At 38.6% G+C, this 144,179-nt stretch overlaps 1 protein-coding gene across 2 annotated transcripts; it reads left to right on the top strand.

The window, feature by feature from the left end:
* The first annotated feature begins 57,832 nt into the window (after positions 1–57,832).
* On the top strand, positions 57,833–134,893 carry Tmem196 (transmembrane protein 196). 2 transcript variants are annotated; one of them, XM_087911458.1, is made up of 4 exons: positions 57,833–58,812; positions 124,516–124,572; positions 128,206–128,460; positions 132,241–134,893. In XM_087911458.1, the coding sequence occupies exons 1-4, from the start codon at positions 58,666–58,668 to the stop codon at positions 132,310–132,312; spliced, it is 531 nt and encodes a 176-aa protein (XP_087767584.1). In that variant the 5' UTR covers positions 57,833–58,665; the 3' UTR covers positions 132,313–134,893. The 2 variants fall into 2 exon arrangements, with proteins under 2 accessions (XP_087767584.1, XP_087767583.1); XM_087911457.1 differs by having other exon boundaries at positions 57,833–58,830.
* The last annotated feature ends 9,286 nt before the right edge of the window (positions 134,894–144,179 follow it).

Here is a 144,179-nt window from a genome sequence, read left to right as displayed (position 1 = left end):
AGTCACTAGCAGTTTGGGTGATTTTAGAATGAAGAATATTCCCTTTCTATTATTTTGTTTGTTATTTTTATTGACCTCTCTACCTTATGAAATATTTGATTGCTATTTAAGAATTAGCAATATGAGCATGAAGTGATTGAGGGCATACTTGGCTTTTGCAAGGAGCTAAAAACTAACATAGAATCATGATTTCCTAGACAACAGAAAGAAACTAATTGTCGATACACATAATGGGACAGAGTGATTATGTGCACAAACAGAATTCTTTTAGTATGCACTAAGGAAGAATATTTAATGTCTTTCTAAGTATTAAATGTAGTATGCAATAAAAAATCTGAAATAATGTCAAGAGAAAATAAACTGTGTGAATTATACTTTGAAGTACTACTATTTTCTAAAGTGTCTGTAACCTGGTTATTGCTCTCTGTATTGTTATAAAAATATCATGATCAGTGTGTTCTCATTGCCAAGAATGTTGGAAGAGCTCAATGAGAGTGAAGGGAATAAAATGATTAATGAAATGTTTACTGTGCAAATCTCAGCTCAACAAATAATGCATTGTTTTTACTAATTTATATTTTATGAGGACTATTTTTAAATGTCGTCTTTCATTTTTATTGACTTTGTTTATATTTAATTGAGTCTTAAACACTCAGAAAACATTTGTACTTTTTTGTCTCATCCAACTTACTAATTTAATTAGTAGAATATGTCTTACTTATCTTTACCTACTTCCTGAATATGAAGTAAGATTATCTTGATATTTGTTGCTTACCTCAATTGCATTTATGATAGAATTTGTAGTTGCTAGTGAAGGATGGGGTCATTCTCACCCATTTTTGAAATAAAGATGACTTTAATTAAACACTTGTTGGAAAGAGAATGCACTCTTAAATACTGTTTGCACTGAGGTAAATTTCTGTTTAGCTAATATCATAGCAACCCACTTTTCCATTTCTAGTAAAACAATTTATATTTTATTTATAAAACCAAATTTTTCCACTTTCATTTTGTGTGGTGTCTTTTGAACTGAAGTATGCCCCAGCTCATGGTTTACAGTACTTGAATTTTTATATCATTTTTAATGTGTATACATATGTAAAAACATGCTCATGTCTGTTAGTGCAAGTGTGTGTGCATATAAATGTATATACGTGTGTGTGTGTGTGTGTGTGTGTGTGAAGTCTGCTTTGGCCTACAAGTTCTGAACCAGCTTGGACTATGAAATTCCATCTCAAAATAAAATAAAACAAACAACCCCAGGCACTAGTTTACAACCCTTTTGTAATATCTACTTCAGGATGAATCACCACTTATGATCACTCTGTTCTCTTCCCAAGAACCTAGGTTAAGATCCCAGCATCCAAATGGTTAATGACAATCATCCGTGGCTGCATTTCCAAAATGTTAGGAATATTTTCCTAACCGAGCCACACCACCAATGCAAAATCATCCCAATCAAGCAAATCAGACCAGAATAAAAGTTATCCAGGATTAATTAGACACCTCCATTCCCAGAGGACCCCAAGGGAATTAGGAAGCCACCAACATTACCACCAGAGAGGAAAAGGGAAAAACACTTGTTTATTTTCTGGGGGGCATTTTAAATAGCCTATGGGAATGGTCTTAACCTTTTATAGGGGGGTTTACCTTGACTCTTCTTGGGGAGGGGTCAAGGTTTTATGGTTTACCTTGACTCTTCTTGGGGAGGAGTCAAGGTTCAAGGAGCAAGGGGGTGGGGCCTCCAAAGATGAAGGGTAAATCTTGGATTACATTCCAGACTGCTTGTATAAAAGATGACAAGAAGCTGAGATGATATTTATGACCAACATTTTAGGCTATCTTTGGAAAATGGGATGTCGACTCAAGTCTGGCTAATTACTGTGGGCATGGGGCAATGTGGGGGAGGGGAGAGCTAGTTGTTAATGGGTTTATGCTCAGTGAGAGGTGTGACTGGAGAGGCATATTATTTACAGTCATCTGGGAGATACCAGGCATCTCTTTCTTGAGGGAGATAAGAAGGCATATTTCTAGAAAAAAAAATGTTATTACCCATCTTGTTTGTATCGCCAGAGATGAGTGTGCCAGGGTAAGGAGCAGGTAGTCCCTTCATTGTGGTGAAAGACCCCCGAAGAGAGTCTTCCTTCTGGTGAGACCCTTCCCAAGGATCAGCGAGAACACCGTTGCGGATGCAAACAGCAAGAGGTTTATTTTCAGATACACAGGCGCCTGGGGCGGCAGAGTCTCTCGGAAGACTTGCGCGCCCTCAGGCTGTGGTAAGGGGTTTTTATAAGGGCAGAGAGCAAAAAGCGTGGTTACAGAAGCAGATGCCTTGGTTACAGGGATTTCATTGGACAGCTTAATTTAGCCAGGTTAAATTGGGGAGAAATTCCCCCTTGATACATGGACCCCGGTTAGGGCTGAGTTGGCCCTTTCATAACTGGCACTTCCCGTTCTTGCCTTGCCTCCACGGCTGACCACAGATATCCTGTTTTGCAATGTATGACTGTTCTCTGTCTGAATTCCCCAAAAGTACAAGCCTTGCATAAAATGGCATTATTTTTAGCTGCGGCAGCAATTTGAGCAATTTGGGTTGGGGTCTTTCATTCCCCCATATCTCTTGTTAATTGGAATGGAATCTTTCATTCCTTTGGAGGGGTTGCAGTCAGAAGTCTGAATATATTGGTTCAGTTGGCTGATATTGCAGGGTCAATATGAATGCCTGCATCACTGCCAGTCTGTCTTTTATAAACTGTACTAGCCGGTTTAAAATGCAAGGGCCAAACAAGAAAATTAAAAGAATGATAATCATGGGGCCCATAATTGTGGAGATCAGGGTGGTGAACCAGGGAGACCTGTTGTACCATCCCTCGAACCATCCCTGTTGGGATTCAACTATTTGCTGTCTATTTTTGAGTCTTTCTCTTAGCTTGGCCATACTGTCTCTTACTAATCCAGTATGGTCTGCATAAAAGCAACATTCCTCTTTAAGGGCCGCACATAATCCTCCTTCTTTTAAGAATAGGATATCTAGCCCCCTTCTGTTTTGTAAGACAACCTCCGAGAGGGACGTTAAGGATTTTTCAAAGGCACTTATGGACTCTTCCAAGGCCTGGATGTCCGTATTCATGGCTAGTTGTAGTTGTCTGAATTGTCTGGTCTCAGTTAAAGCTATTGCCCCCGTCCCTATTCCAGCAGCCATTCCCCCTACAGTAATTCCTCCTAGTAAAAGGGCCACAGTTATGGACACCGGTTCCCTACGATATCTGGGCCTCCTTTCGTAGTGGCTGTAAAAGTCTTCAGATGTATGATAAATTACCTTAGGCCATAATTCTATCAAAACACAGTAATCATTAAATTTATCAAGTACTGCGGCTGAAATACATGGTGTTAGCCCGGTGCTACATGCCCAATATGTCCCAGTAGGGGCTACCAAATAATAAAATCCTGTGGAGGTTAATTTATCTATTTTTCTGCATAACCTTTGATGGCTGGAGGGAACAGCCCCTATACAATATCCTTCCCCTGAAACTTCTGATAAGGTCAGTCTATGCCGGGGTATAGAGGTACATTGGGAGGGGGCCTTGGTGTGGTTGGTATAGTTGCCCATGATAGCTATCCCTTCATAATATGGGGGCCCTGAGACCAAACAAAGCCAGCAATCTTGTGTCTTGTCAGGATTAGTGTAATTGAGGACTAAGTAGGTTCCCTCCATTAGATTTAATAGGCGGTCTCCCGTCCCTTCCTGAATTAAGGCAGCTGTGGGGATTGGAGTTGAGCCATGAGTCCTAGGTGGACTGGGCATAACAGGTGGTGCATTGTGATCAATTGACAGTTCCTTATTTTCCTGTACAGATGGGAGCCACTGATTTGTCAAAACTTGATTAGGGCCGATAGGTATGGCCGCTGTCTTTACCTTAAGTTGTATTTTGAATATCACCCCTTTATCTGTCCCTGACATATGCCAGCGGAGCCCCCAGGTATAGCCTTTTTGCCATTCCAGGGCTTGTTTACCCTTGTCAGTAAATGTAATGTTAAGGGGCAGCGAAGTGGTTCCTGCCCTATTTTTAACCCAGCCTCTCTCGACAATAATTTTGTCCCAGGAGGAGGAGGGATTCCAGTAGGCATCCCCAGTGGTTTTGCATGTCCACTGAGCACAAAAATATTGTTCATACCCGCCACAAGCATATGCTTTGTCTCTGCTTCTATCATCCTTTGGACATACATAGAAATCCAATGAAGCTAGCCTGTCTTTAGCCCAATTGTCCCTGCATCCGGGGGAAGTTTGTATAGGCCCTCCTGATGAGCTGACCTCTGTGGCCACATGCTTAGCGCGTGGCAGGTTGTCCTCAGAGTTGGTAGGGTCCTCGATGGGGACATCCCAGGTGTCTAAACCGGCTGCTAATTGACAAAAATCTGGGGTCAGGGGCGGCCACCAGGTATTGGGAGCATATTGGCCCTCTCCCTGTGTCCCCATAGGTCCTAGGATTAATAGGAAAAACCCGATCATCTTAAACATTAGTTGCAAACCAGTCTTATCTTTAGGGGATTTTGGGTACGCTGGACCTTCCATTTCTTTTCCTGATCTGGTGTCTGCTGTCCCGGGCTGGCAGCTTTTACATGTGAAGCATGTATCCAGGCTGCTATCCCGTCGACTTTAAGCGCCGTAGGGGCGGTCAATAGTACGGTATAGGGTCCCTTCCAGCGGGGCTCGAGGTTCTTGGTTTGGTGTCTGCGAACCCAGACAGAGTCCCCGATCTGGAACGGGTGGGGGATCGCAGGTCTGTCCAGCTGTTCTTGGTAGGCAGCGGCCAGTGGTTTCCAAATTTCCTTCTGGACAAGCTGGAGTGCCTGTAAGTGGGCTTCAAGAGAAGGGCTATTAGCATAATCAGCAATGGTGTCATCAAAGAAATTAATCATTGGTGGTGGTGCCCCATAGATTATTTCAAATGGGGTTAATCCATGGGGGCCCGGAGTGTTCCGGACCCTGTATAAGGCCAGGGGCAGTAGGAGTACCCAGTCTCTAGAGCCAGTTGCGAGCGTCAATTTGGACAAAGTCTCCTTTATTGTTCTATTTGTACGTTCTACTTGACCAGAGCTCTGGGGTCTGTAAGCACAATGTAATTTCCAATCAATCCCCAATAGCTTAGCCACCAGCTGACTTACCTGGGAGACGAAAGCAGGCCCATTATCTGACCCCAAGACTTGGGGCATCCCATATCTGGGGAAGATCTCTTCCAGCAATTTCTTGGTGACTATTTTGGCTGTCTCATGTTTGGTAGGGAAAGCTTCCACCCATCCGGAAAAGGTATCTATGAATACTAGCAAGTATTTATAGCCATATAGTCCTGGCTTTATTTCTGTAAAGTCAATTTCCCAGTGAATACCTGGTCGGTGTCCCCGCATGCGGACTCCGATTCCAACCTTTGCCCTTCCGGCATTTACCTGTGCACAGGCCTTGCAAGAATCGGTTACTTGTTGTAAGATGACATCCTTTCCGAGCAGGTGGTAAATGTTTTCTTCCCTATCCAAGAGAGCTTTCATTTTTCGGCGACTGAGGTGGGTCAATTTATGCAGGTAGGATATTAATTCAAAAGTCTGTCCGATGGGCATTACTGGCTTTCCTGCATAGACCCAGCGCCCTTTTGCGGAGTCAAAGGATGCCCCCAAGGTTTTTAGTAAATCAGTGTCCTCCTTAGTATATCGGAACAAGCCATGGCTTGGAGTTTCAGGGGAGGCTTCTGCCTCTGGTTGGAGGGGAAAGGCTTGGGAGGCCATCGAGGTCAGGCCTTTTGCAGCCTCCCGGGCCACTGTATCCGCTAGTCTATTTCCCCTTGTCTCTGGGGCATCTCCTTTTTGATGCCCCGGGCAATGAATGATGCTCAGTTTTCAGGGCAAAAATAAGGCCTTAAGTAAGGCCAAAATCTCAGCTTTGTTTTTAATTTCCCTCCCCTCTGAGGTGAGCAGTCCTCTTCTCCAATAGATTTCCCCATGAATATGGGCAGTGGCGAAAGCATATCGGCTGTCTGTATAGACATTTAGTCTCTTGTCTTTCGCCATCTGGAGTGCCTGGGTCAAAGCAATAAGTTCAGCCCTTTGAGCTGAGGTCCCTGGTGGGAGGGCCTCTGCCCAAATTACCTCGTTTTCAGTGGTCACCGCCGCCCCCGCCTTTCTGGCTCCATTCTCCATGAAGCTGCTCCCGTCTGTGTACCAGGTGAAGTCCGCATCTGAGAGGGGCTGGTCCATGAGGTCTGGCCTGGTTCCATGCGCTTCCGCCAGGATCTGCAGACAGTCGTGTTGGTCTGGTCCTTCCGACAGTGGAAGCAGGGTGGCGGGGTTGAGTGCCAATGTTGGGCCGAACCGCACTCGGTCAGTGTCTAGGAGCATTGCCTGATAGTGGGTCATGCGTGCGTTGGACAGCCAGCGGTCCGGAGGCTGTTTAATCAGAGCCTCTACCGCATGGGGTGCCAGGATAGTCAGTGGCTGTCCCAAGGTCAGTTTACCAGCGTCCTTTGTTAGGACCGCTATGGCTGCCACCATGCGGAGACAAGGGGGCCATCCTGAGGCCACAGGGTCCAACTTTTTGGAGAGGTATGCTATAGGCCGTCTCCAGGGTCCCAGTCTTTGGACTAGGACTCCTTTGGCGTAGCCCCGACTCTCATCCACAAACAATTCGAACGGTTTGGTCAGGTCTGGGAGGCCCAAAGCCGGTGAGGCCAACAAAGTTTTCTTAATGTTCATATAGGCTTCTTGTCGGGCCTCCCCCCAGGTAAAGAGTGTCCCTTGTTTGGTAAGCGGGTAAAGGGGGACTGCTAATTCTGCGAACCCGGGGATCCAAAGGCAACAGTATCCAGCGGTCCCCAGGAATTCCCGCAGCTGACGGGGTCCCTTGGGGACGGGGATGTTCAGGATGGCCTGCTTACGTGCATCAGTCAGCCATCTCTGTCCCTCCTGGAGTCGATACCCTAGGTATATGACTTGTTGTTGACAAATCTGGGCTTTCTTTGCAGAGGCCCGATAACCAAGAGTTCCTAAGGTTCTTAGTAAAGCAGAGGTCCCCTCCCTGCATTCAGCTTCTGTTTTTGCTGCCAACAATAAGTCATCAACATATTGTAGCAGGATCAAGTCCGGGTGCTGAATTCTGAAGTCAGCCAGATCCCTGTGTAGGGCCTCATCAAAGAGGGTGGGGCTGTTTTTAAACCCCTGTGGGAGCCTGGTCCATGTCAATTGCCCAGAAAGCCCCATTTCTGGGTCCTTCCATTCGAAGGCAAAGATGGGCTGGCTACCTGGGTATAATCTTAAGCAAAAGAAAGCATCCTTGAGATCCAGTACCGTGTACCAGCTATGGGAGGGTGGAAGTCCACTCAGTAGATTGTAGGGGTTGGGGAACGTGGGGTGAATGTCTTCCACCCACCTATTGACCTCTCTCAAGTCCTGCACCGGCCGATAATCGCCTGTGCCGGGTTTCTTGACAGGGAGGAGAGGGGTGTTCCATGGTGACCGGCAAGGAATCAGAACCCCTTGATCCAGGAGTCTTTTAATGTGTGGCCTAATTCCTTGGTAGGCTTCTTGGGACATGGGATATTGCTTAATTGACACGAGGGTAGCCGTGGTCTTTAAAGCGATGATCAAAGGGGGTTGCCGAATTGCCAAGCCCATGCCCCCGGTTTCGGCCCAAGCCTGGGGAAATTCTTTTAGCCAAAACGTGGTGGTCAATTTTTGGGGTTCCTCATGTTCTCCTGGCTCATATAGCTTGTATTCATCTTCCAAATTGAGGGTTAGGACATGGAGGGGCTCCCCTTGGGGGCCTGTAACATGAGCCCCTGCTTCCTCAAAATGTATTTGTGCTCTCAATTTAGTGAGAAGATCTCTGCCCAATAGCGGGTAGGGGCAATCAGGCACATGCAAAAAGGAATGAGTCACCTTACCAGTAGCCAGTAGCACTTTCCGGTCCATAGTCCATCGGTAACGTTTTCCTCTGGTGGCTCCCTGGACCCAAGCTGACCGGTCACTCAGTGGCCCCGTAGGCTGGGTCAACACTGAGTGTTGAGCGCCGGTGTCCACGAGGAAGGTGACCGGATGCCCCCCAACATCAAGGGTTATCCTGGGTTCGGGGGGGGCTCCTGACCCCGACTTCCCTAGTCTTCTTCCAGGGACAAGAGGGAGGCCTGAGACCGGGGTTTGCGGGGTCCTTTAGGGCGCTTTGGGCAATCTCTGGCCCAATGGCCTTTTTCTTTGCAATATGCGCATTGATCGCGGTCCAATCTGGGCCCCTTTTTGTCTCCCTCCTGTCTATCCTGCCACTGTCCTGAGACTACGGTGGCTAGCAACCTGCTCATTTCCTTATTCCTCTTACGGTCCCTAATATCTTCTCTTTTCTCTGCTTCCTTTCTAAGTCTCTCGTCTCTCTCTTCTTGAGTCTCCCTCTTGTTAAATATCCGCTCTGCTTCCTTAAGTAAGTCCTGCAAGGTGCTTTCCTTGAGGTTGTCCATCCTTTCTAATTTCTTTCTAATATCTGGTGCTGATTGCCAAATAAAAGACATGGCAAGGTTACATCCAGGATCCTCGGGATCATAGGGAGTATATATACGGTAAGCTTCCTTGAGTCGCTCTAGGAAGGCGGAGGGGGACTCCTCAAAACCCTGAATGACCTGCTTTACCTGAGCCAAATTGGTGGGTCGTCTGGCAGCCCCATGGAGACCCACTATGAGCAACTGGCGATAGAGACGTAGGTGGTTCCTACCTTCAAGCGTGGTGAAATCCCAATTTGGGCGTTCCAAGGGGAAAGCAGCATCAATTTCATTCGGCAGCTGCGTGGGACGGCCATTGTCACCCGGCACCCTCTTACGAGCCTACAGAAAGACTCGCTGCTTTTCCTCGCTGGTTAATAAAGCCTGTAATAATTGCTGGCAATCATCCCAGGTGGGCTGGTGAGTGACCAAAATAGATTCAATAAGAGAGGTTAGCATGGTGGGGTCCTTGGAAAAGGGAGGGTTATTATGTTTCCAGTTATAAAGATCGGAAGCTGAGAATGGCCAGTATTGAGGTTGGCCATTTGGCCCTATCCAGAGGGGGAAAGCCTGTGAGGTGGAATCTGGGGGAGGTTCCCGGCGTCCGCGCAGTCGTCCAGTCATTGGGGATGTGGTTGGGGGTGCGGGGTCTGGGGCCGCCGCAGTCGGGGCGGCTTCCTCTGGTGGAGCGGGTCCTTGGTATGGCGGGGGTTGTTCATCCAATAGGTCCATTAATAATTCATCTCCAGGAGGCAGGACCGTCCTTGCCATTGGGGTCCTTTTGTTTTTCACTCCAGGCTGCAAAGGCTTGGTGTGAACCGGGTAAAGAGAAGATTGAGTATGTGGTTTAGCCGGGGTCGGGAGGAGGGGAGGAGGAAGGGTAGGGGCAGAAGGTTCTTTCAAGAATGGCTTAGGGAGAACAAAAGGTTTGACCCAAGGAGGTGGGTCGTAGGCCAAGGCTTCCCAGGTCACAATGTAGGCCACCTGATCGGGGTGCCCATGTGGGCCTGGGTTCATCACCTTGGCTTTTACCTGTAAAATAACATCAAGGTTAAAGGTTCCATCTCGTGGCCATCCGACGTTGAAAGTTGGCCATTCAGAGGAACAGAAAATGACCCATTTCTTTTTATGGACCTCCACGGACTAGTTATTAGCCGTGTCCTGAACATCTCTCCAGTGCTGTAAGGTGAGACTCAAGGGGGTAGTTATGGATTGCCCCATAATTTCCAATGAAATTGCCGTAGATGTGAAACAGACAAAAAGGACGCAGAGACAAACACAGACAATTTTCGCAGCGCGGCTCCGGCGCAAAACCGAAAGCAAAAACTCAGATGGAGACGTAGATGAGGGTCCGGATCCCTTGCCTCCCAGAAGGATCACGTACCCCTCAGAAAAAGGTGGGGCTCCAAAGAGTCCGATCCGGGGTACGGATTCCAACAGATGGGCCCTGGAATATCGGGCCCCAGACACCCTTGGAACGTCTTCCAGGGTTGCGGGGGAGAAGTCCGAGTTCGTCAACTCCTTCTCTATCCCGCCAAATACAAGACACCAAGCTGAGGTATACAGAACGCAGCACAGTTGACAAACAGACAATCAGACGTGACAAAAATAAAAGGCTGGCCAGCTTACCTCCCGAAGGTGGGTCGGTGGTCCCTGGGTGGGGGTCTCCAGGTCCCCGTATGGGCCACCAAATGAAAGACCCCCGAAGAGAGTCTTCCTTCTGGAGAGACCCTTCCCAAGGATCAGCGAGAACACCGTTGCGGATGCAAACAGCAAGAGGTTTATTTTCAGATACACAGGCGCCTGGGGCGGCAGAGTCTCTCGGAAGACTTGCGCGCCCTCAGGCTGTGGTAAGGGGTTTTCATAAGGGCAGAGAGCAAAAAGCGTGGTTACAGAAGCAGATGCCTTGGTTACAGGGATTTCATTGGACAGCTTAATTTAGCCAGGTTAAATTGGGGAGAAATTCCCCCTTGATACATGGACCCCGGTTAGGGCTGAGTTGGCCCTTTCATAACTGGCACTTCCCGTTCTTGCCTTGCCTCCACGGCTGACCACAGATATCCTGTTCTGCTACAGACAGTCTGTAATCCTGTTTTGCAATGTATGACTGTCCTCTGTCTGAATTCCCCAAAAGTACAAGCCTTGCATAAAATGGCATTATTTTTAGCTGCGGCAGCAATTTGAGCAATTTGGGTTGGGGTCTTTCAGTGGCATCTTGAAAAACTATAGTGTGGAAGTTTCTAACTATTTGACAGAGCAAGTTTCCTGAGTAGGTGCCCGCTTGAGCCTGGAGAGATGGTACTAGTATGGATGTCCCAAGAGCTTGGCAGCCGAGGGGGTGGTGAGGTCCTGTTTATCTATATTCAAGAGACCTAGGAGCTTGCTGCGGGAGTACTTTCCGCTACTTCAGCCAATAGTTGCTGAAGCACGAGCCCATAGTGCTGCAGGAGCGCCTTCCACTCTGTCACCCAATAGCTGCTGAAATACCAGCCCACTGTGGCATGGTATATTTCTCTTTTAAAAGAAGAGCAGCACAGCTTGGCTCGGCCTCTTGGTTCTGGCTCTTGGTTCCGGCTCCTGCTCCCGGCTCCTGCTCCCTTCCTGACAGTTTATGGTGCATGTAAGTTTTATCCCCCAAAATAAATACCCCTTTAAAACATAACTGGTGTGGGATTGATTCACCATTATCTGGTGACCAAAGTGGATAACTGAATCCACAGAAAGCATGAGAAAGCTTGGGAAAGACTAGAGTAAAGCATTTTGGTTTTCAGCCATGGCAGGAAAAAAGCTGCACTGTTTTAAAATGCTGGCTTTCTGGGCCTTCCTGCCAGGGAAAACTCTTGACTTTCAAGCAGGCAGTCTGGACACAATGTTGCAGCTTTCTTCCTGGCAAGGAACTTGAAATGCCACAGGAGCTTTTGAGTGTTGTCTTCTCCATATTCCTTAGCAAATTAAAGACCCACATGGTCATAAAAAGAGAGATATGCAGTAAAGAGAGATTCAAAGAGTAAGAAAACCTCTAAATGGTTTACATTGTGTTAAAAATATATACAGGCTAAAGGTTAAAGTTCTCAGAGTATAAAGAAAAAAAAGAAAGAAAGAACAAGTAGCCTGGGAGGCAGGGACAGACGGATCTCTGGGAGTTCAAAGATAGCCTGATCTACAGAGTTATTCCAGGACAAAGATATGCAGAGAACCTGTCTCAAAAAGCCAAAAGTTAAAAGTAAAAATACAAGAAATAGGGGTTAAAATAAAGCCATGTAAAGATGGAAAATACACAGAGAATCTTAATACTCTTTAAATTATTTGAATACTGAGGAAGGAGCAACAGTCACCAAAAGACATTTACTTATAAATGCTGCAGAATTAATCCAAGATAGGTATTTTGAAAATACCTTGGCTTCAAAATTGAAGTCAAAAGGTATGTTTCTTTGGAGAAGAGATTTTGCTTTTGTTTCCACAGGAAATGAGAGGCTGTGGATTCATTCTAAGTTAAGAAAAATCAGATTTGAACAAGGAAGACCACCCGAGAAATCTCCGATAGGAACAGACGGCCCGGATGCCTGAATTCTACATCCAGAACAGATTGAAGACTGCTGCCTGAGATGATCAAGACTCCCAGGATACTTCAGTCGGGATTTAATTATAACTCTAAATTTTCTTTAGGTCCCCATAAGATCATCAGCGCCCCCAACCAGCAGGAAGTAGCCTGAAATACTATGCCCACATTCCCAACAAATGGACTATGGGTATTTTCCTTTGTTTAAAAAAAAGAGGGAAATGGTGTGGGAGAATTGTCTGTATTCTGTCAATCATATTTTAATAAAATGCTGATTGGCCAGGCAGGCAGTATAGGCGGGAAAGCCAGACAGGAAGTAGAGGTGCAGCAAAGAGACTGGGAGTATTCTGGAAAGCAGGAAGCTACCTCCCCAGTTCTGCCCAGGCCACCAGAGAGGAAAGATGTAAGCTGCCCCACTGGAAAGGGTACTGAGCCATGTGCTAATGTAGATAAGGATAATGGGGTAACATAAGTTGTAAGAGTTAATAAGTAGCCTGACCTAATGGGCCAATCAGTTTATAACCTAATGTAGACTCCATGTGATTTTCTTTGGGTCTTTCCGACTGTGGGGTACCAGGCGGGAACAGATACCCCAGCAAGCCGGCACTCATGCTACAGGAGTTAGCTGCTTGAGGAGTACTTTTTCCCCTGGGGAAAGTGCGTCAGGTTTAGGAGCATTGAGGTTCACTTGTATGTGGGTAGGTAGACAACTATCAGCATGTGAATGGAGAAGGGGCTTCAGAAGGGAGAGGTATGGTAGATAGCCCACCAGTGGAAGAGTTTGGACTGGGAGGTGATGGTTCAGAAAAAAAAAGAGCCTGCCATAAAGCATCTCAAAAAGGCTCAGACCCATAGAAAAATGTGACCCTGAGTTGAATAAGGGCAATGGGGAGAAGGGAAGGCCAAGATAACCTGAGTTTAATGGAAAGCATGATTAACTGTTGTTTGATGAGTCCATTGGCCCCCTCCACCTTTCTCAATGATTGTGAATGGTAAGGGATGCAGAATTTTCAGAAGATGTTGAGATCTTCTGACACAAGCTCCATGATCCTAGAAGTGAAGGCTGACCCATTGTCTGTCTGGGTGGTCTGTGGGATGACAAACCAAGGAATAATATAGTGCAGGAGGACCCCACATCTGCTCTTTCCCTGGAAGCAAAAAATACTTCTATCCGTCTTGTAAGAATGTCCACAAGTGTTATGAGATAACAAAGTTTTATATGAGTAGGTGTATGGGTGAAATCAGCCAGCTGATCTTTGCCCTGTTGGTGTCTATGAAGCTGGCATAGAGACTGATGTATGTGGAGAGCCCTCTATGGGTTGGCCCAGGCACATATCTGGCAGAAGGTATGAACCTGTGAATTATTATCTCAGAGCTGGGTGGGGTCAAAGAGGGGCTCCAAGAAGCAGATCAAAGATTTGGGGCATATGTGCAAGGTCTAGTAGGTGTCTGAAATGATTGAGAATGTCTGATTTTGAGGAAGGATGAAACAGTTATTTAAATAGAACCATTGATCCTTTATTTTGTGCCCCCTTTTCATAAGCTTGTCCCTTTATTTTGGTTGGTTACAGGGTTGATATGAGGAAGCTAAAAACAAAATATGTTCTGTGGAATCCAAGGAGCTAGAGGCAAGCCCCTGGGTCATTGAGTCAGCCTTGGCATTGCCTAAGTCCATTGGGTCCTTGGAGGACTGCTATCCCCAACAGTGAATGATTGCTACTTCTGCAGGGAGCTGGAGGGCCTCCAAAAGTTTGGAGGAGTCCGTTAACTATGGGCAAGGCCTTGGTAGTAAGGAAGCCTCTTTCATTCCAGAGTGCAGAATGAGTATGGGCTATTAAGAAGGTATATTTAGAGTCAGTATAAATATTAGCTTGTTGGCTCTGAGCTTTTTGGAGAGCCCTAGTCAAGGCAATTAATTCAGCCTTCTGTAGGGAGATTACCATTGGCAGACAGGTCACTTCAACTGTGTTAGTGGAAGAGACCACTGCATATGCTATCCGGCAGTTTCCTGATTTATCTTTAAGGGAACTTCCATCAACAAACTGGGTGAGTTGGAGATCTGTAAGTGGTTGGTCTAGAAGACCTGGCTGGAGGGAGGTAAAAGCCTCTACAGCCTCTGGGCAAGAGTGAGAGAGCATAACAGAAAAAGAGAAAACAGGAAGGAGAGTTGTGGGATTTAGGGGAGGAATGGAAGCCAAAGTAATTTGGGGATTTTCTAAAAACAATAAGTGAAAAGCCTGGACTCATGAATGCCCAAAGAAAGAAAGAAAGAGAGAGAGATGAGTGTCTCACAATGTCTAAGAGTTGGTGCGAGGAATATACTGTAATTGGCCTGGACAAGGTAATCTTAAGAGCCTCCAGAGTGAGTTCATCTGCTGCTGCCATGTCTCTTAGGCATGGTTTCCATCCACAAATGGTGAGGTTCAGCTATTTGGATAAAATGGTGACAGCCCAATTCATAGGCCCAGCCTATTGAGTTAAAACTCCCATGGCCACTCCTGTCCATTCATCTGTATAGAGATGGTAAGTCTTCATGCGGTCAAAAAGAGCAAAAGCAAGGCCTGTTAGAAGGGCACTTTGCAGTAGAGAGAAATGGTAGCAGATGACGGCCAAGTGGGTAAGAGGCCCCATGGGTGTCTCTCTGGCTGCCTAATGCAGAGGTTTGGCTGTAATATCTAGGTTAGGGATCCAATGGCAAAAGAACTTTAGCAGACCCAAAAATGAGAGAATTTGATCCCCTGTGGTTAGAGGCTGTAAATCTCACACAGCCTGGACCCTGTCAGAGGTGAGAGGGTCTTAGACCCTGGGCTAAGTTGAACACCCAGATATAGCACTGTAGGAGAGCACAGCTGAGCCTTAGTTGGTGAGACTTGATATCCAAGGCATCTGAGGAAGCTCAGAAGTGCAGTGGGGGGGCTGTTGGGACAGAGACAATGTAGGACAGCAGTGAAGCAGGTCATGAACTTACTAGAGGAGTGTTCTAGATCCTGTGTCAAAGTTTGAGAGATCTCAAGCCAGAGCCTGGCCCAAGAAATAAGGGCTTTCCCAAAAACCCTGAGGGAGAACAGTCCATGTAAGCTATCTGGAGGACCAGGAAACAGGGTCCTCCCAGATGAATGTAAAAAGGAAATTGAGTCAGGATGTAAAAGGACAGTAAAGAAAACATCTTTTAGGCCCAGAATAGTAAAGTAGGAGATGGTAGGAGGGATGTTAGAGGGAGATAATATGGTTTGTTAATCAGTGGGTGAACTGGAAGAACTGCCTCATTTATGAACCAGAGGTCTTGAACCAAGTAAGCACCAGAGGGCTTGGTCATGGAAAGTGTTGGATGATTGCAATGTGAGTCAATAGAAATTAAAAGTTTTTGAAATAGGAGACAGTGATAATAGGCTTAAGGCCTCAGTGGTGGGTTTCAGAAATAGGAAACTGGCATATGGGAGGGAAGGATGAAGGGTCTTTAAGGCAAACTAGAACTGGCTGGTGGTGAGTAGCAATCACAGAAGTAGAAGGGTCCCATACTTGAGGATCTATTGGAACAGGGAGAGTAGGGACAGAACAGTCTGGGGAAGGAACCTGTGAAGCCACTAAAGTGGGAAAAAAGTGTGGAATGTGGGGGGTGCCAAGTGAGTGTGGTCCCAAAGCAGCTGAGAATATCTTGATCCAGTAGAAGTGCAGGGCAAGGAAGTATCACAAGGAAAGATTGAGAGACTAGTTGCTCTGCAGGAATGGAGGGCAGTGGCAAAGTTTTAAATGGGAAGGAAGGGATCCCATCTACCCCCATAACTGAAATTGGTTAGGAAAATGTAAGGTCTGAATAAGATGTTAAAACAGAGTAGGTAGCTCCCTTGTCCAAAAGAAATGCAATGCACTTACCCTTTACCTGTAGTATTACCCTAGGTTTGGGATAGATTATGGGATTCACCAAGTATGGGTTGTATCAATCCTCTGCAAGACTGAGAAGTTTAAAGGCTGGCAGTCTCACTTGCTGATGTTGGTGAGTCCAGATCTCCATGGTATGGCATAGAGCATGAAGTCCCCACAAGGGCATTGTGATTTCCAGTGTCTAGGTTGCTGACAGATAGGACATGGCCTCATAGGAGGCCCAGGGCATATGCCAAATGGACATTTAGACTACATTTAAAGCAGCCTACCAGCAAGGTTGACTTAGGCTGTGCTTTGGTGAGATGGCACCTCATGGATGACTTCCCTTGTACCCCTTTGGAGTCCCAGTGGCCTTAGGGCAGCTGCTAAGACTTGAGGCTGGATTGTTGCCACCTGTTATAGTCTTGTCTGTTGGTAAGAATCAGTTGTCTCTTCTCAGACATTAAAACTTAAAAGGCCATTTTCACAAATTCTTGTATAAGAGTTGAGGGACATTCCTCAGCCTTTTAAAATTTGTTTTAATATCTGGTGCTGACTGAGAAATAAAATGGGTAACCAGGTCCATGACTCCTATTGGAGAGGCTGGATCCTGCCTGGTTTGTTGGACCATGGTCTCTTGTAATCAATTTTTAAAAAATGGCTGGGTTTTCATCAGCTAGCTGTGTGATCTCTTGAAGTTTTTCAAAATTAACTACTTTTTCTGAGACCATATCCATACCGTGAAGGAGACAACGAACCATGATGTCCCACCAGTGTCAGCCACGTTGTTCAGGTTAGTATTCCCAGTGTGGTTCTGTAGCCAGCACAGCCACTTCTTCCACAGGGACTGCACTGTCTGCCAGATGAGTCTGCTCTGAATATTGTCTAACTGCTGCCTGAATTCTACTTTGCTCCTCAGGAGTGAAAGTAGAAGCTTGGATGGCATAAAAGTCATGTCAGATTAGATTATGTGCCTGGGATAGACAGCTAAACTCTTTCATATAAACAGAAGGATTAGCAGAAATAAAACCCAGCCGCTTTTCTAATGGAGAAAGATCTGAAAGAGAAAATGGAAAATGGACTTTAAGAATGCCATCAGCTCCTGCTACTTCCCAGAGAGAGCAGAGAAATGAAGGGTTATGGTGGGATCTGGTTTGGGAGGAGATGGGGGATGATTGGGAGGGGTTAACCCAGTGCATAGAGGGGGTTCAAGGGTAGGAGATGCGGTGGGGGTGTAGAGAAGGAAGGTGGGTAAGGGGAAAGTTGACCTTGAACTTCCTGTTTTGCTGGGGTGGGTAGGTGAGAGTGGGTAAAGAGAGAAATGTGGAGAATGTTGCTCCACAGGATGAGGTTAAGTAGTGAGGGTTCCAGGGAACAGGGGAGGGTTCAGTGCCTCTAACTGCATGGTCAAGGCTAAACTATCTGGATCCCAATTCCCAGATGGCCAAGAATCTTGGGGCACCATGATCCTAATGATCAAAACCAGTGCAGCTAGACACTGGATACTAAGAGAGGGGCAAGAGCACAATGCCCCCAAATCATGAACATATGAGAGTTCTGTCCATTTGTCCCCATGGCGACAAAAATTTTCTAGGTCTTGGAGGACAATAAACTCAAGGCATCTCTCTGGTGACTACTGCATCCCATTATCCAATATTCTTTTCTTGACTCCATGGGACCTACATATGTGCAGCAAATGTATGTCTTCAAAGAAAACACTCATACACAAAATAAAAACAATTGGTTAAACAAATAAATTGTGACATTCCAAACACCATAAGATACCCAAAACTTTTCCTCACCTTTCCAGCTCTTTTTCAGTATGGCTTCATAGCCTCTTAACTTGTAGAAATAAGTCAACAGATGACATACTACAGGTAAGCTAAATTTGAGTATGAGCGTGAGTCCTCTGTGTCTATCTTTTCCCAGAGATTTTGAAGTGTAAAATCATTGCTGCTTTTGTAAACTTAAATTTCAGGTTTGGGCTATAAGACTGCAAAAAATATGTTTTTATCTTTTCAATATCACATTGATTTCCCTGTTTCCAGGTTTTTTCATACCACAATAGTGAAGAATGTAAGAGGCAACATGTAGGGCCCAGTCTACCCTTGCTCCTTGGGGTGAATAATTGAGGACAGTTTCTGGCCAGCCGCTAAACATCCTGTTTGCTCCTGTGCTCCCTCTTCCCTAGCCCTGTGATTAGCTCTAGGGCATTGTTTCATCTTTGGTATGGTAATTTCCCACCTGCCTGGGAGGAAATCCTTGCAGCAGCCAGATTTTCCCCCTACCAGGGAGGTAATCCTTTTGCAGCAGCCAAAGTATATTAGTTTTGCAAAAAGCTGAATAGTGGCATTAGGCTGACCTACTTTCGAATGACCCAGGTCTCTTCTGTGTTTCTTTCAATCTCCAGGCCCTTGCCCAACTCGTGATCGGTACAGAGGCACGTGAACTGTACTGAAAGGGTAATGCAGAATCGGGTGTTACATCAACATTTTAAAGGAATTGCTATTAGAAAAAATATCAGTGAAAAAAATTTTTTTTAAAAAAATACAATGAATAGCATTGAAATACATTTGGAATAATCAAGAGGAGAGACTTTTCAAATACAATGAGAAAAAGAAAACATAGCTCACAGACAACAGTTCTGCAAACAACTCTGCTTTTAAATTTACCATATTATGTGAAATTAAACATCTCCTTGAAAGACAAAAAAATGCTACAGACTCAAAAATGATGCACTAAGTCACCTGAGTAGATTTATATCTATTAAATAAATTTAACAATAATTAGCAACTTTTCATATGCACACAAGAGCCACCAGCTCACTGAAATTTATCAAGAACTTTAAAAAAAACACCTATTCTCCACAATATTTGAAAAAATAGAGTCAGAAGACTACTTTCTAAATCATATAAATAGGACCAATAAGACTTTTACTCAAGCCAGAAAAAAATAATAAGTAAAAAAAATCATATTTTCTTATGAACATAGATTAAGACACATAATAAAATATTAGCAAATCAAGTACAAGATTATCACAAAAATGTACATATTTCACCAGTGTGCAAATATTGGAATGATCATAATACTATTTTAATATATCCCAAAACTTTAATATCCCCAAAACTTAAATACTGAGGGTCTACTGAAAGACCCCCGATTCGGGGAGACTCTCACTCGAGCCTCAGGATGACGCGACCCCCCCCCCCCCAGTAACTCACGAGAGACCGTCCTTGCTGCAATCACATGAGGTTTAATGACAAGATGACAAGACAAGATGGGAACCAGTGCACTGGGGCCGAGACTCATAACCCACACAGGGGAAGAGTTCAACCTCGAGTGACCAGGAGAAGTAGTTTTTATAGGAAGAAACCACACAGTCCAGTAATCCGAAAAGGGGGGCAGGGAGAGTGTCCAGTGATGATTACAAAGGGGCAACTCCCTGCCTCTCAAGATCATTAATCAGCTAGTTCCTGATCTAGTGATAATTACTAGGGGGTGATAACTACTAGGGGGAATTTCTTTGTCTCTCAAGTTTACTCTCAAGATTACAATCTACCTTTATCTTCAGCTAGTTCCTGAAACCCTGGAACTGACTAATCCTAGATTTCTGATTCTTCTCTTCCCACTAGATTTTTAGCTCTATTTTCCTGCTAGGGGGATCTGGATTTATCCAGGTCTTTCATTTCCCCACTTCTTCTAGTGTCTAGTTTTAATCATAGAACTAGATTTTAGTATCTTTTTGACCTTATAAAGCATTATATTGGTGGTGTAACAACAAAATCTGAACCGCATTTATTTCTCTAATGAAGGTAATTAGTTTATTTAGTATAAATGGACCTAAAATCAGTAGCAGAAGCAAAATTAGGAGCGGTCCCATAAGGGAGGATATCAAAGTAGTCATCCAGGGAGATCTATTAAACCAGCTCTCAAACCATCCCTGATGTACTTCTCTGTCCCTTTGTCTTTTGTCTAATCTTTCTCTAAGTTTGCTTATGGAATCTTTAATTACTCCTGAATGGTCCACATAGAAGCAACATTCCTTTTTGAGAGTAGAGCATAATCCTCCATCCTTTAAGAATAACAAATCTAATCCCCTTCTATTCTGTAAGACCACTTCTGAGAGGGAAGTCAATGACTCTTCGAGTTTGGAAACAGATTGTTCTAAAGCCCTTAAATCTTTATCCATGGCTATTTTTAATTCATTGAAGTACTGAGGGGCCTGTATTAGGGCAGCAGTACCTGTCCCAACATCGGTAGCTACTCCAAGGCCCAGAATTACTGCTAATGTCAGAGAAATAGGTTCTCGTCGAAAGTGAGTTGGGTGCCTGTCAAACTCATACCAGTCGTACAAGCACACAGTAATCTTTGGTATCATCAAAAATTAACATTGACACGCAAGGCATCAAGCCTGTACTACAAGCCCATCATCTACCTAAACCAGGAACCAAGTACCTGGTGTCAGGTGTCTTAGGGCTCTTTAGAGTCTCATTACATAACCTCAATAAGAGTCCATCTATGATTAGTCCTCCAAACACAAGCCTCTTGACTGGTAGTGTTGTCAAAAACCCCAGATACTGCAATTCGGGTAGTTCAGGAGCTCGCTTCATGTGGGAGGCATGGATCCAGGCAGAGATGCATACTTCTTTCAGTTGTTCCCAGATCTGGCATCTTACCACTTCAAGGACCTTTAGACGGGGAAAATAAAGGTCTAGAAAGAATAGCATCAGGATTATACATTCCACTCGACTCAGTGAGCAGTGGCGGTTCTCCACATAGGATCTCATAAGTTTAAATCGCCCTGGGGTATTCCAAACCTGGAACAGGGCAAAGGGAAGGAGGGCTGTCCAGTCATTTCTGCGGGTCTTTTTTAGAATTTTATTCATCCTTTCTACCTGTCCTGACTCTGGGGTCGGTGAGCACAATGTAATTTTTAACTGATCCCCAATTGGGCGGCCAGTCCCTGACTTACCTGGGCAACAAAGGCAGGTCCATTATCAGAACCAATTACCTTGGGTATCCCAAACCTTGGGAAGATTTCTTCTATGGTCTTCTTAGCCACCGCATTGGCTGTCTCAGTCCTGGAAGGAAAAGCTTCTACCCAGCCTGAAAAGGTATCTATAAAAACTAATAAGTACTTGTTGCCATATCTGGCTGGCTTAATTTCTGAAAAATATACTTCCCAGTAGGCTCCAGGCCGATCGCCCCTGAGTCTCTTCCCAGGAGTATATATGGAGTGTCCTGCATTAATCATAGCACAGGCCTTGCGGCTTTTGACTGCTTCTTCTGCCAAGTCGGAGAGTCATATAACATAATAGCCAGAGGACCTAGCCACATCTTTTAGTTTTTTGGCCCCCAAGTGGGTCAAGCCATGTAAGTTGGTAACACACTTGTGCCTTCTTTTTGTGGGAGGACTAGTTTTCCTCCTTCTGTCTCTACTGCCCCGTATGGGGTTCTTTACCAGTCCTAATTTGCCCATAACTTGATAGTCCTCGGGGGTGTATCTAAAGTTGGTTTCACTGTCATAATGATAATCTTTAGGCTCTTGGACTGCCAGAATCATTGCTCCCTTGGCCACTTGTTTAGCAGTTAGGTCTGCCATCTGATCTCCTTTAGCCACAGCATCTCAAGCATTTTGGTGTCTTGGACAAGTCTATGTCTTTTCTTGCAGATGTTAACAGTCCTCTTTGTCTGTATATTGCTCTGTGAATATGGGCAGTGGCAAAAGCATACCTGCCGTCAGTGTAGATGCTGAGACTTTTCCCTCTGCCATTCGTAGAGCTGGTATCAAAACCACAAGGTTGGCTTTCTGTGCCAACATCCTTCAGGGAGGCTATGCCCAGACTACTTGCTTCCCATCCACCACTGCCATCCCCTCCTTCTGTTTACCTTCAACCATGAAACAGCTGCCACCCGTATACCAGCTCGGACTCCCAAGCTAAGGCTGATCCTTCAGATCATTTCGGGTACCAGCTTTCTCTGCCAAAATGTCAGTGCAGTGATGAGTAGATGAGGTGTCATCAGTCTCAGGCAGTAGGGTAGCGGGATTGAGGACAGCAGGGGGAGCGAAGGTCACTGGTTCAGTCAACAAAAGGCTTTAATCACCTCCAGTCTGGTTTGAGTAAACCTGATCTGGGCCTTTAACTTTGTTAATAAGTCTCTTTTTAATTAAGACACAGGACACTTGGGGATAACCAGGAAGGAATGAGTCACTTGTCCTCTCCCCAAATCTACAGTTCGTAAGGTGGTCCACAGATATTGTTTTTGTCCAGTTGCTCCAATTACTATAGTCTTTTTATTCTTTAGCTTTTCCAATGGTTGTTACAGCACAGAGTGCTCAGCCCCTAATTCCACTAGAAAATCCATAGGGGTCCCCTCCATAGTCAGGGTTACCCTAGGCGTAGGGGAGGGGGTCTGAACCCCATCCCCTCTAATCATCTTCTTCTAGGGCCAGTACGTTGGAGGCCCTTCCTTTCTTCTTTGGGCATTCTCTTGCCCAATGTCCTTTTTCTTTGCAATAAGCACATCATTTTTTGTCCAAGGGGTGCCTCTGCCCATCTTCACTCATCTTTGGTCTTTTGTTGCCCAGGTTCCCTATCTTTCTAGGTCCTAGCTTCCCTTTCTCTCCTACCACTGCGGCCAAAATTTTATCAAATTTCTCTTTTGTCTATGATCCCTCCAGTCCTCTTTCTTCTGTCTTCCACCTCTCTCTCTCTCTCTCCCTTTTCTTCCTCAGTTTCTTGCTTATGAAACACTTTTTCTGCCTCCTTAACCAAATCCTGCAAGATATAATCTTGCAACCCTTTTAACCATTGTAACTTTTCTTAATATCTGATGCTGACTGTCCTATAAAGGCCATAGCTACCACTGACCCTTAGAGGTTGGGTCAAAGGGAGTATAATGCCTGTAAGCCTCCTTTAATTGCTCAAGAAATACAGATGGCAGAGTCCTGCGGTGATAGACTGTCAGCTGCTCCCTACCTGCTTTAAATTTGACCTTGAAAACAAACACTGGGAACTAGATAAGGCCCGTACCTGGTTATACATTTTTCAACCAAAATTTCTCTTGCTTTTTAGACAACACACCAAAAATTTCTCTTGCTTTTTAGACAACACACCAAAAATTTCTCTTGCTTTTTAGACAACACACCAAAAATTTCTCTTGCTTTTTAGACAACACACCAAAAATTTCTCTTGCTTTTTAGACAACACACCAAAAATTTCTCTTGCTTTTTAGACAACACACCAAAAATTTCTCTTGCTTTTTAGACAACACACCAAAAATTTCTCTTGCTTTTTAGACAACACACCAAAAATTTCTCTTGCTTTTTAGCCAACATAAAAACTCTTACCAAAGTCTTTTTTGTGGTTTTTCTCAGTGGGGATATATGGCTATATTTCAAACAAGAACAGCATATAAAATCCTATACCAGTGTGAAACATTTGAGAACAATAGGCTCTCTTTTTTAAAAAAAATTAACCAATGATAATTTTTAAACAAGAACAGCACATAAAATCCTGTACCAGTGTGAAATATGAGATCAACAGTAGTTTTTTTTTAAACATTAACCAACAATAATTTGTAACCAGCCTCTATAAATGATGACAGATACTTATAATACTTATAACCCATAGGATCTGAAAGAGTTCTTCACAGGTGGAGTTAAGCCTTGGTCAGCTTTGACCAAAGGTTTGAGGCGCACAGTTCCCAGGGCACACAGAGGGAACTCATTCATCAGCATGGGGGGGGGCAGGGTGGTACACAGCACTGAGGAAAAAAGATTGTTAACCTCTTTAGGTCATAGCGATTACCCTCAGATTTTTTGTTTGGTGTTTGAAATCCGATTGGGATACATCCACCTTCTACAAATGTGTCTGGCAGCCTCAATACCTTGTAACAGCAAAGCTGAATGGCCCAGCCATTCATACAAGCATGCTGCTCCGCAGCCATGTGCTTGGGGCTGAGACTGACTCGTTTTTTGTTTTTTTTTTAATGAAATATACCCCTATGCTTATGGCCCTATCTCTAAAGTCTTGCAAGTGGTCGCAATATCAAAATCAAAGAAGTTATTATTTGAGTAGTCAGTGTCAGTCTAAGTCAGGACAAAAGCACATTACACAGACATACAGGACAAAGGCGCCAAACAAACCAAAGACTTTAAGCTGCTTCGTGGGTGTGACCAGCCCCGCTTTTGAAATGAGACCGCTATCCATGCAGTCTCTACAGAGAACTGACCATACCATTCATGTATCATACCACAGAACTGAGAAACGCCACCCTCGTATCTCAGAGAACTGAACATGCTACCTGCATGTAAGACAAAACAGAGACTGAAGATACACAAAGGCTAACAAAACTTTAGAAAGACAAAACCACTGATTTAAGAGTCAATGTCACAGTCTGTCCCAATCATCAAAGTCACAAGTAAGACAAAACAAAAGGCACACAAGACACACAAACAGATGTCCGTCTCCACTGAGACAGACAAAACCATTCCAGAAATACAGACGGCTGAGAGGACATAGTTCCTCCTATCCAGGAGAACTTCCATATCCTCACCAGCACCCAGATGGGAATCTCCCAGGTGTCCCTGGGTCCCTTCTCTCCTCCCAGGACGTCTCCCAGGGCAGCAGTCAGTGATCTAGTATGCCTACTGATCACCCTCTCTGTCTCCTCCCGAGACACGGGTGACTGCAAAACCAAAAACACAGAACCTGAATTCAACTGGCAGAGAAACACAAAGGCATGACTGTAAACACGAATGTACAGAAACTGAACCTGAATTCAGCTGGCAAAAAACACAAAGACACAGACACAGACATGACTGCAAACCCAAAAGTACACAACCTGAACGGCATGGAAACACAAGGACACAACTGTAGCCTCTAACGTACAAACTTGAACCTGAATTCAGCCAGCACACAAAAACACAAAGAACCTGCCTGCACACAAAGACAAAGATACATAGACAATGTCTCACCTCCAAGTGGGTCTTCGGAGATGAGGGTGGTCACTAATCCAGGCACGAGCCCCCATAATGAAAGACCCCTGATTCGGAGAGACTCTCACTCGAGCCTCAGGATGACGCGAACCCCCCCAGTAACTCACGAGAGACCGTCCTTGCTGCAATCACACGAGGTTTAATGACAAGACGACAAGACAAGATGGGAACCAGTGCACTGGGGCCGAGACTCATAACCCACACAGGGGAAGAGTTCGACCTCGAGTGACCAGGAGAAGTAGTTTTTATAGGAAGAAACCACACAGTCCAGTAATCCGGAAAGGGGGGCAGGGAGAGTGTCCAGTGATGATTACAAAGGGGCAACTCCCTGCCTCTCAAGATCATTAATCAGCTAGTTCCTGACCTAGTGATAATTACTAGGGGGTGATAATTACTAGGGGGAATTTCTTTGTCTCTCAAGATTACTCTCAAGATTACAATCTACCTTTATCTTCAGCTAGTTCTTGAAACCCTGGAACTGGCTAATCCTAGATTTCTGATTCTTCTCTTCCCACTAGATTTTTAGCTCTATTTTTCTGCTAGGGGGATCTGGATTTATCCAGGTCTTTCACTACCAGTAGTTGAGTATATAATCAAGGTAAAGAGACATTTTGTAAGATATTATAGAAAAAGGAGATTAGTGATATATAAATATATTCAGCAATATGGATATAAATCACAGCATCAAGTTAAGAAAAAGAAGCAATATTCTCTATTATTATATCAATATAAAATACAATACTTACAAAGTATGATATTATAATTTGGATCCTGGTAGTGAAAAGAAACATACTTGAGAACTTAGACTATTAGTCTGATGATAGTTACACAAATAAGGTCACTTTGAAAATGCCATTACACTTCAGTAAACTTTTAAAATACATTTTATAATTCCTTCAAAACAAAATACTGAGACACTATTCTGCAAATAATGAAAATGTTAGTAATGAGGTATCAGAATTTACACTTCCTAAATTTAAAACTGAGCTTCCAAATTGATTGTTAATATACTACCAGCTATCACAAGGAGTAAAAGTCAAAAGGCATCGATATAACAAGTCCATAATTACTAATTTGATACCTATTATTGGTTTCAGATTTCTTTGTAAGAATAACCAGTATAGAGAAATAAGTGATATAGTATCTATTTTTGATTGCTTTTTAAATTCTTAATCCAGAGAATAATTATCTTAAGCACATGATCCCAAGAGATCATGTGCTTGTGAACAAGTGTCATATTCAATGACTACCACATAAATGTAAGAAAAAAAAATTGTCTCCACATGATGTGTCAAGGACTGGCCTCAACAGAAATACCTCTTGTCAGGGTAGGGAAGTGGAAATTAAGAAATATAAATAAAGAATATGGAAATCCATAAAATTAATAAGACAGAAGCCATAGAAAATGACAGGAGGGCATTAACTAAAATCACCTGCATTTATTTTCCCATAGCCTTTATATCCAATGTAAATAGGAGGGAAAATGTTTTTAAAAAAAGACTTTATTAACATGATACAAGTGATAACTCAGCCAATTGTTTTAACACTTCAACATATCACTTCATTAGCATTCTGTTGTTTAGACAGTGTAGCTGATTTTGACCACATTTCCTGAAGGCAACCACTCACCAAGTGACATCATAGTTACAAAAGTATGAGCAGAAGTACATTTGCATCTCCTAGTCAGCAATCTGGATGGCATGGACCTACTTAAATGAGCTTTTTTAAAGGTAAAATAATCAAGAAATAACACCCTGAGTTGGGATGTGCAATATACTTGTCAACCCTTTGAGCAACCTTCAACTCTGTCCATCAGACAAGGTTGAAATGAGCCCACATATCTATGATCATTTCTCTTAAGTCTCATATAAAGATCCTCCTCAATGTGATGGGACTATATCTCTAAATTTTCTTAAAAAACTACTTAAAATAAGTAAAATGTGCAACAAATATACATAATTTACCGAGAAGTATTGTTGAGCAACATTATGTACTACATAATATTGACTCTTTGTCCTTATGACCATATGTCCAAAAGAGATTTTGCTCATGCAGTAGTCTAGCATCTTTACTGAATATCAAATCTACCACTTATCATTATTATAAGAAAAGATAAAAATTTAAAGTGTGCTTTCCACTTTGTGTATATCACTTTCATATCTTCATAAAGTAAGATAATGTTAAAACATTGTAAGCCGAGGTTCATGTGTGTATGTGTGTGTGTGTGTAAATATTACTTCTTAGTGTAAATATTTATTCTAAATAAAATCTTAAGGATTCCCAAAAAGTAGTTCTAATGAAAGAGACAAACATTTATTTCTTCCAAAATATCATATAAAATTCAAGAGAATATAGAAAGTGAAAATAGATAGGAAACAATTTTCTCAACTTATTCTATCATGGTGTTGCAGAAAGTCATGATTCAGTCATCTCTTATCAACAAAGTGTCCCCAAACAGGCAAGTTCCAAAGCATTCATTCATTCCATTTAATAAATTAATATTTCCTTAAGATTGCTATTATCTATAATCTTTCACTGGTTTGAATAAAAAAGAAATTATTTCCTGGATAGCTTCTCTTGACACTGATTGAGGAAAAGTGTTCTAATTTCATATGATCTGTTTTTAAGCCTGTCCCTTCACAGTTCATAACACCCTTTCATTTCCTCTCAACCACTGAGATAACTCAATATTTTCCAAATCTCTTATTTTGAAAATCATGCTTAAAACTTCCCTCATATATAACTTCATCAACTTAGTCCAGAAATGTGTTTAGAGATCATATTTTGACAATTTCAGAGGAAACACTTTTTCAGTGCTTTCTCAATCTTGAGAAATCCAATCTTCCCTATTTTCTCAACACATGTTAAATCCCACTAATTGTTTTCTTCTATCTAAATAAAGACTCTTGTTGTTTTTGTTTTTATTTTTATTTTTTGATTTTATCAGTGTAAAGCACACTTCAGTCACACTTTGTTTTCACACAGCAGGAAAAAGAAGTTACCTTACATTCTTTGTCTTGAAGATCCTAAAATGAAATAAGGAAGCAGAATAGCTTCTTAATCCATTTAGACATGAACATCAGAACTGACTCCAGCTTTTAACTATTATTTCTGATGGGCTGTTTCTTCTCATTCCAAGGGGTTTTTAAAAATGGTAGGTACAGAATGAAAGCAGATATATAACCATTAGAAGAAGAGAGGCAGACTGGGAAGCACAATGCACTTGACATTTCCTTGACATGATTATACTTGAAACAGATAAGAGAACTTTGAAAAATCTTCTGATTAACAAATAGGTGTGAAACTCTATAGACAACATATCTCCAGGGTACCAGGTAGGCCTCAAACAGTACAGCGACTCTTACATATCTCGAGGGTATCACATAGGTCTCTACTGTGGAATAATCTTCGTGTATAATGTAATGATGTGTCACTCAATATCCAGGAGGAAAACTATATGATTTTCCTTAGGTTCACCTTCTTATTTAGCTTCTCTAGGATCACAAATTATAGGCTCAATGTCCTTTAATTATGGCTAGAATCCACTTATGAGTGAGTACATACCATATTCCTCTTTTTGGGTCTGGGTTACCTCACTCAGTAAAGCATTTTCTATTTCCATCCATTTGCATGCAAAATTCAAGATGTCATTTTTTTTAACCACTGAGTAAAACTCTAATGCGTATATGTTCCACACCTTCTTTAACCATTCTTCTATTGAGGGGAACCTAGGTTGTTTCCAGGTTCTGGCTATTACATAGTTGAACAAATGCTTTTGTTGTATGATAGGGCATTTCTTGAGTATATTCCCAAGAGTGGAATTGCTGGGTCCTGAGGTAGGTTGACTCCCAGTTTCCTGAGAAACCATCACACTGATTTCAAAAGTGGCTGAACAAATTTGCATTTCCACCAACAGTGGATGAGTGTTCCCCTTACTCCACATCCTCTCCAGCATAGGCTATCATTGGTGTTTTTTATTTTAGCTATTCTGACAGTTGTAAGATATTGGAAGTAGACAAGATTTCCAGGCAAAACTTGGGTGCATGGGAGTGTGGGGGTAGATGTAAGGGGAGATGGATAGAGAGAAGGGAGATGGGGAGGATTCAGGAGAGCTTGGGGGAATGGGATGGGTGGGATGGAGGAAGGGTAGATATGGGAGAAGGGAAGTAAATATCATAATTAAGGGAGCCATTTTAGGATTTGCAAGAGACTTGAATCTAGAGGTATAAAAGGAGTGGCAGGCCGCTTCCCGCCACCCGCCCGGCTAGCTTTACTTGAAATAATTTCATGGAAACTGTGTTTTTTAAAACACTGCCTGACCCGTTATCTCCATCCTCTTATTGGCTAACTCATACATCTTGACTAATCCATATCTAATAATCTGTATGCCACCATGAGGTTGTGGTTTACCGGGAAGAGTCTAACCCACGTTCATCTTGGAGAGGAGAGTCATGGCGTCTGCCTGCCTCTGCTTTCTTTCTCCCACAATTCTGTTCTGTCTTCTCAACCTACCTATGTTCTGACCTATCAGGCCAAGCAGTTTTCTTTATTAATTAACCTATGAAAGCAACAGATAGATAGAATACTCTCCTACATCATTTCCCCTTTTTCACTTTAACATAATAAAATTACATATAACAAAATAGTTATAAAGCAAGAATTATAGTTACAATATTTATGTCTATTCTATCTTTTTTCATAATTAAGGAAAACTATAACTCTCTATTCTTCAACTCCATCAAAGACTCCAGAAGGGTATAATATTACCTAATTAAACAAGAAATAAGTAACTTCTAAGTTCTAGAAATGACAGAGACATCTCACTGCCTGTACAGTCACCCAAAGTTCTTTTGTACCATTGGGGCATCTATCTTTAGCCTACATGCCCATAGTATCCAGCAGACTTTTCCATGAAGCAGGAAATTTCAAAGACAGTTCAGTCACTATCTGCTGTGTCCTGCAGAATGTCTCACAGACTCTATCATGAATCAGGAACCCCGAAAGACCATCTCACATTCAGACAAGTTCAGCAGTCCTCTCTCTGTGGGTTCTTTGGGTCCAGTTTATGCATCAGTCCAGGCAAGAGCAGTTTCTTGCCCAAATGGCTAACCAACTCCATAAGGGGCCTCTTCCATGCCCATCTTCCTCTTGAAGTAGATTGGTGCTGCCAGGAGCAGATGTGTCTCATTGTCATGAAAAACCCTAAGTTATTAAAACATTTAAAATGCCATATTTTGTAGTCTTTGAAAGATATGAAGAATGCCTATCAAACTGAAATATATCTCTATATATCTAGAAAATCTAACATGACTATAAGCTTGATTATTATCAATGAATATTCATTAACAACCTATATTTTCTAATTATACATTACATTTTTAAATGAACTACACAATCACAATAGCTTTAACAAGAGCAGAAATACATATACATATAACAAAATTGACCTTAAATTTCTATCAATAAGGCAAAATTTATACCAATGTAAATTATTCATATTTATATCATATCCCCCTTTAAATGTAAAAGAACATTTATAAGCAATATTTGGGAATATATGAGAAGTTATTTCTCTCCAAACTGCTTTGTGCTGAATGGGGGCCCTATTATTCAGGTCTTTCATGGTATAACCTGTGTGCTAGATTCATCTCAGTTGGCAGTTGAGCAAAGTAATTTCTTGAGGATGTTCACAGCAACCTTTCGAGAGGACATGGTCTATCATACCATATTGGGATAGAAGCAATCCACAGGGTTTCATCCTCTGTGAAAACAAAAGAAGTACCTCCTTTCCAAAGCATCATATTCTTAGACCTAAATTCTGAAGTCATTCTACCCTTATGATATCCATTCTGGTTTAGCTTAGCAGCCCATATAATGAAATGTCTCTCTGTACTTAACTCCTTAACAATCAAAAATTTTAAGGAAAACACAATGTACATAATCCAGACTCTCTGTGAATTTTCCATTTTTATGTGGCTTATTTTTCTTTATTTATTTTAATCTATAACTATCTGTACTCTTGTCTCTTTAAAGGCTACCCTTTTTCTTTAAGGCAATAACTTTATTCTCTATATTCTTTTTCTTTTCTCTCCCAAGCCTACGTACAGTCATCCAACACTGTGACCCATTTAGAGGTCTTTTATGTCTGAATTTGTCCTATTCTGAATCTGTAATTCTTTACTGTCCAGGAGCAGTTCTTAAAAAGCTAAGCACTTCTTAAAAACTTTAGCTTGTGCCATATAGGGGTAATATGGTACCGCCTGTTTCCTGTCCAGTATAAACCTTAACTGCGCTGTTATTATGGTAATTATGATAGATCCTGGGATCTATCACAGTTCAGCGTGGCTGAGCTGAGCCAGAGGTGTTCCTGCCTTAGCCATTTGGTGCCCCTGAGCAGAGCACAGTTCCAGGGACACAGCAAGTCCACATTGCCATCAAACAAGCAAGCATTTTAATCACAAAAACCATATCCAAGTTCTCTGTCTCCTGCAATAGACAGAGGTCGCAGTAGGAACACAGCCCAGAAAGCCAGCATTTTAAACGGCTTTTTTTTCTGCTTTCAGGTATGAGCTACACTCAGCACTTTTAACTCTGAGAATGAGCTTTTTATCTCAGTTACTGCCTAATCTGCCAGGCAGATCACTACGCAGCCTGGAAACATCTCGTGTGTGGTAGGAATCTGCCATGCTCTCCCGCTTCCCTAAGCCTGATTCCACAGTCTGCCCAGGTGCAGATGGAGAGCAAGCCATTGGCATGGTCTCAGAGTACTTTCTTCCTGATCCTGAGTGGGCACGCAAACATCCAGTCTCATAAAAGCCATTGAAATGCCTTAAAGCCAGAGCTTGCACTGGCAGCACAGTCCAGGAGGCCGTGTTTTAAAACGGCACAGGTTTTTTTCCTGCTGAGGCTGCTGAGTCAGGAAAATTTCTCTGCAGCACACCCTAGAAAACAGCAAAAAGCTGTGTTAAACTCTATATTTGTGTCTAGAATTCCTTTTAAAGACCTCTTAGGTTTTACATGGCATTTGTTACCATGTTGGAGCGCCACTCTGTAAAAGGAGTGGCAGGCCGCTTCCTACCACCTGCCTGGCTAGCTTTACCCAAAATAATTACATGAAAACTGTATTTTTTTAAACACTGCCTGACCCGTTATCTCCATCCTCTTATTGGCTAACTCACACATCTTGACTAACCCATATCTAATCTGTATGCCACCACAAGGTTGTGGTTTACCGGGAAGAGTCTAATCCTGAAGTCCCCCCAATACTTGAAAGACCCCCATGTCCAAATACTATGTTAAACTCTGCTGAAACTTAACTGAGCCATAGAGAAAAAAAAAAGCCCCTAGGCTCAGCTAATGACTCTGCAAAATTTAGCTGGGCCATAGAAGGAAAGTCCCCCTGGCCCAACCGATGCTAAAGCAGGATGTCTATGGGTTGCAGACTCACTGACTAGGCTGAGGAGAGGGAGTGCCCCACCCACAAGGCATTCTATAGAAACTGTCAACTTGCTGCAGGGTTCTCTATCTAGTTTTGTGGTTTTTCGGGGAAATTCGGGAATAGACATGGGGCCATTCCTGGGGTGAGCTAAGCCCACCAATTTGAGAACCAATTAAATGCTTGTTGCTATGCAGCCTCTTATGTAACTCTTAAATCCCTATAAATACATAATGTGCCTTCAGCCCCACATGCTCAGTAACTTGGTTGCTATAGCGTCCGCAGGCACCTGTGTATCCATTAAACTGCCTCTTGTTCTTGCATCCAGTGGACTGGTTCTTGGGCAGCGGGTTCCAAGTGAGACTCCCTTGACTTTTGGGGTCTTTCAACCCATGTTCATCTTGAAGAGGAGAGCCATGGCATGTGCGTGCCTCTGCTTTCTTTCTCCCACAATTCTGTTCTGTCTTACCTGCCTACATATGTTCTGACCTATCAGGCCAAGAAGTTTGCTTTATTAATTAACCAATGAAAGCAACAGATAGATAGAATACTCTCCTACATCATAGAGGGGTTCCCAGGTCCAAGGCAAGGTCCCCAGATTGTTCATTGGGCAGCAGAGGAGAGGGTGCCTGAACTGGCCTTGTCACATAGCCACACTGGTGAATATCTTGCATATCACCACAGAACCTTCATTTGGTGATTGATGGAGATAAAGACAGAGACCCACATTGGAGCACTGGACTTAGCTCCCAAGGTCCAAATGAGGAGCAGAAGGAGGGATAACATGAGCAAGGAAGTCAGGACCACAAGTGGTGTGTTCACCCACTGAGATGGTGGGACTAATCTAATGGGAGCTCACCAAGGCCGCCTGGACTGGGAGTGATGGAGCATGTGATCAAACTGGACACTCTGAATGTGGCTGGCAATGAAGGCTGACTGAGAAGCCAAGGACGATGGCACTGGGTTTTGATTCTACTGCATGGACTGACTTTGTGGCAGCCTGGTTTGTTTGGATGCTCACCTTTATATACCTGGATGGAGGGCGGAGGACCTTGTACTTCTCATGGGGCAGGGAACCCTGACCACTTTTAGGACTAGAGAGGGATGAGGAGGTAAAGACAGGGAGGGAAAAGGGAGATGGGGAGGATGTGGACATTTTTAATAAATAAATAAAATCAAAAAAAAGATGTGTCACTCAAATTTGGTGTGGGAGAATTGTCTGTATTCTGTCAATCATATTTTAATGAAACGCTGATTGGCCAGGCAGGCAGTATAGGCAGGAAAGCCAGACAGGAAGTAGAGGTGGAGCAAAGAGACTGGGAGTATTCTAGGAAGCTCCCTCTGCCAGTTCTGCCCAGACCACCGGAGAGGAAAGATGTAAGCTGCCCCGCTGGAAAAGGTACTGAGCCATGTGCTAATGTAGATAAGGATAATGGGGTAACATAAGTTATAAGAGCTAATAAGTAGCCTGACCTAATGGGCCAATCAGCTGTATAACTTATAGAGATCTCTGTGTGGTTGATTTTCTCTGGGACTTGCCAGCTGTGGGGTACCGGGCAGGAGCAGATACCCCAACAAGTCGGTCCGTCATGTTACACAAACTGGTTTAATAAAATACTGACTGATCAGTAGCCTGGCAGTGATTATATGTAGGACAATGAGACTAGGAGAATGCTGGGAAGAAGGACAGAGTCAGGAATCACCATTCAGCCATGTAAAAAATGAGGTAGCAAGTCATGACCCACATGGCAAAGCAGAGATAAAAATATAAATTAATTTAAGTGTAAGAGTTAGGTAGGAATAGGTCTGAACTATTGGGCAATTATTTAAAATTTATATTAAGCCTCAATGTGAAAGACCCAGATAAACCCAAACCCTTCTAGTAGAAAGAATAGGGCCATAAATCTAACAGGAAAAATAGAGCCAAAAATCTAGCAGGTAGAGAAGAACCAAAAATCTAGGTTAGCCAGTTCAGTGACTCTATTCCAGGAACTAGCTGACCATAAAGTTAGATTATAATCTTGAGAATAATCTTGAGAAATTAGGAGTTATTCCCTTGTGATTATCACTGATATTTTCAGAATTTTCCAATAATCATTGGTATTTTTGGAATTTTCCAATGATTTCCTCCCTACCCCTTTGGGCTGTGGTTTCTTCCTCTAAATACCCCCCTCCCAGCTACTCAGGGTCAAATGCCTCTACCCCTATGTGGGATAAATCTTTAACCCAACACACTGGTTTCTGTCAATAAACTTTGTGTGACTGCAGCAAGGATGGTCTCTTGTAAGTTCCTGGGGGGGCTGTGTTAATTTGAAATCTGCTGGTATAGGAGATATAAATAGAAACAGACCATCCAAAGGAAGTTCTTTAAATCCAACCATTATCACCTGTCAGAGTAGGACTCAGCCATTGATAAGTTTAATGGAGGCCTGAGGCTCAGTAGTTTACCCTGAAGCAATACCCAGTTGCAGGAAGAACCACAAACTGAGATTACCTGAGCACCACCCAAGAACAGGCCATCCAAAGGAAATGCCTAACATCCCAAACATTATAAATGGCATCATCTGCTAGCATACTCATCGGGACACCCCTAGACAAATGTCAATGAATCAGGGGTCCTGAATCACAGAAATCCCTCACCCCCACCTTTACTACTATAAAAATCCAACTCTAATTGAGCTTGGGGCTCTTCCATTATTCCAATACATTGGACATATGAAGAAACCAAGTTTGCAAACATGTATAAAATAAAGGCTCTTTGCTTTTACATATGGGACTTATTCTTTTTATTGATTTTTTGGGGGAATTTGTGGATCAGGGCATAACACTGGCAGAACAGAAACTTCCACTCATATATGATGTTTAAACATTTAGCAAGAAATTCCACATAAAAACAGAGAAAGCTTAAAAAAACAGGATTTTAAACACAGACACACACACAAAGAAAGAGAGTCAAACACAGCTTCTTTGTAGTAGCACTATCTTGGGTGAGCTAGCTCCTTTAAGAAATAGCTTTCTGATTCAGTGCTAACAACAAAAACTGCATGGTTCTTTTCAGAGGTCCTGCTACTAAACATTCAGATGGGATTTATAAGCAGCAGGTGTCATGCTACTCACTAGTGGCAAGGACCCAGACACTTTTCAGAGTTGGAGCAGCACACATGGCTCACAGAACTGGACGTAAACATATTTTCTATGAGACTCAGCTCTCAGGAAACTAAGGAGTGGGATGGAGTCAGCTGACAAAGCCACTTCCTTTGTCTTATCTATGTCCTTTATCAGTTTAAAGGCTCATGTGATCAGAAAAAGATATAGATATGAATTAAAGACATTCTCAGACCAAAAAAAATAATCTAAATGTTTAACAGTGTGCTTTTAAAAAATGTTAAAAAGGCTTGGGAGAGACAAGAGAAAGAGTATATACAGTCTTAGATTAAAAGATTTAGTTTTAAAATCATAAAGTATTTAAAATCGAGTAAAGTAATATAAACAAGTCACATAAAGATGAAAGATAAACAGAGAGTCTGGATACTTTATGTTATTGTGTTGACTTTGAAGTTTTTGGCTCCTAAGAGACACTGGATTATAAAAAGTACTATTTCAACTAACCTATGTACTTTAAAATTTTCTTGAGTTCAAAATATAAATCAAAAGATACATTACTTTCAGGAAGAGTAATGTTTTTTTGTCTTTATTTCCACAGGAAATGAGAGGCTGTTTGAAATGTCTGATGCAAGTGAGAAGATGTGAGATGCAAACAAACACTACTTAGGAGGTTTTTAGAAGAGGGGGGTGCTCACAGGCCTCAGGAAATGTATACAGAGAGGGAGAGGGAGAGAGTAAAGATTGCAGGTCCAGCTTTTAAAGGCTTCCAAGCTCATGCCAACGGTGGGGAGGGGTCAGAGAGAGAGATGTGCCTACATCAGACACTGATGATTGGTGACCCTATGCCTTGCACATGTGCACAGGGGTTTTGGGTGAGTACGTCAAACGCTAATGATGCACGACCCATGCCTTGCACATCTGCACAGGGGTTTTGCCCGAGTGCTTTGTACGCTGATAACACAGATGGCAGGCAACCCACAAAAGCAAAAAAGGGCTTTCGTTGAGCCACACGTGGAGGTAACTACGCATGTGTGTACATGGGTCATGCGGGCCCTTTATTCCCAAGGGTCCACCCACATGTGCCTACCTTTAGGACCCAGAAGTTCAATCTTATGGGTGACTGAATAATTACATTCTACCTTTTTGTATATTATAAAAGTTTGGAGTGTTTGAGGATCTTAATGAGTGGGAATAGGGTGCTGCAAGGTCTCTCATGACTGCATCATGCTGACTTTGTGAGCGTCGAGGAGTTTGGGATGTATGACCACATCCTGGGGTGGCTGATTATGGCTGTGTTTTCCTGACTCTGAGGAACTGGTTGGCTGGGAGCTTAGACCTCACAAGATGCTGGAAAGATAAAAGTTATGTTTGGGAGAAAAAAAATTGCATTCTAGTGATTAATAGAGGTGAGATTTAAGATGAAAGATAGAGGTTGGGTTTAGGGACTCCTGAGACCAGGAATGACAAGGAAAGAATTAAATGATACTTATTCTGGGTGAGTCTGGTCCATTTAGGTAGGTCAAATTGGCTCCCTGGAGCTTATAAAAAAATGTTTGAAAAGAAATAAATTTTAGACATATTAACAGTTTGCGACATATAGCAGTAGAATGGAAAATTGTGAGAGGGGGAAGAAGGAGGAAATTATTGAAAAGGATAATTATTAGACTTTAATGTTTTACCTGAAGTAAATTTTTGCATCATGGCATTACCTTAACATTCAGGAGACACTGCAGCAGTCAGTGGTAAACTGTTATGTTAAAGTTTGCTTTGTGAGTTTTTATTTTTTTAGTTTGGGGCTATAAATTTATTATTGTTTCTTACCACCTGGACTTTTGACAGTCCTTGTATCTCTGGCTCTATGTTTAATGATGGTTCCTGTAATAACAGCTGAATTGTTAATTGGAAATTTAAGCACAACATTGGAGGTATATTAAGAAGTTGCATTCAGAGAAAAAAGAGGAAAAAGGAGAGTATATTGACACAAGAGAGTTGAATAAGGATGGGACTTTTATTTTTTTTGAGACTGGAGCAAGAGGGTCTGATCTTGGTGTCCTTTGGAACCTAAGGGAACAGGGTGCTGTTTGAGTTACTGTGTATGAGGGGTCATCTTGAGCTGGAAGAGTAAACAATTTAAGATGTGACAGCTGAATCCAATGAGGAAATCCCTTGAGCTTGGCAGCTGTGGGGGTTACAAGAATTACTCTACGGGACTCTGCCATTTAGGGGAAAGGAGTGAGGGACATTGATCTGGGGGAGAATACCTGATCCCCTATTTTAATCAGTGGTGGGCATGAGTTAGCTCATGTTTGAAGTAATGAGTGGTCAGTAAAATCCCATAATAGGGAGTGTAGATGAGTTAATAGGGGAGTAAGCCTATTACTTGACCAGGAAGAGGAAAGGTTTTAGGTGAGAGGCCAGGGGTTAAAACTGGCCACCCATACATGAGTTTAAAGGGCAAGATAAAAAGGGAGCTTTAGGGGAGAGTCCTAAGCCTAAGGAGGGCCAGAGGTGTAACATGAAGGCTGGGCCTGCTTGTTTGTGTTTCTGTCCTGCCTGTCCCCCCCCCCAGCTGTTTAGTCCCAGAGAAAAATCACACAAAGGACTCTGTAAGTTATAAAGCTGATTGCCCATTAGGTCAGGCTTCTTATTAACTAACTCTTACATCTTGATTACCCATTTTTCTGATCTATGTTAGCCATGTGGCTCAGTACCTTTTTCAGTGGGGCAGCTCACATCCTGTTTCTTCAGCACTCTGGGCAGGATTGAGAGGAATCAGCTTCCTCCTTCCCAGAATTCTCCTGCTCTCCTTGCATCATTTCCACTTCCTGTCTGGTTTCCCTGCCTACACCTCCTGCCTGGCCAATCAGCATTTATTTGTGGGACAGAAACACAAACAAGCAGGCCCAGCCTTCTTGTTACAGAATGGTGCCCACGTGGATAACTGCATCCTCAGAAAATCTGAGAAAGCTTGGGAAAGACTAGAATAAAGCATTTCAGTTTTCAGCCGTGGCAAGAAAAAAGCTCTTCTGTTATAAAATGCCGGCTTTCTGGGCCGTCCTGCCAGGAAAAACTCTGACTCTTTCAAGCAGGCAGTCCCGACTGTGGACACAATGTTGCAGCTTGCTCCCTGGCAAGGACCTTGAAATGCCTTAAGAGCTTTTGAGTGTTGTTTTTTCCATATTTCTTAGCAAATTAAAGACTCATGTGGTCATAAAAAGAGAGATATACAGTAAAGAGAGATTCAAAGAGTAAGAAAACCTCTAAATGGTTTACAGTGTGTTAAAAATATATGCAGGCTTATAAATAAAAGGTTTAAAACCTTAAAATAAAAAAAAAAAGAAAGAGAGTAGTTGGGTGTGGTGGTACACAGCTTTAATCCCAGCACTGGGGAGGCAGAGACTCTTCTGACCATGGGCATATGAGCTGCCAGTCAGTTCCTGGAAGGGAGCCCCTGGCCTGGTAAGTGGGAAAAGGAAAGCTATAGTATTTGGTCTTGGGATCTGACTTTGACAGATTGGACAAGAAGTAGTGATAGCTTTTAAGATTTAAGTCTTCAGGGGTGGGTTGGAGGTGAGCCTTAACAAAATAAAACAGAGCTTTGCTATTAGGATGAAAGAGTTGATGTAGGTAGGACAGAATTTGCTGGTGTCAGGGGGTGTCTGTGAGAGTGTGGGTTGTACTGTATGAACCTCCTGAGGTGATTGAGGTAGGTTTGGGCTTTAGAATGCTGTTGTTTTAGCTGCTCGGTCAGCCCGATTATTTCCCTTGGAAATAATGGAACTGTCGGTCTGATGATACTGACAGTGAATAACTCCTATAGCTTTGGGGAGATGGGAAGCTTTTAACATATCCATAAGGTATGCTGACCTAGTTATGGATCCTCCTTTCATTGTAAGAAGCCCACACTCCTTCCAGATAGCCATGTGGGACAGGAGGATATGAAAGGCATATTTGGAGTCTGTGTAAACATTTAAACATTGTCCCTTTGCTAACTGGAAGGTACAGTTAAGAGCTATCAACTCAGCCTGTTGGTTAGTGGTATGGGCAGGGGTTGCCCATACCTCCACTATCTCAGTTTCTTTTTCTATGGCATAGCCTGCTCTATAGGTCCCATCACATAAAAAGGAGCTGCCATCTGTGTACCAGGTATCAGTGGCCTGGTACAGTTTGCCCTCCTGTATATGTGAGGGGTGGGGCAGTAGATTTTCTAAGATCTCTATGCAGGAGTGAGATGGGGAATCATTAACATTAGGTTGAAGTCGGAGATTTGAGATATGAAGGTGTGGGCAGCATTGGAAAGTGAGTGTGGCATCTTCTATTCGTGCCACCTGGAGAGAAAGAACTCGGGAAGGGGGTAAGGTTTGTAAGCCTTTGTAAGTTAAGCGGTGGGACAGATTATGGTGGGAGAAGACAGTAGTGAGTGACCCAAAGGTTAGTTATTTTGACTCACGAATAAGAAACTCAGCAGCTGCTGTAGCACGTATGCAGTGTTCCCAGCTCCTAGTGGTAAGGTCCATCTTCTTTGACAGGTATGCTTCAGGTGCTAAAAAAAGGTCCCAGTTGCTGTCCTAGGACCCCAAGGGCATATCCCTTCTTCTCTGCTATATAAAGCGAAAAGGGGCAAGTTAAATCAGAAAGAGAAAGAGCTGGGGCCTGGATAAGGGCTTGCTGGAGTCTCTGGAAGTGTTTAGTAACAGGATGGTGAAGGGGCTCATGCAGAAAGTTGAGAGAAGTGGGTGAGGAGAGAAAAAGGGATCCAAGAATGCAGGAAGCCAGCTACTCCTAGGAATGATAAAACCTCTTCTTTTGTGGAAGGAACTGAAGGAGACTGAATTAGTTTTTTTTTCTGTCTAGAGTAAATAGTCTTTTGGATTGGGGTTATAGTTAATCCCAAATAAATGACCTGAGAAGTAGACAGTTGGGCCTTAGAAGGTGACACTCTATAGTCCCTTTTGGCCAGGGAATTTAAAAGAGCAGAGGTATCAGTTTTGCTGATCTCCAATGATGGGCTGCAAAGTAAAATGTCATCCACATACTATATGAGCTTAGATTTAGAGAGAGACAGTGAGAGTAGGTCAGAAGCTAAAGCCTGGCCAAACAAGTGTGAGCTGTCCCTGAATCCCTGGCGAAGGACAGTCCAGGTGAGCTGTGTGAAGAAGTGACTGTCAGAATCAGTCCAGGTGAAGGCAAAGATGTTTTGAGATTGAGGGCTGAGAGGAATAGAGAAAAAAGCACCTTTGAGGTCTAGAACTGAGAAGTGGGAGGTTTCTGGGGGAATATTGGACAGAAGGGTGAGAGGATTAGGGACTACTGTGTGGAGAGAGACCACTGCAGAGTTAATGAGCCAGAGGTTTTGAACCAGATAAGAGGTTCCATTGGATTTTTTAACAGCAAGTATAGTGGTGTTAAAGAGAGAAGAGGTGGGGCAAAATAGCTTTTTCCTTGAAAGGTCAGATATCATAGGCTTAAGTCCCTTAAGGCTCTGGAGAGAGAGGGGATACTGAGCTTGGGTAATGTACTTAGTAGGGTCCTGTAATTGGATAACAATGGGGGAAGATTGTTTAACAATGGAGGGGTTTTGGGTGTCCCAGACTGGGAGGCTGATAGAGGAAAAGACACATTAGGTTGGAAGGTTGGGAGGCTAGGAGAAGGAGGAGTGGAGCTACTGGCGAGTCTAGGGTAAGATAAATGGGAGGAGCAAAAGAAATGCAGGCTCCTACCTTTGTTAAAAAAAATCCCTTCCCATGAGAGGTACTGGGCAGATTGGCATAACTAAAAATGAATGAGTGAGATAAATACACAGTTAAGTGGTGGGGTCTGAGCAGGTTGATAAGACTGTTCCCCTACCCCAATAATAGGAAAACTAGAAAGAGAAGTAGGCCCCTAGAATTCCCTCAGTACTGAGTATGTGGCTCCTGTGTCCAAGAGAAAGGAGATGGACCATCCTGATACCATGATGATTTCCCATGGCTCCTCATTACAGATGACGATTGTGGTCAGGTTAAAGGAGCCTGGGCAGCCTCACTCATCTATGGCCAGACCTAGAACATCAACTTGTGAATTTCCTGGGTCCGATGTCTCCATGCCACTATGTGCACAAGGACAATGTACTGCTCAATGACCTTCCCTATGACACCTCAGACAAAGTCTCCTGGGACTAAGATGAGGATTAGGGCATGCTCAGACCCAGTGACCAGTTTTACAACATTTGAAACATGGACCTGGCGGTTCTCAAGCCCAGGGAGGGAGAAGCAGGTGAGCAACACAGACAGCACAGATCAGGTGGTCTGTCAACTTGGCTGATCAGAAGGCCATGGTTAACATGTAACAATGATTGTGGGCTTGGTCATTTCTCGCATGGTACACCTTAAAAGCCAACTCTAGGACTTCTGCCTGTGGGGTCAAGGGACCTTTCTCCAAATGTCTAAGATTAGCCCTAATGTCAGAGTAGCACTGATTTAAAAAGTGGGTCATGAGTAACTGCCTGCCTTCTATAGTTTCTGGATCTAAGTTAGTATACTGTAACAGAGCTTTCTAAGTTAGAGAAAATCAGGTTTGATCAAGGAAGACACCCCTGAAATCCTGACTGCAGACATAAAAAAACTAAACTTAAAAGAACAAGACACATGATGTATATTTTACATGCTAAAACATATAACAAAAAATCATCTTTAACTGACTTATGTACAATACACAGTTAATATTTGTATAAATACAAAAATGTATATTATCTTTTATATGTTAATATGTCTTCAGGGTAAGGGGACCAGACACCAATAAAAATGTTGACCCAGGTGATTCAGTATGCAGAACAGCTTCCAGACTGCTGACTGAAATGACACAGCCTCATAGAATACTTCAACCAAGACTTAACCATTATTCTAAATTATCTCAGTGTCCAAAGATTACCAGAATCCCCAATCAATAGAAAGTAGTCTAGAGAAGTATGCCCACATTCACAAAGAAATAAGTTATTGGAATTTATTATCATGAAAGGGGATTGATTACAAATTGCTATTGTTCATAGTCAGAAAAAAAGCTAAATAGAAGAGTTAAAGTCAAAGATCTCTTTCTAGAGGGAAAAGGGGGATAAGATACAGAAATGGTAAGATGAAAGGCTAGATTATCAAATTTACTTTTAAACCAAAAAGGCAACTACTAGTCTTACATATTTACATTGCTATGGACTTTTCTATATTGATACAAATTTAAGGTTTATTTTGTTATACCATGTGCACATTTCTACTCTTGTTTGAGTTATTTTGCTTATGCAACTCATTTAAAAATATAATGTATAATTAAAAAATACAGATTAATAATGATATATAGCATTCAAACATATTCATGTTAGGTATGCTATGAAGATCTTACAAAGAAATATTTAGATAGATGGATGATATGTAAACACTTCAGATACCTACAGAATATATCATTTAATATGATAATAACCTAAGACTTTTTGTGACAGTAAGACACTTCTGCTCCTGGCAACACCAATCTACTTCAGAGAAGATAATGGGCGTTGATGAAATTCCATATGGGGTTGTTTTCTTTATGTCTAAGCTAGCCATGTAGGCAAAGAAACTATCCATGCATCAACTGCTGACAATATACTGTCCAAAGTGTATGAGCAGGACAGAAAAGAATGCAACTTTTAAACTTTGCCAAGTTGAGGTAGGACAATCCCTCAAAATTCCCTGTGAAAATTTGAAACTTACTTCCTGAAGAGCTATTGGATTCTCCCTTGTAGCCCAAGCAACTCTACAGGAAAACTATCATGGGCTTCTCTTATACCAATTCCTGTCCTTGTGAATACTTCACAGATATCTTGATATACTTTCAATAATAACAGTTGACTTCCCCAGCTTCTGGAGGTACAACTTAAGCTAGGGCCATTTGAAGCAGTTTGTATTAAACATTTTGTTCCCACATGCTTAGATGAACTATGGACTACTGAACAATCATTTCTACCACTTACCCCCATGGTCTAATGAGGTCCCTGGTGCACCTGGCACAACTGAGAAGCAGAGCTTTAAATTGGTTTAGAATACATGCTTCAATGACTGTGATTGATGCTAGGAGGCAAGACTGTTATTAGTCTTAAACTATTTTCAGGTTATATAAGTAGTCCTTTCTGTACTTACTCAGCTGACTTGGAGAAACTCTTTTGTGATACCTTCAATGGTGTTACAGAATTATACTCAATAAAATGTTTCTTTCAAGTAGTATTTTTGGGGGACTGCTTTTAGATTGAGTTGGTAAGACAATTAAATAACTGAGACAGCACAGAATGACAGTTGTAACAGAGGAAAGAGTAAATAAATAATGTGATTAATGACACTGAAAACTCTTCAATAAGTTAGCAAAGCAATTAACTCCTTTGTTACTAAAGATTCAGTCCTCTTGTCAGGAGTCCTGGTGGCAATCCCAGTGGCTCCAGAGTATTCTAGTAACCGAAATGCAATGCTCATGCCCTGATTCTGAAGTGTGCTCATTGGGTATCCCAAAAAGACCCAGGAGAGGTAGGCATCCCAGGTAATTTCATTCACCAAGTTGTGGGTGAGTTCGTAGGTAAAAAAGCATTTCAACAATTCAATAACAGTCAGAGCAGAAAGAAGGTAGGTGGCAAAAGAGGAGGCAGACAGAAACAGAGATTGAGGAAGGGAGGGATGGAAAGAGAGAAAAAAGAAAGAGGGAGCATGAACTGAGAGGCAAGATTGAAATGTAACAAAAAGAAGATAAATAAAAGAGAATTTACAGGTCCTGACATCTAGAATAGTTCCATAGAGCTAATTTGTGTTCGGGGTTCATGTTCTTAGACCCACTCTGACATCAGTGACACCAGTAGAAACTTGTAATAACAACACCCAGGTCTTCTATGAGGTCTGGAAGATTAGTTGGTGCCACTTGCTGACACTTCTGTCATTCTACAGCTGAAGCTTACTGCTTCTAGGAACTGAGGAAAAACTGCTACTCACAATATTTATCTGAATAGAACAAAGGAAGCCCCAGAAAACTAGTTGATGGTATCAGTGGGATTACAAACTATGCAAAACACAGAAAAATTATTTTAAATATATACAAAGGTCTAAATATATATTCTAAAGAGACTAAAATTATATACAACTTTTATCTTTGAAATGGGTGCCTAATTTCAAATAAGAATATTGCTAAAATATTTTCTCAAATTATTTGAAAATAATTTTATTATGTCATAAATATAGGTGGGCAATGGTAGCACACACCTTTAATCCCAGCACTCTGGAGGCACAGGAAGGAAAGTGAGTTTGAGGCCAGCCTGTTCTACAAGAGGTAGTTCCAGGACAGGTTCCAAAGCTACAGAGAAATCCTGTCTTAAAAAACAAAACAAACAAACAAACAAACAATCCAAATTATAATACCTGAAGTTCCAACTTTTTATAGTTATGCTATGCTTCTATTATTTACAGCTTTTCTTTTTATATTTGCAGCTTTAGCAATAAATGCTTGTTTGAAAAATTATATTTATTTAAGCTGTACAATGTGGCGATTTGACAAATATCTACATTGTGATTTCATTCCCAAAATTATGGTAGTTATCATATCCATCACAGTTTTTATATATAGCTCATTCAAGGTGAACACTCAAGAAACTTCAAAAATTATACAAAATTATTAACAGTAGTTATCATCCTATATATTTACATTATAATTCCAGAATTTTTTCAGTATCCTTAATCAACATTCTCTCATTTCATAAATCTGCTAGTCCCTCACAGCTACCATTTTCTTTGTATTCAGTCATGTTAGTTTTCACATACTAGTGACACCAAGTGTATTTTTGTATATGTGTTTGTGTGTGTGTGTGTGTCTGGTTTATTTGTCTTAGCATCATGTCTTCTATGAACATCCTTGCTGTCCCAAATAAAAGATTTCCTTCTTTTTGCAGCTGAACATATTCACTTTTCTCTAAGTGGCTACAGTAGAAGACACTTTTTTTTTTTGATTGTGCACCTGTTTCTTTTTCCTCCAGTTGCATCACCTGGATTTTCAGTTGGAAAATTATTTGTTTTCCATTGTTCATTTATGTGTTATGGGTGAAGTAATTATTCCACACTGCAAGGGCAAGCAGGCACATGACCAATGTGTCCACATCCTGAGTCAGAAAGAATTCAGACAAAAATAAGTATTACACATAAAACCACACATACACGTGCATGCACATGTACATGCATATATATATATACACACACAATCATCATCATCTGCAAAAAAATATTGTATATTTGTGCTTCTAATGTTATTTTTTCTCACTAATTATTCTAAATATAAATTCTGACAATACACATTGCAAAGAAGTAGTAAAGGTGAACATTTTGAACTATATTGAATCTTAGAAAGTTCATGTTTTAAGGATCAGTGTCTCTTTCAAAATTCATTGACTTTGAATTCCAAGGGCAATGAGATGTTTCACCTTTGAGAGGCAATTGTTATAAAGCATCTTAAAAGTTGAACTAAGTCATTTATTGGTCAAAGAGAGTGTCCTCTTGTGTTTCTGTTCCTTCCACCATGTGAATGTGTACAATGTACAATGAGACACCTTCACAAAAAATATCATTTTATATCTTTCTGAGTCTGGCATATTTTGCTTAAAATGTTAGTCTCTAGATCCATTTTCATTGAAATGATACTAATTTATCCTGTATGACTGAATAAAACTTATTGTATACTATCAAGCTAAGCTAAATACCTTTTACAAGGTAAACTTTGAGGCAATGTGTTGCTATGTTGCACAGGCTGACATGAATTTCACCTATATAAATCAGATAATCTTAAACTGGTATTTCTGTTTCTGTCTCCATATTCGGAGACTATAGATTTACATTATGGTTGTTGGTGACCATCCTCAACAGAAATACCTCTTGCCAGGCAAGGGGAATGGGGATCAGAAACATAGAAAAGAGGATGATGACATGAATAAAAATAATAAAGCAGAAAGCATAAGTTAGTATCAGCAGGGAGTTCAAATGAATACTGAAATCACCTGCATTTAATTTTCCACATACTTTTATATCCCAGTCCAAAAGGGGGAAGAAGATAACAAAAGACTTCTTTAACATGATACAAAGAACAACTCAAAGCAACACTTTGAGATATCAAGTCATTAGTATTCTGTTGTTTAGGCAGTGAAGACACCCTAGACCAAATATCCTGAAGGCAGCCACTCCCCAGGTTAAACCTCCAGTTACAAAATAAGGAGCAGAAGTATGTTTGCATATCCTGACCATCTGCCAGGATGGAGTGGATCTATCAGTATGTGCTATTTTAATTTCAAAAGAATCAAGTAACCACACTCTGGGCCAAGATGTGTAGCCCTGGTTGTTGTATAAAATTTTGAACAACCTCCAAACTCTCTGACCATCTGACTAGGCAGAAATAAGCTTACACTTTGGGGCCTCCATAATTCCTCCCTTTTTACTAATTTTAATAAAGCCAGTGCTTCTGCAACAGGACAGATGATCATATATATATTTTTTTATCCATTCACCCATTTATTTATATGTAATTCTGTCTGTGTGCATGCCCAAAGGCCAGAAGAGGGCACCAGACCTCACCACAGATGGCTGTGAGCCACCATGTGATTGCTGGGAAACGAACTCAGGACCTATGGAAGAGCAGGCAATGCCCCTAACCACTGAGCCATCTCTTCAGCCCCATGATCATATTTTTTTAGGTGAACACTTTCCCATTTTTCCAGACTTACCCACTTTTGGTACACGCATTTTAGTCATATGCTAGGTCTTAAGTGCCTGGAGGGAGTGGGGATCAAACCCAGCCTCCACAATGGTCTCTGGCTGACTGACATTTTCAAAATTCTCTTTTCACTTCCTGTATGATTTTTCAAACGTGTATTTAGTAGCTATGCATTTATTCTCCCCATTTCTATGCTGTTATTGATTTACTGTTGGCATTGATATCATTCCATTGTGGTCAGCTAAATAAATGGAATATTTTTGATCTTATATATGTAAGACTTTTTTTAAAAAACCTGAAATGTGATCTATTTGGGAGAATATTCTGTGAGCTCTTATTTGCTGATGAGAGGAAGGTTCTGAACCTGTCTTTTGGTCTATTTTTTTCCTTATCAATTTTTAGTCTGCTCTTTACTTTCCAACTTTGTGGGTGGATTATCTATTATTAAATATGTGTTATTGAAATATTCTAATATTATTATATAGTTGTCAATTTGCCCATTGAGTTCTAGAAATGTTTGCTTTATATACTTATATATTTAAGAGCTGACTACACACACATACATATATACATATACACACACACATACACAGTATTCTTCTGTCAAATTGATTATTTATCACTGCATGACTATGCAAAGGCTTTTTTGTCTCCCAATAAAATTTGACCTTGACTATTTCATTTGATATAATTATAATCATGCATCTCTATTTATTCACTATTTGCACAGAGTGTTTTTTTTTTTACTTCTCTTTTAACTTGTGTTTGCTTTTAAAAGTAAAGTTAAGCCCTTATATATGGTGGATTGTCTTATTTGTAAATAATTTACCTCTTCATGTCTTTTGATCAGGGATTTTCATCTATTTATAATTATAGCAATTGATTACTTTTAGTATTCTTCTGTCTTTCTTAATTAATTTTTTTGTAACTTATATCTTGATCATATTTTCAATTTACGATATTCTCCAAGCCTTCCTACCCACCTAACTCTGTTCTCTCTCTCTCAAACAAAAAGCAAAGAAATATAAGAAAAAACAAAGAAAAGAAAACCAAAGTGACTAAAAAAAAGCCAAAATGAAAGAAAAACTATGTGTGCGCGCACGCACACACACACACACACACACACACACACTCACACACACACACTAAACAATGACAACAACAAAAAAACATGGTGTTCATTTTGTGTTTACCAAGGACTTTTTTGGGGGTGACTGTACTGCAGTGTGATTGATATACTCAAGGTCATTACACTGGAGAAACCTAATTTTCCCTTGCCCAATTGTAAATAGCTTCTTGGTATAGTGTGGGACTTTGTACCTGCTTCTTCTCAGTGCTATAGTTTTATCTGGTTTGAACCTGCTCCTTTTTTATGCATATTATCACAAGACTATGAGTTCATATGTACATTAGTCCTGTTGTATCTGGAAGATGTTGTTACCTTGAAGTCATTCACACCTCTACCTCCTAGAATCTTTACTCCTGTTTTGGATAGATCCTGAGCAAGGAGAATAGAAGTTTAATAATAATAATAATAACAACAGCAGCATCCTACTTAAGGGTAACTGTTCCAAATTCTCTCATTTTCTGTACATTGTCCAGCTGTGGATCTCTATACTAGTTCCAACCTCTTGCAAGATAAAAGCTTCTATGATGAAGACCAAGCAAGGCACTGATATATGGGTATAGTAATATTTTATTATGATTCACTGTATTGCTATGTTCTTTTAGCAGATTAGTAATAAAAGGCTTTTCCCCTAAGTCCATGTCTTATACAGTCATAAGTTCTCGGTTAGTTTAACAGTATCAGGTATGTGTTCAATCTCATGGAATGGGCTTTAGAAACCAATTAATGTCATTGGTTGCTCCAATGACATTTGTACTGTAGTATTAGTATATCAAAAAGTATAAACTGCAGATCTCTGTTAGAGGTCCCAGAGATTATAGTTGAGCAATATTTATGTTTACCTTTCTTTTTTTTCAAAGTTTATTAAATTATGAAAGTTTCCATTTCCGACCCTCCTCCCAACACCCTCCCACTCCCCACCTCCCCCTCCTCCTCCCTCTCCATCCCTAAGAGCAGTCAGGGCTTCCAGCACTGTGGGAAGTTCAAGTTCCTCCCCCTCCCTCCAGGTCCAGGAAGGTGAGTATCCAAACAGACTGGATCCCAAAAATCCAGTATATGCAGAGGAAACAAGTCCCAGTGTCATTGTCAGTGGCTTTTCAGAAAGGCTCCAGGCCAGCCACATTCAGAGAATCCGGCCACATTCAGAAAATCTGGTTGGATCACATGCTCGTTCAGTTCCAGTCCAACTGGCCTTGGTGAACTCTCATTAGATCAGTCCCCTTTTATCAGTGGGTGATCACACCCCTCGCGGTCCTGAGTTTTTTTTCATGTTCTTCCTCCTTCTGCCCCTCATTTGGACCATGGGGGGCTCAGTCCGGTGTTCCAATGTGGGTCTCCGTCTGTATCGCCATCCATCGTCGGATGAAGGATCTAAGGTGATAAGCAAAATCTTCATCAGTATGGTTATAGGCCAAGGCCGGTTCAGGCACCCTTTCCTCTGTCCAGAGAACAATCTTATCTGGAAGTATGCAGAATAGCTTCCTTCACTGTGAAAACTGTCTTGATTTCTCCAAGTTCAATAACCTAAGTTTTATTTTCAGCTATAGGTTCTTACCGTCAGGTTATGCAGAATACACAATAGCCTTGGGAACTTTATATGATGCTTAGTCTGTAGACACCTTTGGCCAATGACTGAACAAGATGCATACCACTGAAGGATTTAATAAGAAGTCTAGTTAGAGCAGTCTCCCCCTTATATGGAGACTCTTATCTAGCTTCCTTTCACCCTTTAATACATGTATATATTTTAAGTTTTTATAGCTGTAGATTTCCATTTGACTTCCCCAAATGGCTTTAGTATTGTCCATCTTCATGTTTCCTCCTTTATTCTGCCATCACAGTTCACTATTCTCTGTTTAATGAGATGATCGAGATTTTTTTCATTGTTTGTGTCTTTGTTTTGTCTTTTAGTCTGCTTACTTGCTGGACTTGTGTGTGTTTATGTGCATTTCTTAGATGAATTTCCCTTTCTGTAGGCAATCTCTCCAATCATTGGACTATTTCCTTTATTCAACCAAACATTTTCATTTTATAAAGTCAAATTTTTGGATGGTTGGCTTTATTTCCTGAATCCTACTCAAAAAGTCCTTCCTTAAAGCATTTTGAATTTGACTATACAGTGATCTTTGTTTTGCAGTAAGATAATTGCATATTTTTCTTATTAGTTTGCAGCCTTCCATTTCAACTGGATAGTTTTTCCCTAACATTTCTTAAAAAGGTGATCTAGTGTTCTTAAATTCCCCGAATTTTTATTTTAGGAAATTCTATCCTTTATTTTTAAAAACTTTAGGATTTTTTTAGAACTTTTGATCCATATAAATGTATATGTTAATATCTTGTAATCACCTCTACCAATGAGATTTTTTAAATTTTTTATTTGACTTTCTGTTTAATCTAGGGGCTATTACAAATGTATACTTGGTGTTCATTTTTTTCTTATTTTTCCTCATTTTTATTGTTGTGAATTATAGATTTTGCTCTATTTTGATAGGTATAGTAATCTTGCCTAGCATCTCTGGTTTCTCAGAGTCTGTACATCATCTGTCCAGGCCCTTATTCCTTTTACAATCTCACTGAAAAGTAAAGTGTAATTCTAAAAGGTCTACTTTTATATGTTATTTTTCTTTTCCCTTGAATCATTTAATAGTCTTTCTTTATATTATACATTTAATATTTTGATTATTATGTGCCAAGTGGACTTTCTTTTCTGGGCCAGCTTATTTGGTGTTCTGTGAGTTATGTATACCTTAGTAAGCATATTCTTTTTCAGGTGAAAAAAATTTCTTCTGTGATTTTGTTTAAAATATTTTCTTTACCGTTGACCTGGATTTCTTCTCCTTCTTCTAATTCTATTTTTCTTAGGATTGTTGTTCTCATACCACCAGAGATTTTCTGGATGTTTTCTGCTGGGAGATTTTTAGATTTACCAATTTCTTTGACTGATGCATTCATTTCTTTTATCATGTCTTCAATGTCTGAGACTCTCCCTTCCATCTCTGTATTATGCTGGTGAAGTTTGCTTCCATGCCTGTTTGAATTTCTAAAGTTTTCATTTCCATATTTTCTCCAGTTTGGATTCTTTTATTGATTATATTTTCACCTTCAGATTTTGAACTGTTTTGTTAATTTTCTTTCACTGTATGTTTGTGTTTTCAAAAATTTTCTTATGGGATTTATTTCTTTCATCTTTGAAGTCCTCTATTTATATTAATAAAGACTTTTTGAAGTAGTTTTCTTTTGTTGCAATATGTTTACATACTAAGGGCCTGCTGTGGTAGGGTTCCTGGACTTTAGTGGAGACATACTGCCCTGACTGTAGTTGGTTGGTTTTAAAACACTGATATTTAGGCATCTGCGATTGGGAGGTTTTTAAATAAATCTAGGTGTAGATATCTGGTATTGTAGTTATTGGATATGTGCTTTGTTTTTTAGATTCTGTGGTCCTTTCTGATTCTTAGGAGAGTGTGGTAGCTGTGTTTTGTCTGACATGAAATTCTAGGATCCTGCTAAGTGTGGCCCCTAGGGATTCTTGTAAAATGTATTCCTAGGTAGTGTTAGGTTGGGAGCTCAGGTCCCAGCACCCAGGTGTAGTCTCAACTTCAAATCCCAGCAGGCCAGGTCCTGACCCCTCCCTGTGTCAGGACCACTCCCGAGGGTACTTAAGTGATCCCCCAAAAGAAGAACACGTGGGGGCTGGAGAGATGGCTCAGTGGTTAAGAGCACTGGCTGCTCTTCCAGAGGTCCTGAGTTCAATTCCCAGCAACCACATGATGGCTCACAACCATCTGTAATGAGATCTGGCGCTTTCCTCTGGCGTGCGGGCATACACGGAGGCAGAATGTTGTATACATAATAAATAAATCTTAAAAAAAAAAAGAAGAACACGTGGTCTCCCTTTCTTCCTCCCAAGTTCGCGGTTCCTGGGGCTACCCGGTTTCCCCCACAGAGCGCAGATCTCCCATCAAACCTGGATATTTCTTAATTTGGCTTCTTTTGATTTTGCTTGATTGGGAATTTTTGCATCATCAGGGAGCTCATATTAAGAAATATTCCTAACAGATAGTCGGAGCTAAAATTTAGGAATAGAGATGGATTGAGGAGGAGGGTGAGGTAATCCAAGGGAGGGAGCAAAACAGGATATTCTAACAGGATCTGGTTTGCAGTAAGAAAGCTGCTCATTCATCTGGGCCACCCCAAACCATAATAACCACACAGAAACTATATTACTTAAATCATTGCTTGGCCTATTAGCTCTAACTTCTTATCACCTATCTCTTACATTTTAATTTAACCCATTTCCATTAATCTGTGTCTGGCCACATGGCAGTGGTTTACCGGGTAAACTTCCCAGAGTCTGTCTCTGGCCACAGCTTCATGACTTTTCCCTGATTCATCTTTTTTTCTCCCAGAGTTTAGTTTTTTCCCACCCAGCTCTGTTCCCTTATAACTCTGCTATAGGCACAAAGCAGTTCCTTTATTAACCAAAGATATTCACAGCATACAGAGGGAAAATCCACATCAGGTTCTCTCTGGAATGGGGCAGAAATTGAGGAGAGGCCCTAAAAGAAAGTCTGCTACAGAGCTAGAATTGAGTCTGGATGTTTGGGTTTGATAGATCAGAGAGATAGACTGAAGATCTGCAGTTAGCCTATTTCCTTCCCTGCCAGGAGCAACTTGTGGGTTCCCAGGGAGTGCCTGCCGGAGCTGAGGAATGGGATTAAGCAGAGGAGATTAGGAGGGAAAGATCAGCATGATCCATGGATATCGGGGCAAGGAGAGAAGGGACACCTCAGCTGGTGGTCGTCCTCATAGCTGAGGTGAAACTGGAGGAACTGGATTTGGAGGACCTCAGGGAGAGAAGATCTGTTCTCTGTTTCCTTGGCTTGAGCCCTGAATGGGAATCAGCTTTTCATGCCAATCCTTCTAGGACATTTTTCAGGGTCTGATTTCACATGTAACTTCTCACTAAAATGAGATGTTTATGTATGGGAAAGTTGAATAGAACAGTTCAGAAGAGATTTGTTTTAATCAGACTTGGATTTTATGTTATTGAGGATGTAGGAAGTAGAAGAAAATACTATTTTACTTTATAGCCCCACGGTACAAAAAATGAACAGAATGTCTGCTGTTTTCATTTACTCCCAACAACTGCAATTTGTATGTTGGCTGGACAGAAACGACTTCCTTTGAAATTTGTAAATCTTTGCAAATTCATCCTGCGCATGTGAGCTGATACAGTTGGAGCCTATTAACAGAGGAATAAACACTGCATATTACTGTATTTTCTTGTCACTAATAAACGAAAAAAGAATTTATATTGTTTAAATCCTTAAAATCCTTAAAATTTTCTCATTAAAATCATTTTAAAACATAAGATTAGTTTTCCTACCTTCTGATATAGGCATATTTTACATAAAATAGTTTTAATTCTCCGACATCCTTAATATATTGTGAACTAAATTTTAACAGTTTTTTGCAGCTATTGAGATATTTAGGAGTTCCCCATCAACATCAATTTACCCCAGACTACCGTACTTTATGGATTACCACTTCTATCATATGGTTTTTTCTAATTAGAGATTCATAAATGTATTATTACTTACAAATTGAAATATATACAGAGTAGAAAGATAAAATATTCCAAAGCACTACTTAAAGCACTGATAAAATTAATGTATGATTTATTGTAGAGTTCTTTATATGTGTTTTTCAAAAAATATTATGACACTTTGGTTTATTTATTTGATTTTAAAGTATCCACAACTATAAAAACTTTTAAAATTATAATTTTAATGACTGTCAATGATGTGTCTGGTAGCTTCATTACTTTTTATTTCACTATTATCCATTTTAATTTTTTTTTAAGAATAATAATGTAATTAAAATTCCTATATGGAAATGTTTTATATCAACTAGAAAAAATTCAAAAGTTGGATTATTGACTCAAAAATGATAGGTTAGGTAATATTATTGCTAAATATATTTTAAAATATACCCATTTATTCTCATAGTATTTGTAAGAATTGTTGTTTCATTTCTTCTTAATAATGCTAATTGCTATCTTAGAATAAATGTTTCTGGTGCACTGGGATAACTAATTAATTGTAGCATTTGCTTACTATCTAGTCTAGAATCTTTAAACATTTTTAACTCCATTTGTTTGTGCTGAGCCCACAAGTATTATACAGTAAATGGACAGCTGACAGACCTATTGGACTAATCCATGGGAAGGGTATATGTACAAACCCACTTGGACCAACTTGTTTTTGCAGAGCTATGGGCACAGCTGTCTTTTTGATAAGTTACTGTCAATTCTGTAGAAATCTTGTGAAATTTTGACATTTCTCCCTTCTATTATATCCCAACAGTATATAAACCTGACTTTTCCCAGAGGGCAACCAGATAACTTCTCCCTCCACAAAGAATCCATGGTATGAAAAGAATTCACTCAGTCAAACATTTGTTCTCATAGCCAAAATCTACATAAAAGTAGTCCCCTCACAAACTTTCTTTATTGACAGTACTCACTGACAAGAAAGGAGCCTCATACATGAGGCAATGTGTCTGCTCTAACAGCAGACTCAGGAAGGTATAATCTACTGATCCTTTACTTTAACCTAACAAGCTACTAACATTCTGTATTTACCCTTCTCCTCGGTTTCAACTAACATACATAAGATAACCAGGAAATTAACTGTTTATAAAGAAAAAGGCCTGAGTCACTAAAACTAGCTTCAGAGAGAAAAATTCTAACTTGAGCACCCTTCAGGAGTCAAAAGGAAGGTCCCCAGGAGAGATTCCTTTTAATTCAACCAGCCAGATGCTAATGCAAATCAAGTCAGCAAGTTAGTTCCCAGAGACAGGGGAACTTCACAGCCACAGGCCCTCTGAAACACAAGGTGCCTCCTTGCCAGATTGACCGGATTTTGTAACTTTCTGAAAATGCATGCAAGATACTATTGTTACCACCTGTTTGTTATTATTTTAAGGTATAAAAATTACCTGTAATATTTTCTGAGAAATTGTTTCCATTCTTATTTTAATAGCTACTAGTGTAAGAAAAAAAAGAAACAAATGCTTCATTTTTAAACTGTAATCTTTTTTCTTTATGTCTTCAAAATACTCAGTAAAAACAAGGAGAATCATCATGTGGATTTGTTGTCATAAGATTAAATGAATAAAGTCCAAATGAATAATGGTTTGAAAAGATGTTATTGTAATTACAACAGTTTGGATCCAAAAGGTATCCCCATTGGCCCCAGCTTAACATTAAATAGTGGGATCTTTCACAATCATAGCCCAGTTGAAGGTCTTGGGTTATGTGGAATGTGCCTTCCCCGCCCCGGTGGCTTATGAAACTTTCATCTCTTTTTTTTGGCCAAGGATTAGATAGGTTTTCTTTTCCATGTTCTCCCTCCCTTCTCTGCTGCCTCATAACAAGCCTCAAAGCAGCAACGCCTAGCAATCAGGGCTTCAAACTCCTAAAACTGTGAGAAGATATTTTTTCCTCTTTTTAAGTTGATTATCTCAGCTATTTGTTACAATGGCAGCAAACAATGACAGTGGATTTTTCCAGTCGCTTTTTATGTTTGTATACAAGGTATTTACAAGCATCTGCTCAGCAAGTTTTATGCCATCTTGAAATTAAACAAAGTGAAAGGAGCAATGGCAGATTGAGATATGCATGTCAGTCTCTGGACACACGGATGAGCCATGACAGAGACTTTTCTGGAAATAGAACTAGATAGACAACTGGTTTTTTTTTTTGAGACCAAAATTCTGATTATAACTATAAATCATGCACTGAATAGTAAATAAATGAAAAGAAACTGTTAAATGCCTTCTTATGAACTACTGTTAAACAGACTAACAGCATTTACTTGGTAGTGTCTTCATACCTTCTATGATTTCTATTGTTTTTCCCATATCCTCACCTGCCTCTGACTCTTGAATGAGGGGATTAAAGATATGCACTATCACTTCCTGATCTATATTTCTCTTTTTAATTCTATATTTTTTCCATCACATGCTTACAGTTCTGGTATTAGGAGTATTCACATTAGACAGCTGGCTATTGAGGTTCACCTGTGAGTGTTCATGTTTTGTAATTAGTTTGCTGTTCTATAAACTACTATGGCAGAAGGGAAAGGCTTGTTAAACAATATTTGTTATCTAGGAATATGAATATCCGGAATATGGGAGTAGCATCAGTGAGTCTTCCTTTGTGATCAGTATATATGATTGAGTATACAGTATTTAAATATCATAAATATTGCTATTTGAGAAATTCTGATAACTGGCTATTTGAGGGGACTATTTTGAGAAATGAAAAATAATATGACTTCAATAGTTATCAGTCAACATAAATATGTCAGTTGTGCTCTAAATATTACAATAAAGATTTATAAATGTTTAATAACTTGCAATCATTTTTTGGTTTTATGTCAATTTAGAGGCATGTGATTCAAGTTTCAAAACTTGTGGAACAAACATATCAAAAAGCAATAAATGAGATTATAGAAGCAAAACTATGAAGCAAGTCCTGAGTTAAATGTTTAAAGGTGAAACTGACACTTCTGCTGCAGAATTAGGGCTTCTGTTTCCTCGACATTGCAGCTTCAAAAAAGAAAAAAATGAATATGTGGTGTGCTTGGGCAGAAGATACCCTCAAATTGTGGACTGTAACAGAACCCCCTTTATTTACGTTTTCTTTCACTTTATCTCTAACTAAAGAACTAGTTTCTGAGAAGGATGATTGGTGGATCTGTACCTCAGAACCCTCACCATTCTGAATTTCTTTGATGTAACATTTTGAGATGTTTTCCTTGGGCAAAATCGTTGAACATAAAACTGGTCAATTCATAGAATTTCCCTATATCTAGAATCCCAAACTGTATCACAGAAAGCAACAAAATTACACAAGCCGTGCTTGAACCTCTTCCATAATGATTCAGAGAAACTGAAGATAGTCAAAAGCAGTGATGTACTAGATAAAGCATTTTCTTTGTAAGTAAGTAATGCTTGTTTTCGAGTAGTACTTAAGTATATGTATCTCGAGTTTTCAGTCTTATTTTTTCAGTTCTTATCTTTCCCTATCTACAGGTTTTTTTTTTTTTTCAAAGTAAGAACACAGGATCTCTCTCATGCTGGGTCTGACTATGCATCTCAGAATGTGTGGGCACATGGCTATCAAGGGAAGTGTGTCTCCAACTCCTTCCCCTCCTAGTACAAAAGGTGCCAGGAAGTGATGGCAGAGAGTGGATTCTCTCTTTTAATGAACAAGCTTCAGCGTGGGCTCACTGGGACACAGGATTTTTTAAAAATAAGGGTCCCCTGGAATTTTTGTGTAAACAGCAGTCTGATTTCTCGCCATTCTGGTACACTTAGCTTTCTTTTGCTGTATATTCCCCAAGCGGAAGAAAATGCACGTGGAGGAAAGTTTTGCATCGAATGAGCCCACATTGACGTAGGCATTAGGCATAGCCACCTCTCCTGACTGGGTAGGACCAGGAGGAACGGAGTAGGGGAGATGCAAAAGTATAGAGTTTGGGACCCTGTTTTGGGTTCAGGGGCGGGGCGAGCAAGGGGTCAGCAAGAGTATTCTTCCAAGACCCACAAATACATTAGGATTTTTCTTCCTCCATCAGTCGCCTAAGCCCCAATGAGGTCATAGCTATGAGAGAGAATCAGATCAAAGAAGAGGACAACGACGGAGGGAAAAGAAAAAGACGGAGAGGCCATCAGACAAGGTCGCTTTTTCTAGCCACAAGCAAGTGCTAGAAATGTGGTGCTGAGTATAATCAACCTGCTCTGCCTGGAGACCTAGGAATTCACAGAAGCACTTTGCGCTGCCAGGAAAACAAAGAAGAGGAGGCGAGAGGACTGGCGGAGAGGGATTGTGAGCAGTCCCTTTATCTTTAGGAAACAAAGCTCGCTTCCTCTGCTGGGAAACAGAAGGAAGCCTGAGAGGTGCCGGGGAGCTCCTGGGAGCCGAGAAACCAGATGCAGCAGAACTCTGTACTGTGCCATGTGAACTGCCTGGCTCTCCAGAGCCCAGCTCCCCAGTGTTGGCTTTTGGACTCCCACCCATCGCCGGCGGTTGCTGTGTGAACGTGCCAGGGGTTGGAGCAGCTCTTTCTGGCCTGGCCGCAAAAACGTTGTTTTTCTGGCTCTGGAAATCCAGACCTTGTGGATAATGTTTTGGTGGTGAAGAGAGAAAAGTTTGAAGATCTGGATTGTGGTAGGGGGTGGAAGGGGCTAAGGAGGACTTTGGAAGAAGGAAAGTGGATGATTGGCTTCCTTCTCTGAGCTGAAAGGAATGATGACCCAAGGAGGATGTGCACCAGCAGCCAGATCATTGGGAGCCTGTTAGTGCTCTCTGTGCTGGAGATAGGTCTGGGAGTGTCCAGCGTCGCCGTGGGGGCAGTCAGTTTCAGCCTGGCCCTCCGAGAGCACACACCGCAGCTTGGAGACTCGTCCCCGGTATGGAGCGGGGTGTGTGTACGTTGAGCCATTTCACTCTCTCTTTACCTCTTTTTGGGATGGTCAGTGTGCGTGCCTTAGTCACTGTCTCCTGGGGAATCAAATTATAATTCTCCTCTGCCTGTAGGTTCTCATTGACAAGCTCCACAGAATTATACGGCCATTTCTATGCGTTGGGAAAGCTTATTTCCTCTTACCCGGGCTTAAGACGCAATTGAATGGCTGGCTTTAAATCTTAGTGGAGGATCAGTATTTACTTGCTCATTCTGCAAAAGACTGACCAGTGTTAATCATTGCAAGGCCACACCTGCTAAGGGCAAACTCACTTGTTGTTTATATCTGTTACTGAAAATGTTACGTCATTTTATTGTATCAAGAGCAAGCAGGGGTACTTATCTGTTTACCTGTAGGGAGTATAATCAAGGTGCACTGATGCAACAGTAATAGGAACAAAGGAAAAAGTCAGTTTAGACTTTAGAAGATCTGAGAAGGGGTGAGCATCATTCCAGAAAGCTCTACTTTGAATTTGCCTTGCTACCTTTCTGTTATTCACATCGGAATAGTCTGTTGTTCTAGGCCATCAGTTATACAAAGGTAAGGAATGTAATATCATTCTAATTGTAGAGTAATTCACTTTAAAAACTGCCTACCTGTTCAGAAAATAATTTCATTTTCTTCAGGTCAGGGCGTAAGTACAAGCATCTTCTTTGGCCATATAGAATAAATTATAATGAAGCAGATCCTTTGCTGCCACCAACAATTAATAAACTAATTACCTGATCATGAAAAAAAGCCACCTCTCTTTGTCCATGCTTGTGCATGTCCTCTCTGTCTGTCTGTCTTTCTCTGTCATGTATGTCTCTCTGTGTGTGTATGTTCCATTTCCCTTCCTTTCCTCCTTCTCGCTTCTCAGATCTACCATTCCCATCTGTGTCGCTAGATCGATTGTATTTTCTGCATAATTCACTAGGAGGCAATTCTGTTGTCAACAATCCATACTGTATTTACCAATAATAATTTCAACAATGAATTACTAAGAGAAAGACCATTACAGAGTTTAAGAAAATAGATTGAGAAGTCATTCATAAAAGATGCTCCGGCTCTCTGAGTACTGTGAAATTAGATTTTATACTTCACCCCTCAGGAGAAACACATGCTTATAAATTAGGTTTTATACTTCACCTCCCAGGTGAAATTTATATGTTTATAAATTGCAGAACTTAAAAGATTTAAAAATTCAATTGTAAAATTGAATTCCCCAAAAATCATTTTCCTTAAATTTCCATAAATTTGCATTAACCCCCATTAACTACCTTGTTCTTTATAGTGGGAATGTTGCTAATGTAGGTACTCAGTTTGAGTTTGAAAGAATAAGAGGCACATCTTAAATTTCACATCTAATGTGTTGCTGTAAATAATTGAGAGTTGTGTTTGTGTAATTATTAACATTTTTACTGGACAACTGTCAAAGAGCAATGCCAACACATAAGGAAAGGGGGAAATTTGATCTCCTGATGACTAGGGAAAGAGAAGCTTCACATACACATGTGCCATCCCATTCCTTAAACATGAGAAATTGAGTGAATTGAAGCAAACTCTCTTTAAATAATATATTAAAATTATTTTATCTTTAATATCTTTGGGCAACTGTTAGTTTGTTATTTTAAAAACATAGTTAACTTTTACTCCCTCCAAAACAGGCTATTATATGAATGAGCTAATATATGCCATATGAAATAAAACTTTTGAACTGGCTCAGAGAAAAGAAAACAAGTCATTTATATTGATAGAGTCATTACTATGAACAATTACTTAAACTTCAGTTTTTTTACAGTATGCACAATTCACCAAAATTCCTGGAAGAATAGTTTTGAATACTATAATATGGTTCAGTAAATATCAAATTTTTAGTAAAAATCAATTGAATGAATTATTTTGAAACTAAAATGTTCAAACAGTTACTCAGTTATTTTAAGTTCAAAAAAGGCAAAAATACAAATGTGCAAAAAAATAAATTCCCAGTAGGAATCATCATGGTTTTCAAGTTTTAAATTTGCTAAGCATATTATTGAAATGGTTTCAAATGCTTTTGTGATATATTTGGACAATCTTTTCATTCCTTCTTTGGTAAATCAATATAACCAATATTTACAGAGAGCTCACTATTTTGAGAAGCATTTTATTACTAAGAAGCTATAAAATATGAGTGAGAATACAATCTTCAAAGGGTATCACCTGGCAAAGGAAATAAAATGGGTATATCACTAGCACTGGCAGAAGAAATTACCCAGTTACCTCAGAGAGAAATGGGATAAAAAAGGAAGAGAAAAGTGAAATACTCATGGAAGTACTAATGACATTTAAGGTTTCCTGGAGTTGATCTGATTTTAGTATGTCAAAGCATGACATACTCAAGGTAAGGTCTTAAGACAAACTAACTGGATGCAAATCCCAGAACTATCATTATGTAGTTGGGTGACTAACAAGTTTCCTCAAGCCAAAAAAAAAAAAAAAAAAAAAAGAGGGTTGGCACATGAATCAATTAATAATGAGCAATCTCATAAGCATGAAGTAAATGGTAACAACTATTTCTGGATACCCTAGATTGCAGAGGTGGGTATAAGAACGGAGAACTCCTGGGACAACATGGATTGAGGCAATGAACTAGAATGGAATATGATAGAAAAACTCACTGGCTTTTCATAAGGTTTAGGTGTATGTAAAGAAAATAAAAATAGGAAAATTGATAGTGACAAGACAATGACATGCTGGGTGCCAGGCGGAAGCAATAAATTTTCTCATGTTTCTCATAATCATCATCATAATAGCAATTCTTACATCACAAAGAGACTCTAGGAAGACAGAAGGGAGCTCAATATAAAAATCATTAATTTCTCTAAAAATTTATAAATTAAAAATCTGTATTTTCATAAATATGAAGGAGATCTGCAATAATTAACCTGTCAGAATGTAGAGTCTAAATAAGTCTGTGTTTTGATTAGTGTATGAAGTTTGAATTCAAAACATTTATATCATTATTACAGATTTCTGAATTAAATTTACAGTCAGTGGAAATAAAGGTTGCAGTGTGGAGGATTATTTTTATAGAAAGAGACTGAAATCATATGTAGTATATGGACGTTTTAGGAAACTATATAATTATTTGGTCTCAAATATACTAAGGTTTCAATGGCTTAAAATAAAGTTACACAAAGGTAAAGGGCTTTGAGTATGTAACATACATGCTTACAGTGATGATTTTCTGGCACTATTTTACAATCAGAAAAAGGATATTCTACCATCAATACTAAAAGTGAGCAAAATTAGAAGGAAAAAGATATAATTTCATTTAATGGAGAATAAAGGATACAGATTTCCATAGCATTTTTGTTCTTCCTTGATACTTCATTATAGCCAAGAAAATCATAGTTAAACCAAAAAACAATAATGCATAACTGTGAAGTTACAGTGAATGAACCATTGAGTAAGCTGCTTTGAAAAGACAGAGATGTGAGGCAGAATTACTTTGAAATACTTATTAGATGAAATTTATTGACATGGTTGTGTTTCTAAGTTGCTGTGTGTGTCACTAATCTTAGCCTACAGAGTATCTTTGATAATAGGGATGTATTTAGTAGTATGTAGGTTACTAAATGAATTATTCTAAGTTTTTAGTCTAACTTGGTGTTTAGAAGTCTAGAGATACAAATGGAAGCACTCAGAATACTTTAAGTCTGGATTATATTTGATTGATCGCATGCTGTATTTTTAGTCATATTCATCTGATATTCATTTTGTGGTGTTTAATTTCTTAAATTTTCTACTCTTTATTTTTCTGCATGTAAGCTATAAGGCAATTTCTTTTGAAATTTTTAATACTTTGCTTATATAAATCATTAAGTTTGAGTAAGTTTATCTTTTATTTTTCTGAATCATATTTGGTGTTATAATTAACTGCATCTACTTAATAACTTTGGCACTTTGGCTGAATGAGATGGGGAGCATAATGAACACAGATACCTCTTCTGTAGACTCTCAGCTCTAGATGACAATTCAGCCCACTGTAAGACTTTTAAGACTTTATCTCATCCAACAATAATACTTTTTTTAAAACTGTATTTCAAAGATGAGGTACAGTATGTAAGTGATAATTACATCAAAATATTAATTTTAATGTTTAAAGTTGTCAGTATTATTTATAGAAAAACAAAATATTTTAGATTTCTTGGTGACTTTAAATTATATAACTCTGAAGCCGAGTCTATCTGTGTCCAAATGAATTATTTTTCTTCAGTGACAAAATTTCCTATCATGCAGTATAAATCCCTTCCATATCCTCACACAAAATTATAAATGTATATCTATGTTATGATTTTAAATTAATCTTAATTATATAAGTTACCATGAAGAGTCTTTTAAGATGTTGATTTAAAGAATTCAAAGTACTTTTTCGTATTCATCATCAATATCAGTCACCATCATCTTATTAAAATCTAAAGCACATATCTTCTTCAATAAAAAGCCAAGTTTTGAGTAATAGAATCCAGCTGTTATAAAGGTTCTAGGTATAATGAAGACTATTCAAGAATTATGTTAAAACCCTATCAGAAACTTGTATGTGGCTCACATTCTCATTTTCAAATGTGACTGGCTATTTACTGGTACTAGAAAATCTGAAAAGGTAGTCATGTTTAACTTCTAGAGAATGTGATTATTAGTCAAGGAAGTACACCATATTTCAAGAGAAACATAAGTATATATCATTTCTAATACTGAGTATAATGAGATGATGGGATATGAGTATAATGAGTATATGAGTATAATGAGTATAATGAGATAATGAGTATAATGTTCTGGTCATTATCTTTTGAGATGTTCTTACATCTAAATAGTGTTCATTGTTAAGTGACATCTGTTAGAGTTTCCATCTAGTCTGTGACTGATTCAAAGGAGTAGTTTGCCTTGAAATCTTTGTTTAGGAAAAATAGGAAATGGAAATATTCACTTTTTAACATGATCTGAAGAAAATTAAATCTATTAGTTTGAAGGTTTTGCTAAAATAGTTGAGTTTATTTTTATAGTGACTCAGTTATATGCCAGTCCATCCAATATGCACTTCAACTACAATCAAGAGATAATATTTTTTGCACAATTACTTACTTTGTTTTTTAAATAAAATCAATTCTATTCATATATAGGAGGCTTGCCTCAACCATTTAATTATAAGTGTTTATCTTCCTCACGAAAAACTACCATGTATTTTTGGTATGTACGTTTACATTTGTACATGTGCACACATAGCATATATACACACAACTAAAGGAGGAGACACTTTGGCAGTTTAATATCCAATTAATGTTATGTCAGAAGTGTCCTTTGAGTCACAAAATCTATAAAGAATTGTTACTTTATTTAAAAAACAGAAGTCTAGTGATATAGCCTAGTGGTGGAGTAATTTCCTAGCATGTTCAAGGTCATGAATTTCACCTCCATACCACACTTACACACAAAAATACTAGCATGTATGCATGCACTCATGTGTACACACACACACACACACACAATAGGCTAGAAATGGTTCAGATTTTGTATTGTGTCAGATTTTATAATAGTTGTGTAAATACAGTGAGTTCATTTGAAGCATGAAACTCCATTTCTGAAATGAAACTTACTTTTGCTTAATTTGTAAAAACTACAGATAATTTTATGCAACATTTTGGTGTCTCTGCCTTTTGATTCCAAGGCATTACATGAGGTCAGCACTATACTTTTCTATTTATAGTGTTATATTATCACTCAAACAATTTTATATTTAAAGAAGTTCAGACTTCAGAATTTTATTTTATTACTGAACTTTGGTGTCAGAGTGTGTTTGGGTACATACCACACACAAACACCCACACATTTCACAGATAGTGTGTTTATACCAACTACAGTCCAAGCATTCAAATACATGAACTTATGGGGGCTATTCTCATTCAAACCATCACACTAAATAAAACAGAACAGCTTAGAAAGTGTCCTATAAGAATGGCAAGAAGAATCTGTACTCTAATTCTGAGCTAGGCTTGGGAAGCTGTGCTAAGATAGAACTGGGTGCAGGTAAGACTGTTTCAGTAGAAACAGGTATTAATGTTCAAATTCATGACAGTCTCCAGTCATTGTCCCCAATAAATACATCTTGAAACTGGGTGGTTGTGGTACATGCCTTTAATACCAGCACTTGAGAGGCAGAGGTATGTATATCTCTGTGATTTTGGGCCAGACTGGTCTACAAAAGTGAGTTCCAGGATAGGCTCCAAAGCTACAGAGAAACCCTGTTTCAAAATAAACAAACAAACAAAGATAAAAAACAGAAGAATGTCTTCAAGAAAATTATGAGATTCAGCGGAAGTATAAATGTATGCCACAAATGCATTCATATCTGTGACTGCCCTTCCTGTTAATGGTATATTTATAAGCTCATACAGTTCTTGTATTCATTGTTTTCAAGCTTACTGCTATATGAAAATTAAGAATGTATATATTTTGTTAGAATTATCAGCAAACAACAAAGAAAGGATTGCATGCTGGGGAACTTGGGAAACTATTAAATTCTGGTCTCAAATTCAAGTGATAACATTTTTTGATTGCTTAAATGTAAAAACGTTACATTATCTCATTGAAATATTACTTAACTTTTCTACAAAATAACAAGCCTACTCATCTAAATCTCTTAAAATTAAATTGATATTTATATAAAATTAATAAATCTATTTCTTAGATTTTTAGCAATCTTATCTGCTCCACAACAATAGTTGTATGCTTCTCTTTTGTCCACATAATCCATAGTCTATATTTAGTTTTTGTATGCTATATATATTTCTAGAGATGATTTTATTATAATCCCATTGGAAACATTGAGCACTGACTATAGATTTGCTAAAATTTAGGTTGTATTTTCCATTTTAAAAAGTGTATTACATTGATGGCCAGTTTTAGACTAGCAGTAATGGTTGTGATTTAATATACATGTTTCAGGATACAGAACAATTATTTTAGATAAATATTGAGATAAAGATGTATACTTTATGTAATTTATGTTTAATCTACCAAAGAGATAAATGTTTAATTTTTCTTCTCCATTTTCACTCGGACTCTTGGAAATACTAGATCATTTCTCTACTAGCCTCTTGATAATCATTTTTCAAGATGGTCTATTTTGGTGAAATAAGAAATGGTAACAATACTAAGATATTTGGAAATTTATATGTATAATATTCTACATTGCCTAAGAATTAGTACTTTTATTTTACTATTTATATCACAAAACAAAATTCTTAATGTAGGAGATGACAATGGTATCATCCAAGATCGTTAGAATTTAGTGAACTAACAACAGTTAATTAGATGACTAATGAGAAAAAATAAAAGTCTAAGTCACATAAAGGTGTTATATGTGGCTATGAGATGCACACATTGGCATGGGACAAGTGATAGATAAGTAATTCTTCAAAGACGGTGCTAATTGCTACTTATATGGATTATATGCTGCATTTGGGTTGCTTGTATCCTGACAGGGTACAAGTTCACAACGTGCCCTTTGCTGCAGCTGCACTTTATTTCCATAACCAGCCAGCTTTCAGGAACTGTCACATATGCTTGATGGTCATCCATCTGTTGTTTTGACTATCCTTAGAAAGAGCATAATTTCTACCCCCTTGTTTCTTTTGGGGTAGACTTCACTGACTCCTTCAACACTAACAGAACAAGTGACAAATCAGACTCTAAGCTGGCATGTAGTCAAAGTAATAATTGTTTTCTTTCCCCATCAATAATTTTGTTTAATACAGTTTAAAATGTTTTAGAGTTCCTTCATGTACTCAATTGTGGACCTTATATTTTACTGTCTTTCTAAAATATTCTAGTATCTAATTTAATGTTACTGATATCTGGCAAATGACACTTAAACAATAAATATAAAAAATCAATCAAATCGGGATAATATACATTGATACTTAAGTTACTTATAAATATACTTCTTAAACTGCTGTTGTGATTTAGAGAATATGAAAATTCTATATAATATTTAAAAAGCTTAATCTACCTTAATAAATTGAATATTGCAGATAGAAATATCAATATCTGATAACCAGTACTGATCACATGCCCTTACTTGCCTCCAGAAGTCATCTTTATCTTAAATGTTCATATTACTTAATTTTTAAAATAGTAAATCTTTGGTATTTCACTAAAATGATAATTTAGAATCAGAACATTTTCTATTTGTGTTTTTGCGACAGGTTTTGTTTTTTGTGAACACAAGTGAAAACAACTGTAAGATTTATGTGAATAAATGACATAAATATATATCACAAACACAGGAATAAAATCATACGTTTAATTATAATTTCCCTAACCACTTTTGGAACAGCAACAACTCCAAACCAACATACCTTGTTTACTTAGCATTCTCAAAATAGTCACTACATGTGTTAAGAAAAATGAACACACACAGAACAAAATTGGAACAGAATGGGATGCAGAACACCTTAAAAGCAAGAAATATCACATGATCCATGCAAGACATGTGATCATACATGGGTCTGAATGTACATCATTCGGAAAATCAAGAATCACTTTAGTTCTGCACCAGAAGTTCTGGGACCTGGTACAACAGGAGGTTTCAGCAATGGCTTTAGATATGGTTTTATTTGATAGTATTTGACTCTTATGCTATGTCTGATGATTTCCCAGTTTGTATGTGTGTATGCTCATCTTTCATTCAGTTGCCACACCATCTCCAAAAAGCATTTTTTAATATCGGCTGTATATTCCTCCAGATTTGTTGCTAGAATGTATTCTGTTTTTGTATTTTTTATATTTTCTTGGGTAGCAATTATTTCATCCAATCAACTACACTAAAGCACAGTCCATTGCTAATGAAGGACAACTTGTATCTACTAAACATTTTATCATCTTAGTATTTCATTTTTTAAGTACAATCAACTATATTTGTGAGAAATCTTGGCTCTGTTGATAAATACATGTATTGATTTTTTTTCAGTTTGACTGATTGTGATTTTTGTGAACTGAAAGAAACTTACTACTCTGAGTTGTCAGTGCATCATTCTGTAACAGAAAATAAGAAATTAGTTTATACTTCAGGGTAAAAAGAACAATGTATAATTAGCAAGGTTTTTTCATGGACTAAAAAAATCAGACAATATAAATAGGAAAGCAGAAAAGTGGTTCCTTTTAAAGATGAACGCTAATGAATATGCAGAAAAGCTGAGAATGGGTAAAATAAATGAAATTTTGGAGCTCCAGTAATGGTAGAGAGAGCCCAGCACAATAGATTGTGAGCGAACACAGCCCTACATCTTTGTAGTCTTACAAAGATGGAACAAGTCACTGTTCCAGCAAGAAGCAATGATATTTGATGGGCCTGAGTTCTGTTACCCAGGCTGACCTAAAGTGAGAGAAAAACTAATAGCAAGAACAGGAGTATAAAATACAAACTGAGTGGGAAGCCAAAAGGGATAATTCCTGTTTCCTTCTCCATGAGCTAGCCACTCACTATATTCAGTTTTCTTTCATATCCAATTTAGTCATTAAGTATTCAGTCCAGAGAAAACACATTTGATGTTCTGAGTTAAATCTAGAATGAATATAAAAAGCATAGTATTGTCTGATCTTCTGAGACTTAATTTATAAACTAATAAAAACAATGAATGAATAAAATATACATTCAAGCGACATATTGTGCCTTATGGAACGGCAACAGATATGAATTTCTGGATAAATGGATGGAGATAGAGACAGAGACCCATACTGGAGCACTGGACTTAGCTCCCTAGGTCCAAATGAGGAGTAGAAGGAGGGAGAACATGAGCAAGGAAGTCAGAATCACGAGGGGTGAGTACACCCACTGAGACGGTGGGACTGATCTAATGGGAGCTCACCAAGACCAGCTGGACTGGGAGTGATGAAGCATGTGATCAAAATGGACACTCTGAACATGGCTGGCAATGAAGGCTGACTGAGAAGACAAGGACAAAGGCATTGGGTTTTTATTCTACTGTATGGACTGACTTTGTGCGAGCCTGGTTTGTTTGGATGCTCACCTTTATAGACCTGTATGGAGGGAGGAGGACCTTGGACTTCCCACGGGGCAGGGAACCCTAACTGCTCTTAAGACTAGAGAGGGAGGGGAGGAGGGGAGGGGGAGGGAAAATGGAGGCGGGGAAGAGGTAGAAATTTTTAATAAATAAATAAATAAATAAATAAAAAAGAACCCTTTAACAAGAAGGAAATGAGAAAATATATCAGAAAAGAAACAACTTTTCTTAATGATAATGTGAAGATGCTTCTGTAACAAGGAGGGATAATATTGCTTAAAACTGGAAAACAATATGGGTGAATGTCTTGAGGTGAACTATTTATTTTTATTTTTTTCTAATAATATTTTATTACTTTATAAATAATACCATTCAAAATTTCCACTTCCTCCCCTCCTCCCACTTCTCTCCCACTCCCCCAGTCGCCCTTCCTTCTCACCCTCCAGTTCTCAGAGAGGACAGGGTATCCTGCCCTGTGGGAAGTCCAAGGCCCTCCCTCCTACATCCAGGCTTAGGACGGTATGCATCCAAATAGAATAGAATCCCCAAAAGCAAGTTCATGGCAGTAGAGACAAATCCCAGTGCCATTATCATTGGCTTCTCAGTCTGCCTCAATTGTTAGCCACATTCAGAGGGTCCAATTTGATCACATGCTCATTCAGTTACAGTCCAGCTGGATTTGGTGAGCTCCCATTAGATCAGGCACACTGTCTCTGTGGGTGGACCAACCCCTCGCTGTCCTAACTTCCTTTCTCATCTTCTCCTTCCTTCTGCTTCTCATTAGGACCTTGGGAGCTCAGTCCAGTGTTGCAATGTGGATTTCTGTCTCTATCTCCATCCATCACCAGATAAAGGTTCTATGGTCATATGCAAGATATTTTTCAGTGTGCCTATGGGACAAGGCCAGTTCAGGCACCCTCTCCTCTATTGCCCAAGGAACAATCTGGGGACCTCTCCTTGGACCTGGGAACCCCTCTAGAGTCAAGCCTCTTGCCAACCCCACAATGCCTCCCTTAATTAAGATACCTTTTCCCCTGGTCCCATATCCATCCTTCCTCCATCTCAACCTTCCCACTCCCCCCCAAGCTCTCCCCCACCCTCCCCTTCTCCCTTCTCTCTTCCCCTCTCCCCTTCCCCCTATCCTACCTGTACCCCAGTGCTCCCAAATTTTGCCTGAGTTGAACTACTTTTCTGTATTTTCTGTATAATAGGGTTACTGAAGCATGATCAACAATGAGGAGAAAGAAGTGACAGAGCAAGAGATAAAACAGACAGGAAAAAGAACGAAAACTCACTTAACACTATATATGTATATCATGCTGATTTAATTTTGCTATAATTTTTGACTTGATTTTTTTTGTTGTTTTTTGTTTTGTTTTGTTTTGACATGGAGTATTGTCATATAACCCTTATCATTTTCTTCAAAATGTTCATAAGATTGATCACATATGTGTGTGTGTGTGTGTGTGTATGTATATATATATATGTGTGCATGTATATATATATATATAATGCTAGTTCAGGAATTATGGAGAATTGTCTGAATTAAGATTACTACTACTGTGATAAAACAACATGACAAAAAGCAATTTGGGGAGGAATAGATTTATTTGACTTACAATCGCAATCCACTGAGAGGAACCAGGGCAGGAACTCAAACTGGGCAAAAACCTGGAGGGGAAACTGACACAGAGGCCATGGAGAGTTGTTCTTACTGGCTAGGGTACTTCCTTGTAGATCTTCATAAGTCTGATCACTAACAATCTTTGGCCCAGTCAATTCTGGGTTATCTTGAAATATCTCCTGCACCAGCGACATTAGCTCCAAACTCTTCAATTTTACCTCCAGCAGATTGTTTCTGTACAGGGCCAAAAGTCCTACAATTCTTTGCCAAAATATTACTGGAATTTACTGTAGTCCAGATAATGTTCTTCCTTTCTGAAGCCTCTTGAGCTGAGCTCCTATAGCCCATGTTGTCCTTGTCACGACCGTCTTCTGTGGTCCTACTCTCTTGGACCTTTAAGTCCCACTTTAAAGAGTTCAACCACTTTTCTAGTTCAAAATCCCAAAGTCTTCCAAACAGCACGATCAGGCCACCACATTAAAACTTTACTTAGTTCCTGGTACTGACTTTTTTCCTAGTTACTATTTTTGTAGTTACTATTGCTATGAAGAGACGGCACAACCAAGGCAAGTCTTATAAAGAGAAAGCATCTAATAGCAGAAAACAGGTATGTATGGTTCTGGTATAGTAGCTGAAAGTTTACATCCTGATCGGTTAGTAGCAAACAGAAAGCAAGAGGGAGAATAGAGACTCAGCATGGTGTGGGTTTTTAAAATCTCAGAGTTCATCCAAAGTGACACATGCCCTCAACAAAGCCAAATATACAACAACAAGTCCACACCTCCTATTTCGCAAACATTCAAACAATGAGCCTATGGTGACCATGATCATTCAAACAATCACAGACATTCATCACTATACCTAACCTGATTTTGCTCTAATTTTTAAAAGAATAATAGAAGCTTTAAAGAGGAAAGTGAGCAAAATTGTATTTGCACTGCAGTTAAGGAAACACTGGAGTCTAACAGGTTAAGTCACAATTCCATATAGAAGGCTCCCAATAAAGATGCTATAATGGATCCTTGGATTAACTGCGGAAGTAAGAAAAATACAAAAAAGCATAGGTATCTAAGATATAAAGTAGCTTAATTTTGTGATTCTGCATTAGCTTTCATAAATGCAGTCATAAAGGATGAACCCTAGACTGTGAGATCAATATTTAATTGCATAGATTTACCATGTTGTCTTTGAAATGTAGACTGTTAGAAAAGCCCTCTCTCTCTCTCTCTCTCTCTCTCTCTCTCTCTCTCTCTCTCTCTCGCTCTGTGTGTGTGTGTGTGTGTGTGTGTGTGTGTGTGTGTGTGTGTGTGTGTGTGCTTTAAGAGAGATGAAAACTCTACTTGTTTGATAGAGGTACTGTGAAATTTCAGTATGGGAGACTATGAAGACAGTAATTATAAACATCAGAAGAAATAGTTGTGATAATACAGAAATAATCTGTGATTGTGAGATGTCAAAACTACAAGATTAGTAGAGATCACCAAAATGAAGCCCTTTATTATTAGACTAATTATGAGCTTGATAATAATGAGGGGTAAGAACAGAAAGACTGATGTGATCAGGAAAGCATAATAACCTCAAACACATGGTATGAGAAAAGTCCAGAGAAGAGGCTTTCTTTGTAAACGAGGACTGAAATGTGGTATTCAGTGTTGGCTTAGCAAAAGTCCATGATGGAAAACAAGAATGTAAGAAAACTAAAGTTAACTGAAGGGAAAAAAGAAGTAGCAGTGGAAAAATATAAGTATCCACTGCTAGGAAAGGAAGTTGGACAATGAAGAGAGAAAGAACAGTTGACATAAAAACACTTGAATTTTTGCTCTGAAGGGAAATTTGAAAATACTTTCTATGCCAACATGAAAGCTGTTGTTTTAATTTCTATCAAAGATAGTAGTTCCTACCTAGGAGTCAAAGGATAGGATTCTAGTATGAGCTACACAGACTATATTAAATTGCTTTATTTTCTGATGGATAATAATTATTATTAAGTCACACATTATAACATGGATAGAGACTAAATCAACAATAAAATATTTTAAAATCCATCATTTCATAGATAAATAACTTGAAGCTCAAAAATTAGCAAAAGTGACTAACTACTGGTCTAAAGAAGTCCAAATCATGTAACTCTTAGTCTGACACGATTTCTGCAGTTGTCTCAATATAGAGAATATCCTTAAATAGTCTTTCAGTGACAAGTGAGATGCTGAGTCTTACCGAAATTCAAAAGGGAATGATCCAAAATTACTGGCACAGCTAAGCGATGATGTAATATAATACAGATTTCAACAGATTTTAGGGGTTTTCAGATATCTGTAAGTTCCACAGGAACAACATTCTACAGAAATTTTGGCATGCCACCAATGGTGTCATTCTAAACCAAGTAGAAAACAGAAACTGATTTTTAATGGTTAGCTACTATTGTGAAATCCACAGAACTATTGATCAGTTTAGTTAGCAAATGAATGGCTTTTTAGAAAGGTTTAAGAGACAGATGCAAAAGATGATTTGTCAAGGTGAGAAAACTCAAATACATTGGACTGGAAATGTTAAGGTGCTATTGAGATTAATATTTGCTGTGTTCTCTTTTTTTAATTCAAATATGAAGCAATGATAATTAGTAAGTTTACTACATGATTTATGCTAGGTGCTTAGGAAAATACTGTTTTATCTCCTATGGTCTTAAAATTAGAAAATTAACTTAAAAGGTAAATGTTTTTTAGTAGTGCTGTGTTAAGATGTGGGTAGAGTTTAATTTTGATCATGGCAATAGCTGTGTACTTTTTAATGCCTGGGTGGGCTTCATTTTCTACTGTGGAGGTAACACATTAAAATATCTTCATGAGAGAAGAGGTTTATTCATCATCTTTTTCTACCAATTACAATTGAAAGATTTTTTTCAAAGGAATACTTACTTTGGAGAAAGGGATATAACTCTGTTAGTTTTGCTGACAGATTTCAAGAACAGAAAGAGAGACATGTAGGTTTGATAAAATTGTAAGAAAGAGGAGGGAGTGATGACTCAATGGTTTTGGTACTTGCTGCACAAACATGAGGATTTGTCTGCATGCCTCAACACGCATGTGAAAGAAGAGGATAACCAAGTATGTATGTTTATCATTCTACAGAGGCAGAGACAGGCAGATCCTTGGACATAGTTAATGTTACTCTAATGCAATTGAAAAACTGTGGTTTAGTGAGAGATTCTGTTTCAAAACTGTAAGAGCAATAAATAAAGACAAACAACATCAACCTCTGACTTCCACATGCACAGATATGCATACATGAACATACACACAGATACACACACAGAGAAAAAGAAAAAGAATAAGTGAGGGAGAGAGAGAGAGAGAGAGAGAGAGAGAGAGAGAGAGATCAGTTGTAGCAAGACAAGAGTGTATTTCTTATGTTTTAAAGGCAGGAATTTGGAAAATATTATATAGTTGGTCATTAGGAAATTTGGTAGGTACACAACGAACCACATTTGCATCCCTTTCTCAAACACCTAAAATTAGTGAATTTAGGAATATACTGCTGTGGTGATAGGGAATTAGGAAGGAAGTTTGTTCATTTTGTCTTGAAATGTGATCATTATTTCAATTAGATGGCACAGAAGTATATAGTTGAATATAGTAGCCACTTGTCCCATATGATTGTTAAGCACTTTAAATGTGGATAACCTAGATTGAGATATATTGGAAGTATACCATGACCAGTAGGTCCCAAAGACTGAATATGGAAAGGGATGTAGAATATTCCTGTAAAATTTATTGCATGAATTATAATTATTTAACCAGTATCTTCTGTTGCTTTTGCAAAGTCTAATGTCATATGTAGTTTTCTAACTCTTTGGAATGTGTTTTTCTCTAATGCCAGAGTTGTTTAAGAGTCAATTGTATCTCAAGCTACTCACTCTATTCACTTGTGAGCACACACACACAAAATGATAAAGTCAGAGTTTATTTTTTCTACTATTGAGGAAGGACAACTGAGAGAGTTCTGGCTTGTACAGGGCCCACAACCAAGAATTACAAATTGGGAATTGAACCAGAAGAATTCAACATCATATACCATATTCTTAAAGATAAAAATATGAATTTTGATGCAAAATAATTCTGTTTTCCAAGATTAAAAAATAATTTATAGTATAAAAATAGTATTTTTATATATTTGCTCAATGAAACTCTACAATTAAAAATAATTTAACATTTTCCTTATCCTCCTTGCCAGGAGATAGTTATGTATACGGTTTCTGTTAGGGCTGACACTCAATTTTTATTGCACACACCTTTAATTCCAGTACTCAGAAAGTAGAGGGAGTCCAATTTTTGCAAGTTTGAGGCCAGCCTGGTCAACAGAGGTAGTTCTAGGACAGCCAAGACTATATAGAGAAACCCTGTCTCAGAAAACTAAACCCAAACAACAACCAAACAAAAAACAAAAACAAAGCTTTATGCATTCAGGGTACTATAATTCCCCAGAAAAATAAATTTGACAACTGGAGGAATACTTTGTTGAGAACTTGAAGATAGGTAACATGCTGGATTCTGCATCCAGATTGATGGTGCAAAAATAGGCAAAAATGTTAAGCATTTGGCACTGAGGTTCATCTAAGAGACTGATACCTACTGTTTTATTTATTATTTTATGTAATTATACAAGTTATACACTCATGCATCTAGCTAAGTAGGAAACAGAAAACAGTTTAACTACATGGACATGTTTCAAACCTCCTAACCTACGTCCAAAAAAGTCACTTTTAACCACTAAATTACATTGCTTCCTACTAAAGACAAATAAGTTAAGTTTGGTGATGGATGAAGGACATGCAAATCTGATATGTGAAATAACACCAGAAGGAAAGGATGTGCAAGCACAAGAAATTGCAGGAAAAATGAGGAAGGTATGTCATGTCAGTTTGGTGGAGGTATGGCTCATAAAGATTTGAGAATAGCAAAGAGAATGTTGGTGCTAGGGCATAGAAGGCACAGAAAATCAAAAGTAGTCTTGTTCTAACAATGATAACTTTATGATGACATTTGAATTATATATAAAATTGACATCATTAATCTATTCAATGAGTAACCACCAAGTAAGCTTGAAAAATTAGAACCAAAGGTATTATTTACAGTTTTAATACTATAATGATCAGAATGGAGTAAATGCCAGTGAAAATGGCAGTAAAAATAACACCTTTGAGAAATCTCATGGAGGCAGAGTCTTAAAAAATGTAGTGAGCATCAGGCTATGGATGGTGCTGATGGAAGAGTATGGAAATTGAGACTCGCATTCTGCCAGGGTTGTAGATATTGGTGATCTGAAAAGAAAACTAAAGGCCTATTCCCATTTTAGACTTCACAAAATAAAGGACATCGACAATTAGATTTACTAAAAGGTGAAAATGTCTATTTTTGTTAATGGAAGAGATTGAATCTAAACTGGAAAAATAATCTTGTTAGGCAAGACATGCAAATACAATAGTGATGTTAAGATACTAATGCTTTCATAATTTATTAGCATCCTTGTTCCCACTCTAGCAGGTTGATCTTAGCTCAAGTAAGCATAATTCTCTGACAGTTATTAATTCAAATTCCACTTATTTAAAATAAAACTTGAGGACAGTACAGAAAGGAGGTAAGTTGGAATATCAAAATATATAGTGGTTGTTAATGAATATTAGCATAAAACCAGCCTTAATCTTCCTTTCTATGGGAAGGAGTGAGCAACACCTTAATTTGTTTTGTTACGGTAATCATTTACTGTTTACAAAAATTGAGATTTCAATTTAAATAATCCCATAGGCCCTTATATTTGAATACTTCATCTCATGTTGGTGGAACTGTTTGCGAAAAAGTAGGAGGTGTGACCTTGTTGGAGGAGGTGTGTCATTTGGTGCAGACTTTGAGGCTTCCAAAGACTCTGTGTCTCTCTTGTTGCCTTGTGGTTATCTCAAGATGAAAGCTTCCAGCTACTGTTTTGGTTCCGTGTCTGACTACTGCCATGCTTCTATTTACCATGGTACTGAACTATCAGCCAGTGAAACCACACACCTCAAATTAAATGCTAAATAAGTTCCCTTGGTTAAGGTACTTTATCTCATCAATGAAAATGTAATAGAGACAATACATAATCTACTATATCATTTGTGTATGAAAATGTGTACAATTCAATATTTTTTTCTTTTTTTTAAAGTTCATTAATTTATAAAAGTTTCCATTTCCGCTCCTCCTCCCAACACCCTTCCACACCCCCCACTCAAACTGGATCCCAAAAATCCAGTATATGCAGAGGAAACAAGTCCCAGTGTGGTTGTCAATGACTTTTCAGAAAGACCCCGTTCCAGCCACATTCAGAGAATCCAGCCGAATTCAGAGAATCTGGTTGGATCACGTGCTCGTTCAGTCCCAGTCTAACTGGCCTTGGTGAACTCTCATTAGATCAGTCCCCTTGTATCAGTGGGTGAACGCACTCCTCACAGTCCTTTCATGTTCTCCCTCCTTCTGCCCCTCATTTACACCTTGGGGGCTCAGTCCAGTGCTCCAATGTGGGTCTCTGTCTCAATCTTCATCCATCAACGGGTGAAGGTTCCCTCTGATCTTGCCTTCTTTGCTCACGTTCTCTTTCCTTCTGCTTCTCGTTTGGACCTAGGGAGTTAAGTCCAGTGTTCCAATGTGGGTCTCTGTCTCAATCTCCATCCATCGGCAGATGAAGGTCCTATGGTGATATGCAAAATATTCATCAGTATGGTTATGGGCCAAGGCCAGTTCAGGCACCCTCTCCTCTGTCCAGAGAACAATCTGGGGATCTCTCCTTGGACCAGGGATCCCTTTATAATCAAGTCTCTTGTAAACCTCAAAATGACACCCGAGGTTGCCTAACACTCTTGTCTACTTCCAATCTCCAGGAGGATAACTACATGATTTTCTTCAGGTTCACCTTCTTATTTAGCTTCTCTAGGATCACGAATAATAGGCTCAAAGACCTTTAATTATGGCTAGAATCCACTTATGAGTGAGTAAATACCATATTCCTCTTTGTGGGTCTGGTTTACCTCACTCAGTAAAGCTTTTTCTATGTCCAACCATTTGCATGCAAAATTCAAGATGTCATTGTTTTTTACAGCTGTGTAAAACTCTAATGTACATATGCTCCACACCTTTTTTAACCATTCTTCTGTTGAGGGGCTCCTCGGTTGTTTCCAGGTTCTGGCTATTACAAATAGTACTGCTATGAACATAGTTGAACAAATACTTTTGTGGTATGATAGGGCATCTCTTGGGTATATTCCCAAGAGTGGAATTGCTGGGTCTTGAGGGAGGTTGACTCCCAGTTTCCTGAGAAACAAATACACTGATTTCCACAGTGGCTGCACAAGTTTGCATTCCCACCAACAATGGATGAGTGTTTCCCTCTCTCCACATCCTCTTCAGCATAGGCTATCATTTGACTTTAGCTAATCTGACCGGTGTAAAATGGTATCTCATAGTTGTTTTGATTTGCATTTCCCTGATCGCTAAGGATGTTGAGCATGACCTTAAGTGTCTTTTGGCCATTCGAAGTTCATCTGTTGAGAATTCTCTGTTCAGATCAGCACCCCATTTTTTAATTGGGTTAATGAGAATTTTAGTGTCTAGTTTTTTGAGTTCTTTGTATATTTTGGAGATCAGGCCTTTGTCTGATGAGGGGTTGGTGAAGATCTTCTCCCAGTCAGAAGGTAGCCTTTTTTGTCTTACTGATAGTGTCCTTTGCTTTACAGAAGCTTCTCAGTTTCAGGAGGTCCCATTTATTCATTGTTTCTCTTATTGTCTGTGCTACTGGGGTTCTACCAAGGAAGAGGTCTCCTGTGCCTATGTCCTGTAGACTACTTCCCATATTCTCTTCTATCTGGTTCATAGTGATCAGATTAATGTTGATGTCTTTAATCCATTTGGACTTGAGTTTTGTGCATGGTGATAGATATGGATCTACTTTCATTCTTCTACAGGTTGGCATCTAGTTATGCCAGCACCATTTGTTAAAGATGCTTTCCTTCTTCCATTGCATACCTTTAGCTCCCTTGTCGAAAATCAAGTGTTCATAGGTTTGTGGGTTAATATCTGGATCTTCTATTTGATTCCATAGGTCAACTTGGGAATGGTGAGGGAGAAGGAGAGGGAGTTGAGGGAGCAAGAGGGTATTGGGAGGAGAGGAGGAAGTGGAAATTCATTAAATAAATAAATAAATAAATAAGGAAAAAAAAGCCCTGGGCCAGATGGTTTCAAAGCAGAATTCTACCAGAACTTCCAAGAAGAGATGATACCTATACTCCATAACGTATTTCAAAATATAGAAACAGAAGAGTCATTGCCAAACTCTTTTTATGAAACTACAGTTACCCTGATACCAAAACCACATAAAGACACAACCAAGAAAGAGAATTACAGGCCAATTTCACTCATGAACATTGGGGCAAAAATTCTCAACAAAATCCTGGTAAACCGAATCCAAGAACATATTAGAAAAATTATCCATTATGATTAAGTAGGCTTCATCCCAGAGATGTAGGGCTGGTTCAACATATGCAAATCTATCAATGTAATCCATCATATAAATAAACTGAAAGAAAAAAACATACGATCATTTCATTAGATGCTGAAAAAGCATTTGACAGAATTCAGCATCCCTTTATGATAAAGGTGTTGAAGAGATTGGGGATACAAGGATCATACCTAATTATAATAAAAGCTATTTACAGCAAGCCGACAGCTAACATCAAACTGAATGGAGAGGAACTCAAAGCCATTCCATTGAAATCAGGAACACAACAAGGCTGTCCACTCTCCCCACACCTCTTCAATACAGTGCTTGAAGTTCTAGCAATAGAAAGACGACAACATAAAGGGATCAAGGGGATTTGAATTGGAAAGGAAGAAGTTAAATTCTCGTTATTTGCAGACGATGGGATAGTACACATGAGTGACCCCAAAAACTCTACCAAAGAACTCCTACAGCTGATAAACACCTTTAATAATGTGGCGGGATACAAGATCAACTCCAAAACATCAGTTGCCCTCCTATACACAAAGGATAAAGAAGCAGAGAGGGAAATCAGAGAAACTTCACCTTTCACGATAGCCACAAATTGCATAAAATATCTTGGGATAACTCTGACCAAGGAAGTGAAAGACCTATTTGACAAGAACTTTAAGTCTTTGAAGAAAGAAATTGAGGAGGATACCAGAAAATGGAAAGACCTTCCCTGCTCTTGGATTGGGAGAATCAACATAGTAAAAATGGCAATTCTACCAAAAGCAATCTATAGATTAAATACAATCCCCATCAAAATCCCATCAAACTTCTTCAGAGACTTTGAGAGAATAATAATCAATTTTAGATGGAAAAATAAAAAACCCAGGATAGCCAAAACAATCTTATATAATAAAGGAACTTCTGGAGGTATAACCATCCCTGACTTCAAACTCTATTACAGAGCTACAGTATTGAAAACAGCTTGGTACTGGCATAATCCAGCCACATTCAGAGAATCCGGTTTGATCACATCCTCGTTCAGTCCCAGTCTAGCTGGCCTTGGTGAGCTCTCATTCAATCAATGCCCTTGTATCAGTGGGTGAACGCACCCTTCGCGGTCCTGACTTCCTTTTTCATGTTCTCCTTCCTTCTGCTCTTCATTTGGACCTTGGGGGCTCAGTCCAGTGCTCCAATGTGGGTCTGCGTCTCTATCTCCATCCATTGTCAGATGAAGGCCCCCTCTGATTTTGCTTTCCTTGCTCATGATATCCCTCCCTCTGCTTCTCATTTGGACCTAGGGAGTTACGTCCAGTGTTCCAATATGTGTTTCTGTCTCTATCTCCATCCATCGCCAGATGAAGGTTCTGTGGTGACATGCAAAATATTCTCAGTATGGTTATAGGAAAAGGCCAGTTCAGGCACCCTCTCCTCTGCTGCCTAGAGTACAATCTGGGGACCTCTCCTTGGGCCTGGGAACCCCTCCAGAATCAAGTCTCTAGCAAACCCTAAAATGGCTCCCTTAGTTGAGATATAAACTTCCCTGCTCTCATAACCATCTTTCCTTCCTCCCCCCTTCCCATTCCCCCAAGCCATCCCTAATCCTCACTCTCTCCCCTCTCCCTAACCATCTCCCCTTACTTCCACACCATCACCCCCGTGCACCCAAGTTTGCCTGGCAATCTTGTCTATTTCTAATATGCAGGAGTATAAGTATATAATTTTCTTCAGGTTCACCTTCTTATTTAGCTTCTCTAGGATCACGAATTATAGACTCAAAGACCTTTAACTATAGCTAGAATACACTTATGAGTGAGTACATACCATATTCCACTTTTTGGGTCTGGATTACCTCACTCAGTAAAGCGTTTTCTATTTCCATCCATTTGCATGCAAAATTCAAGATGTCATTGTTTTTACCGCTCAGTAAAACTTTAATGTGTATATGTTCCACACCTTTTTATACCATTCTTCTATTGAGAGGCACCTAGGTTGTTTCCAGGTTCTGCCTATTACAAAGAGTGCAGCTATGAACATAGTTGAACAAATACTTTTGTAGTATGATAGGGCATCTCTTGGGTATATTCCCAAGAGTGGAATTGCTGGGTCTTGAGGGAGGTTGACTCCCAGTATCCAGAGAAACTGCCACACTGATTTCCACACTGGCTGCACAAGTTTGCAATACCACCAACAATGGATGAGTGTTCCCCTCACTCCACATCCTCTCCAGCATAGGCTATCATTGGTGTTTTTTAATTTAGCTATTCTGACAGGTGTAAGATGGTAACTCAAAGTGGTATTGATTTGCATTTCCCTGATCCCTAAGGAGATTGAGCATGACCTTAAGTGTCTTTTGGCCATTCGAAGTTCATCTGTTGTGAATTCTCTGTTCAGTTCAGTACCCCATTTTTTAAATGGGTTAATTAAAGTTATAGTGTCTAGTTTCTTGAGTTCTTTGTATATTTTGGAGATCAGACCTTTGTCTGATGAGGGTTTGGTGAAGATCTTCTCCCAGGCAGAAGGTAGTCTTTTTGTCTTACTGACAGTGTCCTTTGCTTTACAGAAGCTTCTCAATTTCAGGAGGTCCCATTTATTCATTGTTTCTCTTATTGTCTGTGCTACTGGGGTTCTACTTAGGAAGTGATCTCCTGTGCCTATATCTTGTAGAGTACTTCCCACTTTCTCTTCTATCAGGTTCAAAGTGGACAGATTAATGTTGATGTCTTTAATCCATTTGGACTTGAGTTTTTTGCATGGTGATAGATATGGATCTACTTTCATTCTTCTAGAGGTTGACATTCAGTTATGCCACCATCATTTGTTAAAGATGCTTTGCTTCTTCCATTGCATACCTTTTGCTCCCTTGTTGACAATTAGGAGTTCATAGGTTTGTGGGTTAATATCCGGGTCTTCTATTCGATTCCATAAGTCAACTTCTCTGTTCCTATGCCAATACCAAGCTGTTTTCAATACTGTTGCTCTGTAATAGAGTTTGAAGTCAGGGATGGTAATGCCTCCAGAAGTTCCTTTATTGTATAAGATTGTTTTGGCTATTCTGGGTTTTTTGTTTTGCCATATAAAGTTGATTATTGTTCTCTCAAGATCTGTGAAGAAGTTTGATGGGATTTTGATGGGTATTGCATTGAATCTATAGATTGCTTTTGGTAGAATTGCCATTTTTACTATGTTGATTCTCCCAATCTAAGAGCAGGGAAGGTCTTTCCATTTTCTGGTATCCTCCTCAATTTCTTTCTTCAAAGACTTAAAGTTCTTGTCAAATAGGTCTTTCACTTCCTTGGTCAGTGTTATCCCAATATATTTTATGCTATTTGTGGCTATCGTGAAAGGTGATATTTCTCTGATTTCCATCTCTGCTTCTTTATCCTTTGTGTATAGGAGGGCAACCAATTATTTGGAGTTGATCTTGTATCCCGCCACATTATTAAAGGTGTTTATCAGCTGTAGGAGTTTTTTGGTAGAGTTTTCGGGGTCGCTTATGTACATTATCATATCTTCTACAAATAACGATAGTTTAACTTCATCCTTTACAATTCGAATCCCCTTGATTTCCTTATGTTTTCGTACTGCTACTGCTAGAACTTCAAGCACTATATTGAAGAGGTGTGGGGAGAGTGGACAGCCTTGTTGTGTTCCTGATTTCAATGGAATGGCTTTGGGTTTCTCTCCATTCAGTTTGATGTTAGCTGTCGGCTTGCTGTAAATAGCTTTTATTATATTTAGGTATGATCCTTGTTTCCCCAATCTCTTCAACACCTTTATCATAAAGGGATGTTGAATTTTTCAAATCCTTTTTCAGCATCTACTGAAATGATCATATGGTTTTTTCTTTCAGTTTATTTATATCATGGATTACATTGATAGATTTTTTTCAAAGTTTATTAAATTATAAAAGTTTCCATTTCTGCCCCCCTCCAAACACTCTTTCACTCCCCTCACTCCCTCTCCTCCTCCCTCTCCATCCCTAAGAGCAGTAATGGTTTCCTGCCCTGTGGGAAGTTCAAGTTCCTCCCTTCTCCCTCCAGGTCCAGGAAGGTGAGTATCCAAACAGACTGGATCCCAAAAAATCCAGTATATGCAGAGGAAATAAGTCCCAGTGTCATTGTCAATGGCTTTTCAGAAAGACTCCGGGCCAGCCACATTCAGAGAATCCGGCCACATTCAGAGAATCTGGTTGGATCACGTGCTCGTTCAGTCCCAGTCTAACTGGCCTTGGTGAACTATCATTAGATCAGTATTCTTGTATCAGTGGGTGATCGCACCCCTCATGGTCCTGATTTCCTTTTTCATGTTCTTCCTCCTTCTGCTCCTCATTTGGACCCTGGGGTGCTCAGTCCGGCGCTCCAATGTGGGTCTCCATCTGTATTGCCATCCATCGATGGATGACGGTTCCCTCTGGTCTTGCCTTCTTTGCTCATGTTCTCTTTCCTTCTGCTTCTCTTTTGGACCTAAGGAGTTAAGTCTAGTGTTCCAATGTGGGCCTCTTTCTCTATCACCATCCAGGAATTAAGTCCATTTTTCCAATGTGGGTCTCTGTCTCTATCTCCATCCATCGCCAGATGAAGGTTCTGGGACTCTTGTGTATTTCCAATCTCCAGGAGGATAACTACATGATTTTCTTCAGGTTCACCTTCTTATTTAGCTTCTCTAGGATCACAAATCATATGGCTTTTTCTTTCAGTTTATTTATATGATGGATAACATTGATAGATTTGCGTATATTGAACCAGCCCTGCATCTTTGGGATGAAGCCTACTTGATCATAATGGATAATTTTTCTAATGTGTTCTTGGATTAGGTTTGCCAAGATTTTGTTGAGAATTTTTGCGCCAATGTTCATGAGTGAGAATGGCCTGTAATTCTCTTTCTTGGTTGTGTCTTTATGTGGTTTTGGTATCAGGGTAACTGTAGCTTCATAAAAAGAGTTTGGCATTGACTCTTCTGTTTCTATATTGTGAAATAGGTTATGGAGTATAGGTATCAGCTCTTCTTGGAAGTTCTCGTAGAATTCTGCATTGAAACCGTCTGGCCCTGGGCATTTTATGGTCAGGAGGTTTTGATAACAACTTCTAATTCTTCGCTACTAACAGGTCTATTTAGATTGTTCACCTGGTCTTGATTTGACCTTGGTATATGGTATTTATCTAAAAACCAAACCATTTCTTGTACATTTTCCAACTTTGTGGCATATAAACGTTTGTAATAAGATATAATGATTCTCTGAATTTCCCCTGTGTCTGTTGTTATGCTCCCCTTTTCATTTCTGATCTTATTAATTTGAGTGTTCTCTCTCTCCCGCTTGATTAGTTTGGCTAGGGGTTTGTCAATCTTGTTGATTTTCTCCAAGAACCAGCTTTTGTTTCGTTGATTCTTTGGATTGTTTTCTGTGTTTCTATTTTGTTGATTTCAGCCCTCATTTTGATTATTTCCAGTCTTCTCCTCCTCCTGGGTGAGTCTGCTTTTTTTTTCCAGAGCTCTCAGGTGTGCTGTTAAGTCTCCCATGTGTGCTTTCTCCGTTTTCTTTACGTGGGCACTTAGTGCTATGAACTTTCCTCTTAGCACTGCTTTTCATTGTGTCCCATAGGTTTGAGTATGTTGTGTCTTTGTTTCATTAAATTCAAGTAAGACTTTAATTTCTTTCTTTATTTCTTCCTTGACCCAGGGATTCTTCAGTAGTTGACTGCTCAACTTCCACGTGTTTGTAGGCTTTCTAGTGTTCGAATTGTTATTGAATTCTAACTTTATTCCATGGTGATCCAACAAGACATAGGTGGTTACTAATATTTTTTTTTTGTATCTGTGGAAGTTTGCTTTGTTACCGAGTATGTGGTCAATTTTTGAGAAGGTTCCATGAGCTGCTGAGAAGAAGGTATATTCTTTCCTATTTGGGTGGAATGTTCTATAGATATCTGTTAAACCCATTTGATTTGTTACCTTTATTAATTCTCTTATTTCTCTGTTGAGTTTCTGTCTGATTGACCTGTCCATTGGTGAGAGAGGTGTGTTGAAATCTCCTACTATTTGTGTGTGTGGTTTGATGACTGCCTTGAGTTCTAAAAGTTTTTCTTTTACATAAGTTGGTGCTTTTTTATTAGGGGCATAGATATTTAGGATTGAGACTTCCTCCTGTTGAATTGTTCCTGTTATGAGTATGAAATGTCCATCTCCATCTCTTCTGATTGATTTTAGTTTGAAGTCAATTTTGTTAGATACTAGAATGGCCACACCAGCTTGTTTCTTAGGTCCGTTTGCTTGGAAAACCTTTTCCCAGCCCTTTACTCTGAGTAGATGTCTATCTTTGTGGTTGATCTGTGTTTCTTGTGAACAGCAGAATGTTGGTTCCTGTTTTCGTATCCATTCTTTTAGTCTGTGCCTTTTTATAGGTGAGTTGAGTCCATTAATATTAAGCGATATTAATGACCAGTGGTTGTTGATTCCGGTTATTATTCGTGTGTGTGTGTGTGTGTGTGTGTGTGTAGTAGAGTTTGTGTGTTTCTCTTCTTTGAGTTGTGGTTTTGAAGGGTCGCTAGATATCTGGGTTATTGTAGGCAGTGTTGGCAATGTTGGATTCCCTGGGTTGCGATTTTCCTTCTATTACTTTCTGTGAGGCTGGATTTGTGGCTACGAATTGTTTAAATTTATTTTTATCCTGGAATATTTTGTTTTCTCCATTGATAGTGAACAATAGCTTGACTGGGTGTAGTAGTCTGGATTTGCATCCATGGTCTCTTAGTTTCTGCAGTACCTCTATCCAGGACCTTCTGGCTTTCATGGTTTCCATAAAGAAGTCTGGTATGAGCCTGATAGGTTTAACTTTATAAGTTACTTGACCCTTTTCTTTAGCAGCTCTTAATATTATTTCTTTAATCTGTATGTTTTGTGTTTTGAATATTATATGGCGAGAGGATGTTTTTTATTTTGATCCAGTCTATTCGGTGTTCTGTATGCTTCTTGACCCTTCATAGTATTATTGTTCTTTAGGTTGGGAAAGTTTTCTTCTATGATTTTGTTGAATATGTTTTCTGGGCCTTTGATCTGCAATTCTTCTCCTTCTTCAATCCCTATTATTCTTAAATTTGTTTTTTTTATTGTGTCCCAGATTTCTTGAATGTTTTGTGAAGAGAATTTGTTGGATTTGCTGTTTTCTTTGGTCAGAGCGTTTATTTTCTCTATGGTATCTTCAGAATCAGAGATTTGTTCTTCTATCGCTTGTATCCTATTGGTTATGCTTGATTCTGTAGTCTCCGTTCATTTACCTAGGTTTTCCATATCCAGCAGGTTCTCAGTTTGTGTTTTCTTCATTGCCTCCATTTCAGTTTTCTATTCTTGAACTGTTTCTTTTACCTGTTTGATTGTTTTTTCTTGGTTTTCCAGGGTATCATTCACGGATTTACTCATTTCTTCAAACTTTTTGTTATACTTGTCATCCATTTTTTTACTCATTTTTTCAAGCTTTTTGTTATACTTCTCCTCCAATTCTTCAAGGGAGTTATTCATATCCTGTTTAAGGGATTCTATTGCTTTCATAATCGCACTTTTTTCCCCTTCTTCTGGATTAAAGTGTCCAAGTCCTTGTATTTTAGGGTCGTTGGGATTTGATGTTTTCATGTTGTTTTTCAGATTGTTGGAGGAGTTCTTGCCTTGGCGTCTGCCCATCTCTTCCTTCAAATCTCCCTATTGGATCTTCTGGTACCGAGTCAGGTTCCCTTGTTGGGCAGGGACTTCACTGACAGAAGGCCTACCTTTTCTCAGGCAGGCTATTGAAACACAGGCACTCCCTCCTTCCGGGTTGCGCCTACAGCCCAGGCACAGTGCCCAAGGCAACTGAGCTGGGAAAATTTTATGGCTCCAGGGGGAAGGGAGAAATATAGGAAGGTGTACCTGGATAAAAGCTGGGATGGCAGGCAGGAGAGCTTAGCAGGGTGGAGCCACCACTGCAGATTGACCTGGGAGTCTATCGGGTCGGGGAAAGTCTGAACCCTTCCTCGCCAGGCTCCTTCCATGGACCAGAAGCAAACTCACCCCAATTCAATATATTTTTATGCAAAGGAGTAATAAAATAGAACTAGCCAGGACACTGAGCACAGCTAATATGCATATAAAGTAAAATGATGGAGTTTTCTCTATATAAATGTGTGTAAATCCCACACAAGTTCTAGGTCAAATTTTAAATGATTTTTTGGAGGATGTGTAATATTTGCTTTTTTTAGTTTGATAAATATGAAAATAATCTTTGCAATACAGGAACACAATCACATAAATTCTTGATGATATTTGCAGGTTTTATTAAAATTAGTCCTTTTGAATATATTTTAACTGATACATAAAATGGCAAAAATTATACATAATAGTTGATTACCAGGTGACATTTTGGCATATATATGTGTTGTATAATATTTAAATTATTTCAAACATATCTTCCCTGAAACATTTGTTATTTCTTCATAAATAAACATGTTTGATGTACAGTACACAATTCATTAGTGTAGTCTCCTCTGTTTAATAACATAATTTCTTACATTTAAGTGTAACTTAGAGTTCCTGATCAGTCTCTGATAGCTGTAACCTTTCAACTTCTGTATGACTGTTTTATGTTACACATAAATGGGAGGTAGTGTGACGCTTACTTGTCTTTCTGTGCTTGACCTATTTCAGTTAATGCAAGCATATTCAGGTCCATCCATGCTTTTGCAAATGATGAGAGTTCAGTCTCTTACAATGGCTAAATCACATTCCATTGTCTGTATATAATGCATCTTCTTTACCATCCCTTAGTTGATACTTCGATATTTTTCTAATTCCTGATTCTGTGAATACTACTGAAATAAACATGGGGATTCAGATGTTTCTTTCACCTACTGATTTCATTTCCTGAGGCTATATATCAAGCAAAGTGAGACTGATGGGACAGTCAGCTGCAAAATGGTTTTATTTAATGGGACATTTCATTCCTTAGTTATTATTTTTTGTTTTCCTGTCATAGAAGTTTTCTTTGATTGCAATAAAGTTTTAATTTTTTAATCTAAAAAAGAATTTAGAAATGATAACAACATATTAAAGTCATAATGGTAAGAAACAAAATGGAGATAGAGACAAAGACCCACATTGGAACACTGGATTTAACTCCCTAGGTCCAAATGAGAAGCAGAAGGAAAGAGAGCGTGAGCAAGGAAGTCAGGATCAGAGGGAACCTTCATAAGATGATGAATGGAGATAGAGACAGAGACCCACATTGGAGCACTGGACTGAGCCCCTAAGGTCCAAATGAGGAGCAGAAGGAGGGAGAACATGAACAAGGAAGTTAGGACCGTGGGGGGTGCATTCACCCACTGATACAAGGGGACTGATTGAATGAGAACTCACCAAGGCCAGCTGGACTGGGACTGAACGAACATGTGATCAAAACGGATTCTCTGAATGTGGCTGACATGGGGGCTGCCTGAGAAGCCATTGACAATGACACTGGGTCTTGTTTCGTCTACATGTACTGGCTTTTTGGGATCCTAGTCTGTTTGGATGCTCACCTTCCTAGACCTGGAGGGAGGAGAGAGGAACTTGAACTACCCACAGGTCAGGAAACCTTGATTGCTCTTAGGACTGGAGAGGGAGGAGGAGAGGGAGTGGGGGGAGTGGGAGGGTATTGGGAGGAGGGGTGGAAGTGGAAATTTTTATAAATTAATAAAAAAAGCATTCATAATCCTTTAAAAAATCCAAAACAAAATAGGATGGTGTATGCATGTAATCCTAACATCTGGGAGTGATAGAAATAGGATGATCCAGGGGATCAAGGTCATCTTTAGCTACATAAAAAGTTCAAGGCTACCCTGAGCTACATGGAACATTGTCTAAAGAAACAAAATAAGGAAGAAAGGAAGAGGAAAAGAGAAAATATATCAATAAATAATTTAAAAATTATCACTTGAACTTTACTTCTCATATTTTGAATCTATGATGCTCCATTTTGTATATTTCATGATCTCTCTCTTTCTCAATATATCAATCATTGTTACAATTCTTTCTTCATTCTAACCATATGAGTGGCTTACAGACTCTACTTACAATACTAGAGCATTCTGATTTTTGTATAATTAGTCTAATTTTTGTGTTTTAATACTTTCTACAATTTTTTGTACTCATTTGTGTCTCCTTCTTGATGGTTGAAGGACTCCCTGTATGATTTCTTATAGGATAGTCATGATGAAGACATTCTCTTAGCTTCTATTTGTGAATGTCTTTATCTTGCCTTTGTTTTGAAAGGAAATCTTTGCTAAGTATATTCTTGGTTAAGAGAATTCTTTGTTGTTGTTTATTTGTTTAGTCTCTTTTGATACTCATGGAAATTGTGTGCTATTTTCTACTGGAATTTAAAGTTTCTGTTGAAATATTTGTTTAATATTAATTATAACACCTCTACATATTATTTGTTTATTTTTGCTTTCAACATTAATATTCTTCTTTTGATTGTTTTTCCTTGAATAATTAGATAATAAGATGGCTTGAAGTGAAATTGGTTTCCTGGAAGTGAATAGCTTGGTTCTGGAACACTGACTGGGAATGGCATCAAGAGAATAAAGAAAAGACAGACATTGAGTTGAGTTAATTTTAAATGGTGACCTTTGACCTCACAATGCCTACACATTTGCATCCTTCTCTAGTTAATTTTAAATGGTGACCTTTGACCTCACAATGCCTACATATTTGCATCCTTCTCTAGTTAATTTTAAATGGTGACCTTTGACCTCACAATGCCTACATATTTGCATCCTTCTCTAGGTTTGGAAAGTCTATTATGTTCTATTTGAAGAAATTTCTACCCATTTAACATACACAAGTGTTCCCCCATGCTGTGTGGGAAGTCCTTCTGTATATGTGTTGCTTTAATGGGCTGCTTTTACTGTCTTGGGTCTACACATGGAAAAATAGAGATAGGTAGGGAAAACTAAACTCACTGATGGGGGAAAGGAGGAGGAGTTGGGAGAAGCCATGTAGCCCTGCAAGAGACAGATGCCAAATGGAACCTTACAGTAAGCCACAGGCAAGTGGCAATGCACAGATTAATAGAAATGAGTTAAATTAAGATGTAAGAGCTAGCCACTAAGAAGCTAGAGATAATAATAGTAAGCCAAGCAGTGATTTAATTAATACAGTTTCTGTGTGGGTATTTAGGGACTGAGAAGTCATCAACAAGTAAGTTACCTCCCACAACACCCATGGACCTCAATACCATCAATATTTCCTTTGTTTTTAATGCATTCTCAAAGGATTCGTAGCTTTCTTATTTCTGTTCAATCTTTGTTGTTTCTTCTTTGTGGTATTAAACATTGTTTCTCAATGAATGTATGGGACTTAGAATCACCTATTAGCTAAGCCTCACAGTGTGTTTGTGAACTTATTACCAGAGTGGTTTAACTAAACTAGTAAAGCACACCCTGGGTATAGAAAGTATCATCCAAAGAACTGGGCCTCAGACTGAGTAAAAGTGGGGAGGGGACAGCATGAACACCAGGTTTCATCTTTATCTGTTTCTAGACTTCAGCCACTGTGTACCTGTTATTACACTTCTGTCACTAGCCTGCGTATCATCATGAACTGCATCCCTTTTTAAACTCTGAGTCAAAATAAAACTTTGCTTCTTGACAGGGTTGTTTTGTCATAGCAACAAGAAAGATACTAATACATCAACTAAATGTGCATTTTCCAAAAGTCTGTCTTCCAGCCCACTAAGTTCCCTTCTGTTTGATTTGTTCTTCTATTGATGTCATCTATCATGTTTCAATTTCAGTTACTGTATTTTTAATTCAAAATTTTGTTTATCTTTTAAATTGCTACTGTCTCTCCATTAAGTTTCTCTATCATATTTAATAATTTCTCTATATTTTCCTGAAGAATATTGAGTTCTCTTAAAGCAAGTATTTTAAGGGACTGGAGAAATGATTAAGTTTTTGAGAACACATGTTTTGTTTTGGTTTGGTTTTTTTGCTTTTTTTGTTTGCTTTTTTTTGCAGAAGAGATGCAAATTGGGTTTCCAACACGTGTTGGTTCACAACCAACAGTTATTCCAGTCCCAGGGGATCAGGTACTATCTTCCAGTCTCTGTAGGCACTAGGTTTCCACATGCTGCACATGCATACACACAGGCAGAACACTCATACATATAAAATAAGTCTTAAAAACTTCTCCATCTAATATTCACCCATATTAGTTACTTTATGTTCAGTGTCTGGTAAGTTATTTTGACTGATAGATAAGGTCCTCTTTCTAAAACGTCTTCACATTGCTGGTAAATAATTTGTCACTAGACCCATATCCCAGTTGCCATAGTACAGTTTATCTTTGCTTTCTCAGAAATTACAAATAGCCTATAACTTCTTCCTCACTATGATAGCACTGCGAGTTCGAGCTTGCCACAAGGTCCCTCTACTGCTTCATTGCTACTGTTTCAACACTAGATGAACCATTTTCAGGTCTGTCCCAAATCTATCATTGATGTGCTGTTCAACATTCTCTGGGGGAGTAAATAAAGCAGTATATTATACCTACAACCTTGTCCCTGGAAGTGGAGATAACACAAAGATCACAACCACGACACCATTCTCTGGCAGAACAGTATAGAATTTCCCTATCTCTGGGGTGAATCATCATACAGGTTCCACAGTACACTTGGTAACACCAATGTTGAATACTTTATCATATACTAGGCCTGAAGGCCCACACTGCCATGGACTTCCTGCTATTGAGGGCCTTGTATCTTAAGGCCCACAGTTGGTAAAGTCAGTCACAAACGAGGTTGACAAAATACAAGTACAATTTCTTGGGCCTGCATACCTCCAGACCTTGAGGGACTGTTGGTGGACACTGATGTGCAAACAGGAGTTGTTGGGATCTGTCTATTGCTAAGTGTAACCCAGCAGTGAGTTTCACTTCAACACCTGCATTTACCACTCTGCCTAACCCCGAAAAGAAATGCAATCTTGCTATACATTGTGCTGTCCAAGGATGGTTTTGTGGAGAAGGAAACTCCTTACCCACTGATACTAAACTAAATTTGGCAGCATTTTAAGCTTGCAATTTTAAGAACCAGTGCAGTCTCCCAGTGTAGTCAGGAACTGAACATAGTGGAACTAGAGATGAAAGATGCAAAACCATGAATCCCTCCTACCAGAACAGTTTGCATGTATCCACAGACGGTCCAAAGACTCTGGCTGTGAGACTAGGCCTGTATATAGGAACATTTTGTTTTTTTACTGCTTTTTATTGTTGCTGAGTGTTTGTGCAATGGGCCTGACATCAAACTTCTGGACAAAATTCTATGCTATCTTTGGTGACCTGTTCCCAGGAAGTAAAATCTCATTACATCGTCTGCTCCCTGACGTTGGGAGAGAGACCTGGAAGAGTCTGTCATTTATCTGCCAGACTAAAGTACTTATAGTGTGTTGATGCTTGGACCTTCCTGTTGGCAAGATATTTGGAGCTCTGCTTACTTCTGGTTCTTAATTCTTGATTCTTAATTTTTTTATGGTGGGCCTGATACTGGGTTTCAAATCTAAAACTGTGAATTAAATTTTGTCTCTGCCAAGTGGGAAGCAGTTCTCTTCATTTTGATTGGTTCTTCTGGCAAGAGAAGAATGATGGGACAATGTTTTCATTCTGCCTTTGTCAATGCTACTTTTCTAACCATTCTACTAAAGTCAGGCAACGTGGATGCAGACTGCTATCTGGGTTCTCATCTCTTATGAAGGTGGCTGGGATGAACAGCTGTTACAAGTTATAAATCATTGAAGAGAATCTCTCTCACCTGCCACTTTTTCTTCCCTTGAAAATAGTCTTATAAGCATTTGACTGTGGCTGAACATATCATTAGAAAAATGTAGTTATTAATATTTCACTTTGGTCATTCTTTAGTTTGCTTCAGATAGTTCTAATCAAGTTAAACATTATACCTCATTTAAAAATAAAAAAGATTTTTCTTAGCTGATTTTAGACAACTCCAAGTATCCATTTGTCTTAAAAGCTAAACATATTTTTACAATTCCATGTAAATGGAATGTAAACATATTCTTTACAATTCAATTCTTTCTCTTTATTTCTACATCATACAGTAAATCACCATTACCATATTTAGCCCATTTGAACATGAAAATTAGAATTACTTCCTGGATTTATAACTGTTCAATCACAGCAATAACCATTTCCATACAGGTAACATAAGACAATATAGAGTACAAATGCTTTAAGCCAGATAGTCCTGATTCAAATCTTGATTCTTCCATGTATGCTAAACAAATTTTTAATCTTATTTAAGATCAAAATTTCTTAAAGTTTCCTGTACTTATTTCTTCCTATAAAATGTAGACTAATTGCATGAGCTGAGACATTGCTTGTTTTTCTTGATTGATGTAAACTCACAGTACCAATTTCATGTTTGATTACAAGTTGCCATCCAAATGTAGTTTCTGAAGCCCTCATTCTTTCCAGTCCACATCACTACCTTTCTTTGCTATTTGGTCACATGATGAACATTTCTAAATATGGAAAGATTAATGAAAAAAATTTCATGTAAGGCTTTTGTTATAAAGGCAAATGCAAGCATCTTGAGAAGGGTAAGACATTGATGATTCCTAGAAGAACATGGATGCTATAGACAATAGGTTGTATATAATTATGCTCTATATCGATGAAAACCTAAATTTTCAAAAAAGGTTAATCATTGATAAAACTAATCTATTTTTTGAAAAGTCATTCCCAGTTAGAGAGGAAATTTGTTACAAATTGAGATTCAGTGTGATAAATTAGTTGGTAGCTACTGCCACCAAGTGGTGGCAAAATATTTCTTCAGTGATTAACCCAATCGGCTTTAGAGGAAAATTGAGGGTTGCTTCCTATTCCATTAGGTCATACACATCCAAGATATGATCTTCAGAAAATGCTAAAGTGCTTTCAGTTTCTAAAACCACACCACCTTAAAATTATGCTATAAATGAGACTTAAGATTGTCAATTTCTTCCCCAGGAGGGTGCTCTAAAATAAAAGTTAGGGGGTATAATGCATTAAATACTGGTGTAATTAAGACAAAACCATAAAATTTTAAATTCCTTCAGACTCAGGTTTCAAAGAATTTCTGTGTGTATATCATCACTGCTACATACTTTTTTGATAATGTGAACAGAAAACTATTTGAGACTTAACACTTCTAGCTTAAACTATAAAGATGAAATTAAATAATATGTACAAGGGTTAGCAAGAGCCTTTAGGTACTCAGGAAAAGTAGGCCTAATCTTTTATCATTTAGATGCTTATTTAAATATATTTCCATTTCTTTAAATCAAAGAAGAACTTATTGTCATTACTATTATTGCTGATATAGCAGCCTAACCCATAAAGAGATTGAAAAGGTCTACAGGAAACAGCTCTCTTCACCAGGACAGGGATAGCAGTGATTTTTTCTGTTGTGATAAAATGCCGTGACCAGCAGCACCTTGAGGAGTCGTCTATTGTGGCTCAGAACCGCAGAGGGCAAATGTTCACAACAGCAACAAGGAACCAGAGGAGGGATTTGCAAAACCACACATAAACCACACACAGCAAGCAGAGAGGGAGGAACGGATGTAGGGGTGAGGTTACAAATCCTCAATGCCCACACTCAGGAATGTCCTCCATTATCTCTTCTAGAAAAAGTACCAGCAACATGAGACCAAATGTTTAAATATTTGAGAATTTGAGTAACATTTCTCACGTAAAACATAACAACAAGATTTTTTTTTAGGACTTTTTTAGTCCCAAAAGGAAATGCACAGTGGGCAGACAGAACTAAAATATTTTATGATTGAAGTGTATGTTGGGCTACTAAGGTTTCTTTTTGATAAGCTTCTAAGTAAGGCAATTGAGCCTGCATTTAGTTTTTGTAACTGAATTATAAAGAACATCAATTAATATTTGTGGACTGTGATCTAAAATATGAAATTTATATGTAGATGCAAATTATACAATCATACACAATAGAAAATATAAGAATTATTCTTTATAAATAATTTTTATGTAATTATTTAATTTTAAATAATGTTATGATCCTCAGTTTTGCTAAATCTGGCATTAGATAGTCAAAAGTCTTAATTGAGTCAAGAATTAACTGATAAATTCTTGACTAACATATCATAACAACAGCTGTCCCAGACACTTCAGGAACATAAAATACCATTTGTTTTATCAGATCTAAATTATACACCTCCACATGTAGATTTCTGACTCTAATTTTTTGAAATTTGAACATCCATCCATGGAGCAAACTGCAAACAAATAGAATGTCAATATATTTCATAGGATTTGATTCCAATTCCATGTCAGTGTTATTCCAGTTTCATCTTCCATATCCTAATCAGGGACCATTTATTCTTCCCTTAAACATTTCCAGTAAAATGAAATTGATGTACTGTAAGAGGGAGCTCAGGCTACAATATAGCCAAATCTAGTCATTAGAATGTATTAGAAATGAGTTCAACTCTCTCTATATGCAACTCTTCTCCATTGCTTTTGGATACAGTATTGAGATACAAAAACAACAGGTGACATTCTGGACCACCTCTTCTTCCTATATCAGTTGACTAATAGATTTTGGGTAGAACTCACTTCATTTAACAGCACAAAAATGCATAATTTCAACATAGACTATTATTTATAAGTATTTAATTTCTGTAGAATTTATTTTAATTAAGATATTCTGAGTCATTTGACTCTAAAATATCAAATCTGTATAAAAATCAGAAAGGATCAAAAGAGTCATCCTTGTGTTAAAAAAAAGCACTTTACTGACCTCTAGCCTATTGTCTCCTAAGACTTGATAACATCTTGAGATCCTTCATACTGAATCCTCTGGCAGAATGTGGAATGGAAGCAGGGCCTGAATACTAGATGAATGTGTATCAGGAAGTAGATAGGTATTTCCTTCTGTTAATTTTTCTTGTATTTCCTCTTTTTTCCTGATAATTTTACTTTTAAATTAATTTATTAAGGAATCACTTGAAAGGTATTTATTTAATGTTCAGTTCAAATATACAAATCCAGGAAATATGACAGAAGGCTAGAAGCTAAATGTGATATTGAATATGAGGGGAGAAGAGAAACATTCTGCAGGAAGTAGTTAACATCAAGGTGATAGGCATATTTGTATGACAGCCCTTGTCACAAGAGAAATACCCCTTCCAGCTTTATACCAGTATACATTATGTACTATCAAGGAATATCTTTTGACAAGATCATTGTCATGTTACCTCTGAATTGTTAAGAGGTAACATGAAATGGAACAAGTGCACAGTGGGTGATAATGTGAGAATCTCAAACTTCAACTCCCATAAATGTTTGACAATGAGTTACTATGTGATTTTTGGCATCTTTATTTCTCTACCCATAGCATTAAAATAGTAAAATATGTTTTTGTAGTTTTCTGTAGTTGTTGAAATGAGAAATCAGTCAGTATTACAATCTTGAAAACCCAAATTATGGAAACTGGAGAATTCATTTAAAGGGAGAATCAAAATTATTACCCTTTGTGATGTTTTAATAGGAATTAGTAATAAAAGAACTGGATAATGAGGATAAAGTCCATATTCTGAGATATCTTGTATATTTTCTTTCTACAAAGCTAAACGATGCAGAAAAAAGTGTTTGGTTTTCTTTCCAAAGCCATGTCACATGCTTTATTATAACCCCTTTTAAATAGATTACCACATTATTATTTCTTTTTGTAACTTTTGTGGGTTTTTCATTAAATGCACAACTCAACTACAGGAAATAGGAAACCTATCACACTAAATAATTTTGGGTTCTGTGAGTCAACACCTATTATATAGCATGTTTCAGCTGTGAGTTATTTTTGAATGGCTGTATTATCTCTTCATAATACTGCTGAGTGACAAATGTATAACTTTACTGCAATGACTAAATTGATGAGTCATGAAGAAAGGCCCTGGTGAAAGGTTAGAAAAAAAGATTCAGATTTTGCAATGTTCCTCATCCAGAGGAAGTTAAAAGTGATCACATTAATAACACAGATCAATGAGGCCCTGAAAACCACCATTCAGAGGTGTTCTGAAACAACTCAGAAATTCAGCATCCTTGCTGCATCCTTAACTTCATAAATCATCTGCTTCTAATGTGTTTCAGTTAAATCATTTCCTTCAAGAATCCTGTTTGTAAACTCTCACTCTATAGATTTATTTCCCCAAAACTGCTAACTAGCAGAGTTTGGGTCCTGTTTTTGTAAAATATTATTTCAGAATTTTTTTCCTTATTTATTTATTTGAAGAATTTCCACTTCCTCCTCTCCTCCCAATACCCTCCCGCTCCCTCCACTCCCTCTCTTCCTCCCTCACCATTCCCAAGAGCAGTCAGGCTTTCCTGCCCTGTGGGAAATCCAAGTTCCTCCCTCCTCCCACCAGGTCCAGGAAGGTGAGCATCCAAACAGGCCAGGATCCCAAAAAGCCAGTCCATGCAGACGAAACAAGACCCAGTGCCATTGTCAATGGCTTCTCAGTCAGTCCCCATGTCAGCCACATTCAGAGAATCCGGTTTGATCACATCCTCCTTCAGTCCCAGTTCAGCTGGCCTTAGTGAGCTCTCATTCAATCAATGCCCTTGTATCAGTGGGTGAACGCACCCTTCGCGGTCCTGACTTCCTTTTTCATGTTCTCCTTCCTTCTGCTCTTCATTTGGACCTTGGGGGCTCAGTCCAGTGCTCCAATGTGGGTCTGCGTCTCTATCTCCATCCATTGTCAGATGAAGGCCCCCTCTGATTTTGCTTTCCTTGCTCATGATATCCCTCCCTCTGCTTCTCATTTGGACCTAGGGAGTTAAGTCCAGTGTTCCAATATGTGTTTCTGTCTCTATCTCCATCCATCGCCGATGAAGGTTCTGTGGTGACATGCAAAATATTCATCAGTATGGTTATGGGCCAAGGCCAGTTCAGGCACCCTCTCCTCTGCTGCCTAGAGTACAATCTGGGGACCTCTCCTTGGGCCTGGGAACCCCTCCAGAATCAAGTCTCTAGCAAACCCTAAAATGGCTCCCTTACTTGAGATATAAACTTCCCTGCTCCCATAACCATCCTTCCTACCTCCCCCTTCCCATTCCCCCAAGCCATACCCAATCCTCACCCTCTCCACTCTCCCTAACCATTTCCCCTTACTTCCACCCCCTCAACCCCCGTGCACCCAAGTTTGCCTGGCAATCTTGTCTACTTCTAATATCCAGGAGTATAAGTATATAATTTTCTTCAGGTTCACCTTCTTTATTTTATGAGAAAGTAATTTTATTAAATTATAAAAGTTTCCATTTCCGCCCCTCCTCCCAACACCCTCCCACTTCCCCCACTCCTTCTCCTCCTCCCTCTCCATCCCTAAGAGTAGTCAGTGTTTCCTGCCCTGTGGGAAGTTCAAGTTCCTCCCCCTCACTCCAGGTCCAGGAAGGTGAGTATCCAAACAGACTGGATCCCAAAAAAACCAGTATATGCAGAGGAAACAAGTCCCAGTTTCATTGTCAATGGCTTTTCAGAAAGACTCCGGGCCAGCCACATTCAGAGAATCCGGCCACATTCAGAGAATCTGGTTGGATCACGTGCTCGTTCAGTCCCAGTCCAACTGGCCTTGGTGAACTCTCATTAGATTAGTCCCCTTGTATCAGTGGGTGATAGCATCCCTCACAGTCCTGATTTACTTTTTCATGTTCTTCCTCCTTCTGCTCCTCATTTGGACCTTGGGGGTCTCAGTCCAGTGCTCCAATGTGGGTATCCGTCTGTATTGCCATCCATCATCGGATGAAGGTTCCCTCTGGTCTTGCCTTCTTTGCTCATGTTCTCTTTCCTTCTGCTTCTCGTTTGGACCTAGGGAGTTAAGTCCAGTGTTCCAATGTGGGTCTCTATCTCCATCTATCGCCAGATGAAGGATCTATGGTAATAAGCACAATATTCATCAGTATGGTTATGGGCCAAGGCCGTTTCAGGCACCCTCTCCTCTGTACAGAGAACAATCTGGGAATCTCTCCTTGGACCTGGGATCCCATATAAAATCAAGTCTCCTGTAAACCCTAAAATGACTCCCTTAGTTGAAATATATTCTTCCCTGATCCCATATCCATCCTTCCTCCCTCCCCCCCATCCCAGTCCACCGAGCTTTCCCCATTCCTCCCCTACTCCCTTCTCTCTAACCCTCTCCCCTTCCAACAACCCTCCCCCCACCCCCCATGCACCCGAGGTTACCTGGGACTCTTGTCTATTTCCTATCTCCTGGCGGATAGCTAAATAATCTTCATCAGGTTCACCTTTTTATTTAGCTTCTCTCGAATCACGAATTATAGACTCAAAGACCTTTAATTATGGCTAGAATCCACTTATGAGTGAATACATACCATACTCCTATTTTTGGGTCTGGCTTACCTCACTCAGTAAAGGGTATTCTATGTCCATCCATTTGCATGCAAAATTCAAGATGTCATTTTTTTTTTTAATGCTGAGTAAAACTCTAATGTGTACATGTTCCACACCATTTTTAACCATTCTTCTATTGAGGGGCACCTAGCTTGATTCCATGTTCTGGCTATTACAATTAGTGTAGCTATGAACATAGTTGAACAAATACTTTTGTAGTATGATAGGGCATCTTTTGGGTATATTCCTAAGAGTGGAATTGCTGGGTCCTGAGGAAGGTTGACTCCCAGATTCCTGAGAAACCGCCACACTGATTTCCACAGTGGCTGCACAAGTTTGCATTCCCACCAACAATGGATGAGTGTTCCCCTCACTCCACATCCTCTCCAGCATAGGCTATCATTGGTGTTTTTGAGTTTAGCTATTGTGACAAGTGTAAGATGGTATTTCAAAGTGGTTTTGATTTGCATTTCCCTGATTGCTAAGGAGGTTGGGCATGACCTTAAGTGTCTTTTGGCCATTCGAAGTTCATCTGTTTTAAATTCCCTGTTCAGTTCAGTACCCCACTTTTTAATTGGGTTAATTAAAGTTTTAGTGTCTAGCTTCTTGTGTTCTTTGTATATTTTGGAAATCAGACCTTTTTCTGATGAGGGGTTGGTGAAGATCTTCTCCCAGTCCGAAGGTAGCCTTTTTGTCTTACTGACAGTGTCCTTTGCTTTACAGAAACTTCTCAGTTTCAAGAGGTCCCATTTATTTATTATTTCTCTTATTATCTGTGCTTCTGGGGATGTACTTAGGAAGTGTTCTCCTGTGCCTATATCTTGTAGAGTACTTCCCACTTTCTCTTCTATCAGGTTCAAGGTGGACAGATTAATGTTGATGTCTTTAATCCATTTGGACTTGAGTTTTTTGCATGGTGATAGATATGGATCTACTTTCATTCTTCTACAGGTTAACATCCACTTATGCCAGCAACATTTGTTAAAGATGTTTTCCTTCTTCCATTGTATACCTTTAGCTCCCTTTTCAAAAATTAGGTGTTCATAGGTTTGTGGGTTAATACCTGGGTCTTCTATTCGATTGCATAGGTCGACTTCTCTGTTCCTATTGCAATACCAAGCTGTTTTTAAAACTGTAGCTCTGTAATAGGACTTGAAGTCAGGATGGCAATGCCCCCAGAAGTTCCTTTATTGTATAAGACTTTTTTGGCTATCCTGGATTTTTGTTTTGCCATATAAAATTGATTATTGTTCTCTCAAGGTCTGTGAAGAAGTTTGATGGGATTGTGATGGGGATTGCATTGAATCTATAGATTGCTTTTAGTAGAATTGCCATTTTTACTCTGTTGATTCTCCCAATCTAAGAGCAGGGGATATCTTTCCATTTTCTGGTATCCTCCTCAATTTCTTTCTTCAAAGACTTAAAGTTCTTGTCAAATAGGTCTTTCAGTTCCTTGGTTAGAGTAACCCCAAGATATTTTATGCTATTTGTCGCTATCGTAAAAGGTAACGTTTCTCTGATTTCCCTCTCTGCTTCTTTATCCTTTGTGTATAGGAGGGCAACCAATTTTTTTTGAGTTGATCTTGTATCCTGCCACATTATTAAAGGTGTTTATCAGCTGTAGGAGTTCTTTGGTAGAGTTTTTGGGGTCGCTTATGTACACTATCATATCATCTGCAAATAGCGAGAGTTTAACCCTTTCCTTTCCAATTCTAATCCCCTTGATCCCCTTATGTTGTCGTATTGCTATTGCTAGAACTTCAAGCACTATATTAAAGAGGTATGGAGAGAGTAGACAGCCTTGTAGTGTTCCTGATTTTAGTGGAAAGGCTTTGAGTTTCTCTCCATTCAATTTGATGTTAGCTGTCGGCTTGCTGTATATGGCTTTTATTATATTTAGGTATGATCCTAGTATCCCCAGTCTCTCCAACATCTTTATCATAAATGGGTGTTGAATCTTGTCAAATGCTTTTTCAGCATCCAATGAAATGATCATATGTTTTTTTTCTTTCAGTTTATTTATATGATGGATTACATTGATAGATTTGCTTATATTGAACCAGCCCTGCATCTCTGGCATGAAGCCTACTTGATCATAATGAATAATTTTTCTAAAGTGTTCTTGGATTCGGTTTGCCAGTATTTTATTGAGAATTTTTGTGTCGATGTTCATGAGTGAGATTGGCCTGTAATTCTCTTTCTTGGTTGTGTATTTGTGTGGTTTTGGTATCAGAGTTACTGTAGCTTCATAAAAGGAGCTTGGCAATGACGTTTCAGTTTCTATATTGTGGAATACATTAAGGAATATAGGTATTAGCTCTTCCTGGAAGTTCTGGTAGAATTCTGCATTTAAAACATCTGGTCCTGGGCTTTTTTTGGTAGGGAGATTTTTGATAACAGCTTCTAATTCTTGGCGACTAACAGGTCTATTTAGATTGTTCACCTGTTCTTGGTTCAACTTTGGTATATGGTACTTATCTAAAATTGTCCGTTTCTTGTACATTTTCCAACTTTGTGGCATATAAACTTTCGTAGTAAGATCTAATGATTCTCTGAATTTCCTCTGTGTCTGTGGTTATGTCCCCCTTTCCATTTCTGATCTTATTAATTTGCATGTTCTCTCTCTGCCGTTTGATTAGTTTGGATAGGGGTTTGTTGATCTTGTTGATTTTCTCGAAGAATCAGCTTTTTGTTTCATTGATTCTTTGGATTGTTTTCTGTGTTTCTATTTTGTTGATTTCAGCCCTCATTTTGAATATTTCCAGTCTTCTACTCCTCCTCGGTGAATCATCTTCTTTTTTTTCTAGAGCTTTCAAGTGTGCTCTTAAGTCTCCAAAGTGTGCTTTCTCCATTTTCTTTAATTGGGCACTTAGTGCTATGAACTTTCCTCTTAGCACTGCTTTCATAGTGTCCCACAGGTTTGAGTATGTTTTGTCTTTATTTTCATTAAATTCAAGGAAGACTTTAATTTCTTTCTTTATTTCTTCCTTGACTCAGGGGTGAATTAGTAGTTGACTCTTCAGCTTCCATGAGTTTGTTGGCTTCCTGCGGGTAGCATTGTTGTTGAATTCTAACTTTAATCCATGGTGATCTAACAAGACACAGGTGGTTACTAATATTTTTTTGTATCTGTGGAAGTTTGCTTTGTTACCGAGTATGTGGTGAATTTTCGAGAAGGTTTCATGAGCTGCAGAGAAGAAGGTATATTCTTTCCTATTTGGGTGGAGTGTTCTAAAGATGTCTGTTAAGTCCATTTGATTCAATACCTCCAATAATTTTCCTATTTCTCTGTTAATTTTCTGTCTGATTGACCTGTCCATTGGTGAGAGAGGTGTGTTGAAGTCTCCAACTATTAGTGTGTGTGGTTTGATGACTGCCTTGATTTCTGGAAGAGTTTCTTTTACATATGTGGGTGCCTTTACATTAGGGGCATAGATATTCAGGATTGAGACTTCTTCCTGATGAATTGTTCCTGTTATGAGTATGAAATGTCCATCTCCATCTCTTCTGATTGATTTTAGTTTGAAGTCGATTTTGTTAGATATTAGAATGGCCACACCCACTTGTTTCTTAGGTCCGTTTGCTTGGAAAACTTCTTCCCAGCCCTTTACTCTGAGTAGATGTCTGTCTTTGTGGTTGAGGTGTGTTTCTTGTAAACAGCAGAATGTTGGATCCTGTTTTCGTATCCAATCTCTAAGCCTGTGCCTTTTTATAGATCAGTTGATTCCATTGATATTAAGTGATTTTAATGACCAGTGGTTGTTGACTCCGGTCATTTTTTTTTGGGGGGGGGTAGTAGAGTGTATGTGTTTTCCTTCTTCAGATGTGCTTGTAAAGGGTCACTAGATGACTTAGTTATTGTAGGCAATGTTGGGAATGTTGGATTCCTTGGGTTGTGATTTTCCTTCTAATATACTCTGTAAGGCTGGATTTGTAGCTATGTATTGTTTAAATTTGTTTTTATCCTGTTATATTTTGTTTTCTCTGGTGATAGTGAACAATAGCTTGGCTGGGTATAGTAGTCTGGGTTTGCATCCATGGTCTCTTAGTTTCCACAGTACCTCTATCCAGGTCCTTCTGGCTTTCATGGTTTCCATAGAGAAGTCTGGTGTAAGTCTGATAGGTATACCTTTATAAGTTACTTGAACTTTTTCCTTTGCAGCTCTTAATATCCTTTCTTTAATCTGAATGTTTTGTGTTTTGATTATTATATGGCGAGGGAATGTTTTTTTTTTTTTGATCCAGTCTATTTGGTCTTTTGTAAGCTTCTTGAACCTTCATAGGATTATCGTTCTTTAGATTGGGAAGGTTTTCTTCTATAATTTTGTTGAATATATTTTCTGAATCTGCAGTTCTTCTCCTTCTTCAATCCCTATTATTGTTAGATTTATGTTTTTTGTTGTGTCCCCGATTTCTTGAGTGTTTTGTGAAGAGAATTTGTTGGATTTGCTGTTTTCTTTGGTCAGAGCGTTTATTTTCTCTATGGTGTCTTCATAATCTGAGATTCATTCTTCTATCTCTTGTATTCTATTGGTTATGCTTGTTCCTGAAGTCTCTGTTTGTTTACCTAGATTTTCCATATCCAGCCAGCCCTCGGTTTGTGTTTTCTTCATTGCCTTCATTTCAGTTTTCAATTTTTGAACTGATTCCTTTACCTGTTTGATTGTTTTTTCTTGTTTTCCCAGGGTATTGTTTACGAATTTACTCATTTCTTCAAACTTTTTGTTATATTTCTCTTCCATTTATTTACTCATTTCTTCAATCTTTTTGTTATATTTTTCTTCAATTTCTTTAAGTGAGTTATTCATACCCTGTTTAAGCAACTCTATTGCTTTCATAATGGCACTATTTTCCTCTTCTTCCGGAATAGTGTGTTCAAGTCCTTCTGTCATAAGATCGCTGGGATCTGGTGTTTCCATGTTGTTTTTCAGATTGTTGGATTAATTCTTGCCTTGGTGCCTGCCCATCTCTTCCTTCAGATGCTCTCCAATTGCTCTTCCCTCCGCTGAGTCTTCTGCTACAGAATTAGTGCCCCTTGCTGGCCAGGAATCACTTTACCTGCAGTCCTACCTTGCTGCAAGCAGGCTATTAAAACAAAGGAACTCCTTTCCGTTTGCACTCACTGCCCCATCCCGGCAGCACCCACACAGACTGAGTTGAAGGATTTTATGCCCCCTCCATTGTATCTTCTGCTACAGGATCAGTGGCACTTGCTGGTCAGAAATCTCCCTGCCTGCAGTCTTACCTTGCTGCAGGCAGGCTATTAAAACAAAGGAACTCCCTCTTATTTGCACTCACCGCCCCGTCCCAGCGGCACCCCACATAGGCTGAGTTGGAGGGTTTTATACCCCGAAAAAGGGAGATAGGAAGGGTAAGGCTTCCTGGCTGAAAGCGGGGATGGAGTCTTGTTTTAGGATTTTTGTAGCAAGGAGAAAATTGTAATTTTTTTGAAAGGAAATACTATTCTCTTTTCAATTTTGTAATTCGTTATTGCACTATTTGAAATGTCCTCTTTCCCCTTTGAGATTCTTCCTTTTGAGATGCTCCTCATCACACTTTGTTGTCCTTTGAAATAAATTGATATGAAGAGGATAGATATATAGAATGAAGAGAAACTTTCCTTTGAGAAAATTCCTAACAAGTTTTATTAACAGTGCTCTGCAACTCTCTGTAGTTCCATGGAATTTGGAAATATCTCATTCCAAAACTATTTATTTTTTCAGTCCCTTAGATTGCCTAGTCCATTTTTCTATGGTGACAAATTCTGTATATATATATATATATATATATATATATATATATATATATATATATATATGTGTGTGAGAAATTACAATTGTAGGTCTCATGCAAAATATGCATTATAAAATTGAAGCAATCTCAAGGAGCAAAACTTGAAACTTTCATGTAATAATTTCTCATGCCTATAATTATCTGTTTCAATGACACTTAAGAGAGGGAAGTTGAAAATGATAAAAATTGAGTTAAAAAATTCTTCTCTTTAAAAAACCATACTTTCTCTGCTCAGAAGTTCTGAGTAGAATATTGGAACCCATTTTTCCCTGAGTATTGGTGTCCTGAACCTCAAAAAATAATCCAACTTCATAGGGAGTTGGTCAGCAAATGAAGTATAAAAGAATTTAAAAGACTAACAATGCCATCAGTTCTTTGACAGAGGAAACCAGCAAGACAAATCACATTGAAAAATCTATTGAGGAAGAAGCAGCCCTACAACATATTGTGTTTTCTTTGAGGGTCCATTACTACCAGTACTGCCAGCTCTCTGTATTTCACTGGGCTCCAACCTGGCCTGGCAGGATAAAGCATTCAAGCTACTGTTGAAGACAATGAAAAGTTGCATTATATATACAATCCATGTGTGTCCCACTAGCCACTAACTCCCAGTTCCAAAGTGCACAACTGATGTAAGTCTGTCTTTAATGTTGCCAGCAACCTAAAGATTGTTGCCAGCTAACTAAACCACAGTGTTTAGTCTATTACAGAGGAGAGAACTTGATGCCACTGTGAGGCTTGATGGGTTGTAGAATATAACTGGGATGGTGAAGACTCCAAATACATTTTTATGAAGTTATCCTCATTGGTTCATTCCAAAAAGCTATCTGAAGAAATTGTTAACCAACATGGATCACCAAATCAGTTCACAAGCAGGTTCCAAGATCCCTACAGGTCCCTTGGAAAAGGCCATAATTTCCACTACTTTATTGATGGTTCTCCCTATACATCTGGAGAGAATTGTTTTTCTCTCCAGATCACAACTACTGCTAACATAAGAAATGTTTGCTAAATTCATGTCTAATATAAGAAAATAAAAAGATAAAACAAATATAAAACATAGGAATAAAATGCCAAAAATAGCACTTAGAGAGAGAAACATTAACTCCTCCACACTGTAGTTGGTTAAAGTAAGAATGAGAAAACATGACTCCTGATACAGTTGTTTGAAAAACTGCTTAGCACCTAGGCATGAAGGGATAAATGGTTTCTATGAAGTGAAATATTTCAGAAAACAGGACAATGATTCATTAGGTTATCTTTATGATCTGATGTTCAACATCAATCACTGTTCTCTTTATGACTATTGCCTACAGAATGACTCAGTTTCCAAACCTGGATAGTTCATAGTAGGATTGACCCATCTAAGACAAAGTAGATAGCTAAATCAGTGCTCTGAGTCTACAGCTAAGGATCTTCAACTTCAGGGAGTATACAAATTACCTTGATAATGATCAAAGGTGCAAATTTTTAAATTTTGCCAACGTTTGATCCAAGTGGGATCAACTAGAGTGTATGTCTAATGAACATATCCAGGTTTTTTGGTGAATATTGAAATGACTTACAAAAGATATTCTTGAAAAACATTCTTTAAGAGCTTTGGAACTCAGGCCATTTGGTCAAAAGGAGGTCGATTTGTCAAGATAGCCTGAAGAAGATCTTCAGACACTGCCTTTGGTAAACATCCATTGAGTGTATATACCACCCATATCTCAGGAGTGCTATTACATGTCCTGAAGTGAATCAATAAATATTCACACAGAATTATTCTAAATTAGAATTATTTCTAAAATTTAGAGTTTCTAAAATTGAGTGAGATATCATAAAAGATTTCAAACTGAGAACTTAAAGTCAAGATTTTCATTAGTGTGACAGAACCCTAAGGCTTTGTGAACTTATCTTTAAGAGCCTTTTATTCTTTACAATGAGTTAGCTTTCTCCTAGAATAAAATGCAATGCAGATGGCAATAACCAAGTTTTTGTCATACCCTTTCTAAGAAAGTCCATTGCTCTTAATCAGAAAATGTGTTATACTATTATACCTCCCTTTGTTTGTAAGAAAACTGACAATACTTACCAGGAATGAGAGATGATGGCTTACAAAACAACAAATCCAAAATCAATACCAGCAAATGAACCAAGCAGCAACAACAAAACCATACAAAGTAGCAATGCAGATGAATCCATTTTTAAATTAGTCAGATGTTTTACTACACCAATTTTTACTCTTTTCATAGTTTCTAAGTTATTTCATCCAAACTAGATGAAAAGTATCTATATTTTCTATAGAAGTAAATGTTGCAATGTGACTTAAGACAGTGGGTATCTTAGTTGGCTTTCTGTTACTGTCATAAACACCAGGAAACAAATCAATGTTGGAAGCAAGTGTTTATTTATGTTTACATAAATGTTTATGGTTACATAAATTATGTTTATATTTATGTTTACATAAATTTATGTTTACATAAATGTCATTTATGTTTACATAAAGTGTTTATTTATGTTTACCCAAGAAAGCTAGGGAAGTTTATGGCAGAAATCTGGAAGCAGGAACTGAGGCAAAAAACATAGAACATGACTACTTCTTGGGTCAGATCAATACTTATCTCCCTTGCATATAGTCCAGGCCTGCCTACCCAGGGATGGTACTCCCAATAGAACTGGGTCCTCTTCTTTCAATTATTAATCAAGAAAATGCCCCACATACATATCCACAGGTCAGTCCAATAGAGGCATCCTTCAATTGAGTTATCCTCTTCCCAGATATGCTAAGTTTACAAACAAGATCTTAAGTTGAGATAAAGTTGGGGAACTATAGTCATTTCTAGAAGTATGGAAGCTAGGAGCATTAGCATTCAAATTAGAATGTAAAGATGCCATCCTCCTTTTTACTTCCACTAAAGTACATACATTACTGTCTCTATTCTTAAGGTAAAACTTACTTTCTGAGATAGATTTAATTAATTGTAGTATGGAATATATGCTAACAGGTAATTTTCCTGGCTCATTTTCTGTATTACATAAGACAACAACCTAGACTGAGAAATCAATTTTTACTTACAAAAGAAGGATCTTGTTCAAAATACAACTCAGGGCTAAGGTAAAATCTTTTCCACTGACTTTAATATGTTACTACACCAAAAGCATTTTAAGAATAAGAAAGAATTGACAAAAATCAAGAAAGGTATGACTTTGTCACTTACACTGGACACTGTCTCTGAGGACAGAATTAATCACCTGACTGTAGGCTTAAGTCACAAAATAATCCCACACCAGTTTGGAATTATGATTAATAAAAGGGTTATTTATTTAAGGGGAAAAAACTTACAGATCACTGTCCTAGACAACAGCCTTCAGCATGACCAGGAAGAGAGTCTAGCAGCTGGAAGCAAGAGCTAAGAAAAAGAGTGAGCACATGGCTACCACTGTTTTTTTTAAAGCAAAAGAGACCATATCCTAGTGGGTTGGTAAATAAAAGAGTTTCAAACCCAATACAAAACTATATACATTAAGAACAGACATCAATTATAGTTAAAATTACAACAAGCATAAACAATATTAAGCAAAAAACATATGTTAAAGGTTTTAGTAAATATTCTATCTTTTAAAGTTTAAGTCTTGTACCTGAAATGGCTTTGCTAGATCATAATAGTATAGTAACTATGACTATCTAATCTTCAACCCCATCAAAGGCCTGAGAAGGGAGATAATATTATTTGAGCAGGAAGGAAGTACATCCAAGGAGCTTCCAGTTACCTCAGCAATCACCCAAAATCTCATTTTGTAAAGCTGAAGCAACCAACTTTGGATAAGGCCTAGCATAACTAACAGACCATTTTCAGAGGCAGAAATTTTTTCATAACTGTCTTACCCTGTCTTGACAAGATTTGAAAGTCCTGCTTATCCATTTTTAGATACTATGTAACTTGTCAGTGGTTGTGGCATTGTAAATTCTTTGCCCAAAGGCCAGTTTTGCCAAGAAGAAAACAAGCTCCAAGTGGACTGTCTTCAGTGCTCAACATTCTCTTGGGAAGAGATTGGTGCTGTCAAAAGCAATAATGTTTCATGTCAACAAATCCCTAAATTATTTTAATCCCATGTTCCACAGGTCCTTGAGGTGGTTGAAGATTACCTATCTAGACAGAATACTACCTCTATGCATCTAAAGAACCTAACTGATCTAACTGTATGTACAACAAACATGAACAACTGGTGATCTATAATAATTAATACTTGTATAACATAAAAGCTAAGACTTCTTGTCAGAATATTAAATAATCTGTAAATAAATGTACAATAAGTAATGACAGTGACCTCAATATGTAAACAAACCATAAGTATCTTAATGAGAGGTAAGAGTAATATATAATGCAATATGAAATTATATCCTAAAAGTTGTATCAGTATACAAAATGTCTTAAACTGAGGTAGAAACATGCATATATACAATCTGACATAATGACTTTGCATTGGTGTACAAATAAAAACAAAAGTAACAGATATAATTTGAGCTTATATCAATATACAAAAACTATGTCAATGCAAATTATCTATAAATAATAGCACATGAGTATTGACTCTATTACCCACTATTACTATCTCCCCTTTATAACAAACAGTTTTTACCCCAATCCTCTATCTAGTACAAATAGTAATCAACAACCCATAAACTGTAACATGAGGGCCGGCTTGTTGGGGTATCTGTTCCTGTCCGGTACCCCACAGCCGGCAAGTCCCAGAGAAAATCAATCACACAGAGATCTCTGTAAGATTATAAATTGATTGGCCCATTAGGTCAGGCTACTTATTAGTTCTTATGACTTATCTTAACCTATTATTCTGATCTATGTTAGCCATATGGCTTGGTACCTTTTTCAGCTGTCAGCTTACATATTGCTTCTTCAGTGGTCTGGGCAGAAATGAAGGAATGTGCTTTCTCCTTCCTAGCCGTCTCCTGTTCTCATTGCCCCGCCTCTACTTCCTGTTTGGTTGACCTGCCTATACTTCCTGCCTGACCAATCAGCGTTTTATTAAAATACATGATTGACAAAATACAGACAATTCTTTCACACCCTTTCCCTCTTTTTTTTAAACAAAGGAAAATACCCATAGTCCATTCGTAGGGAATGTGGGTGTAGTATTTCAGGCTAATTCCTGCTGGTTGGGGGCACTGATAATCTTATGGGAAACTAAAGAAAATTATCATCAAGTCCTGACTGTAGTATCCTGTGAGTCTGGATCAACTCAGGAAGGAGTCTTGAATCAGTTCTGGATGTAGAACTCAGACATCCGGGCCATCTGTTCCTACTGGAGATTTCTCAGGTGATCTTCCTTGATTAAATCTGATTTTTCTTAAATCAGAATGAATCCACAGTCTCTCATTTCCTGTGGAAATAAAAGCACAATCTCTTTTCCAAAGTAGTATACCTTTTGACTTCAATTTTGAAGCCAAGTTATTTTCAAAATATCTATCTTGGATTAATTCTGCAGCATTTATAATCAAATATCTTTTAGCAACTGTTGTTCCTTCTTCAGCATTCAAACACTTCAAAGAGAGCATAATAGCAAACAATATTAAGATTCTCTGTTTTATTCATCTTTATTCGGCTTTATTTTAACTTCTATTTCTTTTATTTTTACTTTTACTTTTTGAGACAAGTTCTCTGTATATCTTCATCCTGAAATAACTCTGTAGACCAGGCTGTCCTTGAACTCACAGAGATCCCACTGTCTCTGCCTCCCCAGTGCTGGGATTAAAGGCACGTGCTACCACACCTTGAACTCACAGAGATATGTCTGTCTCTGCCTCCCAGGCATTGGGATTAAAGGCATGTACTACCACACCTTAAAGTCACAGAGGTCAATCTACCACTACCCCTTGAAGTCTCAGAAGTCAATTTACCTCTGCCTCCAAAGTGTTGGGATTAAAGGTGTATACCACCACAGCCAACTACTCTCTTTCTTTTTTTACTTTAAGAACTTTATCTTGCATATATTTTTAACACACTGTAAACCATTTAGAGGTTTTCTTCATCTTTGAATCTCTCTTCACTGTATATCTCTCTTTTTCTGACCACATGAGCCTTTAATTTACTAAGCAATATGGAGAGCCATGGCTTTGATGGCTAGATCCAGCCCATTCCTTAGCTCTCCAGCCTCATGGTGGAGGAACCATCAGAGCCATTTTTGTTGTCACAACTCTACAGTGTTTCAAGGTCCCTGCTAGCAAGAAAGCTGCAGCATTCTGCTCAGAGAGCACACTCAGTCGAACTGCCTGTCTGAAAGAGTCAGAGTTTGCCCTGGCAGGACGGCCCAGAAAGCCAGCATTTTAAAACGGCACAACTTTTTTCCTGCTACGGCTGACAACCGAAAAGCATGCGTTCAGCTTTTTGTCAGCACCATTTAAGTGTTTCGTGGCAAGACCTCTTAAAAAGAGCTTCAGGATTTTGCAGCTAAAGCTGAGTCAAGTAGCCTCTCTTAGATGAGAGCACTTGCTTGCCTCTAGCCAGCAGAGCAGACCCGAGAAATTGCTGCTACCAAGAAAAGATGCTTTACTCTATTCTTTCCCAAGCTTTCTCATGTTTTCTGTGGATGCAGTCATCCATGTCTGGGCACCATTTGTAACATTAGGGCCTGGCTTGTAGGAGTATCTGTTCCCGCCCAGTACCCTAGAGCCGGCAAGTCCCAGAAAAAATCAATCACACAGAGATCTCTATAAGTTATAAAGCTGATTAGCCCATTAGGTCAGGCTACTTATTAGATCTTATGACTTATCTTAACCTATTTTTCTGATCTATTTTAGCCATATGGTTTGGTACCTTTTTCAGCTGTCAGCTTATATATGGCTTCTTCAGTGATCTGGGCAGGAATGGAGGAATATGCTTCCTCCTTCCTAGCCTTCTCCTGTTCTCATCACCCCACCTCTACTTCCTGTCTGGCTGACCCATCTATACTCCTGCCTGGTCAATCAGCGTTTTATTAAAATACATGATTGACAGAATACAGACAATTCTCCCACACCAATAAACAGTTTTCCCAACCCTATGGACAAACTATTTTGGGATGGGGGCATCATCTTCTAGAATTTTCTCCCACTGTCATGGGGGCAATGTTCTCTTAATGGGATCCTGAAAAAATTAAGTGGTTTTTAAGTTCCAAAATCACTGTCTAGTATAGTTGGAAACAATTTTTGAGCAGTCAATAGTTTTTTTTTGTTTTGCTTTGTTTTGTTTTGTTTTCCAAAGATCTCACTTGGAATTCTGGTCAGAAAATGAAAAGGTGCACCATTTCAGTGGCTGGTATCCAAAAATGCAGTCTTATAGTAGCACTGTCTGTATCATGATGTCAATTCAACTGGGTGCTGTTGTTGCTATTGGGCTCCATTTTCTTCCTGGAAACTTCAAAGATTACTGCAGCAAAATGATCTATAAAAAATATATTGTTAATCATGGAAAACTAAAACATCATTCATATAAACACACATTCAATGAAGAATATGATATAGACAAAATAAGCATGGAGAAAGTAAAATTTTTCCTAAAGTTTTTCTTCTCTTCCATACCAGATGGCCCCCAATATGAGACAGAAAACCTGAATGTTCATTTTAACAAGGAGCATGGATTTAGAGAAGTACAGAGACATTGTTAAACTCCAAAACCAGCTGAATGTGTGTGTGTGTGTGTGTGTGTGTGTGTGTGCTTGTGTAAATGTAATTGTAACCCATACCTGAATTCATAAACCATATTATGTTTCTGAGATGCTCCTTAGTGGATAGTTATTTTCTCTTCTGTAAGCATTCAAACATCCAGGGTCTCTTAAATTCTTGATGGTGTGTATTTTCCTGCAAAGATAAGAGCAGAACCCTGCCCTAACCTTTATGAGTTTTACTTACCACTTGTATGATTGTCACCATTGTGGATGAGGTATCTTATCTCATTTTCAAGAGGATTCTCCTTTTCAAAGTGAATCTTCATTAATTTTGATGGTATCCATAATTTTTCTTCTCCTGTGGAAACAAGAGCAAAACTCCTTCCCTAACATAGGACATCTCCTGGTTTCCATTGTGAGGTGAACACATCCTTGAAATATAGTGGTTGATTCAATTCAGAAGTTTTTTCCATTATCCAATGCCTCTCTGCTGTTGTTGTTCCTTTCTAATTAGCATTAGAAAATTTAAGGTTAGTAAAGCATTATACAATCTATTTCTTGGGAGATTTTCCATCCCTTTCTGTTTCTTCAGCATATCCCTTATAGTAAGACTTGAAATTTCTATAACTGCCAGACCTGTAGTATTATTTGGTATACCTGTAATGTGCTTTAATAATATTCAAAATCATTTCATTTTCTTAAATACATATGCTGGACCATTGTCTGTCTTTATTTGTGCAGATATAACCATGATTGTCATAACTTCTACTAAATGCATGATTAATGACTCAGCCTTTTCTGAGCTCAAGGCAGTTGCCCATTAAAAAACTTGAATATATATCTATGGTGTTATATATATATTTTAATTTACCACATCCATCTGCTAGATTTCATTCCTTTGGGTTACTTCCTACAGGCAATACCATGTAACAGAAAACTCTTTCTTTAAACTTTTGCTATTTACATGATGTTTTTATAAAATTCATAGGCCTGCAACACACTTTCAATCAATAATTGATCAATTTCTTCATTACCTTGTGCTAGAAAACCTGGCAGACATGTATGAGATTGGATGTGTGTTATGTAAATAGGAAAAAGATTTTTCCTGATTATGTCTTGCAACAAGATGAATAGTGAAGTCAATTCCATATCATCTGGCATAAATTCAGCAGTTTCAATATTAAAGATAACTCTTTCTGGATATTGCAAATTAGTAACTATATTGAGATGTTCTTTAAAATCTCTTAGTACCATAAGAATAGCATATAATTCTGCCTTCTGGACAGAATTACAAGTGCTTTGTTCCACCTTACTTAATTCTTCTGGTTTATAACATGCCTTCCCTGATTTATTTGTTTGGGGTTCAGTTATTGGTGCATCACATACAATTTGGGGAAGAATCCAAGAACTTTTCTTTATAAGTCTATTGCTTTACAGAAGCTTCTCAGTTTCAGGAGGTCCCATTTATTCATTGCTTCTCTTATTGTCTGAGCTCCTGGGGTTCTGCTTAGGAACTGGTCTCCTGTGCCTATATCTTGTAGACTACTTCCCACTTTCTCTTCTATCAGTTTCAAAGTGGTCAGATTAATGTTGAGGTCTTTAATTTATTTGGACTTGATTTTTGTGCATGGTGATAGATATGGATCTATTTTCATTCTTCCACAGGTTGACATCCAGTTATGCCAGCACCATTTGCTAAAGATGCTTTCCTTCTTCCATTGTATGCCTTTAGCTCCCTTGTCAAATATCAGGTGTTCATATGTTTGTGGGTTAATACCCGGGTCTTCTATTCGATTCCATATGTCGACATCTCTGTTGTTATGCCAATACCAAGCTGTTTTCAGTACTGTTGCTCTGTAATAGAGTTTGAAGTCAGGGATGGTAATGCCTCCAGAAGTTCCTTTATTGTATAAGATTGTTTTGGCTATCCTGGGTTTTTTGTTTTTCCATATAAACTTGATCATTGTTCTCTCAAGGTCTGTGAAGAAGTCTGATGGGATTTTGATGGGAATTGCGTTGAATCTATAGATTGCTTTTGGTAGAATTGCAATTTTTACTATGTTGATTCTCCCAATCCAAGAACAGGGGAGATCTTTCCATTTTCTGGTATCCTCCTCAATTTCTTTCTTCAAGGACATAAAGTTCTTGTCAAATAGGTCTTTCACTTCCTTGGTTAGAGTTACCCCAAGATATTTTATGCTATTTGTGGCTATCATGAAAGGTGATGTTTCTCTGATTTCCCTCTCTGCTTCTTTATCCTTTGTGTATAGGAGGGCAATCGATTTTTTGGAGTTGATCTTGTATCCTGCCACGTTACTAAAGGTGTTTATCAGCACCTCAGACAGGTGGTCGAGGGTTCAAGGCAATGTCAGACAGGTTAGACAGGCCTTGGTGCCTTGAGCTTCTTTCAGGCAGGTTGAGAAATTGCCATTTTAAAGTAAAATAGACCCCTCAGGCTAATGTACCAGGCTGTAGCAGAAGGAAGGAGGGAACTTATCAGGAAGCTTAGCTGGTAAGTGTAAACATTACTTGCATCCTGTGTTTTGGCCTCAAGGAACAGGGAGGACAGGGCCTTACATGTTGTTTCATTGATTCTTAGGATTTTTTCTGTGCTTCTATTTTGTTGATTTCAGCCCCCAGTTTGGAAACATAAGAATGTTGGATCCTGTTTTTGTATCATTTTTCTTAATGTGTGCCTTTTTATCAGTGAATTGAATTCATTGATATTAAGCTATGTTAACAAACAGTGGTTGTTGACTCTTGTTATATTTTTGGTGGTAATTTTGTGTGTTTCTTTTCTTTGAGTTGTGTTGGTGGAGGGTTGTCAGATGTCTGTGCTATTGTGGGTGTTGTTTGTTTCCTTGTGTTGTGGTTTTTCTTCTAGTAATTTCTGTAAGACTGGGTTTGTGGCTACGTGTTGTTTAAATCTGTTTGGTCATGTAATATCTTGTTTTCTTCAGTGATGGTGAAAGAAAGCTTTGCTGAGTATAGTAGTCTGGGCTTGCATCCATGGTCTCTTAGTGTCTGCAGTACATCTACCTAGGATGTTCTGGCTTTCAACATTTTTGTAGAGAAGTCAGGTGTTATTCTGATAGGTTTACTTTTTTTAACATGTTGATTGCTTTTTCTTTGGTATCTTTAAATTATTTATTGATTTCTTCTAACTTTTTTGTCTTCTCTTCCATTTCTTTGAAGGAGTTTTTTACTTCCTGTTTAAGGGTCTCCATCATTTTCATAAGGTTACATTTAAAGTCGAGTTCTTCTTCTTCTTCTGGGTTAGGGTCTTAAAGCCTTCATGTTGTGTGTTTGTTGGATTCTGGTGTTGTCATGTTGTTTTTCAGAATGTTGGAGGAATTCTTGCATTGGCGCTTACCCATTTCTTCCTTCAGTTGAGGCCAGAAGTGTCTTGGCATCTTGGTCCAAACTCTCTGTGGCTGACAATGTTCTTGGAAATTTTTCTTGGTCTGCTCTCTCTTGGGTCCCCTCAACACTGGATCAGGCTTTCAGATCTCCTCTGTCCTGAAGCAGGCTGTGCTGGTGGTTCCAATGAACCTGCAGATGAAAAAGAGGGTGTGGGGGCAGGGTGGAATGAGATAAAGAAGGCCAGCATCTGGGAACACATAAAGCTGGATGGCCAGAAAATCTTAGGGAATTGGAGAGGGCCTGGACTCAGTTCCTTGGGACCAGTCAGCTGTTTGGCCACTTGCTCACCTCTCTGGATCTGCTCAGCAAGTTAAGAGGACCTCTTGCAGACAGAAAGGAACTTTCAAACAGAAAGGCAGGCTTGGGAGGAAGAGTGAGGTGGTATGAAGAAACCCCAATTGCACAAACACTCCCTGCTGACTCCCCAGACCTATCATCCCTGAAGCAGGCTGATTTGGGGTATCCAAGGACCTCACAGATGAAAAGGAGTGCTTGGGAGCAGGGTGGAATGTGGTAAAGAAAGCCAGCAACCAGGAAGACATCCCTCTGTGTGGCCAGAAAAATCTTAGGGAACTGAAGGGGGCCTGGACTCAGACCCCTGGAACCATCTAGGCACGTGACCACCCATTCACCTCTCTGGACCCTCTCAACACAAGAGTAGGGCCTCTTGACGGGCTCCAAAGACCTCGTAGACAGCCCCGCTGTTTTTCAATATATTTCTCACATACATATTATTTCAGGGAAGTATTGGAATATTTTTCAAAGCATTTTGAAAAATATATCCAGATACAAAATACTTCATTGGAACTAGTTACATTATTAGATAACTTGAGATATTTTAATTTTTATTATATTTATTTGTATAAATATGATATTTGTTTATACAATGTTGTATTAAATATGGACATCTGTAAACAACCTGTAAGAATTGGTTCTTTTCGCTGAGGAGTTCTATCCAGAGAGGTGAGTGGGTGCTCACCGGGGTGGTCTGTCCCGAAAGAAAGCACGGCCCCGCCCCCCTCAGCTTCTGAGGCAGGGTCTTTGGTGTTCCACAGGATGCCTCCCTGCCCCCACTGCTGCCACCCTTTTGTCTCCTGTGTCCTTGGAATACCAGATACCCCTGTTTCAGTGCTGAGGAGTCTTATCCAGAGAGTGCTGAGGAGTTCTAGCCAGAGAGTGCTGAGGAGTTTTATCCAGAGAGGAGGAGATGGGCAGGCTCCAATGCAAGAATTCCTCCAACAACCTGAAAGGCAACATGACATGGATTCACCAGAATCCAGGGATCATGAAACTAGAAGAACTGAACACCCTACTCCAGAAGAAATAGAAGAAATCGACTCTAATTGGATCTTTATGAAAATAATAGATGAACTTAAACAGGAGGTGAAAAGCTGCCGTAAAGAAATGGAAGATAAGTATAACAAAAGGATTGAGGAAATGAGTAAAGAAATGGAAGAGAATTATACCAAAAAGTTTGAGGAAATGAGTAAATCCGTAAATGAAATTCTGGGAAACCAAGAAAAAACAATCAAACAGGTAATGGAAACAGTTCAAGATTTGAAAATTGAAATGGAGGTAATGAAGTAAACACAAACCGAGGGCCGGCTGGCTATGGAAAATCTAGGTAAACAAACAGAGACTTCAGAAACAAGCATAACCAACAGAATACAAGAGATAGAAGAAAGAATCTCAGACTCTGAAGACACCATAGAGAAAATAAATGCTCTGACCAAAGAAAACAGCAGATCCAACAAATTCTCATCACAAAACATTTAGGAAATGTGGGACACAATAAAAAACCAAATCTAAGAATAATAGGGGTAGAAGAAGGAGAAGAATTGCAGATCAAAGGTCCAGAAAATATATTCAACAAAATTATAGAAGAAAACTTCCCCAACCTAAAGAACGATATCCCTATGAAGGTTCAAGAAGCATAGATGACACTGAATAGTCTGGATCAAAAAAAAACATCCCCTCACCATATAATAATCAAAACACAAAACATTCAGATTAAAGAAAGAATATTAAGAGCTGCAAAGGAAAAAGGTCAAGTAAATTATAAAGGTAAACCTATCAGACTTACACCAGACTTCTCTATGGAATCCATGAAAGCCAGAAGGTCCTGGATAGAGGTACTGCAGAAACTAAGAGACCATGGATGCAAGCCCAGACTACTATACCCAGCCATGCTATCATTCATTTTCAATGGAGAAAACAAAATATTCCAGAATAAAAATAAATTTAAACAATATGTAGCTACAAATCCAGCCTTACAGAAAGTATTAGAAGGAAAATCACAAGCAAAGGAATCCAACATTTCCAACACCACCTACAATAACTCAGACATCTAGTGACCCTTCACAAGCACAACTCAAAGAAGGAAAACACATACACTCTATTAAAAAAAATAATTGGAGTCAACAACCACTGGTCATTAATATCACCTAATATCAATGGACTCAATTCACCTATAAAAAGGAACAGACTTAGAGATTGGATACAAAAACAGGATCCAACATTCTGCTGCTTATAAGAAACACACCTCAACCACAAAGACAGACATCTACTCAGAGTATAGGGCTGGAAAAAAGGTTTTCCAAGCAAACAGACCTAAGAAACAAGCAGATGTGGCCATTCTAAAATCTAACAAAATTGACATCAAACTAAAATCTATCAGAAGAGATAGAGACATTTCATACTCGTAACAGGAACAATTCATCAGGAAGAAGTCTCAATCCTGAATATCTTTGCCCCTAATATAAAGGCACCCACTTATGTAAAAGAAATACTTCTAGAACTCAAGGCTGTCATGAAACCACACACACTAATAGTTGGAGACTTCAACATACATCTCTCACCAATGGACAGGTCAATCAGACAGAAATCCCACAGAGAAATGAGAGAATTATTGGCGGTATTGAATCAAATGTACTTAACAGATATCTGTAGATTCCACCCAAATAGGAAAGAATATACCTTCTTCTCTGCAGCCCATGGAACCTTCTCAAAAATTGAACATGTACTCGGTAATAAAGCAAACTTCCACAGATACAAAAAAATATTAGTAACCACCTTTGTCTTGTCAGATCACCATGGATTAAAGATAAAATTCAACAACAATACTACCCCCAGGAGCCAACAAACACATATAAGTTGAACTGTCAACTATTAAATCACCCCTGGGTAAAGGAAGAAATAAGGAAAGAAATTAAAATCTTCCTTAAATTTAATGAAAATGAAGACATAACATACCACAACCTATGGGACACTATGAAAGCAGTGATAAGAGGAAAGTTCATAGCACTAAGTGCCCAAGTAAAGAAAACAGAGAAAGCACATATTGGCGATTTAACAGCACACTTGAAAGCTCTAGAAAAAAGAGAAGCAGACTCACCCAGGAGGAGTAGAAGATTGGAAATAATCAAACTGAGGGCTGAGATCAACAAAATAGAAACACAGAAAACAATTCAAATAATCGATGAAACAAAAATCTGGTTCTTGGAGAAAATCAACAAGATTGACAAACCCCTAGCCAAACTAATCAAACAGGAGAGAGAGAACACTCAAATCAATAAGATCAGAAATGAAAACAGGGACATAACCACAGACACAGAGGAAATTCAGAGAATCATTAGATCTTACTATAAAAGCCTGTACACCACAAAATTGGAAAATGTAAAAGAAATGGACATGTTTTTAGATAAGTACTATAAACCAAAGTTGAACGAAGACCAGGTGAACTATCTAAATAGAACTGTAAGTCGTGAAGAATTGGAAGCTGTTATCAAAAAACTCCCTACCAAAAAAAGCCCAGGACCAGATGGTTTCAATGTGGAATTCTACAAGAACTTCCAGGAAGAGCTAATACCTACACTTCTTAAAGTATTTCACAATATAGAAACAGAAGAGTCATTGCCAAACTCTTTCTATGAAGCTACAGTCACCCTAACACTAAAACCACACAAAGATACAACCAAGAAAGAGAATTACAGGCCAGTCTCACTCATTAATATCGATGCAAAAATTCTCAACAAAATCCTGGAAACCAAATCCAAGAACACATTAGAAAAATCATGCATTATGATCAGGTGGGCTTCATTCCAGAGATGCAGGACTGGTTCAACATATGCAAATCTGTCAATGCTATCCATCATATAAATAAACTGAAAGAAAAAAAACATATGATCATTTCATTGGATGCTGAAAAAGCATTTGACAAAATTCAACACCCCTTTATGATAAAGGTGTTGGAGAGATTGGGGATACAAGGATCATCCCTAAATATAATAAAAGCAATATACAGCCAGCCGACAGCTAACATCAAACTGAATGGAGAGAAACTCAAAGCCATTCCCCTAAAATCAGGAACATGACAAGGCTGTTCACTCTCTCCTCACCTCTTCAATATAGTGCTTGAAGTTCTAGCAATAGCAATAAGAAAACATAAGGGGATCAAGGGGATTCAAATTGGAAAGGAAGAAGTTAAACTCTCGTTATTTGCAGATGATATGATAGTATAAATAAGCGATCCCAAAAACTCTACCAAAGAACTCCTACAGCTGATAAACACCTTTAGTAATGTGGCAGGATACAAGATCAACTCCAAAAAGTCCATTGCCCTTCTTTACACAAAGGATAAAGAAGCAGAGAGGGACATCATAGAAACATCACCTTTCATGATAGCCACAAATAGCATAAAATATCTTGGGAGAGACCAAGGAAGTGATAGACCTATTTGACAAGAACTTTAATCCTTGAAGAAAGAAATTGAGGAAGATACCAGAAAATGGAAAGACCTCCCCTGCTCTTGGATTGGGAGAATCAACATAGTAAAAGTGGCAATTCTACCAAAAGCAATCTATAGATTCAATGCAATCCCCATCAATATCACTTCAAACTTCTTCACAGACCTTAAGAGAACAATAATCAAGTTTACATGGCAAAGCAAAAAACCCAGGATAGCCAAAACAATCTTATACAATAAAGGAACTTCTGGAGGCATTACCATCCCTGACTTCAAACTCTATTACAGAGCGACAGTATTGAAAACAGCTTGGTATTGGCATAACAACAGAGAAGTCGACCTATGGAATCGAGCAGAAGACCCGGATATTAACCCACAAATCTATGAACACCTGATTTTTGACAAGGGAGCTAAAGGTATACAATGGAAGAAGGAAAGCATCTTTAACAAATGGTGCTGGCATAACTGGATGTCAACCAGTAGAAGAATGAAAGTAGATCCATATCTATCACCATTCACAAAAACTCAAGTCCAAATGGATTAAAGACCTCAATATTTATCTGACCACTTTGAACCTGATAGAAGAGAAAGTGGGAAGTAGTCTACAAGATATAGGCACAGGAGGTCACTTCCTAAGTAGAACCCCAATAGCACAGACAATAAGAAAATCAGTGAATAAATGGGACCTCCTGAAAATGAGAAGCTTCTGTAAAGCAAAGGACACTGTCAGTAAGACAAAAAAACTACCTTCTGACTGGGAGAAGATCTTCACCAACCCCTCAACAGACAAAGGTCCGATCTCTAAAACATACAACGAACTCAAGAAGCTAGATACTAAAGCTCTAATTAACCCAATTAAAAAATGGGGTACTGAACTGAACAGAGAATTCACAACAGATGAACTTTGAATGGCCAAAAGACACTTAAGGTCATGCTCAACCTCCTTAGCAATCAGGGAAATGCAAATCAAAACAACTGTGAGATACCATCTTACACCTGTCAGAATAGCTAAACTTAAAAATATCAATGATAGCCTATGCTGGAGAGGATGTGGAGTGAGGGGAACACTCATCCATTGTTGGTGGGAATGCAAACTTGTGCAGCCACTGTGGAAATCAGTGTGGCGGTTTCTCAGGAATCTGGGAGTCAACCTTCCTCAGGACCCAGCAATTCCACTCTTAAGAATATACCCAAGAGATGCCCTATCATACTACAAAAGTATTTGTTCAACTATGTTCATAGCTGCACTAATTGTAATAGCCAGAACATGGAATCAAGCTAGGTGCCCCTCAATAGAAGAATGGTTAAAAATGGTGTGGAACATGTACACATTAGAGTTTTACTCAGTATTAAAAAAAAATGACGTCTTGAATTTTACATGCAAATGGATGGACATAGAATACCCTTTACTGAGTGAGGTAAGCCAGACCCAAAAATAGGAGTGTGGTATGTATTCACTCATAAGTGGATTCTAGCCATAGTTATAGGTCTTTGAGTCTATAATTCGTGATCCTTGAGAAGCTAAATAAGAAGGTGAACCTGAAGAAATTCATATAGTTATCCTCCTGGATATAGGAAGTAGTCAAGATTGCAAGGCAAACTTGAGTGCACTGGGGGGGGGGTTGGAAGTAAGGGGAGATGGTTAGAGAGAAGGGAGAGGGGGAGGATTGGGGATGCGTGGGTGAATGAGATTGGGGGAGGAAGGATGGATATGGGAGCAGGCAAGTATATATCTCAACTAAGGGAGCCATTTTAGGGTTGGAAAGAGACTTGTTTCTGGAGTGGTTCTCAGGCCCAAGGAGAGGTCCCAGATTCTTTCGTGGGCAGCAGAGGAGAGGGTGCCTGAACTGGCCTTGGCCCATAACCATACTGATGAATGTTTTGCTTATCACCATAGAACCTTCATCTGGCGATGGATGGAGATAGAGACAGAGACACATATTGGAATACTGGACTTACTCCCTAGATCCAAATGAGAAGCAGAATGAGGGAAAACGTGAGCAAGATAGGCAGTACCAGAGGGAAACTTAATCCGACGATGGATGGCGATACAGACGAAGACCCACATTGGAGCACTGGACTGAGCCCCTCAAGGTCCAAATGAGGAGCAGAAGGAGGGAGAACATGAAAAAAGAAATCAGGACCGCGAGGGGTGCGTACACCCACTGATACAAGGGGACTGATCGAATGAAAGCTCTTCAAGGCCAGCTGGACTGGGACTGAACGAGCATGTGATCATACCGGATTCTCAGAAAGTGGCTGACATGGGGGCTGTCTGAGAAGCCTTTGATAATGGCTCTGGGACTTGTTTCGTCTGCATGTACTGGCTTTTTGGGATCCTAGTCTGTTTGGATGCTCACCTTCCTAGGCCTGGAGGGAGGGTGGAGGAACTTGAACTTCCCACAGGGCAGGAAACCCTGACTGTTCTTTGTACTGGAGAGAGAGGAGAGAGGGAGTGGGGGGGGAGAAAGAGTGGGGAGAATAGGAGGGTATGGGGAGGAGGAGAGGAAGTGGAAATTTTTATAAACAAACAAATAAAAAAAAGTAATAGAACACTAAAATAAAGAATTGGTTCTTTTCAATTTATGAGTCACAGAATATGAACTCAGGCTGTCAGGTTTGGTGGCAAGTACCTTACTCACTATAAAATGAAAAAAAATCAAAAAATTAAAACCCAAATAGAAACAGGTTTCTTAGCAAATATAAATCATGAATTTTCTTATTATTTTTATAAATTAATTATTTTAACTGAATGGTTAGCCAACTCAAATATGAACAAATTTTTATTCAAACATCCTTAAATATTTTGATACAATTAAACTCTTGACTATTTTATCATGGGTAGAATATTTAATGTACTTTCTTTGCAATTAATATTATTTCTTATTAATATGAAATTTTATGGCATCAATTGCTTTGTCTGGGTTCTTTGGACATGTCCACAGAGACAATCTTTCTGTCAGAATGGTGCAATCAATGTCTGAAAATATGCAGCAAATTTTGTCTCTATAGAGAATGATCTTCTTTTTTGATGTCTTATAATTTTATCTGTGGTATTTTTCTTAACCATTTGACAACCTATTGAGGTCTAAGTGCTTAATGTGAATAAATGTCTTATAATATATTTGTCTCTGAGAAAGTTGAAAAGAAAATGACAATGAAGTGAGTCAAGAGGAACAAAATTCTAGTTTCTTTACTTCACAATTTTTTTTTCCTGGTGACAAACTGATTAAAGTATTGACTAAGTCTCACAATTAGCTTTTACAAAAAATAAATAAAATTTAGCCTTCTATATTCTACAACAAGACTTTTATTTTGTCTTGATGGGAATCTGAGACATGCAAGCTTGCTTGGAGAAAGTGTCGTGAATGGATTATAATGAGTTAAACATATCTTTTATCTATATAAATAAAATAATTCTTCTTTTCTTTTCCAGTTTCTTCTTTGTGGCATATGTGGAATACTGTGCGCCAAAAAAAAATCAGGACTTGTTGTAAGTTTTCGCGTTGTTTCTATCCTATATTGAAGGGTTTGAAATTCAAAACAGAAATGATAACTAGAGAACTTTTGTCTACTTAATGTTACTAATTCAGGGTTAAAGAGAAACTAAGAAGCAAATTTGGGGTTCAGTGTTTCAAAGAAAACTATCAAGAATGTTAGAGATAAGTAAAACACCAGGCCGGACAGTGGTGGTGTGTGCATTTAATCCCAGGACTTGGGAGGCAGAGGCAGGCAGATTTCTGCGAGTTTGTGGCCAGCCTGGACAACAAGAGCTGGTTCCAGGACAGGTTCCAAAGTCACAGAGAAACCCTGTATCAAATAAAAAACCAAACAAAAAACACCAAAGTTCTTGAAAAACAATCTTAGATACACTTTAAATATTTGAATATTTAAACTTTAATATTTGCTCTACATGAGAGTTTTTATACATTTTTCCTGTGGAGACACTCAAGAAATTATCTGGGTCCTTCATGGAACAATAAACTTAAAACTTTATAATGTGGGAAATTGACCTGAATAAATATAGATCTGGGACTGAGGATTACTTTTTTTCTTTTTTTACTGTGAAGTTAATTTTGCAGAGCACCAAGAAAGAGGTGCTATTTGGTTGAAACTGATTCTTTTTAAAGATGTATTTAATAAATTTTTCTTACTGTGAATACATATATAATCATTTTCTGATGTTTTATTGTAGTATCAACGGATTCTGGAATAGGCAACATACTTCCTGTTAATTCTGATTTTGGCCGTGAGGGAACCCTACATGCTGAAGTGAGGACTCAGTCCTTATGACATTTTTATCAGAGTTTAAAAGAAGGAAAAGGCATGATTTATTCTACTGGTACCAAACAAAAGATCATAAGCTTTTATTAATTGTCAAATTTAGTTACACAATCACCCTGAAGAATGTTCTTTGAGCTAAAAAAAATGTTTTCCTGTAACAAGTCAGGTGTGGTGTCAGAGTAGTAAGTATGGAGGTCTTCCCAATAATTCTCATCTTCCATCTTTCTCTGTGATGATATCTACTCAGGAAAGGCAGATAAAACATTCACTGTGGCATCCATGTGTAAAATAATTGTTAAACGTTTGAAGGAAATGGGAATGTTTGGGGAAGTATGTTAATATTTTCAGTTGGTAGCTATAATTCTTCTATTACTCTTTAGGTATGACCTTTATTCTTCACACACTTTTTAATTATTAATACCAGTTATAGTTGTATTGGAACAGTTAGTTTAGACCAAAAAATTAAAAGAAAGTAAAAATGAATGGAAGGGATGGGAGAAGGAGAGAGGATTATTTCATTTTGAAGGAGCTGCATGTCTTTACTGCCAATCTAACTCTTTTATATGTTATAAAAGTAAACTTTTTGAAAAGTCCCATGTATATGTAGTTACCATTAGACAGTGCAGTATCTTCCTTTATTTTCTGAAATCCATAATGACAGGTAGCTCCAAAGATTTCCAGTTTCCAGTAAATGTTTTACAACATGTCTTCTTTCCTAATATAACTTCAGTCTAGAATCACTTGTCTAATGGTGTTTGAAATAGTATATGACTAAAAGCCTGGGCACTAATTCTAATACTTTAATTCATAGGTGAAAAAATTCTGCCAACACATATCTATGCATTGTCATTAACTATTAAAGAAAATGAGAAAAGCTTTAGCAGACACAGAGGTGTTTCTGTAAAAACAGTTATTTTGTTTATTTTAAAAAACACTATTCACTACTCAAAGTCTATAATATACGTTCATTTAATATTGTGTGTGAGTAAATATCAAAATATGTACTCAAGAAACTGCAGGGCAAGTGAGTATCATTTAAAATAGTATATAAATGATTAATTTTACTTAAGTTTTAAAATACACATTATAACTAAATAGAACAGTTTTGTAATTTAGTAATCAATTTTCAACAATATATTCAATAAGATTTTATTCAATATATTCAAAAAGATTTTATTGTTTCACCATTGGGTTATCAATCCTGATAAGTAACCTGACATAAGCACCATAAGTAATGCAGAATTAAGTTGGAGAAATGAAGCAAATGATGGGACAAGTAGAAATATTTGCCTGTCTGCATTTTCTTAGTGCAGTCCAAGCATTCATGGCCTGGCCCTCTCCTGGTACTTCACTGAAGGAAATAGATTGCAACACTATTTTGATAAATTTTTCTTTCTCTACTCCTAAATCGATGTACTCTCCCCCTCTCTCTGATACTGACTATACCATACTTAATATGTTAAACCTCATTGCAGTAAAGAGCATAAAAATTGGATAATTATTACATAATTAGAAGGAATTGCATAATTTCTTCTAATGAGAAAGGCTGCCTCACTTAGGGCCAGTGCTCAAATATTACTTGTTGAGCTCAACTAACTGTTGAAAGCAAACAATATCTTATAATGTAAAAAATAAGTCATAAAATATGCTATCAAGCTGTTTGTCCTAAAGAATTAACACAACAAATAAGATCAATAATATCCAGGAAGGTCTTCTGAAAAAGTTATGACTTTTTTCTGCTAGCTGTGCAAGGAAAAAGCAAAATTATTTCCAGGAAACTATAAATGTACATGTTATGAAATGTGTGTGGTGTGTCAATGCTTAAGAAAGGTTTGCTGGGAGTGTAGCACAGTTGTAGAGTGCTTGCCTAGCATATGAGAAGTTCTGTTTGGTCCTAAGAACTAGGAAGAAAAGTGTGTAATTGGCTACTGTGCTCCAGAAATGGAAATATGAATGGATAATAAATAAGTCTCATCCTCTAAAAAGCTGTTAAATCCTATAGGGTAATTTAGACCAGTTCCCTAAAGCAAATACAGTTATTATGAGGTTCTTTAAAGAGTCAACTAAATTCATTAGTATTCACAGAATATTTTTGCACAGAAAGCATATTACTTACTGCTGCCAAGGGTCCTCCATAGATTGATTAAGCATTTTAACTCTATGAATATGAGATCCATATTAAACCAGTAGTAAGATCAAGAATAAAAGCCATGTTCTTTGTTTCTTAAACACAATCAAACAACACTTTTGCAACAGAAGCTGTGTAATATTTGTTGTGGTGTCTCAGGGCAACAAAAGATTTCACTGATTTTGAGTCAAACTATGGAAAGTTCCAAAGATGCCCATTTGGGGAAATACATAAAAATGATTTAATTAGGTAGAAGTTACCGATACTTGGAATCTTGAGAAGATTTCAGAATTGAACAGAATTTAAGTCAGAGAATCTGAAGTGATCACCATTCATTTTTCCAAATTATATTAGTGTTTCTTTCAGAAGACCTCTGGGAGGGATCACCAAGTGATGCCTGCTTCTCAAAGGCTTGCATATTAGAGACTGGCATTATTTTCATCTGGATCTAGACAAAAGCTAAATTTGGTTTACTTAAGAGTTTTATAAAATATATATCATTGGTTTCATTTTAGTTCTGTGATGTACTTTCTATGTAGTGAATCAGACTGAGTGGAGTCGTCACTGACTGTCACCTGTCACCTCTTAATAATCAAATAGAACACATGCTTTTCATTGTAAGTTTACAATTCTTGGCCTGCAGCATCACAAGGCTCTATGTTCTGGACATCTCAATCTTATCAACTTAAACATCCTCTTTCTTCTTCTTCACAGATGATCCTCTTTTCAGCTTGTTGTATCTGTGGACTCATTGGTGGCATCCTGAATTTTCAATTTCTTCGGGCAGTCACAAAGAAGACCTCATCAGTGTACCCACTGCACCTCGCTTCCATGTCTTTGGCATGTATTGGCATTGGAGGATGTACTCTGTCCTCCTGGCTCACTTGTCGTCTAGCCAGCTATGAGCAAAGGAGAATGTTCTCAGAAAGGGAACATTCCCTGCATCATTCTCATGAAATGGCTGAGAAAGTGAGTTTTGTTATTTTGCCTCACACTGCTGCCACGTAATGAAAATAGTAATGTAGGTGAATCAATTTACAAGCTTAGATGGAAATTTGGGAATCACATTTTATAAGTTTGACCCTGTTAGATTAAGAAAATGTTGTTTTAAAATTAATTTCTTTCTAAATTTTAAAAGCACAGCCATTTTTAGCACAATTTTGTAGCATCCGTTTATTCAAAACCATAGCTCCTGAAATAGCATTTCACAAAATATTAAGCACCTTATAAATATAAATTTTCATGTATTATACTGAGGAAAACCATAAACTAAATACAGCCTCCACTTAATAATTCCATCTTTAGCAATCACATGAACTCTCTTCTCCAGTACATCCTTTGTGCTTATAATTTGATGTGTTTGATTATGTAAATTGGATCCTCAAGCAGAGAAAAGTTCTTTAATAAGGTAACAAAAGCCTTGTATATGAGTGCAGATATTACAATTCTTATAAAGCTTCATTGAACTCTCATCTAAACTTCATGCATATTTGGATAGCTTTTTCTGTATTTTAAAAAATGCTGTTTGCATAATTGTTTTATGAAACCAATTAAAACAGAAAGTAATACTAGTTGCATTAAAGAGCAATTAAAATAGAAAGAGCTGTGTATTCCAATTACATTTGGTATACATTTCCAAATTCAGTTCCTGTAACTTCATCTATTGAGGAAAAGATAAACATCTGTAAAAATCAACTCACTAAATTAATGGGCAAATTATATTTTGATTTATTTCTTGAAAATTAAATTCTACAGTAATAGCATAAAAGAAATAGTAGCAATAGTTATGCATATTTCTGTATAATGTTATTCTAATGTTAATAAATATTTATTTTGTAGTTCATCTGTCTTCATTTCATATCTTGTCTATACATTAGGAGAAGAAATTCTCATTTACTGTTCCAAGGAAGTAATTGTGGACATATTTGTACATTTAAAATAAAAGATTTGACATTATATTAGAAAAACTGATGTCTTCAAATAAGTTATTAAAATAAAAGATTAGTACATATTGTATAACTGCTCCTTTATTTTCTATTTTTATGCTAATGTTATTTAACTCTTCTTTGTATATATTTTTCAATATTTATTGTATAATTGTTATATTTACATTAGAGATTGAGGGCTATTGAAATAACCAACTTGCCCAGCTGCCCGGTGGTGCCCCTGACACCAGAGTTACCTACAAGGTATGCTGACTTCTAGGGAGTTACCATGTTGGAATGTTGCTACAGAAAGCTCTACCTTTATTAGAAAGCCATGATGCCAGTAGATCAGTCTGGACTGATGCTGTATGATCCTCAAAATATCCCTTTCAGAAGGTCTATTCTGAGGAGCAGACATAACCTACATGGCAGAATCTTACAAAATCTAAGTTGGTAGGGAATTTCAATTATTCACCCTGCCTCTAAGCATTGAAGCACATCTCTGCTTGGATCATAATTCTCTTTATTCTCTGCTGCATCACAATTCTGACTCAGTTTCCTCATTCACATATGAAACTTTTCCTTTAAATAATAAATGAGTCTGGATAAAGTTACACTGTGTATTTCTGTCATAACAATATTGCGTGAATCAAAGTTTAAAATTAATTAGTAAAATGTTTGTATATAAAGTTTCTATTGCTAAAATTAGCTGATCTATTATATTACATTTCTAGTTGTTAACAACAGTCAAGGCTCTTGGTTTGACCAAAGAGACTAACTGGAAATACAGAAAGTTACATTTTTAGTCCATTTGAATGATGTATATTTTTATAAATATTCTAGTCTTCTCTTGGATAAATTAGAAGTATGATCTTATTAAATTGGAAAAGCCAATTTGCAAATGAAATGATGAGACTCATCCATTTAAAACTAACTTCTCTATTAGTTTCTCTCAATAATTTTACTGTATCTGAGTCTGAGTAATTTTAGTTAAGAAAACTCTTGAATTTGTAAGATTATAGAAAGCATTTTTTCTAAAAATCTTACACTAAAAGATTGATACTATAGTTTTATGGGATTTAGGCATTTTTTTCTTGTTTTTCATTTGAACTCTTCTTAGAGAAGGGGAAAAACAGCTGAAATTCTTATTTCTATGCACTTACTATGAAGTTTGCTTTTTCAGCCATGCAGTGGTAGTGCATGCCTTTAATCCTAGCACTTAGGAGCAGGAGCAGACAGATCTCTTTGAGTTCGAGGCCTGCCTGGTCTACAAGAACTAGCTCCAGGACAGGCACCAAAGCTACAAAGAAACCTAGTCTCAAAAAGCAAGCAAACAAACAAACAAAAAACCCAGAAGTTTGCTTTCTCTTCTAGCAGAATAAATAAGAAATTGTAAACTTTATCCTGATGTTTGGGAATTGAGTTTGGTTAATTTTTCCATTAATCAGTATTTTATCATTATAAGCCTAACACCAGCCCAATGACCCTTACATTTCCAGATCAGCTTTCATTGTGCCTTCTTTAGAAACTTTCCCAACAGAAACAAAATGAAAATGGTATCAAGCAGAAGAATATGAAACCAGGAATTTTCACTTGAAACGTTTTTGCTGTCCTTCAGAAAGTCAACATGAAGTATAGAATTTCTAATCTTGAATAAAGGACAATTTTGCTAATATATAATATCTATAGTGTGCTTATTATATGCTAATATATTATCTATAATACTATTATAAATGTGAATGGGCCTCTGATCTCATGACTCCTTTTTATATAATGAAGGACTTAATAGCTAATAAATAGGGGCTTAGAATGTGGCATAGTTGGTGGAGTGGTTCTCTAGCATCTTGAGCATCTTATAGACAGGCCTGAGTTACTCCAACTCCAAATCTGAGCATGAGGATTATAAATTTAAGGCCATTCCCAGGTACATAGTAATTTCTTCCAAGCAGTTACTACATCAGATCTTGTCTGAAAAATCAACCAACCAACCAACCAACCAACTTAACAAACAAACAAAAACAGTCAATAAACTATATGAATTTAAATACCCTAAAATTTAAACATTTTCTATAATTGCAAATGAAACTCTTTATGTTACTTTTCATGTCTGTTTATTCACATCTTCACAAACACATTTCTGTTATTTCTTAGTAATGACAACATTAAAAACATGCCCCAAGTTTTCATTGCCCCAGTTGCTTTTTTTGTGTGTAAATGATAATGTCATTAAAAACAATTTCCTGTCTAGGCATGATGATTTACACCTAGAATATCAACATTCAGAAAACTGAGGCAGAAAAATTGCAAGTTTGAAACAACTCTGAGGTACATTCAAGTTTTACATCAGTCTGGCCCACATTTCTAAACCCTTTTCAAAAGAAATATCTGTCTCACTGTGAATGTCTTTGAGTTCATAAGCAAAAGGCTCCACATTTTAAAAATTTTCTATAAACACCTACAGAATATTTTTGTATTTTGTTGATGTGCTTGGCAGAGGAGCCGTGTTTTGGCAAAACCTGGTCAATTAGGCATCTTCTTTCTAGGTTAGTTCATTCCAAAAGTGAGTTGAAGTAAAAGGGGGAAATGTGGGCATGTGAAAAGATAATGTATATCTTGTGTATATAATTCTTGGCTGTCACTTCAAATTTTTCGTGTGATTTAAGACTCCAAGAAATTTTATTTCCTAAATCACAATAACAGTATCAATCATTGTCCTTTCCCACAAAATACTCTTCAATGATTTGTAATCTCTGCTTTACTACTAAGCCTATCAATGTCTTACTCTGAAGTGAATTTTAATTCATTCATATTATTTTGCAAACAGGAAATGACAGAGAATATGCTCAATGGAGGACCACAGCCAATATTTAATGGAAGAGTACAATCAATGTTTTAAAGAACTGAGCATTTTTCAGGTTGTTCATGAAGCAGGAGATGTTGAAGTCCTGGGAGCTGCAGTTAAAACATTTGTTGCATTTGCAGTTATTTCTCCTGAGCATCCACTAAAATTATTCCTTCTCAATTGTGCCTCACTTACCATCAGCCTTTTCTATAGGGTAAAAACTTTCCAGAAACAGTGTAGATTTTAGTCTCCTCAGGAGTTGTTCTGAAAAAGACTCTTCCAGAAAACTAAATGGAACAGCTGTGATGACTACAATACACAAACAGCAGTTGACTAGCATGAGCTTTAGTATTGTAATTGCCTATTTTATGAATACTTCAAAAGTAAACACATCAAGAACTAACAATAACATATTGAAGTTTTTGTTTTGAAAGACTACTGACTTCAAGTATATTACAAATCAAAGCCTCAGCAATGCCTTTTTGTAACATTGTAATTAATGTCAGTTTGTGAATTAGCTAAGTTTCATAGTTTATTTATAAATTATAAAAAGTACAGCATAAAAGGTGAAATTTTAGTGAAAGAATATTAATCTGTATGATATTATTTCACTTTTGCACAAGTTAAAATGTTGTGTAAGATAAGTATCTTTTCACCATATTGTGCATATTAATCTGCATGTTCATGATAAAATTTAAAAACAAAGTATGTGTTAAACATAGATATAAGTATACTGTAAATAGAGAAAATACATACAGCATATATTTATAGCTACATAAATAAAAATAGGAAATAGTAAATAAATTGTGTGGGCATGAGGATATTCTACAAGTTATAGGAAGAACATTGATCAAAGATTTACAAGACTATAAGGTCACAGACTTAGTTTCTCCTCTTTCTGTCCATTTTCTTCTTTTTGTTAAATATATTGTATGTAGATAGAATTGTGGCTTACATTTATAGAGCTGAGTGAATTGAATATCAAATCATAAATTACATAGTTATTGGGCATATTACTGTGATCATGGTGTTTATGTAAAAGTAATTTTTAATATTTATTTATAAATATAACTTTAATATTATATGTTTATATTTATAAACAAAAGTTTTTATTTAGGATTATTCTTGATATGTTAATTTCAAATAATATTCATCTAAATTTAATTATACAGAAGGAAAGATAATTTACTACCCTACATAAAGTTACTACTAGATTTTTTGTATTTTATTTAAGTGTCTTGTGTCCTTTGATGATTAATATAAACTTATACAGACTGGTCATATTTGAGCAAGTGTATATTGAAAGCATCTGATGGTATTCTCAGTATAAGAAAATTGAAAGATAAACTGACATTCATATAGCTAGATTCAATTCATCTCTTCCACAGTGGAAAAATAAAATAACAACTAACAATATATATAAATGAGTAAATAGCATGGACTTTGAAATGTTTTTGAAAACTAATTTCTGACAACCTACAAAGTAATAGTTTTAAATAAGTAACACTTCACTATATATTTTTATTACTTGCCAAAACTAAACAAATTTCAACTCATTTTTATGAGTTATTCAATTACAGGAAAATGCATACCTTTATTGCTCAGTATAAGAAAAGATTATAATCACAAAGAAGACAGGAGTTTTTTTTATTTTGTTAACAAAACAGCAATAATTTGGTCTATGAGACTTTGACAAGGCTGCTGAAATTTACTCCTCAGAAAATTATGACTGAACAGAAATAGCTGTCCTCTACTTGTGTTTTGGTATAGTTTTGACTCTTCCCACAATTGTTTGGATACTTTATCTTCTGGTATATTACAGATTGTGTCCAGAGATTCAATCTCAAATAGTGAATAAGAATTATAAACTGTTCATTTCATGTCACATATAGGCCTATTTCTCACTGACTATATAAACTTTAAAATGTAGAAATCTCATGTATTTTAACAAATTGAGGCAGGAGATAGCTTCATCTTTAAATGAGAAACCACTGGCTCTAATTTTGGTATCATTTCTCTGTAGACATTTTAAAAAATACAAAATCAAAATACATCAACACATTTAATGCCATTTGAATTTATTTTTTAAAGCACTTACTAAAAGAAAAAATATTATATCACTGCTCTGAAACACAGTTAAAAAGAAATACAAACACTTCAGTTATCTAAATAATTTAGTGTGTGTGTTGGCAATCAATTCTAAATTGTAATTATTTCAAATCAGTGTTTTCTTGAGTCCCGTTGGAATTATTTACTTGGGATATGAAGTGATTCTTGATAAGTACAGGGCATTAAGACATTATGTAAGTAATTAAAGTTTAATTTTGACCAAAAACTAACAAGGAATCAAAAACATTGATGCCTACATAATAGTTTTAGTACATACTTACCCTCGAGGAAACATGATGTTATACTAAATTAGAAAATATACACGAAACTGATTTGGGGTATCAAATCAGTTTGATATGCAATTTGGTATGCTTTACATACAAACAGAAAAAGTTGTCATTTATTGAAAATTAAAAAATATTCATATGTTTATATGTGCACGATATACACTCAACTGTTTTGAAATGGAATGTTGTATGATAACTTTCAATGTTTATATAATAAAGCTATATGCTTTGAAACAACAGAGCCTATGAGCCTTGTATTTTTATAGTACAAAATGGTCTATTTCAATAAATTTGTATAAAAACTACTATTCTGACACTGGTGGAGAGACAGACTCCTGAGAATAAAGAAGAAGGGGGTCAGAGAATAAAGAATAGAATTCAAGAAGGTGGTTATTTGACATAGAAAAGATGAGAAAATGTCCTAATGCACACTGATTGAATAGAGTCAAGATATAAAAAGAAGAAAATGATTATAATAAAGTAATATCCCTAAGATTCAGGAGAAAATAAAGTATAAACCAACAGGGGCATAAAGAAATGTTGACAAGATGAGATAATATATGTCACAAATTAATTGATATTTAAGAGAATTCTGATGTCCTACTTAAATTTCTCAAATCAGTTGTCATCAGTGTTAGCAGTGGCAATGACCCATTTCAAACATATTTCTATATATTTCAAGTCAATTATTCTCCATTTGATGTGCTCTAAATGACATAAAAATAAACCAATTATTCTAATAACGAAAGAGTCTCTTAACTAGTATTTATGTTTTTCTAGCTGTGGTAATATTTCCTAGTTTAAAACCAGGTAGCAAACCCTTGAAAATGATTTGATGGCACCAATTTTAATGGTGTCCACAAATGCAGAACTGACTGGGTTAAGATACACACTCAATATTCTAAAGTATTAAGGTTTATGTTTTGAATGTCTTCCTGTCCTTCTTTAGGTTGTTTCACAGGCAATAAAAAATTTATATGAATCAATCACATCCATAGGTTGTGATAATCAGAACTAGTGAAGCCAGGGGACCTTAATTTTCCCTCAAAGTTATGTGCCTGACTGTAACATGAAGGGCCTGCTGCTTGTTGGAGTTTCTGTCCCACCTGGTACCCCACAGTCATTAGGTCCCATAGAAAATCACACAGAGATCTCTGTAAGTTATAAAACTGGTCCATTAGCTCAGGCTTTTTATTAGCTCTTGAAGTTTATATTAACCCATTATTGTTACTTATGTTAGCCACATGGCTCGGTACCTTTCTCATCTGGGCTGGTCACATCTTGCTTTTTTGGTGATCTAGGCAGAACTGTGAAGGGATTCTCCTGCTTCCTAGAATACTCATGTTTTCATCACCATGCCTCTTCTTCGTGTCTGGTTGACCCATCTATACTTAATGCCTAGCCAATCAGCATTTATTTAAAATATGATTGACAGAATATAGACAATTCTTCCACACCACTTCCCCCTCTTTTTTTTAAACAAAGGAAAATATCCATAGTCCATTTGTTGGGAATGTGGGCATAGTTTTCCAGGCAACTTCTGGCTGGTTAGGGATGCTGATAATCTTATGGGGAACTAAAGAAAATATAGAATTATCATAAGGTCCTGACTGGAGTATCCTGTGAGTCTTGATCATTTCAGGCAGCAGTTTTGAATCTTTTCTGGTTGTAGATCTTAGACATCGGGGACATCTGTTACTTCCGGAGATTTTTCAGGTGGTCTTCTTTGATCAAACCTAATTTTTTTTTAACTCAGAGTGAATCCACAGCTTCTCATTTCCTGTGGAAAAAAAAGCAAGTCCTTTTCTCCAAAGTAACATACATTTTGACTGCAATTTTGAAGTCAAGGTATTTTCAAAATATCTATCTTGGATTAATTCAGTTACATTTATAGACAAATATCTTTTAGCAGCTGTTGCTCCTTCTTCAACATTCAAACAATTTAAAGACAGCATAATAGCACACAGTATAAGGATTCTATGTGTACAGTCTGTAAACAAGGACAAAATGTACTCACTGGACAGTCTATAAAAACACTATACAGAATGTACACACTGGACAGACTGTACACACTGGACAGAAAGTACACACTGGACCGTCTGTACTCACTGGACAGAATGTACAAACACTGGACAGTCTCTACACTCTGGACATAATGTACACACTGGACACTCTGTACACATTGGACAGTATGTACACACTGAACAGTCTGTACACAATAGACAGAATGAACACACTGGACAGTATGTATACACAATGTACACATTGTACACACTGGACAGTATGTAAACACTGGACACTCTGTACACAGTGGAAAGAATGTACGCACTGGACAGTCTGTACAAGTGTAAAATCTGTACACACTGGACAGAATGTTCACAGTGGAAAGAATATACACACTGGACAGTCTGTAAAACAGTGTACACAATGAACACACTGGACACAATTTACACACTGAACAGAATATACACACGGGAGAGTCTGTACACACTGTACAGAATGTACACACTGGACAGTCTGTACACACTGGACACTCTGTACACACTGCACAGTCTGTACACACTGGACAGAATGAACACACTGGACAGAATGTACACACAGGACAGTGTGTAAACACTGGACAGAATATACAAACTGGACAGTCTGTACACACAATGGGTACAATGTCAACAATGGACAGAATGTACACACTGGTCAGTCTGTACACACTGGACACAATGTACACACTGGAGAGAATGTACACACTGATTACTCTGTACACATTGGACACTCTGTACACATTGGACAGTCTGTACACACTGTACAGAATGTACACACTGGACAGAATGTACACAATGGACAGAATGTACACACTGGACACAATATACACACAGGAAAGAATGTACACATTGGACAGGCTGTACTCACTGGAAATTCTGTACACACTGGACAGAATGTACATTCTGGACAGTCTGCACACACACTGGACAGAATGTACACACTGGACAAAATGTACATTATGGACAGATTATACCCACTGGAGAGAATGTATACACTGGACAGAATGCACACACTGGTCAGTCTGTACAAACTGGACACTCTGTACACATTGGACACTATGTACACACTGGAAAAATGTACACACTGGGCACAATGTACACACTGGACAGAATGAACCCACTGGGCATAATATAGACACTGGACAGAATATACACACTGGACAGTCTGCACACACTGGACAGAATGTATACACTCGACAATCTGTACACACTGGATACTCTGTACACACTGGACACAGTGTACACACTGGAAAGAATGTATACACTGGACAGAATAAACAAACTGGACAGCCTGTGAACTCACTGGACAGAATGTACACACTCAACAGAATGTACACACACTGGACAAAATGTAAAAACTGGACAGTCTGTAAACACAAGAGAGAATGTACACACTGGACACTCTATACACACTGGACAGTCTGTAAACACTGGACAAAATGTACACAATGATCAGTCTGTACACACTGGACAGAATGTACACACTGGACAAAATGTACACACTGGACAATCTGTACATACACAGGACAGAAAGTATACACTGGACAGTCTGTACACACTGGACATTCTGAACAAACTGTACAGTCTGTACACACTAGACAGTCTGTACACACTGGACAGAATATACACACTGGACAGAATGTAAACACTGGACAGTCTGTACACACATTGTACACATTGTACACACTGAACACAATATACAAACTGGGCATATGTGCACACTGGAAAGTCTGTATACACTGGACAGAATGGACACACTGGACAGTCTTTACACACGAGACAGAGTGTACACACTGGACAGTCCATGAACACACTGGACAGAATGTACACACTGGTCACAATGTACACTGGAAAGAATGTACAAACTGGTGAGTCTGTACACATTGGACATTCTGTACACATTGGACATTCTGGACAAACTGTACAGTCTGTGAAAAAGGACAGAATGTAATCACTGAACAGTCGGTACACACACTGTACAGAATGTACATACTGGAGAGATTGTACACACTGGACACAATATCCACACTGGACAGAATGTACACACTGAACCATCTGTACACATTGGAAAGTCTGTACACACACTGGACAGTCTCTACACTCTGCACAGAATGTAAACACTGGACACTGTGTACACACTGAAAATTCTGCACACACTGGACAGAATGTACATTCTCGACTGTCTGTACACTCTGGAGTCTCTGTACACATTGGACAGTATGTACACACTGAACAGTCTGTACACAATGGACAGAATGTACACACTGGACAGTCTGTACACACAATGTACTCATTGTACACACTGGAGAGTATGTACACACTGGACACTCTGTACAAAGTGGAAAGAATGTACACACTGGATAGAATGTACACACTGGACTGTCTGTACACTGTAGAAAATCTGTACACACTGGACAGAATTTACTCACTGGACTTTCTATACACACATGACAGAATGTTCACAGTGGAAAGAATATACACACTGGACAGTATGTACACACAGTGTACACATTGTACATACTGGACACAATTTTCAAACTGCACAGAATGTACACATTGGACAGTCTGTACACACTGGACAGAATGTACACACTGGACAATCTGTACACACTGGACAGAATATACACAGGGACAGTCTGTACACACAATGGACACAAGGTACACACTGGAGAGAATGTACACACTGGTTACTCTGTACACATTGAACACTCTATACACATTGGACTGTCTGTACACACTGGACACAATATACACACTGGAACGAATGTACACACTGGACAGTCTTTACACACACTGTACAGAATGTACACACTGGACAGAATGTACACACTGGACACAATATACACACTGGACAGTCTGTACTCATAGGACAGTCTGTACACACACTGGACAATCTGTACACTCTGGAGAGAATGGACACAATGGACACACAGTACACACTGGAAATTTTGTACACACTGGACAGAATGTACACACTGGACAATCTTTACACACACTGGACAGAATGTACACACTGGAGACTCTGTACACACTGGACACTCTGTACACACTGTACAGTCCGTACACACTGGAAACACTGTACTCACTGGACAGAATGTGCACACTAGACAGTCTGTACACACAGGATACTCGGTACACACTGAAAAGTCTATACACACTGGACAGAATGTACACAATGGACAAAATGTACATTCTGGCCAGTTTACAACCAGTGCACAGAATGTAAACACTGGACAGAATGTACACACTGGTCAGTCTGGACAATCTGTACACATTGAACAGTAAGTACACACTGGACAAAATGTACACACTGGACACAATGTACACACTGGGAAGAATGTACCAACTGGACCAAATATACACACTGAACAGAATATATACACTAGACAGTCTGTACACACTGGACAGAATGTACACACTGGAAAGAATGCACACACTGGACAGTCTGTACACACATTGTACACATTCTACACACTGAACACAGTATACACAATGGACATATGTACACACTGGAAAGTCTGTATACACTGGACAGAATGGACACACTGGAGAGTCTGTACACATGAGAAAGAATGTACACACTGGACAGTCTGTGCAAACACTGGAAAGAATATACACAATGGACAGAATGTACACACTGCTCAGAATCTATATTCTGGACAGTCTGTAGAACACTGGACACAATGTACACACTGGACAGAATTTACAAACAGGTGAGTCTCTACACATTGGTCACTCCGCACACACTGGACAGAATGTACACACTGGAAACAATGTACAAAGGGGACAGTCAGTGAACACTGGACAGAATGTACACACTGGCACAAAATACACACTGGACAGAATGTACACACTGGACAGTCTATACACACTGGAGAGAATGTACAAATAGCACAGTCTGAACACACTGGATATTCTGTACAAGTTGGACAGGATGTACACACTGGACAATCGCTATGCACTGGACACTCTTTACACACTGGACAGAATGTATACACAGGACAGTCTTTACACATACTGCACACTCTGTACACATTGGACATTCTGGACAAACTGTACAGTCTGTAATTAAGGACAGAATGTACTCAATGGACAGTCTGTACACACTAGCAGAATGCACTCACTGGACTGATTGTACACACTCGACACAATATACACCTTGGACTGAATGTACACACTAGACCGTCTGTACTCACTGAGCATTCTGTATACACACTGGACAGTCTCTACAGTCTGGAAAGAATGCACACTCTGGACACTCTGTACACACTGGAAATTCTGTACACACTGGACAGAATGTACATTCTGCACAGTCTGTACACACTGGACACTCTGTACACACTGGAAATTCTGTATACACTTGACAGTCTGTACACACTGGAGAGTATGTACACACTGGACACTCTGTACAAAGTGGAAAGAATGTACACACTGGACAGAATGTACACACTGCACAGTCTGTACACACTGCACAGAATATACACACTGTACAGACTGTACACACAGGACAGAATGTACACACTGGACAGAATGCACACACTGGACAGAATGTACACACTGGACAGAATGTACACACTGGACAGAATGTACACACTGGACAGTCTGTCCACACACTGATCATACTGTACACACTGAACCCTCTGTACACACTGGACAGTCTGTATACACTGGACAGAATGTACACAGTGGATAGAATATTCAAAGTGAAAAGAATATGCACACTGGACAGTCTGTACACACAGTGTACCCATTGTACACACTGGACAAAACTTATACACTGCAAAGAATGTACACTCTGGACAGTCTGTACACACTACAAAGAATGTACACACTGACAGACTGTACACAGAGGACAGAATGTACACACTGGACAGTCCTTAGACACAATGGACAGAATGTAAACACTGGACAGAATGTACACACTGGACAGTCTGTACACACTGGACTGTCGGTACACACATTGTACACATTTTCCACACGGGACACAATATACACACTGGACAAAATGTACACACTGGACCATCTGTACTCATTGGACAGTCTGTATACACACTGGACAGTCCCTACTCTATGGAAAGAATGTACACACTGGACACTCTGAACACACTAGACAGAATGTACACACAGGACAGTCTTTACACACACTGGACACTCTGTACACACTCGAAATTCTGTACACACTGAACAGAATGTACATTCTGGACAGTCTGTACACACTGGACACCCTGTACACACTGGGCAATCTGTACACAATGGACAGAATGAACACAATGGACAGTCTGTAAACACAATGTACACATTGTACACCCTGGAGAGTATGTACACACTGGACACTGTGTACAAAGTGGATAGAATGGACACCCTGTACCGAATGTACACACTGGACAGTCTGAACACAGTGGAAATCTGTACACACTGTACAGAATTAACACACTAGACAGTACGTAGACACAAAGGACAGAATGAACACATTGGACAGAATATACACACTGGACAGTCTGTACACACTGGAGAGAATATACACACTGGACATTCTCTACACTCTGAACAGAATGTACACACTGGACACTGCGAAAACACTAGACAGAATGTACACATAGGACAGTCTATACACACACTGGACACTCTGTACACACTGGAAAGTCTGTACACACTGTACATTCTGAACAAACTGTCCAGTCTGTAAATAAGGACAGAATGTACTCACTGGACAGTCTGTACACACTGTACAGAATGTACACACTGACAGATTGTACACCTGGACACAATATACACAGTGGACAGAATGTACACACTGGATCGTCTGTACTCACTGAACAGTCTGTACACACACTGGACAGTCTCTAAACTCTGGACAGAATGTACACACTGGACACTCTGCACACACAGGAAATTCTGTACATACTGGACAGAATGTACATTCTGGACAGTCTGTAAAAACTGGACACTCTGTACACATTGGAGAGTATGTACACACTGGTTAGTCTGTACACACAATGTACACATTGTACACACTGGAGAGTATGTATATACTGGGCACTCTGTACACAGTGGAAAGAATGTACACACTTGCCAGAATTTACATACTGGACTGTCTATACACACTGGACATTCTGTACACACTGGACAGAATATACACCCTGGACAGTCTGTAGACACAACAGGCACAATGTCAACACTGGACAGAATGTACACACTAGTCAGTCTGTACACACTGAACACAATGTACACACTGGAGAGAATGTACATACTGATTACTCTGTACACATTGGACACTCTGTACATATTGGACAGTCTGTACACACTGGACAACATGGACACATTGGATACAATGTACACACTGGACTGAATGTACACACTGGACACAATATATAAACTGGACAGAATGTACACAATGTACAGTCTTTTCACACACTGTACAGAAAGTACACACTGTACAGAATGTACACACTGGACACAATATACACACAGAAAGAATGTACACACTGGACAGTCTGTACTCACTGGACAGTCTGTATACACACAGGACAGTCTGTACACTCTGGAAAGAATGTACAAACTGGACACTCTCTACAAACTGGACATTCTGTACACACTGGACAGAATGTATATTCTGGACAGTCTGCACACCCACTGGACAGAATGTACACACTGGACAGAATGTACATTCTGGAGAATTTACACCCACTGGACAGAATGTACATTCTGGAGAATTTACACCCACGGGACAGAATATACACACTGGACAGAATGTACAAACTGGACAGATTGTACACACTGAACACAATATACACACTATACAGAATGTACACACTGGAACATCTGTACTCACTGGACAGTCTATACACACACTGGACAGTTCCTACACTCTGGACAGAATGTACACACCAGACACTCTGAACACACTGGACAGAATGTACACACAGGACACTCTTTACACACACTGGACACACTGTACACACTGGAAATTCTGTACACACTGGTCAGAATGTACCTTCTGGACAGTCTGTACACACTGGACACTGTGTACTCATTGGACAGTATGTACACACTGGACAGTCTGTACACTCTGGACAGAATGTACAGACTGGATCGTCAGTACACACTGGACAGAAGGTACACACTGTGCACAATGAACACAATGGAGAGTCTTTACACATGAGACAGAATGTACACACTGGACAGTCCGTGTGCACACTGTACAGAATGTGCATACTGGACAGGATGTACACACACTGGACAAAATGTTCACACTGGACAGTCTGAACACTGGACAGAATGTACACACTGGACAGTCTGTACACACACTAGTCCTTCTATACACACTGAACACTCTGTTCACACTGGAGAGTCTTTATACACTGGACAGAATGTACACACACTTGACAAAATGTAAACACTGGATAGTCTGTACACACTGGACAGAATGTACACACTGTACAGTATGTACACACTGGACAGTCTGTACTTACACTGTACAGAATGT

This window comes from Myodes glareolus, chromosome 11 (genome assembly GCF_982192425.1).
Source record: "Myodes glareolus chromosome 11, mMyoGla1.1, whole genome shotgun sequence".
Classification (NCBI taxonomy): domain Eukaryota; kingdom Metazoa; phylum Chordata; class Mammalia; order Rodentia; family Cricetidae; genus Myodes; species Myodes glareolus.
Note: the sequence above shows the minus strand (reverse complement) of the source record. Positions and strands in the feature narration are given on the sequence as shown.

What these genes read in the sequence shown, in the direction of transcription:
- Tmem196 (XM_087911457.1), top strand. Translation starts at nt 58,666, where the DNA reads ATGTGCACCAGCAGCCAGATCATTGGGAGCCTGTTAGTGCTCTCTGTG. An exon ending in CGGTATGGAGCGGGGTGTGT is followed by an intron (nt 58,831 to 124,515) that starts GTACGTTGAGCC and finishes TTTCTTTTCCAG; the next exon opens with TTTCTTCTTTGTGGCATATG. An exon ending in AAAAAAAATCAGGACTTGTT is followed by an intron (nt 124,573 to 128,205) that starts GTAAGTTTTCGC and finishes TCTTCTTCACAG; the next exon opens with ATGATCCTCTTTTCAGCTTG.